Consider the following 144,179-nt stretch of genomic DNA (forward strand, 5'->3'; position numbering starts at 1 on the left):
TACCAGAATGATGCCTGCAGGTTTAGGTATCATCTTGGTATCATTCTTTTCAGCCAGCGGTCGGCTTTCATGTAAAAGCAATCCTAGCGGCTAATTAGCCTCTAGACTGCTTTTACAAGCCGTGGGAAGGAATGCCCCCCCCCCACCGTCTTCCGTGTTTTTCTCTGGCTCTCCTGTCTCGACAGGGAACCTGAGAATGCAGCCGGTGATTCAGCCAGCTGACCATAGAGCTGATCAGAGACCAGAGTGGCTCCAAACATCTCTATGGCCTAAGAAACCGGAAGCTACGAGCATTTTATGACTTAGATTTCGCCTGATGTAAATAGCGCCATTGGGAAATTGGGGATGCATTTTATCACACCGATCTTGGTGTCGTCAGATGCTTTGAGGGCAGAGGAGACATCTAGGGTCTAATAGACCCCAATTTTTTCAAAAAAGAGTACCTGTCACTACCTATTGCTATCATAGGGGATATTTACATTCCCCGAGATAACAATAAAAATGATTAAAAAAAAAAAAAAATGAAAGGAACAGTTTAAAAATAAGATAAAAAAGCAAAAAAATAATAAAGAAAAAAAAAAAAAAAAGCACCCATGTCGCCCCCTGCTCTCGCGCTAAGGCGAACGCAAGCGGCGGTCTGTCGTCAAACGTAAACAGCAATTGCACCATGCATGTGAGGTATCGCCGCGAAGGTCAGATCGAGGGCAGTAATTTTTGCAGTAGACCTCCTCTGTAAATCTAAAGTGGTAACCTGTAAAGGCTTTTAAAGGCTTTTAAAAATGTATTTATTTTGTTGCCACTGCACATTTGTGCGCAATTTTAAAGCATGTCATGTTTGGTATCCATGTACTCGGCCTAAGATCATCTTTTTATTTCATCAAACATTTGGGCAATATAGTATGTTTTAGTGCATTAAAATTTAAAAAAGTGTGTTTTTTCCCCAAAAAATGCGTTTGAAAAATCGCTGCGCAAATACTGTGTGAAAAAAAAAAATGAAACACCCACCATTTTAATCTGTAGGGCATTTGCTTTAAAAAAATATATAATGTTTGGGGGTTTAAAGTATTTTTTTTGCAAAAAAAAATAACTTTTTCATGTAAACAATGAGTGTCAGAAAGGGCTTTGTCTTCAAGTGGTTAGAAGAGTGGGTGATGTGTGACATAAGCTTCTAAATGTTGTGCATAACATGCCAGGACAGTTCAAAACCCCCCCAAATGACCCCATTTTGGAAAGTAGACACCCCAAGCTATTTGCTGAGAGTCATGTCGAGTCCATGGAATATTTTATATTGCGACACAAGTTGCGGGAAAGAGACAAATTTTTTATTTTTTTTTGCACAAAGTTGTCACTAAATGATATATTGCTCAAACATGCCATGGGAATATGTGAAATTACACCCCAAAATACATTCAGCTGCTTCTCCTGAGTACGGGGATACCACATGTGTGGGACTTTTTGGGAGCCTAGCCGCGTACGGGACCCCGAAAACCAAGCACCGCCTTCAGGCTTTCTAAGGGCGTGAATTTTTGATTTCACTCTTCACTGCCTATCACAGTTTCGGAGGCCATGGAAAGCCCAGGTGGCACAAAACCCCCCCCAAATGACCCCATTTTGGAAAGTAGACACCCAAAGCTATTTGCTGAGAGGTATAGTGAGTATTTTGCAGACCTCACTTTTTGTCACAAAGTTTTGAAAATTGAAAAAAGAAAAAAAAAAAGTTTTTTCTTGTCTTTCTTCATTTTCAAAAACAAATGAGAGCTGCAAAATACTCACCATGCCTTTCAGCAAATAGCTTGGGGTGTCTACTTTCCAAAATGGGGTCATTTGGGGGGGGGTTTGTGCCACCTGGGCATTCCATGGCCTCCGAAACTGTGATAGGCAGTGAAGAGTAAAATCAAAAATTTACGCCCTTAGAAATCCTGAAGGCAGTGATTGGTTTTCGGGGCCCCGTACGCGGCTAAGCTCCCAAAAAGTCCCACACATGAGGTATCCCCGTACTCAGGAGAAGCAGCTGAATGTATTTTGGGGTGCAATTCCACATAGGCCCATGGCCTGTGTGAGCAATATATCATTTAGTGACAACTTTTTGTAAATATTTTTTTTTTTTTGTCATTATTCAATCACTTGGGACAAAAAAAATAAATATTCAATGGGTTCAACATGCCTCTCAGCAATTTCCTTGGGGTGTCTACTTTCCAAAATGGGGGGGTTTTGTACTGCCCTGCCATTTTAGCACCTCAAGAAATGACATAGGCAGTCATAAACTAAAAGCTGTGTAAATTACAGAAAATGTACCCTAGTTTGTAGACGCTATAAATTTTGCGCAAACCAATAAATATATGCTTATTGACATTTTTTTTACCAAAGACATGTGGCCGAATACATTTTGGCCTAAATGTATGACTAAAATTTAGTTTATTGGATTTTTTTTTATAACAAAAAGTAGAAAATATCATTTTTTTTTCAAAATTTTCGGTCTTTTTCCGTTTATAGCGCAAAAAATAAAAACTGCAGAGGTGATCAAATACCATCAAAAGAAAGCTCTATTTGTGGGAAGAAAAGGACGCAAATTTCGTTTGGGTACAGCATTGCATGACCGCGCAATTAGCAGTTAAAGCGACACAGTGCCAAATTGGAAAAAGACCTCTGGTCCTTAGGCAGCATAATGGTCCGGGGCTCAAGTGGTTAATGTCTAAACCGCTGGCAACAAAAGTGAGTACACCCCTAAGTGAAAATGTCCAAATTCGGCACCAATTAGCCATTTTCCATCCCCATGTGACTCTTTAGTGTTACAAGGTCTCAGGTGTGAATGGGGGGACCCCCACGCCATTTTTTAAAAAATTTTGGCACAGGGTTCCTCTTAAAATCCATACCAGACCTGAAGGGCCTGGCATGGATTTTGGGGGAACCCCCACGCAATTTTTGTTTACATTTTGGTGAGGGATTCCCCTTAATATTCATACTAGACCCAAAGGGCCTGGTAATGGACTGGGGGGGAAACCCATGCCATTTTTCTCAATGATTTTCATCTATATTGCCGGCATCCGACAATTCATTACAGTCGCAAGCAGTTTTAAATGACATTTTTTCCTTTAGAAATTTCATTTTTGCTGTGGTACTGTTCTAAACACAGGAAAGATGCGCTAATTTACAGGCATATTAGGGACACCTCCCAGGCATGATATTTAAAGGAATATTTCATATTTATTGTTTCACTTTAAGCATTATTAAAATCACTGCTCCTGAAAAAACGGCTGTTTTTTTAAAAAAAATTTGCATTGATACATGTCCCCTGGGGCAGGACCCGGGTCCCCAAACACTTTTTATGGCAATAACTTGCAGATAATCCTTTAAAATTAGCACTTTTGGCTTTTCATGTTAGTGTCCTATAGACTTTAACGGCTTTCTGCGGCTTTTGAATTTGGTGCGAACGGCGTATAATGTTCACTGTTTGGCGAACGGGGAACACCCGATGTACGAGTCAAACTTACATTTGACTCGAACATCGGGCTCATCCCTAGACATTTTTAAATAATATATAAATGCATGTAATGATTTTTCAGTGGTGTCATTCAAACTCAGTATTTTGGCGAAGTTTGGCTGCACTTCCAATAAGAAATTCTAAACAGAGCAAAACCAGATTTATGGCTTTTTAACACTAGTGTAGGGACTGGAGCTTTTATGCACTAGAACGCCAGTCAATGCAAGAGCATTAAATGAATTGATATCTTCACTTAGCAGCCACTTTGTTAGGATCACAGTTCAATTGCTTGGTAACACAAATTGCTAATCAGCCAATCACATGGCAGCAACTCAATGCATTTAGGCATCTAGACATTGTGAAGACGACTTGCTGAAGTTCAAACCAAGCATCAGAACGGGGAAGAAAGGGGATATAAGTGACTTTTGAATGTGGCATGGTTGCTGGTGCCAGACTGGCTGGTCTGAGTATTTCAAAAACTGCTGATCTACTGGGATTTTCACACACAACCATCTCTCGGGTTTACAGAGAATGGTCTGAAAAAGAGAAAATATCCAGTGAGTGGCAGTTGTGTGGAGGTAAATGCCTTGTTCATGTCAGAGGAGAATGGGCAGACTGGTCCCAGATGATAGAAAGGCAGCAGTAACTCAAATAACCCCTCGTTACAACCAAGGTATGCAGAATACCATCTTTCAACGCACAACACATTGAACCTTGAAGCAGATGGGCTACAGCAGCAGAAGACCACACCAGGGGCCACTCCCGTCAGCTAAGAACAGGAAACTGAGGCTACAATTCACACAGGCTCACCAAAATTGGACAATAGAAGATTGGAAAAACGTTGCCTGGTCTGATGAGTCTCAATTTTAGCTGCGACATTCAGATGGTCGGGTCAGAATTTGGTGTAAACAACATGAAAGTATGTATCCATCTTGCCTTGTATCACCGGTTCAGGCTGGTGGTGGTGTAATGGTGTGGGGGGGGATATTTTCTTGGCACACTTTGGTCCCCTTAGTACCAATTGAGCATCTTTTAAACACTACGACCTACCTGAATATTGTTGATGACCATGTCCATCCCTTTATGACTGCAGTGTACACATCTTCTGATGGCTCCTTCCAGCAGGATAATGCACCATGTCACAAAGCTCCAATCATCTCACCACTGAACAATGAGGTCCCTGTACTCCAATGGCCTCCACACTCACCACATCTCATCCAATAGAGCACCTTTGGGATGTGGTGGAATGGGAGATTCGCATCATGAATGTTCAGCCGACAAATCTGCAGCAACTGCGTGATGCTATCATGTCACTATGGACCAAAATCTTTGAGGAACGTTTCCAACACCTTGTTGAATCTATGACATGAAGAATGTAGGCAGGTCTGAAGGCAAAAGGGGGTCCAACCCGGTACTAGCAAGGTGTACCTAATAAAGTGGCCGGTGGTGTATATTCTCAGCACTCGATGTGATGAACTTTTCTGATATTTGGATTCATACATACATGCACTATTAGTTGACATTTTGCACTTTATCTTTTATGATTTTCTTTAGATTGTTTCTTGTTATATACACATTATTGATTGCACTTTAATAGTGGTCACCTATTTGGATTATTTGCACTTATAATATTAGCACTACTTCTTTTGTTTATTGATCTATGTACTTTGCAAGGATTTTAACAAACTTTGTTGCAGATTTGTGTTATTCTGAAGGAATAGGTGTTTGTCTGCGTCCATGTGGAAAGTGAATCTAATGGGAGTGATGTTATAATTATCAATCAGCTGCTGCACTTGCAGGGTTCTAATGAGGAAAGTGGCAGGGTCTGCATCCCTTTAGACATGATTTCCCTTTGATATTCTCTTACCAAAATCTGAAATTACATTATGACTGGTGTAGCAATTGTATTCGCTATATATATATATATATATATATATATATATATACCCTTGTAATGGTTCTGATGCATATTTAATGCACACTAATTAATGTGGGTTATGGCACTCGCTAACATGCCTTGTAATAACGCAGCCAATTCATTATGTAAGGGCCGCTAAGGCCCCAAAACAGGTAAAAAAATGTACATGCCCCTTTTAAAAAACAAAAAAAATGCAAAGCGCAACAAAGCACAGTATACATGTAGCACCCTGGTGTTTAGGCAGGGTTGCTTATAAATTTAGTTTACCAGGGGGTAATTTCCCTGGCTAATTGTTAGAAAACCATTTGATTGCTCTCTAATTCTGGAATTGCTGCACCTTTTCTCTTCTGTCACTAGGTGGCACTGTGGCTGGTGACATTAGAATGACAGGGGGCTTCGCAAGGTCAGAGTGTGAATGGATGGGTTGTCTCGGTCAATTGGCAGGGGTTTCTTTAGTCCTTTGGCCTGCTGGGGGAGCCTGTTTGGGTGGAGTCAGGTGATCGGGGTTCTGTGCCACCTGGACGGTTGTCTGGGTGGACGTGTGTTATGTCACCCCGGCTGCTAGGCTGGAAGCCTGAGGCCTATCCCGGGGACACCTGGCTGCTAGGCTGCCTGAGGCCTATCCAGGAGCAGGAGAAGCAGCGTAGGGTTGGGACTGCAGGATTGGAGTCCAACCAAGTTGAGAAGGTTCAGCCGGACAGGGAACCAGTTATGGTCAGAATTAGAGGGGAAGCTGTAGCCACTAAGAGGCCATCCACTTTCCTACCTGAGGCTACAGTGAGTAAGCTTGAGCAAGTACCAGAGCATTCTTCTCACCAACCGGGGACAACAAGTGCCAAGCCAGGGACCCAGCAGGTTAGTGGGGGTGACGCTTGAGGAGTATACAGCGGGATCACTGTAGAAGAGCTCAGGAGATCCGGTGACAACTGGGATCTGGAAGTCTAGTGGGAGACTGGGAGCTCAGTGATTGAAGATCTACAGTGGAATACTGAGAAATAAGTAAAGGACTGTTCTGTGTTAACAAATGTTACGTATAACTACCTTTCATTGACTGTTGCAAGATTAGTTGCCATAGGAGACTGCGGTCCTACCTATACAGAAGTGGTGTCCGGCTGGAGGCCTTCCACTGTATAGCTGTCTTACTATAGAAGTCTCGGAGTCTGCTAACTATCATTGCATCTACTGAAGGGTGTCCTGGCCCTAACTCTCTCCTTCCCAGTTCTGTTAAGAGACAATAAATCTCTTGTTTGCATTCAAAAAGTGACTGGCGCCCATCATTTCTTCTTGCACTTCACCCACCATGCCTGGTAACCCACTCTACAAAGGATGTCAGCTCTCCCTGACTCTGAAAGTCACCATTAAGCTTCTATTGGTCGGGGCCCTTGCTACATACACATTGTGGTGTACTGCAGTGTATTCTGCATTGGACTCTACTGTACAATGCACTAAGGTGCCATTCACAGTGAACGGTACTTCACATAGAGCAGGTGGGTTTCCATGCGTTGTGGTATCTTACATATTGCCAAAATGCACAAGTGTGTTGGTCTAATAAGCTTACTGTATTCTTTGCTTCCCTCGCATCTGGCGCGCTCCTCCACTGTCCAATATCCTAGGTTGTGAGTGGGCCCTCCGTGTCCTCCAGTAGAATGAATGACTGAAGGTCCTGCATTGTACGGGATGATATCAGAGAGCTGCAACCGGTTGGACGGTGAAGGGAAGAGGCTTTGGGGGAATCAGTCGCACAAAGAAGATGAAGCCTGTAGAAACGAGGAGTGAGGTAGGTATATCACATGATTCATCATCCTCTAGGCCAGGGGTCTCCAAACTTTCTAAGCAATCAGCAATGGGCTAGTTTGCCATCCTTCAGACATTAGGGGGGCCAGACTGTGCAAGTGGGAGTAGAAAATGCCCCAGCATCCATGGGAGTAAACAAGGTTTCAGGCTTTGTGGGTGGTCAGCCACAGTACCTGTGGTTATTAGGAAGAATGATGGGGCCCCATCATTGGTTTCAGTGGGAGGAATTGTGCCCCATCATTGGTGTCAGTAGGAGGAATTGTGCCCCATCATTGGTTTCAATGGGAGGAATTGTGCCCCATCATTGGTGTCAGTAGGAGGGATTGTGCCCCATCATTGGTGTCAGTGGGAGGAATAATGCCTGGTCTTTGATGTCATTGGGAGGAATGGCACCCCATCATTGGTGTTAGTGTGAGGAATAGCACCCCGTCATCAGTGTCAGGAGGAATGGCACCCCATCATTGGTGTCCATGGGAGGAATGGTGCCCCGTCATTGGTGTCCGTGGGAGGAATAGTGCCCCGTCATTGGGAGGAATGGCGCCCCATCATTGGTGTCAGTGGGAGGAATGGCGCCCCGTCATTGGTGACAGTGGGAGGAATGGCGCCCCGTCATTGATATCAGTGGCGAAATAATGCCCCATTGTAGGTATCAGTATAAGGAATAATGGGGTCAGTGGGAGGAATGGCGCCCTGTCATCAATGTCAGTGGGAGGAATGGCGCCCCGTCATTTGTGTCAGTGGGAGGAATGGCGCCCTATTATTGGTGTCAGTGGGAGGAATGGCACCCCGTCACTGGAAGAAATGGTGCCCCGTCATTGGTGTCACTGGGAGGAATGGCGCCCCGTCATTGGTGTCACTGGGAGGAATGGCGCCCTGTCATTGGTGTCACTGGGAGGAATGGCGCCCCCTCATTGGTTTCAGTGGAAGAAATGGCACCCCATGATTGGTTTTAGGGGAAGGAATAGTACCCCATGATTAGTTTTAGTGGAAGGAATAGTACCTCATGATTGGTTTCAGTAGAAGGAATAGTGCCCCATCATTAGTTTCAGTGAGAGGAATAGTGTTCCATCATTGGAATCAGTGGCCAAATAGTGCCCCATTGTTAGTATCAGTCTAAGGAATAGTTCCCCATATAAGTAGAAGCTTCAAGAGCCAGATAAAGGTAAGCAAAAGGCTGCATTCAGCCCGTAGGTCACAGTTTGGAGACCACTGGGCTAGGCAACACAAGCAGCTAATACTTGCAGTGGAGAAGGGGACTCAGTGCAGAAGAAGGTTTTTTTCCCTGGAGTTCAGCTAGACACCCAACCATCACACATACCATAGGGGCTTAGGTCAAAGCTATGGATATTAATATTTCCACTTTGTGTCTATAACAACTTCCGTTCCTCTGGGAAGACTTCCACAATATATTGGCGTGTGTCGGAAAATGGGAGCATTCATAAGGTCAGGTACTAATGTTGGACAAGAAGACCCGGCTCCAATTCATCCCAAGGGTGTTCTATCGGGTCGAGGTCAGGACTCTGTGCAGGACACTAAATTTCCTCCACATCTTTATGGAGCTGGCTTTGTCCACAGGGGCACAGTCATGCTGGAAGACAAAAGGACCTTCACCAAATTCCAGCCAGTCCTAACTTACAGTGGGGACGGAAAGTATTCAGACCCCCTTAAATTTTTCACTCTTTGTTATATTGCAGCCATGTGCTAAAATCATTTAAAGTGGTGTTCCGGACGAAATTATACTTTTTAAATAAAAATACCCTTATAATACACAAGCTTAATGTATTCTAGTAAAGTTAGTCTGTAAACTAAGGTCTGTTTTGTTAGTTTATAGCAGTAGTTTGTTATTTTATAAACTTACAGCAGGCCATGGCCATCTTAAGTCTGGGCATCTGAAGCCAGACTGTATTTCTTCCTGGATCTCATCCTTGCAGATCTCGCACATGCTCAGTGCAGCACAAGCAGTGTAATAGGTTTCAGGTCAGGTTTCCATAGCAACGGCCGTGTCAGAGGAAGTTGCAGCCCCTTCCCAGAAGGCATTGCAAACAGGAAATGATGCGATGGGCTGCGGCCAGGGAGGAGGAAGTGAAAACTTAATACAGCAGATATACAGTAGGTGCTGAGAAAAAAAATAAAAAAATATCCAATTCGTTTACAGTGCACAGTTTAGTGAAGGATGCTGAAGAGTTGTAAAAGTGGGTGGAACTCCACTTTAAGTTCATTTTTTTTCCCTCATTAATGTACACACAGCACTCCATATTGACAGAAAAACACAGAATTGTTGTCCTAAGTATTCAGACCCTTTGCTGTGACACTCATATATTTAACTCAGGTGCTGTCCATTTCTTCCGATCATCCTTGAGATGGTTCTACACCTTCATTGGAGTCCAGCTGTGTTTGATTATACTGATTGGACTTGATTAGGAAAGCCACACACCTGTCTATATAAGACCTTACAGCTCACAGTGCATGTCAGAGCAAATGAGAATCATGAGGTCAAAGGAACTGCCTGAAGAGCTCAGAGACAGAATTGTGGCAAGGCACAGATCTGGCCAAGGTTACAAAAAAATTTCTGCTGCACTTAAGGTTCCTAAGAGCACAGTGGCCTCCATAATCCTTAAATGGAAGACGTTTGGGACGACCAGAACCCTTCCTAGAGCTGGCCGTCCGGCCAAACTGAGCTATCGGGGGAGAAGAGCCTTGGTGAGAGAGGTAAAGAAGAACCCAAAGATCACTGTGGCTGAGCTCCAGAGATGCAGTTGGGAGATGGGAGAAAGTTGTAGAAAGTCAACCATCACTGCAGCCCTCCACCAGTCGGGGCTTTATGGCAGAGTGGCCCGACGGAAGCCTCTCCTCAGTGCAAGACACATGAAAGCCCGCATGGAGTTTGCTAAAAACACCTGAAGGACTCCAAGATGGTGAGAAATAAGATTCTTTATTAATTTATCTTAATTTAAGTTCTATCTTAATTTATTAAGATAGAACTTTTTGGCCTTAATTCTAAGCGGTATGTGTGGAGAAAACCAGGCACTGCTCATCACCTGTCCAATACAGTCCCAACAGTGAAGCATGGTGGTGGCAGGATCATGCTGTGAGGGTGTTTTTCAGCTGCAGGGACAGGACGACTGGTTGCAATCAAGGTAAAGATGTATGCAGCCAAGTACAGGGATATCCTGGACGAAAACCTTCTCCAGAGTGCTCAGGACCTCAGACTGGGCCGAAGGTTTACCTTCCAACAAGACAATGCCCCTAAGCACACAGCTAAAATAATGAAGGAGTGGCTTCACAACAACTCTGTGACTGTTCTTGAATGGCCCAGCCAGAGCCCTGACTTAAACCCAATTGAGCATCTCTGGAGAGACCTAAAAATGGCTGTCCACCAACGTTTACCATCCAACCTGACAGAACTGGAGAGGATCTGCAAGGAGGAATGGCAGAGGATCCCCAAATCCAGGTGTGAAAAACTTGTTGCATCTTTCCCAAAAAGACTCATGGCTGTATTAGATCAAAAGGGTGCTTCCACTAAATACTGAGCAAAGGGTCTGAATACTTAGGACCATGTGATATTTCAGTTTTTCTTTTTTAATAAATCTGCAAAAATGTTAACAATTCTGTGTTTTTCTGTCAATATGGGGTGCTGTGTGTACATTAATGAGGAAAAAAATGAACTTAAATGATTTTAGCAAATGGCTGCAATATAACAAAGAGTGAAAAATTTAAGGGGGTCTGAATACTTTCCGTCCTCACTGTAATTCTGGAGATCAGCTTTAATTTATCGCCAGGACCAAGAACAGTTTTTAAAAACAAGTTGTTTTTTTGTTTTTTAATTTAGAGAACAATCCTTAGATATACACTATGTGGCCAAAAGCTTGGGGTCACCTGGCCATCACACCTATATGGGCATATTGGACACCCCCTTCTTTCAAACCCATGGGCATTCATATGGAGCCTCCACTCCTCTGGGAATGCTTTCCAAGATTTTGGTGTCTGTGGGAATCTGGGCCATTCCAATCCAAAAGAACACCAGCCATGATCTGCCTGCAGTGCATAGAGACTCAATGAGGACATCACTGGGTCTAAAATAAGGTATGCAATAAATAAAATAGGAAAGGTTTTATCAAAAACATTTAAAAGCATTTTGATGAGGAGGAACAAAATATAAGCAGAATAAACTTTGGCTTTAACATTCTATTTTTGTATACAGTATCTCACAAAAGTGAGTACACCCCTCACTTTTGTAAATACTTTATTATATCTTTTTATGCAACAACACTGGAGAAATGACACTTTGCTACAATGTAAAGTAGTGAGTGTACAGCTTGTATAACAGTGTAAATTTGATGTCCCTTCAAAATAACTCAACATACAGCCATTAATGTCTAAACCGCTGGCAACAAAAGTGAGTACACCCCTAAGTGAAAAATTTCAAACTGGGCCCAATTAGCCATTTTCCCTCCCCGGTGTCATGTGACTTGTTAGTCTTACAAGGTCTCAGGTGTGAATGGGGAGCAGGTGTGTTAAATTTGGTGTTATCGCTCTCACTCTCTCATACTGGTCACTGGAAGTTCAACATGGCACCTCATGGCAAAGAACTCTGTGAGGATCTGAAAAAAAAAAAAGAATTGTTGCTCTACATAAAGATGGCCTAGGCTATAAGAAGATTGCCAAGACCCTGAAACTGGACTGCAGCACGGTGCCCAAGACCATACAGCGGTTTAACAGGACAGGTTCCACTCAGAACAGGCCTTGCCAATGTCGACCAAAGAAGTTGAGTGCACGTGCTCAGCATCATATCCAGAGGTTGTCTTTGGGAAATAGACCTATGAGTGCTGCCAGCATTGCTGCAGAGGTTGAAGGGGTGGGGGGTTAGCCTGTCAGTGCTCAGACCATACGCCGCACACTGCATCAAATTGGTCTGCATGGCTGTCGTCCCAGAAGGAAGCCTCTTCTAAAGATGATGCAAAAGAAATCCCGCAAACAGTTTGCTGAAGACAAGCAGACTAAGGACATGGATTACTGGAACCATGTCCTGTGGTCTGATGAGACCAAAATAAACTTATTTGGTTCAGATGGTGTCAAGCGTGTGTGGCGGCAACCAGGTGAGGAGTACAAAGACAAGTGTGTCTTGCCTACAGTTAAGCATGGTGGTGGGAGTGTCATGGTCTGGGGCTGCATGAGTGCTGCCGGCACTGGGGAGCTACAGTTCATTGAGGGAACCATGAATGCCAACATGTACTGTGACATACTGAAGCAGAGCATGATCCCCTCCCTTCGGAGACTGGGCCGCAGGGCAGTATTCCAACATGATAACGACCCCAAACACACCTCCAAGACGACCACTACCTTGCTAAAGCTGAGGGTAAAGGTGATGGACTGGTCAAGCATATCTCCAGATCTAAACCCTATTGAGCATCTGTGGGGCATCCTCAAATGGAAGGTGGAGGAGTACAAGGTCTCTAACATCCACCAGCTCTGTGATGTCGTCATGAAGGAGTGGAAGAGGACTCCAGTGGCAACCTGTGAAGCTCTGGTGAACTCCATGCCCAAGAGGGTTAAGGCAGTGCTGGAAAATAATGGTGGCCACACAAAATATTGACACTTTGGGCCCAATTTGGACATTTTAACTTTTGGTGAAAATAGCGTACTCACTTTTGTTGCCAGTTATTTTGAGGGGACAGCAAATTTACACTGTTATACAAGCTGTACACTCACTACTTTACATTGTAGCAAAGTGTCATTTCTTCAGTGTTGTCACATGAAAAGATAGAATAAAATATTTACAAAAATGTAAGGGGTGTACTCACTTTTGCAAGATACTGTATATATATATCTCCCAAAGTTTACCCACTTGAGCACCAGTCTCATACCCCTTCATATCCAGGCCATTTTTCAGCTTTCAGTGCGGTGATAGTTTTGACTGATAATTACTCAGGTCTGCAACACAGTACCCAAATGAAACATTAAAACATTTTTAGATAAAACAGAACTTTCTTTTGGTGGTATTTAATGATGAGTTTTTTTGTTTTGTTTTATGAGTTTTGTTTTTTTTTTTTACTACATAAAAAGGAAAAAAAAAAAAAAGACCTAAAATTTTGAAAAAAAAAAAAAACCCAAACCTTTCTGTTATAAAATATATCAAATAAAAATATCAGGACAGTACAAACACCCCAAAATGGCTTTTCCTTTTAAAAAAATGGACACCCCAAGGGGGATCTCATTTTTTGCCACAAGAAACATTACAGCAGTTAAAACACGGAGCTTGGTAATGGTGCACTAGATACAGCCCATCATTAATGTACAGGTACTACACAGAGGGTGGTAGAGGCGAAAGGGATTAAAGTACAGATCACATACAGTGGGAGGATGGGCTCCGATTGGCTCTGCCTGTGATCCATGCCATCTAATGATAGTGCAATCACAGGCATTGCGCTCACAAGTACTAAACAGAGCGCCGTTTTTTTAAAACGGCACTCCAAAATACCACGGCAAACAACCTGCCAGCAAGTAGTTAAATTAAAGTGATCAAATGCTTTAGATTTCCAGTGTATACAAAGAACCTAACTTTGTGCAAAGGATTCTGGGTAAGGCAACTTGTTGACTATTCATACAAGAATCTCAGTAGTTCATTTATAATAATATCTACAGTCAGTAGTAAAATACACTTTCACCAAATATACAAATATATTCTTCTGTACACAGATCTAAAAAAAAAAAAAAAAAAAAAAAAAAGTTCCCAGAGTCCCGGTATAGTAAAAAAAATAAAATAACAGTATTTTTTGGATACGGCTTCATTGAGAATTTCCTGATTGTTGTAATTTAATCACATTCTTCCACACGTTGCTCCTCGGATTTGGAAATGTGGATAAAATGTCATCATAAAATGTCATCCATTTGTCTATTGTCCTTTTTTGCGGTCTTCTTTTTTTTAACTCAACTTAAATATACAGAAAAGTTGTACAAGAATTGCAGTTTATTTTCTCTCTAAACAACCATCGATTTGGATTTCTGCCGGCCAGCCGCTGTATCTGTTCTTGGAACCGTCCGAGTGGATGATCTGCAGAGGAGAACGTAGAAAACAATTATTATATGTAGTGGAAGGAGGGCGACCATCCACACTGTTGTCTACGGCCGAGGTGTGAGCCCAGGAGGAGAGAGCAGGGATCTCAGGAGAGATGTTTAACCACTTCACGCAAATCGCCGTACCTGTACGTCGCTACTTTGATGCTAAATACTGTTGTTATGGCAGCAGCTAGCTGCCATAACCCTGGTATTTTCGGGAACGGCGTGCTTTTCTCTTTAGATTTAAGCTGGCCTCTGCGGTGGATTCACCACTAGATCACTTCTATCGGTAGCGGGAGAGGGCCCCCCTCCGGTCGTCTCCACCACTTACTGGCGGAGACAATCGCGTCCGCTCCCATCACTGCCTGGATGCCAAGTGACGGAGAGATGGCCCCCGCTCGGCTCCATAGCATTGGAGGGCGGAAGCGACGTCAAACGTCACTTCCGCTCAATGGTCTTAAAGGGGAAGTTTTCTTTTTTTTTTTTTAATAATATTTAAATGTATTTATTTTTTAATTGCATTTAAGTGTAAATATGAGATCTTTTGTCTTTTTGACCGCAGATCTCACATTTAAGAGGTCCTGTCATGCTTTTTTTCTATTACAAGGGATGTTTACATGTTTCTATCTCCCGCTTTATTGTTTAGGGTTCTAAGCAATTTTTTATCAAAACAAAATGATTTTAACTTGTAAACAACAAATCTCAAAAAGAGGCTCGGGGCTGAAGTGGTTAACTTTCTTCCTGCCACCACTGTATGCATTAGGTGGGTGGCTTTTTGGGGGGTTTTACACCCACTCCCGACAGTGCTCGAAGACAGAAGTGGTCCTTCCACAAATTTTCGTTACCACAGGCTCCTTTCTCCTCGCCATGTTTCCTGGCCTCCATGTGGGACTGACATGGTGGGTGCTGCCAGGTAGTGTCAGGGCTGGGCTTAGCCCTTCCTTCTCTGAGCTGGACGCTCAGCTTTCGGCTAATTGCCAGCTTCTATCTCTTCAGTTACTCAGCTGTTGATGATATCCTGCTCGTCAGTCCTGCCTACTTAAGCCATCCAGCCCAGAGGATTTCTGCCTTCGCCTTGGTCAACATCACAGAGACTATCTCCTGCATTCCTGTTAAAAGACTTGCTTGGCTGACATCCCTTCTGGCTCCAGATCCTGCTTGCTGTTTTACTACGCTCATCTCCGGCTCCCTGATGTTTGGCTTGTCTGACTATCCGTTCCGATTCCTGAACTCTGGCTATGTTTTGACTACGTTTTTTCTATTTACTTTTATTATTAAACAAGTGTAACTTAACTGTACTTCTGTCTCTGTCTGATTTCATGGTTTCTGACAGGTAGAGGGGAGGGGGGGGAGCAGCAAACATCCATTGGCTGATCTCCTCTTCCTGTTACCGACCCATAAGTGTCAATTCCGGGTCCTGTTGTCCCTTTTTCCAGCCAATATGGCCAGGGAAGCAACTAATTGAGTGCAGAGGAGACATCAGAGGTCTAGCATTAAAGAGAACCTGTCGCCAAAAATGCATTGCATTGGGAACATTTTGTCCCCTATGCGATGTAAAAAATAAAATAAAAAAAACTGTAAGGAATTAAAGTAGCATCCAAGCACTTAAAATCCCTCAGAATTAAAGTGCTACTAAACCCACAGCAGTAAAATCGGTCTGTATATGCAGTAAAGCATTCTTTTTAAACTCGCTGTGGAACCTAAGGGGTTAATCCTCTGCATTGTGTAAAAAGGAGAGTTTTTCTTTTCTTGGGAGGGTGCATGTGATCAGCATAGGTCCAATCAGCACTGTCCAGACAGAGGGTCAGGGGTCCTGCAGCCTCGTAGAACAATCAGGGGAAAATGAAAACTCTTCCTACAAGCTTTAAAGTGGTTGTAAACCCTTACAGACCACTTTGACCTACAGGTAAGCCTGTAGGTCCAAGAAATATCTCCTAAATCTACACGGTTTAGGAGATATTTGCAAAAAAGACAGCGCCGTAGACAGCGGCGCGCAGGCGCACTGAGCATGCCGCTGCTAACGGCGATATGCCATTAGTGGCGGCTCCCATGCGCATGCACGGGAGTGATGTCATCGCGGTTCCGGCCAATCACAGCGCCGGAGCCACGATACCCGGAAAGAAGATGGACGCTCCATAGCAGAGGGGACAGCGGTGACATCGCAGGCTCCTGTGTCAGGTAAGTGATACATAATGGGCTACTATGCGATGCATAGTAGCCCATTATGCTTTACCTTTGCAGGGAAACAAAGAGGAAGTAAACCCATCAGGGTTTACTTCCTCTTTCACCAGACACTGATAGAAGTCACAAGACTGCTATATACTGCTGATGAGAAAAGGTATTTAGCAGTTTTTCTTTACTAAAATAATTGCATTTCCATGTCTTGTGTACTGTGGGGGACCAGATATAGTGAATGCAGGCTCCTGGGTTTAGTAACACTTTAATTCTGAGGGATTTTAAGTGCTTGGATGTAACTTTAAAGTATATATAAAACCTCACATTGTAAAACAACCCATTCAGTTTAAAATAGAAATGAAAGGCAAAACATTTGTGTATAGATATAGAAACAAATTAAAAAAAAAAACTTTTTACCCTTTGTTTATAAGTGATCACATAACCTCTGTTCTCAACTGAATAAGGAGTCTAGAAAGCTGGAGGAGGAGGAGAAGCAGCAGCACACTGATCTTCCCAGTGCATGGCTGTTCAGGGGGTAGGGGGCATGTCAGGACAAGTCTGATCATTGGGAGGAGAGCCGGATGAGTTCCCAGCACATCCAGACAACTGACCACCATGTAATCTTCTGCCTAGTGTGGTCAGTTTTTAACTGAAAGCAGAGTGACTGGCAGGAACACCAGGGATTTCACACAAAGGAAGCAATACAAAGAGAACAGGATACATTCTCACACAAGCACATGGTACAGCAGGCACATTTCAGGAATATGGAATTTTGGGTTGACTCGTTCCTTAAGGCATAAATGCTGCGCTGGGTATGTGCATATATCTACAGATGGGTACACCTTAAAATAAAAATGAACATCTACAGTATAAAGTAATTTTAAAAGGTAATCTTAGAAATATTTATGTACGTTAATTTAAAAAAAATTCTAGCAAATTAAGATAAAGCATAGCCTCCTGGGTACCTTTTCTTTTTCAGCTTCCACGGGAAGGCCGCCACCTTTAATAGCCAAGAAAACAAACCCAGATCGGAATCTTAAGTTACGGATTTCTTTACTTCCGAGGTCTTCAAATGCTTTCTTCGCAACATCGTTTAACCTGCGAGGACAGATGTGTGTTAGTGAAGGAATACTATATAATATATATTTATTAATTATACACACATACATACATACATGCTGCTTGAGGATAAAATTGAAGTTGTTTTTGGATAGATGGAGGTCAGACCCCACTGTCAAGTTTTCTCTTTGCTGTCTGAGTCCCTACTGGGGAAATTCACCCTCTACTGTATATCTCTCCTGCTGACTATTGTGACTACACCAAAAGTAGGGGGAAATCCAACATTTTAGGGATGTTACCAGAACGAGAGGTGAAGGCAAGTTTTCCAATGAGGACTAAGACCAAAAAAAGAAAACCCGATCGAGGTTGTATATCTTTCTTTACTTACACCCGCACCCGGATGACACTCGCCAGAGGGGTGACACCATCATTTACAGGGGCTTAAATAAGGAGGGGGTCCGGGGGGTTCAACTCCCTATGAAGTAACCATCTCCAGTGTCGTAATCTGTTTCCTCCATGCAATGATATGTAGTTCAGTCAGAGAGCACACTTGCCACTTTGCCAGCTATCCCGGAATCCGAGCTGTGGTGACAGGAGCAGTGATGTCTGCCAACATCCCTTGTGCTCAGAACATGCTGAGCATGCAGCAAGATGCCGGGCACTGGAAAGCTCCCTGCATTCCAGCACCCGGCAATGAAAGGAACACTGTACTGTGAGAGGAGATATCTCTGCCAATAGTACAAGCAAAGTCCCGGCCTGGAGGGAGAAAGAGCAGCATGGGAACCTCTGATCAGGTAAGTGATCAACAATTGGGCAGTTGGGGTTGGTGGGTTAAAAAGTCACTGCCTTGACCAGCAATGCAGGATGGAGATTAGGGTTTACTTTCACTGTGGTACTACTATTGCCATGTTGGGACAATGTTTTACTGCACCATGTTACACCAACCCTAGTGAAGCCACTGCCAAGACCCACCCAGCAGCCAGAATATGGGTGGTGCAGTAACCTAGTCAAGTGATGGAAGGACCCAGTGGGGGGATTTCCCCAACACTTATTGAACACAACACATCAGTTTTATGTACACAAATCCTTTACAGTCATCCTATACTTAAACATTAACATTCAACATGACAAAACTATGTCAACACTGTGGCTGGTATGAGTTATAAATGAGACGAACTGCTTATCATTCCTGGAGAAAATGCTGCTCCAGGTTCCCTTTAGTGCTGCCCACATACACTATACTACCAAAAGTATTGTGACGCCTGCCTTTACACGCACATGAACTTTAAAGGCATCCCAGTCTTAGTCCGTAGGGTCCAATATTGAGTTGGCCCACCCTTTGCAGCTATAACAGCTTCAACTCTTCTGGGAAGGCTGTCCACAAGGTTTAGGAGTGGAGTCTATGGGAATGTTTGGCCATTCTTCCAGAAGCGCATTTGTGAGGTCAGGCACTGATGTTGGGCTAGAAGGCCTGGCTTGCAGTCTTTGCTCTAATTAGAAGTTGTTCTATCGGGTTGAGGTCAGGACTCTGTGCAGGCCAGTCAAGTTTCTCCACCCCAAACTCGTTCATCCATGTCTTTATGGACTTTGCTTTGTGCACTGGTGCGTAGTCATGTTGGAACAGGAAGGGGCCATCCCCAAACTGTTCCAACAAAGTTGGAAGCATGAAATTGTCCAAAATGTCTTTGTATGCTGACGCCTTAAGAGTTCCCTTTACTGGAACTAAGGGGCCAAGCCCAACCCCTGAAAAACAACCCCACACCATAATCCCCCCTCCACTAAATGATTTGGCCCAGTGCCAAAAGCAAGGTCCATAAAGACATGGATGAGCGAGTTTGGGGTGGAGGAACTTAATTGGCCTGCACATAGTCCTGACCTGAACCCGATAGAACACCTTTAGGATGAATTAGAGTGGAGACTGCGAGCCAGGCCTTCTCGTCCAACATCAGTGCCTGACCTCACAAATGCGCTTCTGGAAGAATGGTCAAACATTTCCATAGACACACTCCTAAACCTTGTGGACAGCCTTCCCAGAAGAGTAGAAGCTGTTATAGCTGCAAAGGGTGGGCCAACTCAATATTGAACCCTACGGATTAAGAATGGGATGCCATTAAAATTCATGTGCGTTTAAAGGCAGGCGTCCCAATACTTTTGGTAATATAGCATATTTGAAAGCCTAGACCCTTCTGCTGAAGGAGATACTCAGATTTCACACTGGTTTACTCTCCTCCTTGGCAAGTACCAAATGTCCAAGCCCCTACACCTTAATACATGTGGTCAAAAGTTTAATGTACTGTAAGATCATTGTGAATAGAATACTTCATCCCACTTCAATGTACTTGAGTAATCCACACTTTTAGAACGCACAAGTGAGATCCAGTGTGGGGCCCATCCAGAGGTGTACTGTATTAGTATTTTAGAACTTATTCTTACTTGGTATATACGTCATCATAACTGGCCACCATGATAATGGACTTATCAGGGATCTTGTTTATAAACTCGACCATCGGTCCGGAGAAATCTGTCAAATAAGCACAACATACAGACATGATTTATTGTACAATCTCAGTCTTCTGTGAGTATCCACCGTCAATTTGTTCCTGAAGTGGATTCCTCTGGCTTTTATCCTTATCCTGGCTTCACTTATTACAAAGCTTACGCACTACACTGCGTAAGTACTGCATCATAAATAGTAACTGGGTATTTCTAAATAATATATACAGTGCATCCTGAAAGTATTCACAGTGCTTCACTTTTTCCACATTGTGTTATGTTACAGCCTTATTCCAAAATTGACTAAATTCATTATTTTCCTCAAAATTCTACAAATACCCCATAATGACAACGTGAAAGAAGTTTGTTTGAAATCTTTGCAAATTTATTAAAAAAAAAAAAATGCCATGTACATAAGTATTCACAGCCTTTGCCATGACACTCAAAATTGAGCTCAGGTGCCTCCTGTTTCTACTGATCATCCTTCAGATGTTTCTACAACTTGATTGGCGTCCACCTGTGGTAAATGCAGTTGATTGGACATGATTTGGAAAGGCACACACCTGTCTATATAAGGTCCCACAGTAAACAGTGCATGTCAGAGCACAAACCAAGCCATTGAGGTCCAAGGAATTGTCTGTAGGGCTCCGAGACAGGATTGTATTGAGGCACAGATGTGGGGAAGGGTGCAGAAAAAAAATTTGCTGCATTGAAGGTCCCAATAAGCACAGTGGCCTCCATCATCCATAAATGGAAGAAGTTTGGAACCACCAGGACTCTTCCCAGAGTGGGCCGCCTGGCCAAACTGAGCGATCGGGGGAGAAGGGCCCTAGTCAGGGAAGTGACCAAGAACCTGAAGGTCACTCTGACAGAGTGCAGTGTTTCTCTGTGGAGAGAGGAGAACCTTTCAGAAGAACAACCATCTCTGCAGCACTCCGGCCTGTATGGTAGAGAGGCCACTCCTCAGTAAAAGGCACATGACAGCCCGCCTGGAGTTTGCCAAAAGGCAGCTGAAGGACTCTCAGACCATGAGAAAAAAAATTCTCTGGTCTGATGAAACAAAGATTGAACTCTTTGGCCTGAATGGCAAGTGTCATGTCTGGAGGAAACCAGGCACCACTCATCACCTGACCAATACCATCCCTACAGTGAAGCATGGTGGTGGCAGAATCATGCTGTGGGGATGTTTTCAGCAGCACGAACTGGGGGTCTAGTCAGGATCGAGGGAAAGATGAATGCAGCAATGTACAGAAACATCCTTGATGAAAACCTGCTCTAGAGTGCTCTGGACCTCAGACTGGGCGAAGGTTCATCTTCCAACAGGACGACGACCCTAAGCACACAGCCAAGATAACAAAGGAGTGGCTACGGGACAACTCTGTGAATGTCCTCGAGTGGCCCAGCCAGAGCCCAGACTTGAACCCGATTGAACATCTCTGGAGAGATCTGAAAATGGCTGTTCACTGACGCTCCCCATCCAACCTGATGGAGCTTGAGAGGTCCTGCAAAGAAGAATGGGAGAAACTGCCCAAAAATAGGTGTGCCAAGCTTGTAGCACCATACTCAAAAAGACTTGAGGCTGTAATTGGTGTCAAAGGTGCTTCACCAAAGTATTGAGCAAAGGCTGTGAATACTTATGTATGTGGGATTTTTTTACTTTTTTACTTTTAATAAATTTGCAAAGATTTCAAACTTCTTTCACGTTGTCATTATGGGGTATTGTTTGTAGAATTTTGAGGAAAATAACGAATTTAATCCATTTTGTAATAAGGCTGTAACATAACAAAATGTGGAAAAAGCGAAGCGCTGTAGACTCATTTTTAGATTTCACTTCCTTCATGATCAGGTCATGTCTTGCTATTCAGCACTTCACTAGTTTAACTAGTAATTGTGTGATCCTACCAAAACGAAAGGAAATTTGGAACTTTTTTTTTCACACAAATAAAGATTTCCTTTGGTGGTATTTGATCATCAAATTTTTTGCTATATAAAAAGACCACATTTTTCTTTTAAAAACAAAAACAGTATTTTTTACTTTCTGTTACAAGACATATCCAATAAAAAAAAAAAAAAAAAAAAGTAAAAATGTTGTTATGAATTTTGGCCAAAATGTATTCTGCTACATAATAAAAAAAAAATCCCAATAGGTGTATATTGATTGGTTTATGTGAAAATTATAGTACAAATGATGGTATATATACCAGAATTTTTTTATATACTATTAATGGCAGTGATTAGCAACTTGTGACTTCGATAATGCAGCGGTCAATCTGACACTAACTGACGCGGGGGGGGGGTTTGGGTCGACTGACTAACTGCCACTGACATCACCAGTGCCATTATTAGTGACTAATGCTAATAATATGCACCGTCACTGTACTAATGACACTGGCTGGGAAGGGGTTAACTTCAGGGGCGATCAAGGGGTTAAATGTGTGCCTGTTTGTAATGTGTGTAAAGTGTGCTGCTTTTCCTAATAGATCTCTTAATAATAATAATCCCTGCTTTGCTTATTATTATTACTTAAAGTGTTACTAAACGCAGATCCCTGCATTCACTATATCTGGTCTCCCACAGAACATGGAAATGCAATAGTTTTAGTACATATAAACTGCTAAATACCTTTTCTCATCAGTCTTGTGACTTCTATCAGTGTCTGGTTAAAGCTTGTAGGAGGAGTTTTCATTCTCCCATGTTTGTCCTATGAGGATGAAGGACCCCTGACCCTCTGTCAGGACAGTGCTAAATGGCCCTGTGCTGATCACATGCACTCTCCCAAGAAATGAAAAAAAAAAAAAAAAAACTCTCTAGCGATACACACCAAACTGAGCATGTGCAGCCTGTCCCCAAGGCTCTGTAAATATCAGGAGATACATTGGGGACAGAGGAAGAAGGGGAGGATCAGAGAAGACCAGATCAAACAGCTTTTTTATACAATGCAAAGGATTAACCCCTTGGGTTCCACAGTGAGTATAACAAGCATGCTTTACTGCATATACAGACTGATTGTACTGCTGTGGGTTTAGTACCAACTTTAAAAGAAAATAAAAATATTTGGACTATGGATGAGCATGCTGCATTCTGCTCCTTTAATAAGCTGCCCCAATAAGACGGTGTCACCTTGCCCAGGCACCTCTGTCTGAAATGCCCAGTGTTTCTGGGTATGGTGGAGCACACAATCTCCTGCCTGGATGCAGAGCTTGTGATTGGCCCAGATAATATCATGGAGGAGGATGGCAGTAACCTTGAGCAACCTTTGATATCAAACAGTACGTAGCTAACTGAGGATTTTGGCGAAGTGGTGGAAGATGACAGTGAGCCCAAGAAGATCAAGGGGTGGGGGCCACAAAGTCCCTGAAAGAGCAGAGTGAGAGAGTCCCTAAAATATTTCTGCAAATGTCCATCAATACCAAGCTTTGTCCACTAGATGTCGCTGTGCAATCATATTAATAGGACACAAAACAAGCTCCCTTTACTTTTTGTTTCAGTTCTTTAGAGCAGTGATCTCCAAACTGCGGCCCTGGGGCTGGATGTGGCCCTTTGCTTGCCTCTATCCAGCCCTTGGGGCACTATTCCATCCACAACTGACACCAAGGACTGGGCACTATTCCTCCTGCTGACACCAAGGATGGGGTTTTATTCCTCCCACCGGTAACAATAGGGCCCTATTCCTTCCACTAAAACCAATGATGGGGCATGGTTTCCTCCCACTGGCCACAGTCCGGCCCCCATAAAATCTGAAGGACAGTAAACTGGCCCTTTTTTTTAGAAAGTTTGGAGACCCCTGCTTTAGAGCACAACCCACATTGTATATCTTGTAACTGTAATGAATTGTGCTGTAATTGCTATATGCGGCACCAAGGGTATTCAATCATGTTAGATAAAAAGGAGATGCAACTGCTGACTTGTTTTTCAAGGTACAAAATCCTCATCCTTATGTCCTGACCCGATACAAAACATGCAGCCAATGAAGTCAGAATTCTTGACCTGCATGTTTATTCCACATTATCAGCTCAAAGCATATGTGCACTCATATCAGACCACGGCATCAGAACGAGAGTGGACGCACCCAGAGGTCTCCGTGCATGTCCTCCATTATCTTGCCAAGGGGAGGACAGAAACCTCGGGTGATCTGATATGAAAGTTTTGACTTTGATCAGGAAGTTCATACTTGGCCTTGCCAACTCCCGTTGGTTCTTCAATGTGACTGAGCTGTTGCAAAGACTTAACCAGAACCTTCAGAGTATGGCTAAGCTCCAAATGCCAACTAGAAGAGTTCCAGATACTTTAGATCTTTGGTCTCTAATTGCCTTTATCTGGCCCTTTGTGCACTATTCCTCCCACTGATATGAAGCACAATTCCTCCCACTGACACCAACAATGGGAAACTATTCATTCCACTGACACCAATAATGGGGCATTAATCCTTTCACTGACACCAACAATGGAGCCTAATCCTTCTACTGACACCAACAATGGGGCACTATTCATTCCACTGACACCAATAATGGGACACTATTCATTCCACTGACACCAATAAAGGGGCATTAATCCTTTCACTGACACCAACAATGAAGCCTAATCCTTCCACTGAAACCACCAATGGGGCAGAATTCCTTCCACTCACTCAAACAATGGGGCACTATTTCTTACACTGACATCAAACGATGGCGCACTTTTCCTCCCACCGATACCAATGATGGGGCACTATTCGACCCACTGATACCAATGATGGGGCACTATTCGACCCGCTGATACCAATGATGGGGCACTATTCGACCCGCTGATACCAATGATGGGGCACTATTCGACCCACTGATACCAATGATGGGGCACTATTCGACCCACTGATACCAATGATGGGGCACTATTCCCCCCACTGATACCAATGATGGGGCACTATTCCTCCCACTGATACCAATGATGGGGCACTATTCCTCCCACTGACAACAATGATGGGGCACTATTCCTCCCACTGATACCAATGATGGGGCACTATTTCTTCCACTGAAACCAATGATGGAGCACCATTCCTTCCAATGATGGGGCACCATTCCTCCTACTGACATGAAAAATGGAGTGGTTCACTTCTCCTGGCTGGAGCTTGCACCTATTTGCAAACAAAGGAACACATCGATCTCCACACAAGGACCCTGAGCTACGGCCAGCTCCTGGCTTATAACGAGTGTGTACACAAGGACACACACACCCTGCAGATCTCCAGGTAGACTTGGACACAGGATTGAAGGCTTCATCCCACCCAAGACACTTTGAAGCCTTCAAGCTCCAGGCCCTGACCTGGGATTACAAACCCCGGAGAAAGCTGTAAACACTGTTTTCTCAGCTCGCAATAAATACTCCAGAGACCCGCACTCTGCATAAGTGCAAACCTTGTGTGCCTTTTTCCTAAACCCACACCGTAGCAGGGCCTCACACTGTCACAGGGTAGAGGACAAAGATATATATGAAGGGACATGCCTCAGTGTCCTGGAGGTTTTATTACTATGTGGATTTAGAATTAGCAAGAGTTGGCGAGTGCAATAATACATAACTGTTTCCTCACTCTGGCACTGTCCTCTTCTCTTGGGTTCTGGGTAGGTCCTCACATACAATACAGGGCTATTGGTCCTCGCATACAATGCAGGGCTATTGGTCCTCGCATACAATACAGGGCTATTGGTCCTCGCATACAATACAGGGCTATTGGTCCTCGCATACAATGCAGGGCTATTGGTCCTCACATACAATGCAGGGCTATTGGTCCTCGCATACAATGCAGGGCTATTGGTCCTCACATACAATACAGGGCTATTGGTCCTCACATACAATGCAGGGCTATTGGTCCTCGCATACAATGCAGGGCTATTGGTCCTCACATACAATACAGGGCTATTGGTCCTCACATACAATGCAGGGCTATTGGTCCTCGCATACAATGCAGGGCTATTGGTCCTCACATACAATACAGGGCTATTGGTCCTCACATACAATGCAGGGCTATTGGTCCTCACATACAATACAGGGCTATTGGTCCTCACATACAATGCAGGGCTATTGGTCCTCACATACAATACAGGGCTATTGGTCCTCACATACAATACAGGGCTATTGGTCCTCGCATACAATGCAGGGCTATTGGTCCTCGCATACAATGCAGGGCTATTGGTCCTCGCATACAGTGCAGGGCTATTGGTCCTCGCATACAGTGCAGGGCTATTGGTCCTCGCATACAATGCAGGGCTATTGGTCCTCGCATACAATGCAGGGCTATTGGTCCTCGCATACAATGCAGGGCTATTGGTCCTCGCATACAATGCAGGGCTATTGGTCCTCGCATACAGTGCAGGGCTATTGGTCCTGCATTGTGCTTGAAGACATCAGTAAGTGACCACCGGCTGGAGCGCCTTAGAGAAAAGGTTTTAGAAGACTGGTCACACAGCATGGTAGAAGCCTGCCAGCACGAGGAATGAGATATTACACCTCATTCCTCTACACCTAGACCAGTGGTCAAACTGCAGCCCTTTGGGGCATTATTCCACCAACTGACCCCAATGATAGGGCACCATTCCCCCTACTGACCCCATCAATAAGGCAATATTGCTCCTATTAAAACCTATAATGGGCCACTGATGCCGGGGCATTTTCTACTCCCACTGGCCACAGTCCAGAACCCCCTAAAGCCTGAAGGACATTAAACCGGCCCCTTACTTAGAAAGTTTGGAGACCCCTGCCCTAGACTTACCAAGCATTTAACCTTTGCACTACTAGGGGGCCCTACTGCAAGGGTCAATTTTTTTTCTGCCTGAGGAGGGGGCTTTAAGAAAGAAAAAAAAATATGAACAAAACCATTACATACTTGAGTCCCTCTTACACGTTATTGTTAAAAATGATGGGACGCCTGCCTTTACACGCACATGAACTTTAATGGCATCCCAGTCTTAGTCTGTAGTGTTCAATATTGAGTTGGCCCACCCTTTGCAGCTATAACAGCTTCAGCTCTTCTGGGAAGGCTGTCCACAAGGTTTAGGAGTGTGTCTATGGGAATGTTTGACCATTTTTCCAGAAGAGCATTTGTGAGGTCAGACACTGATGTTGGACGAGAAAGCCTGGCTTGCAGTCTTTGCTCTAATTCCTCCCAAAGGTGTTCTATGGGGTTGAGGCCAGTCAAGTTCCTCCACCCCAAACTCGCTCATCCATGTCTTTATGGACCTTGCTTTCTGCACTGGTGGAACAAGAAGGGGCCATACCCAAACTGTTGTTCCCACAAAGTTTGGAGCATGAAATTGTTCAACATGTCTTGGTAGACATGGATGAGTGAGTTTGGGGTGGAGGAACTTGACTGGCCTGCACAGAGTCCTGACCTCACAAATGCAATTCTGGAAGAATGGTCAAACATTCCCATAGACACACTCCTAAACCTTGTGGACAGCCTTCCCAGAAGAGTTGAAGCTGTTATAGCTGCAAAGGGTGGGCCAACTCAATATTGAACCCTACGGACTACGACTGGGATGCCATTAAAATGAATGTGTCTATAGGGCAGGCGTCCTAATACTTTTGACAATATAGTGTATCTGATCACATAAACTACACCTTTCGTAATTAGTTTGTAATTTGAATGTTTCCTTTTTATTCCTTTATTAACCGCTTGCCAACCAGCTGCCGTTATGTTATGTCGCTTCCTCTGTTGGCCATTAGGGGCGTGCGCAGCTCACCCCCCGGAGCTGTTGCAAGTGCCAGGCGGTTCTCGATGACCGCCGGGCTCCTGTGATCGCTCGTAACATGGCGAGAACTGGGATCTCTGTGTGTAAACACAGAGATCCCGGTTCTCTGAGGGGAGAAGTGACAGATCGTCTGTTCATACAAAGTATGAACAGCGATCTGTCATCTCCCCTAGTCAGTCCCCTCCCCCTTCAGTTACAACACACACTAGGGAACACAATTATCCCCTTGATCGGCCCCTAGTGTTAACCCCTACACTGCCAGTGACATTTTTACAGTAATCAATGCATTTTTATAGTATTAATAGCTGTATGGTATGCCAATGGTCCCAAAAATGTGTCAAAATTGTCCAATGTGTCTACCATAATGTCACAGTCACAATAAAAATCACCGCCATTACTAGTAAAAAAAAAAAAAAAAAAAAAAATGCTATAAATCTATCCCCTATTTTGTAGATGCTGTAACTTTTACGCAAACCAATCTATATACGCTTATTGCGATTTTTTTTTTTACCAAAAATATGTAGAAGAATACTAATACTAATACTGGCCAAGGATTGGCCAGTATTAGACGCTGCCAACTTGTCCTAAATAGAAAAAGTGACAGTATCCCTTTGAAACTGGACTCCAGTGGACCCAGTTCACCTTCACAGAGAGATACCAGGATCTGCTGGTATCTACCTCAACGTGACTGGATCGATGTGGACCTGGGGAGGATATAAGAGGGTCCCCGTCCCCCCCCCCTTTTTTTTTTTTAATATATGTCCCCACTCTACCCCCCCTTTGCTTTTTCTTTCTCTTACCTTCTCTGACATATACATCAAATCCCCTTCTGATGGGATTTGGGATTCCCTATCCTGTCTGTTACAATTGTTATAGTATCCATCTGCCCCTACTTACCTTGTGATTATAATGCTGTGGGTCCTCCTTTAGTTGGCAAAGCCACATCTCTTTCTAGTTTCATATTATTTTGCTATCAGTTTTACAGATTGCCCCCTTTTATGGAGTAATCTATCAGGTTTCTTGGATTACTTGTCATTTCTATGTTTGACCCGATGTAAATTAACATATGCTAACCATTTGCCTACTGGGCACTTTTACCCCCTTCCTGCCCAGGCAAAATTTTCTGCTTCCAGCGCCGTCACACTTTGAATGACAATTGCGCGGTCATGCGACACTGTACCCATATAAATGTTTAATCTTTTTTTTTTTTTTCACACAAATAGTGCTTTTTTTAATTTGGTTGTATTTAATCACCACTAGCAGTTTTTATTTGCTAAATTAATGAAAAAAAGACTGAAAATTAAAAAAAAGAAAAAAAAAAACTCCTGCCCGCAGCTCCTCAGGACCAGCGCGGTGTCCAAAAAAAAAAAAAAAAAAAACTCGAATCGTGATATGAGTTTTTTTTGTTTTTTTTTTTTTTAAATCGCAGATTTTTTTTTTTTTTGAGAAAAATCGCCCAGCTCACAAAAAGTTATTACTGTGAATACCCACGATCCCCATTGCTATACATATACGCTGTTACCTTACAGCTGTAAGGTAAGAGACCACCTTACACCGAAGTGTGTTGCATAGAAGAGGACAAGTCACTTTGCACATTGTGTTTTTGCACAACTTTTTTTTTGCATAGAAGAGGACCAAGTCACTTTATACATTATATTTGTACAAAGTTGTAGAGGGAATCCAGCACATGGCTTCACTGCCCCTCCACCAAACTGTTATTCATTTATTTATCTATATTGGATTGTATCACATTGCTACCTCTAGCACTCAGTACTTTATGGATGGTTTATTTCCACTGTGATTGTTTTTATTGCATTATATTGTTTATGTAGCACATAGTCACTTTTGTTTCAGTAATCTGGTTTTGGTTATTTATCTCACATAATAGAGCAGCACCATCTATTGTATATTATTGTATTCTGCGGTTATGGACTGACCATTTCGGTGTTTGCAGCAGTTAAATAGTTATTTGTTTAGTAGCGTGGGAATACGTATTTATTTTATCACCTTCCTCCCCCATTTATACACCACAAACAGATCCAACAAACCCATGAACTCACCTCCGTCGTACATGTCAAATGTCTTGGTGTCGATAACTTTCATGGTGCTAGCTGAAAAGAAAGATGCAGAAGGTAGTCAATGGTAAACATACATATGCAAAGGGAAGGGGGGGTTCCATATTTTACAAGGACAGAAATATAAGCGCAGCCATTGCTTTCTTGTTTTTTACGGTATGTCCTGATCCCTACTTTGTGACTCAAACCAAGCATGTGCATATTGGATACAACATGGCACAACAAAGGTTTACAGATACTCACCTGTTTCAAGGGTATCTCCCTATTCCTCAGAGCTGAATGTCTACTGTACCTTATGTTCTTATATACATTAAATGTATCAGAGCTAAAGCCACTAGCTCCACCTCTATATATTATAAATAAAAAAAAAAAATGATAATAAATATACACATACATATATATATAAAAATCATAATAAATAAAAAAAAAAAAAAATAATAATATATTAAAAAAATAATATATTATATATATATATATATATATTTTATTTATTATCATTTTTTTTTTATTTATAATACATAGAGGTGGAGCTAGTGGCTTTATTTATATATTTATTTGCACCTGATGGGATCGGGTCTGATGCGACACATACGGTGGTGGATCCCTTACGGTGTTTTTTTCTTAATTAGGATATCAGTGGGAATATCATCCAATTTTTTTTTTTTTGTTTAAAGAGGACTGCTATTGGGCTTTTGTTTTGTTTTTCTCTTTATGACATTTTAATTTTATTATCTTTTATATTTTCTATATTTTCTTTGCACATGCAATATTATATATATTCAATCATCATATTTGTGTATTGAACACAATGATTAGGTATTGTTATTGCACTATTGCGAATTTTAATATACCGTATTTATCGGCGTATAACACGCACAGGCGTATAACACGCACATTCATTTTAAGAGGGAAGTTTCAGGAAAAAAACTTAAAATTTGAAATAAGGAACTTTGAAGCAAAATAAGGGTCAGTGCCCATCTGCAGCCTCACCATTACCATCAATGCAGCCTGATCAATGCCCATCTGCAGCCTCGCCAATGCCATCAATGCAGCAGCCTTACCATTACCATCAATGCAACAGCCTCACCATTGCCATCAGTGCAACAGCCTCACCATTGCCAACAATGCAGCCTGATCGATGCCCATCTGCAGCCTAGAGGGGAGCGGGACGAGCGCCGACATATTACATACAGTGAGAATCTCCTATGATAGACAGTGGTCCAAAGGCGGCCCAAGAGACGGGACTTCCTATTATAGAGGCCACCAAGTAAACAGGAGATTCTCACTGTATGTAATCTGACGGCGCTCGTCCCGCCCCCACCCTGTCCCCTCCGAGGCAGCTAAAATTGAAGTATTGGCGTATAACACGCACACGATATTTGCACCTGATTTTCATGGTGAAAAAGTGAGTGTTATACGCCAATAAATACAGTATATGCACTTTGGGTTATAGATTTCATTTTCACTGGTTTTGATATTTATGGTTGTAAAGTAGCAGTATTGGTTGCAATTTTTCTTTGCTATTTGGAGCGCGGGAGATCACTATTACATACATAATATAAATTTATTAAAATTGTGTTAAAAAATCCTGCTTGCTGCATTTTTGGTCCGGAAAAAAAAAACAAAAAAAAAAACAAAAAAAAAAACGCATCTCCCCGTTGAAATGCATTGAAAATGCAGCAAGAATGCATCAAAAAATGCACCCATATTGCATTTTTGATGCATCTTTTGAGTCACATGACCTATGAAACACACATCATAAGAATGTTAAAAATCACAGCAAAATCGTAGCAAAATCACGGTAAAATCGCAGGTGTTTGACAGCCATTATCAGCACCCTTTTTTTCCTTTTGGCACAACGCTGAAAACCCTGTTTTCAGGGTTTTTCAGGGTTTTCGGTCACCGATAAATTTCGGTGCCCGAAATTTCGGTGCATCAATAAATTCAGGTCATAGTTCTCCAACTTTAATCAATGCACTTCTTACAATTGACAGTTGCTGGGTCATTATTTCTCTACAATAGACAAACTTACGGTTGACGATGACGAAGTTGAACCCTCTATCCCCGGTCTTCTTAGGCCCACCTAGTAATCTGAGCGACAAAATCAAAGAACAAAATTACTATTTAGCAACATTTTCATTAAGGATCTGGAAAATGATATGATTTGTACACAGAGAAAAAAAAAAAAAAAAAACACAGTACCGATCCCACTGCTCCCTCACTAGCTCTGAGACTGTACCCATCACCATGTCTCCAAAACTGAAGGGCCCATTCACACCAATGGGTGCGTGTTATGGTCCACATACACCGATCACCCATAACATTATGACCACCCACCATAACTTCTCAAGGTACAGATTCCACTAGACCTCTGAAGGTATTCTCTGGTATCTGGCACCAAGCCATCAGCAACAGATCCTTTAAGTCCTGTAGGTTGTGAGGTGGGGCCTCTGTGGATGAGACTTTTTTTTTCCAGCACAACCCATAGATGCTCAATTGGATTAACCATTTGATCTCTGAAAGATTTACCCCCTTCATAACCAGGCCAATTTTTGCCATATGGCACTGCGTTACTTTAACTGTTGCACGGTAATGCAACTCAATGTATTTGATCACCTCTGCGGTTTTTATTTTTTGCGCCATTAACAAAATTTTAAACAATTTAAAAAAAATATATAATATATATATCCGTGAATTGTGAAAAACTGCAAATTTTGGATGTGGTCAAAAAGTGCTTATAAAATGCCCATTTTTTTATAGTTTAACCTCTTGCCGACCAGTGCACGATAATATACGTTGGCACAATGACACAGCTGCGCAAATGGGCGTACAGGTACGTCCCCTTTAGGAGGCGGCATTGTGGGCGCACGCAGCCCGCCGCGTGCTCAGTGACGTGCCCGCGGGTCCCACAGACTCAGTGTCCACCGGTGTCCCGCGATTGTGTCACGGAGCGGCAGAACGGGGAGATGCCTATGTAAACAAGACATTTCCCCATTCTGCCTAGAGACATGACAGAGATCACTGCTCCTTGTCGTCGGGAGCAGTGATCTCTGTCATGTCCTAGGTAGCCCATCCCCCCTACAGTTAGAATCACTCCCTAGGACACACTTAACCCCTTGATCGCCCCTTAGTGTTTAACCTCTTCCCCACCAGTGTCATTTATACATTTTTATAGCACTGATCGATGCATTAATGCCAATGGTCCCAAAATAGTGTCAAAAGTGTCCAATGTGTTCACCATAATGTTGCAGTCACGAAGGAAAAAAAAAAAAAAAAAAAAAAAAAAAATCGCAGATCGCAGCCATTACTAATAAAAAAAAATTAATAATAAAAATGCCATAAATCAAATCTGTCCCCTATTTTGCAGACGCTATAACTTTTGTGCAAACCAATCAATATACGCTTATTGCGATTTTTTTTTTTACCAAAAATAATGTAGAAGAATACACATCGGCCTAAACTGAGGGAAATTTTTTTTAATATATTTTTTTGGGGATATTTATTATAGCAAAAAGTAAAAAAATATTGCTTTTTTTTCAAAATAGTCGCTTTTTTTGTTTATAGCGCAAAAAATAAAAACCGCAGAGGTGATCAAATACCACCAAAAGAAAGCTCTATTTGTGGGAAAAAAAGGACGTCAATTTTGTTTGGGTGCCACGTCGCACGACCGCGCAATTGTCAGTTAAAGCGACGCAGTGCCGAATTGCAAAAAGTGCTCTGGTCAAGAAGGGGGTAAATTCTTCCGGGCTGAAGTGGTTAAACCCTAAATACGCACCAATATATAGTGCCATGAAAAAAAAGGCATGAAAAAATTTGCAGAGGATATTTGCAGTTTCTGCGAAATTGCGGGGGTTTCCGTGAACAATTATTAGTTCGATCCTAAGGAAAAATCCACGACTGAGGCCACGAACTCTGAACCGCAACTTTGCGGTGGTCAACTGTATAATGATTGGTTTGTGCAAAACTATGGGATATTTTTATTCATTTATTTAACTAGTTATGGTGGAACTGCGATATCGCAGCGGACAGAAGTGACACTTTTTGGGGACCAGTGACACCAATACAGTGATCAAACTACAAACTATGGGATATTCTATTTATGGAATTAATTTTTTTTTTTTTTTTTACTAGTGGCACCGGCGGCGTTCGGCGGCTTATAGCGGGACTGCAATATTGTAGTGACAAATTAGACACCTGACACTTTTGGGGACCAGTGACACTAATGCCCCGTACACACGGTCGGACATTGATCGGACATTCCTACAACAAAATCCATGGATTTTTTCAGACGGATGTTGGCTCAAACTTGTCTTGCATACACACGGTCACACAAAGTTGGCAGAATTTCCGAACGTCAACAACGCGGTGACGTACAACACGTGCGATAAGCCAAGAAAAATTAAAGTTCAATAGCCAGTGCGGCTCTTCTGCTTGATTTCGAGCATGCGTGGGAACTTTATACGTCGGAATTGCGTACACGCGATTGGAATTTGCGAGAATGGATTTTGTGGTTCGGAAAATATGAGAACCAGATCTCAAATTTTGTGCGACGGAAATTCCGATGGAAACTGTCCGATGGAGCCTACACACAGTCGGAATTTCCGACAACAAGCTCCGATCGCACATTTTACGTCGGAAAGTCCGACCGTGTGTACGTGGCATAATACAGTGATCAGTGCTAAAAAATAAATAAATATGCACTGTCACTATACTAATGACACTGGCAGGGAAGGGGTTAACAATAAGGGCGATCAAAGGGTTAGCTGACTGCTTCCTTATCTTTTGTGAAGGCTGACAGCTAGGAGCGCGCACCTGTGTGTGCTTCCAGCTGTGAAATGACCAACGTAGATCAGGCCTATCCATTATAAGAAGAAGAGCAAAAAAAAAAAATAGTTGTTGAGATGATATAAAATTTTAATTGACGTGATCTGAGCCACACTTACATCTCATCTTCCAGACATATCACGGGTAAGATGGACTTTGCACCACCACATCGTATACTGTACACGACCTCGTTTGGTTGGCATTTCCTCCACACGGCGCACTTCTGTTTCACCGGCAGCGGGGCTGGCAGACAAAAAAAAAAGTGAAGTCAAAGCCTTACAAGAAAACGAATAATGAAATGTTAAAGTAGAACTATAGCCAAAACTTTTTTTCCCCATTTTGGATAGAGTAAGGTAGGGGTATAACTTATAACCCCTGTCAGTTTTTTTTTTTTTAGCTATCCGTGTCCCATTGGGGATATTTTCCTTCACTTCCTGTCTCATACAGGGGTTCTAATCCCTCTCCACTCTATCCAAAACTTTAAAAAAATATATATATTAAAGTTTTGGATAGAGTGGAGAGGGAATAGAACTCCTGTCAGTTCTTATTTTATTGCTGTCTGTGCCTCCATTAGGGAGAGTCACTCTCTCTATTTGTCCTGTTTCACCATTATCATTGAACGTGAAAGTAAAAGAAAATCTCAACTTTTTGGGTTGTCCCCAGAAAAGTAAGAGGGGAAATCTTCCAATGGGGACACTAGTTCTGGGGACCTGGGGGTCCCCAAGGAATTCCCTTTCACTTCCTGTTTTTGGCTATGAGACAGGAAGTGAAGGGAAATCAATAGGACACAGATCGCTAAAAAAAAAAATTGATAGATAGATAGATTATAATAATAATAAATAATAAAAATTGTCTTTAGTTATACTTTAAAAAAAAAAAAGCAGACCAAGCATCAGACAGGTTTTTCCTGATACATACATACATGCTATGTTACACTTGCAGCTATTCACACTTCTCACAGAGGTCACAAAGCTCCTCATGACAGGGGCTTTGTCTGATTTTCTCTCCAGAAGGACAGCGCCATCTTTGATCAGACATCATCCAGTGACATGATCTACTTCCTGGACTGAGGTGTTAGTTCGGACGTGGCCGTGTCATGTGACCCCTAAGCGGCTTTCACAAAGGTCTGACACAGATGGGCCTCTGCTGCAGCCTGGTGGCTTATTTTATTTATTTCAGGTACTTATATAGCGCCGTCAATTTACGCAGCGCTTTTACATATACATTATACATTCACATCAGTCCCTACCCTCAAGGAGCTTACAATCTAAGGTCCCTAACTCACATTCATACATACTAGGGACAATTTAGACAGGATCCAATTAACCTACCAGCATGTCTTTGGAGTGTGGGAGGAAACCGGAGTACCCGGAGGAAACCCACGCAGACACAGGGAGAACATGCAAACTCCAGGCAGGTAGTGTCGTGGTCGGGATTCGAACCAGCGACCCTTCTTACTGCTAGGCGAGAGTGCTACCCACTACACCACTGTGACTTGCTACAAAGAGTAAGGAAAGGGATGGTCGGCACTCAGGATGACATCCAAAAAAATAGAATTTCTACAGTGGGGAAAATAGTTACAACCTTCCCACATACATGACTAAGGACTAACGCACAAAATGCGTAGGCTGTTTTTATAGCATTGTACATGTTTACAGTGGAGAAAATAATGATTTGATCCCCTGCAGATTCTATAAGTTTGTCCACTTACAAGGAAATGAAGGGTCTATAATTCTTATCATAGGTGTATTTTAAATGATAGAGACAGAATATCAACCAAAGATCCAGAAAAAACACATGATACAAATGTTATAAATTGAGTTGCCGTTCAGTGAGTAAAATAAGTATTTGATCCCCTACCAACCAACAATAATTCTGGCTCCCACAGACTGGCTACAGTATGAACTCATATGGTACACAGATTAGTCCTGTCTATTTAAGAAGGTGTTCCCAACGACAACTTGTTATGTGTATAAAAAAGACACCACAGAATCTCTTCCATTCAAACCTCACCATCATGGGTAAGACCAAAGAGCTGTCAAAGGACGTCAGGGACAAGATTGTAGACCTGCACAAGGCTGGAATGGGCTACAAGACCATCAGCAAGAAGCTTGGTGAGAAGGAGACAACTGTTGGAGCAATGGAAGAAATACAAAATAACCATCAATCGCCCTCGGTCTGGAGCTCCATGCAAGATTTCACCTCATGGGGTAAAGATGATCATGAGAAAAGTGAGGGATCAGCCCAGATCTACACAGGAGGAGCTTGTGAATGATCTCAAAGCAGTTGGGACCACAGTCATCAAACAAACCATTGGTAATACGCCACCATGGATTGAAATCCTGCAGTGCCAACAAGGTCCCCCTCCTCAAGAAGGTACATGTACAGGCCTGTCTGAAGTTTACTAATGAACATCTGAATGATTCAGAGAAGGACTGGGAGAAAGTGCTGTGGTCAGATGAGACCAAAATTGAGCTTGTTGGCATTAACTCAACTCACCGTGTTTGGAGGAAGAGAAATGCTGACAATGACCCTAAGAACACCATCCCTACAGTCAAGCACAGAGGTGAAAACATGATGCTTTGGGGCAGTTTCTCTGCTACAGATACAGGCCGACTTTGCCGCATTGAGGGACCAATGGACGGGGGCCTTGTATTGTAAAATCTTGGATGAGAACCTTCTTCCCTCAGCCAGAACACTGAAGATGGGTCATGGATGGGTCTTCCAGCATGACAATGACCCAAAACATACCGCCCCAGGCAAAAAAAAAAAAAGTGGCTCAAGAAGAAGCACATTAAGGCTATGGAGTGGCCTAGCCAGTCTCCAGACCTTAATCCTATAGAAACTTTATGGAGGGAGCTGAAACTTCAAGTTGTCAAGCGGCAGCCAAGAAATCTTAAGGATTTAGAGAAGATCAGTAAAGAAGAGAGGACCAAAATCCCTCCTGAGATGTGTGCACTCCTGGTCATCAACTACAAGAAGCGTCTGACCTCTGTGCTCACCAACCAGGGTTTCTCCACCAAGTTCTAAACTATGTTTTGCTTGGGGATCAAATACTTATTTAACTTACTGAACTGTAACTCAATTTATAACATTTGTATTATTTGTTTTTTCTGGATTCTTGGTTGATATGCTGTCTCTATCATTTCACCTATGATAAAAAAAATTAAGGTCCCTTCATTTCTTTGTAAGTGGGGAAAATTACAAAATCTGCAGGGGATCAAATAATGATTTTCTCCACTGTAAACATGTACAATGCTATAGAAATAGCCTACGCATTGCGGACGTTAGTCCTTAGTCATGTATGTGGGAAGGTTGTAGCGCCTATACATCCGTTTTCCCTTGCTACAAAGTTACAATATTGCAGTCTGCCTGCAGCAGATGAAGCTGTATATTGCTGATATGTTCCTGCTGAACCATGTACTTGTATGAGAAACTATCCTGTACTCTTTGAATTGCTTCCCTTGTGTGAAATCCCTGGTGTTCCTGTCAGTCCCTCTGCTTTCCTATTAAAAACTGACCACACTAGGCAGGAGAGCACACCCTGATCTGTTCCCTAGCTGTGCTGGGAACTCAGTGTGCTCTGCTTGCTCTCCTCCAATGATGAGACTTGTCCTGACACCCCCCACTCTGCACAGCAATTCACTCGGAAGATCAGTGTGCTGTTGTTTCTCCTCCCCCAGCTCTTATGCAGTGGAGAACAGACGGAATGTGATCATTTATAAATAAGGGAAAAGATTTATAATGTGCTTTTTTTTCTTCATATGTATACACTAATGTTTTGCCTTTCATTTCTATTTTAAACTTAATGGGTTGTTTTACAAGATGAGGGTTTACAAACACTTAACGGCGGTTTCACATTGCCGCACCGCAGTTTTGAGTGCACCGTAGTGTTCAAAAACAAATAAAAGGGGTAAGTACAGCGCTGCGCTAAAAAAAAGGGGGAATACTAGAATAGCAGCTAACACACCCGTAGACTCAGGGTAAAAGTAATAACCATAAAAAATGAAGAAGTGTAGCGCTATAAGCTCAATGAATATAAACAGTGAATAAATATATCACAATAATATGAGGAACGAATATCCATATGTAGTTAGTCTACAAAACTACTAAGTGAAACCAGTAGTAGGATTCGTGTGTGGAGCGCGGCGGCGCCGCTGCGCTCACACCTAATATACAGAGACACTGAAAGCGAGGCTTGGTTTCCGGACGGACGAGCCGGACCAATGCCTACCATATATTCTATCATAATTTCAGACTACTAACAAATCCTGGGGAATAACATTTTAGGATTTTGTTCTCACAGGGTATACATGCCTGATTATTAATATTATAACCCTGGTGGGGGTCCCCCTCAACACATGGGGCGACAGCCGAATATGTATACTCCCAAAAACCAACAAAGGGGAAGAGGACATCATTCCAGGGGTAGAGGTGGAAATAGGGGGGACCATCATGGTTATGATAATTACCAATATCACGAACGGGAGAACTATCATCGGGGCTCCCCAGATCGATACCGTGATTCCCCCCATCACCCATATTATCCTAATTCATCGCATTACAGACACCCCCCAGTCTCCACATACAACAGATATTCCCCTTTACGTGATCATTACAATGAGAATGTCTGTCCGTTCCCCAATGCTGGGTACGACCCATCCCCCTACAAACAACCTTACCCTGACTCGCGGACCACTCGGGGTTTTCGCGAGGACACTCAGAACAAAAAAAAAGGGCCGGAAACAAGAGAGGGTCCCGAGGAGGGAGGAGGGTCCAGAGACAAAAAAAGAAAAAGAATTTAACATGTCAGGGGGTATTTAATGAGATGAGAAGAGTGTTTTGAACAAAGGTCTCAAATTTGCCCCCCCCCCCCGCAAACTTAATAAATTTGACACGTTTATCGATATTCAAAAGTTCATTAGAAAAATCAATGTCCAAAGATATATCATCTCGAACCCTACCAGAAATGTAGCCAGGGCGGCAACGTCCGGCACGGTGCATTCTGGCTTATCCAGTCCCTCCCTTTTCAGTCCCCCAACACAACTTCCACCAACTATCAATCTGTTTAAAGAATTAGTGTTGAGAGACCTAGCGAATATTCCACTTAAGCGCAAATTCTATAATCCTTTACCCACAGTGGGCTTAAAAACTTTATGTGATAACAAAAACTTGGTCATTCGCCCCGCCGACAAAGGTGGTGGCATTGTTTTATTGAATAAATCAGACTACATGGATGAAATGCATCGCATTTAGGAGATCGTGAGACTTATATAGAATTACCTAACAATCCTACACATGAGTATAAAAAGGAATTGAAGAAACTAGTAACTAAAGGTTTTGATTCCTGCATTTTAAATAAAAAGGAGAGATCATTTTTAGTTCCCCTTGCCCCGCGTATTCCAGTTATATATTATTTGCCCAAGGTCCACAAGGACCCCCTTCATCCCCCAGGTCGACCCATAATTAGTGGTATTGACTCGGTTACCTCTAAAATTGGGAAATACATTGATTTTTTTCTCCAGCCATCTGTACTTAAGACGCCGTCCCATTTAAAAGGACACCAAGGACGTGATTAGATTACTATCGAATGTCTCCTATTCTGGTGATCTCATTATGGCCACCGCGGACGTGGCGTCCCTTTATACTTGCATTCCGCACCGTGAGGGTGTGGATGCTGTACAATGCTTTCTTAATAGGGATGCCTCCCTTGCCTCACCCCAGATTAACTTTATTATTGATTTAATTGAGTTTGCAACGCAACACAATTATTTCTGGTTCGATGGCAGATTCTATCGCCAACATAAAGGGGTGGCAATGGGAGCAAAATTTGCTCACAGCCTGGCCAACCTGTTCATGGCCAAGTGGGAGGAGGATGTCATCTATGCCATGGAGAACCCACACCTTCTGTTGTGGGCCCGGTACATAGACGACATCCTCCTCCTGTGGACAGGTAGCCATGATGATTTGGTCGACTTCATTGCGACTTTGAATAACAATGAAAGGGGTATTGCCTTATCTTTTGAGGCTAGTACAACCTCAATTCATTTCTTGGATCTGGTTATTGAAAGAAAGGAATGTGTATTTACATTTAGTACCTATTTTAAATCCACCGATAGAAATGGGTACATACCGACCGATAGTTGTCACCATAGCTCTTGGATCAGATCAGTTCCTAGGAGCCAGTTTTTACGGCTACGTAGGAACTGTACTGAACGTGACACTTTTAATGCTCAGGCCAAGATCTTGAAAGACAGGTTTGTGGAGAAGGGCTACAACCCGTCCGACCTGGATAAGGAGATTGGGAACGCCTGTGAGATGGACCGCCAGTTATTATTGCAGGATAAATCCAAGCAACCAAATGATGAATTCAAATGGTCTTTTCTGATGTCCTACTCCATGCAACATAGGCATGTCTTTGAACATCATTGGGATGTTTTAAAAACAGACAAAGTTTTGGGACCCTTGTTGCCTAAGACCCCTAAGGTGGTTTTTAGGGGTGTTCCATCTCTCAGGAATAAGCTGGCACCCAATGTCATTAACCCACCAAAAAAACACCTTTTTTTCATGACTGGACCGGATTCTATCCCTGTAAAAAATGTTTGGTTTGCCAGTTTAACACCTGTGGTAGAAGGGCAAGTCATAGTTTTTCTTCTACTGTAACTGGCCGCACATATGCGATCAAGCAATTTTGCACTTGTGCCACCACAGGAATAGTGTACCTTCTAACTTGCCCTTGCGGCAAACAATATGTGGGCCGCACTATTAGATCATTTACGATACAAGTTTCAGAGCATATTAACCTCATCAAAGCAGGCAGTACCAAGCATACTGTCCCTAGGCGCTACAGGGAATTCCATGATCGAAATCCTGCAGGCACTCAGTTCCCTATCATAGATAGGTATGTGGCCCCCTGGCGGGGGGGTTCGACTCTTAGGGGTGTCTCCCGTTTGGAGACATACTGGATATACGAGTTGGGGTCCCATTTTCCGCAGGAAATTAACGTTGAATGGGACATCAACTCTTTTATTAACCAGGCTTGGATATTGATATGATCTCTCCTTTGAAATCAAGCAAAGCTACGTGTGATTTAACCAAGCACAAAAACTTTAATATCTAAGCAATATTATTATTTATCACCTTCAGGGATTTTTGACTAATTATATAAACATTTGTATGTGATTTGGGCTGGTTAATGGCTAATTTCTTATAAATGTATGGATGCCCCCCCTTGGCAGTGTCTTTTAGATTTTTGTACATGAGTTTATACTCTGTACCATTGATCGTTGAGATGACGCTCCCCCTTATAAGTTTATTATTTTATATTCATTTTTCAATTTTAATAATTGGAAGTAATCCAAATTTACATATATTTCACCATAACCTCCGTTGCCTCAGCTTTTTTTACTGCTTCCCACCTTTGCTGATACTTTAGGTATTTCCGGCCGGCCCCAAATTGAGGCTTGGTCATGTTTTCCTGGAGTGCAGCGGCGTCCCTTTAGGATAGGCTGGGTGGTAAATTGAAAGTGAGGCTTGGTTGGTGAGCTGGAACCGTTGCCGCTCTCGGGCTATGAGAGCGACGTCAGTGCGTCATAAGGAAGTGAGGTTTGGATTCGTGTGTGGAGCGCGGCGGCGCCGCTGCGCTCACACCTAATACACAGAGACACTGAAAGCGAGGCTTGGTTTCCGGACGGACGAGCCGGACCAATGCCTACCATATATTCTATCATAATTTCAGACTACTAACAAATCCTGGGGAATAACATTTTAGGATTTTGCTCTCACAGGGTATACATGCCTGATTATTAATATTATAACCCTTTATGACCCCTAAACCGGAAATAACGGTCATTCGATGCATTTCCGGGATTCAGACACTCCCAGTGGGGGTCATTACTTGTATATAGAGCGGTGGGGTGAGAGGATTCCACACCCCAGATGACGACTTTGTAGTTGAAACATGTCGGGTGGACCCCTCACGACTGCCGCTATATGATTTTTATGCTGTTTCCTATTTTCGGAAATGTGAGTTTGTTTTTAATTATTTGAATAAATCCAAGTTTAAACGTTATCACGCTATGTGAGTATTTCTACTCCTCGCATGAAATACGAACTATCCGTTTGGCTTATGTTGGAGTGTCTATGGATGTGGAAGCCGTGCTGATATTCCTTTCTGACGTATGGTGATGACATCTGACCAGATATACTGCCTAGACCTGTTGGTCATCAAGCTTTTTTTGACCTGTATGGCGTATGCCATTTCAGGCCATTAAATTCCGGTAAGCCTCCATATTTTCTGGTGATGGTCCCGGCACTGATTTCAATCTTCCGTGCACCCATGGTCCTTCCACCGTCTACTTACCTGCCAGATTGGGTCTAACAATCCACCTGTGCGCCTGGGAGGCATTTGTCCATCATTGCCTATGCACTACCCCCACTTTTGGTTCTTTTCACAATTATTTCACATATTTTATATGGACTATTATGTTTTGAGGTTATTCACTTATCATTTTGAGTGCACCGTAGTGTACCTGTAGTTCCCCATAGACTTCTATTAGATGGCACGTTTTTGTTGCGTTTTCTGAAAGTGCACCAAAAGTCCCGTATGCTGCATCTCTGGTGTCTATGGCCACTTGCCGACTGGCTCATGCCAATATACGCAAAGTGGCACGGGTGCGCAAAATCATAAACCCGTACGTGGCTGTGTCATTGGCAGCTAGCGGGAGCTTGCGCACGGACTCGATGTCCGCTGGTGGCCCGCGATGGCGGCACGGACTGGCAGAACAGGCAGATACCTATGTAAACAAGGCATTTCCCTGTTCTGCCTAGCAACATGACAGATCTACTGCTCCCAGTGATCTCTGTCATGTTCTAGTGAGCCCATCCCCCCTACAGTTAGAACACGCCCAGGGAACACACTTAACCCCTTGATTGTCCCCTAGTGTTTAACCCCTTTCCTGTCTTCCCTGCCAGTGACATTTACACAGTAATCAGTGCATTTTTATAGCACTGATCTCTGTATAAATGACAATGGTCCCAAAATAGTGTCAAAAGTGTCCGAAGTGTCCGCCGCAATATCGCAGTCATGATAAAAATGTCGCAGATCACCACCCTTACTAATAAAAAAAAAAAAAATTGAATAAATGTGCCATAAATCTATCCCCTATTTTGTAGACGTGATAACTTTTGTGCAAACCAATCAATATACGCCTATTTTTTTTTTTACCAAAAATATGTAGAAGAATACAAATCGGCCTAAACTGATTAAGAAATTCGGTTTTTTTTATATATTTTTTAGGAATATTTATTATAGCAAAAAGTAAAAAATATTGCTTTTTTTTCAAAAATGTTCGCTATTTTTTTGTTTATATTGCAAAAAATAAAAACCGCAGAGGTGATCAAATACCACCATAAGAAAGCTCTATTTGTGGGGAAAAAAGGACGTCAATTTTTTGTTAGGGTACAACGTCGCACGACCGCGCAATTGTCAGTTAAATCGATGCAGCGCCGTATCGCAAAAAAGGGCTTGGTCAGGAAGGTGGGTAAATCCTGAAGTGGATAGGAAACCACAAAGTACACTGTGCTGCACCCACGCTGTGGTCGAACCGCAGCGCGGCAGTGTGAAACCGTCCTAGCACTATCATCTTGGGATAGGGAAGGTCGCTTAGCCGGGAGCTCAAGCGTTGCTTATTAACCACTTCAGCCCTGGAAGGTTTTACCCTCTTAATGACCAGGCCATTTTTTGTGACATGGAACGGTGTTGCTTTAACTGACAATTGCGCGGTCGTGCGATGTTGCACCAAAACAAAATTATGTCCTTTTTTCCGCACAAATAGAGTTTTCTTTTGGTGGTATTTGATCACCTCTGCGGTTTTTTTTTGTTTTTTTTTTTTTTTTTTTTATTGGATGTGTTTTATAGCAGAAAGTAAAATATATTGTTTTTTTTTTTCGAAACTGTCACAAAAAAAAAAAAAAAAAAAACAACAATATATTTTACTTTCTGCTATAAAACACATCCAATAAAAAAAAAAAATAATCTAAATTTCTTCCTTGATTTAGGTCAATATGTATTCTGCTACATATTTTTTGTAAAAAAAAAAAAAAATCAGAATAAGCGTATATTGATTGGTTTGCGCAAAAGTTATCGCGTCTACAAAAAAGTAGGGGATAGATTTATGCCATTTATTTATTTACTTTTTACTTGTAATGGCGGCGATTTTTTGGGAACCATTGACAATATTACACGGATCAGTGCAAAAAATACACACTGACATTGTATAAATGACACTGACAGTTACATGATTTTGCCTAATAGCGCCACCTTGCACGCAGTATATATACAGCAGGTGGTCGAGAAGTGGTTAAAAAGGCAGTTTGTTTGAACAACTGCTCTGTTATTGTATATTGTGAGTTGCATGGAATGTGCATATTCATGCAGACGTACAAAATAACTGAACTATCCACACTGTGACCCACGATAAAGGCTCAGTGGCCCCGACTCAGGCTGACAAGCTCCGATGAATTGGAATGCTGCTGACAAGTGTGGGTGCCAGGCTGGGGAAAGGTTCGTCCAGACCCAAAGCATGTTGTAGGAATAGGAAGAGATAACCCGGGCCGCCGCACCCCTTGCCAGGCCCGAGTGGTTAGCAGGGAAAAGCAGCCTCAACTCGATTCATCCAGGCCACGCCGCCAACATGTTTCGTCCCGGGGGCCTAATCACGTTTAAGCCCTGTGGTTGGGCGAAACATGTTGGGGCATGGCCTGGATGAATTTAAAAAAACTATTAGATAAGAACCTATACTACCACAACATACAGGGATATATACAATGTAATATTAACATAAAAGCGCACACATAGGCTGGAATTGATGGTCTTTTTTTCAGCCTTACCTTCTCTGAGCTGGCCGCTCAGCTGTCAGCTAATTGCCAGCTTCTATCTCTCCACAGTTACTCAGCTGTTGATGATATCCTGCTTGTCAGTCCTGCCTACTTAAGCCGTTCAGCCCAGAGGATCTCTGCCGTCGCCTTGGTCAACATCACAGAGACTATCTCCTGCATTCCTGTTTAAAGGCTTGCTTTGCTGACATCCCTTCTGGCTCCAGATCCTACATGCTGTTCCACTACATTGATCCCTGACTTCTGGCTTGGCTGACTATCCGTTACGGTTACTGAACTTTAGCTATGTTTTGACTACGTTTGTTCTTTTTACTTTTATTATTAAACAAGTGTGATTTAACTGTACTCGGTCTAAGTTCATGGTTTCTGACAGAGACTAATTTTACCTGCTAACCACTCGGGCTGGGCTATCTCTTCCTATTTATACAACTGAAATGTCCACTTTAAGGGCTGGTTCACATTACAAAAATGCCCTCCAGAGCCGTTCTGCATGCATTTTTTTTTTTTTACGTATTTTTGATGTGTTCCAGATGCTTTTTTTCTTGTTTTTTCCCCCCACTGTACCGGGATCCAGTGAGTTTAATGCGTCCCAGTGCATTCTGGTGCGTTTTACTGCATTCCAGTCCAGTGCAGTGCAGGAAAAATGCAACACGTTCTACTTTTTTTCTGGAACTGGAATGTCCTGGTGTGAACTAGGTCATTGGAAACCATATAACCTACTTTCCATGCGTTTTTGATGCAGAAAAAAAAATGTACTGGACTGAATGTGGTGTGATCCAGCCCTAAAGCTATGAATTCGCTTTACTTAGTTGGATAAATAAGAAGCAACAAAAGGGTTTAAAACAGTATTAAGGTGGATGTAAAACCCTTACATACCACTTTTACCTACAGATAAGCCTATAATAAGACTTACCTGTAGGTACTGGAAAGATGTCCTAAACCTGCACGGTTTAGAAGATATTTACCATATACGCTTGTGCCGACATCATCAGCGCATGCGCACTGAAGAAAGGGCACGGTTTCTAAAGGGCCCATGCCGTGACCAGTGGCTCACGTGCACATGCACGGCAGTGACGTCATGTGACCCCGGCCAGTCACAGAGCCAGAGTCCACGGCCCCGGAAGAAAGAGAGCTGAAGATGGAAGCGGCCACCAGCGGAGACATCGCTGTCTTTGCTTGCAGGTAAGTGCAACATAATGGGCTAGTATGCCTTGCTTTTACTTTGCAGGGAACAAAAGAGGAAGTAAAACCCATCAGGGTTTACTTCCTCTTTAAACCCAAAAAGCAAACATTTATTACATTGCAGCCCCAATTCTTAGATGTTCTGGCTGCATTAGTTACCTTTTTTTAGGCATTCGTTCTTCTATTTCACCTGGTGATCCAGCCAGAATGTATCAGTTTACATGGATGAGACAAACCATTTACCACTGCCAGAGGTGGTTAAAATAATCAGCTGTTATTTATTCACGTAAAACCTTTATCCCCAAAAGGAAAAAACAACAGCTAAAATGATTATAAAGTGTGAGCTGCTATTATATCTAATGCTCCCCTCTTCTAAGATTGACAATGCTGCTGTCCAAAGGTCCCCCCCTCCCCTGTGCTCATCCATCCAGAGTACAGGCACTCCAATACAGAAGGTGTGTTACTGGCCAGATCACCAGGTGAAAACAGAGAAAAAAAATGAATTTTTAAAAAAAATGAAAATGAATGCAGCCACCACATCTAATGATTGGCAAGTAAGACTTGAATGCCTTTCTTATTTGAAGGAAATACCTTCACATCCCTATCCTGTCATTTGTGGCAAATGACAGGATAGGGATATGGTCATGGCAACTATGTTAAAGAAGACGCAGATGGATTCAGCGATCACATGACCAAATGCCTAGGCTTCTGGTCACCTGCTGTGGTGTGAGCCAATGAGAAGAGAGAGACCTGGGAGAGCTGCTGGTTAAATGCACATTGCTGGATCGAGATGAGGCTCAGGTAAATATAAGGAGGCGGGGAGGGGCGCTGCACCAGGAAGGCCAATTTCTTTTGCAGCTTCCTGGGGAGCCACCCTTGCATTCAGGTACTAGTTGTGTCTCCCTACACTGTGTGCATCAATAGAAACACACAGCCCTGTAGCCTAGGATGGCAAGGCACTCCCCTCCTCCTCCTCCCTTTTCCAAGCAAACAGACTGGCTGGAGACTACATTGTTCACTGTTAACCATTTCCTGTGAAGACCAGAAGTTCAGGGAAGCAGCACTAATAGAGCAGGAGACAGGTGCATTGAAAGCTGTAAACTGCGAGCGAGGGGTTAGAAGTTTTAACAAAATGTTTTCTGGGAAATGGTTATTTTACTGTGCTCAATGTATTAGGCTAAAAAACGCAGAGCGTTTTAAATACTACTATAACCACTTAAGGACCGCCTCACGCCGATGTACGTCGGCAAGGCGGCACGGGCAGGCAAAATCACGTACATATACGTGATTTGCCTCCCGCGGGTGGGGGGTCCGATCGGCCCCACCCCGGTGCCCGAGGCAGTCCTGTTATGTCCCCCGGCGATCGGAGGTGAGGGGGAGGCCATCCGTTCGTGGCCCCCCCCTCGCGATCGCCGCCGGCCAATCAGATCACTTCCTTTGCTGCTGTATGCTAAACAGCAGCAAAGGAAATGATGTCATCTCTCCTCGGCTCCGTATTTTCCGTTGCAGCGCCGAGGAGAGAAGACTTCACTGTGAGTGCACAACACTACACACACAGTAGAACATGCCAGGCACACAAAACACCCCGATCCCCCCCCCGATCCCCCCCAATCACCCCCCCCCCTGTCACAAACTGACACCAGCAGTTTTTTGTTTTTTTCTGATTACAGCACTGGTGTCAGTTTGTGACAGTTACAGTGTTGGGACAGTTAGGGTTAGCCCCCTTTAGGTCTAGGGTACCCCCCTAACCCCCCCTAATAAAGTTTTAACCCCTTGATCACCCCCTGTCGCCAGTGTCACTAAGCGATCATTTTTCTGATCGCTGTATTAGTGTCGCTGGTGACGCTAGTTAGTGAGGTAAATATTTAGGTTCACCGTCAGCGTTTTATAGCGACAGGGACCCCCATATACTACCTAATAAATGTTTTAACCCCTTGATTGCCCCCTAGTTAACCCTTTCACCACTGATCACCGTATAACCGTTACGGGTGACGCTGGTTAGTTCGTTTATTTTTTATAGTGTCAGGGAACCCGCCGTTTATTACCGAATAAAGGTTTAGCCCCCCGATCACCCGGCGATGATATGCGCCGCCCCAGGCAGCGTCAGATTAGCGCCAGTACCGCTAACACCCACGCATGCGGCATACGCCTCCCTTAGTGGTATAGTATCTGAACGGATCAATATCTGATCCGATCAGATCAATACTAGCGTCCCCAGCAGTTTAGGGTTCCCAAAAACGCAGTGTTAGCAGGATCAGCCCAGATACCTGCTAGCACCTGCGTTTTGTCCCTCCGCCCGGCCCAGCCCAAGTGCAGTATCGATCGATCACTGTCACTTACAAAACACTAAACGCATAACTGCAGCGTTCGCAGAGTCAGGCCTGATCCCTGCGATCGCTAACAGTTTTTTTGGTAGCATTTTGGTGAACTAGCAAGCACCAGCCCCAGGCAGCGTCAGGTTAGCGCCAGTACCGCTAACACCCACACACGCGCCGTACACCTCCCTTAGTGGTATAGTATCTGAACGGATCAATATCTGATCCGATCAGATCAATACTAGCGTCCCCAGCAGTTTAGGGTTCCCAAAAACGCAGTGTTAGCAGGATCAGCCCAGATACCTGCTAGCACCTGCGTTTTGCCCCTCCGCCCGGCCCAGCCCACCCAAGTGCAGTATCGATCGATCGCTGTCACTTACAAAACACTAAACACATAACTGCAGCGTTCGCAGAGTCAGGCCTGATCCCTGCGATCGCTAACAGTTTTTTTGAAAGCTTTTTATTGAACTGGCAAGCACCAGCGGCCTAGTACACCCCGGTCGTAGTCAAACCAGCACTGCAGTAACACTTGGTGACGTGGCGAGTCCCATAAGTGCAGTTCAAGCTGGTGAGGTGGCAAGCACAAGTAGTGTCCCGCTGCCACCAAAAAGACAAACACAGGCCCATCGTGCCCATAATGCCCTTCCTGCTGCATTCGCCAATCCTAATTGGGAACCACCACTTCTGCAGCGCCCGTACTTCCCCCATTCACATCCCCAACCAAATGCAGTCAGCTGCATGAGAGGCATTTTCTTTACGTCCTCCTGAGTACCCCTACCCAACGAACCCCCCCAAAAAAGATGTCGTGTCTGCAGCAAGCGCGGATATAGGCGTGACACCCGCTATTATTGTCTCTCCTGTCCTGACAATCCTGGTCTTTGCATTGGTGAATGTTTTGAATGCTACCATTCACTAGTTGAGTATTAGCGTAGGGTACAGCATTGCACAGACTAGACACACTTTCACAGGGTCTCCCAAGATGCCATCGCATTTTGAGAGACCCGAACCTGGAACCGGTTACAGTTATAAAAGTTAGTTACAAAAAAAAGTGTAAACAAAAAAAAAAAAAAAAACCACATACAAAAATATAAAATAAAAAAAAATAGTTGTCGTTTTATTGTTCTCTCTCTCTCTATTCTCTCTCTATTGTTCTGCTCTTTTTTACTGTATTCTTTTCTGCAATGTTTTATTGTTAATATGTTTTATCATGTTTGCTTTTCAGGTATGCAATTTTTTATACTTTACCGTTTACTGTGCTTTATTGTTAACCATTTTTTTGTCTTCAGGTACGCCATTCACGACTTTGAGTGGTTATAAGAATGATGCCTGCAGGTTTAGGTATCATCTTGGTATCATTCTTTTCAGCCAGCGGTCGGCTTTCATGTAAAAGCAATCCTAGTGGCTAATTAGCCTCTAGACTGCCTTTACAAGCCGTGGGAGGGAATGCCCCCCCCCCACCGTCTTCCCTGTTTTTCTCTGGCTCTCCTGTCTCAACAGGGAACCTGAGAATGCAGCCGGTGATTCATAGAGCTGATCAGAGACCAGAGTGGCTCCAAACATCTCTATGGCCTAAGAAACCGGAAGCTACGAGCATTTTATGACTTAGATTTCGCCGGATGTAAACAGCGCCATTGGGAAATTGGGGAAGCATTTTATCACACCGATCTTGGTGTGGTCAGATGCTTTGAGGGCAGAGGAGAGATCTAGGGTCTAATAGACCCCAATTTTTTCAAAAAAGAGTACCTGTCACTACCTATTGCTATGATAGGGGATATTTACATTCCCCAAGATAACAATAAAAATGATTAAAAAAAAAAAAAAATGAAAAGGAACAGTTTAAAAATAAGATAAAAAAGCAAAAAAATAATAAAGAAAAAAAAAAAAAAAAAAAAAAAAAAAAAAAGCACCCCTGTCGCCCCCTGCTCTTGCGCTAAGGCGAACGCAAGCGGCGGTCTGTCGTCAAACATAAACAGCAATTGCACCATGCATGTGAGGTATTGCCGCGAAGGTCAGATCGAGGGCAGTAATTTTAGCAGTAGACCTCCTCTGTAAATCTAAAGTGGTAACCTGTAAAGGTTTTTAAAGGCTTTTAAAAATGTATTTATTTTGTTGCCACTGCACATTTGTGCGCAATTGTAAAGCATGTCATGTTTTTGATTTTACTCTTCACTGCCTATCACAGTTTCGGAGGCCATGGAATGCCCAGGTGGCACAAACCCCCCCCAAATGACCCCATTTTGGAAAGTAGACACCCCAAGCTATTTGCTGAGAGGTATAGTGAGTATTTTGCAGACCTCACTTTTTGTCACAAAGTTTTGAAAATTGAAAAAAGAAAAAAAAAAAAAAAAATGTTTTTTCTTGTCTTTCTTCATTTTCAAAAACAAATGAGAGCTGCAAAATACTCACCATGCCTCTCAGCAAATAGCTTGGGGTGTCTACTTTCCAAAATGGAGTCATTTGGGGGGGTTTTGTGCCACCTGGGCATTCCATGGCCTCCGAAACGGTGATAGGCAGTGAGGAGTAAAATCAAAAATTCACGCCCTTAAAAACGCTGAAGGCGGTGATTGGTTTTCGGGGCCCCGTATGTGGCTAGGCTCCCAAAAAGTCCCAAACATGTGGTATCACCATACTCAGGAGAAGCAGCTAAATGTATTTTGGGGTGCAATTCCACATATGCCCATGGCCTGTGTGAGCAATATATCATTTAGTGACAACTTTGTGCAAAAAAAAAAAAAAAAAAGTGTCACTTTCCCGCAACTTGTGTCAAAATATAAAATATTCCATGGACTCAATATGCCTCTCAACAAATAGCTTGGGGTGTCTACTTTCCAAAATGGGGTCATTTGGGGGGGGGGTTTGTGGGAGGGGGAGGGGGCCAGAGCAAATAGAGGGGGGAGGGAGGCTAGAGCAGAACGGAGGGGGGAGGGGGGCAGAACAAAACAGGGAGGGGGGGCAGAACAAAAAGGGGGGAGGGCAGAGCAAAAGGAGAGGGGGGGCAGAGCAAAAGGAGAGAGGCCAGAGCAAAAGGAGAGAGGCCAGAGCAAACAGAAGGAAGGCCAGAGCAAAAAGGAGGGTGGGGGGGGGCAGAGTGCAGAGCAAAAAGGGGGGGCAGAGTAAAAGGAGGGGGGGGGCAGAAGATTAAAAAAAGAGGAGGGGAGGAAGTGCAGAGCAAAAAGGGGGGCAGAGTAAAAGGAGGGGGGGCAGAAGATTAAAAAAAGAGGAGGGGAGGAAGTGCAGAGCAAAAAGGGGGGCAGAGTAAAAGGAGGGGGTAGGGGAAGATTAAAAGGTGGGGGGGCAGAGCAAAAGGGGGGGCAGATCAAAAAGCGGGGGGTGCAGAGCAAACAGAGGGAAGCCAGAGCAAAAAGGAGGGGGGAGGGGGAGGAGAGAGCAAAAGGAGGGAGCCCAAAGCAAAAGGAAAAAAAAAAAAAAAAAAAAGAATCCTTTTCCCCTCCTATACCGGACTAGTCTGGTTTTACAGAATCAGCCTTTAAAAAAAAAAAAAAAAAAAAAAAGAAGAAGAAGGAGTTATATCCTTACCTCCCTCATCAGCACACATCTATTTGCCTTTGTGTTCATATATTTCTGGATTGCAGCCAGTGAGTCCAAGCCAAGATCAACCAGGATGCAGGAAATAACGCAATCACTCAGATCGTTTCTTTATAAAAACAACTGTATATATCGACAGACCATGTAAGGATGGCTAGAAATGTCCCCTAAACACAACACAAAACATCCCTATAATCATATTTATTCTTGATTATTTGTATTATCAATATGGTGTTGGGGCATTCAGACGGTGAGGCAGTCATCTTGGGTGTGTTCAATAGAAGATCATATTGGGGTCGATTCAGGCAGGAGCCTATCAACCTACCAGCATGTATCCCATTGTCCTGCCTGGGATAGAAACTGAGGACCCCGGTGCTGCAATGGTAGAACTGCCAACCACCCGGCCACTGTGCTGCCCAGCGAGTATTTGTTTATTCTGCAACGCGTGACTTTGAATAGTTGAGAAGCACCGGATCGCTCACGCAGCCAAGGAAACCTTTAATGGAGTCTGCTGGATACAACATGCTTCTCCCGACATTACAAATCAAACTACAAGGACTCTTCATATTAAGGAAGACACATTTAACTGCACATATGACATATCCTTAAAGTGAAACTGCAACCAAAAAAGAATGAAAGGGAGTGGAAATCTTCGGTAATTTTCTAAATACATAACCACCTATACAAAGCACACGGGTGTAAAATTATGAAAAAAACAAATTGGTATAACACACTAAACTAAGACCTGGACCCCCCCCCCCCCTTACCCCAGAGGCACAGAAAGGGGGGGACCCTACCTTCCCCCAACAGGGACCCATCACTACAATCACAAGGGTTGTAACCCTCCCCCACTCTTTTTTTTTTTTTTTAAAGGTGTGTGCCCCTTTAAGACAAGGTGGCATTTAAAGCTGTGAACTTTCTTGATCAAAGGATACAGGTGTCAAGGTGTTCCTCATCAGAAAACCATACATGAGTCCAGAGCTGTAAAACTGGTTGTGCCAGCTAAGAACAAAAAGGAAATTGTCTAATTCCACGGTGTCGTGTTAAATGAAGCCAGCGCGGCGAGTTCCAACGACAGCGGAACTGAAAACCCCCAGAGGAATGGCAGAGGAGATGTCACACAAATCTGTCCCTTGGCGATCACCAGGAATCCATAAAAACACAGCAGGCTGCACAGGGCCATGCAAACCGCAGAGCGGCATTTAAAGATGAAGATTGAGCTGCCTATACTTTACCTGCCCTGGTTCTGCCTCATCGACATGCTAATAAAATTATTAACCCCTTGGCACCAGCCATACGCAAAATATGTGGCCTCTCTGCGCCTGGTCCTTAGTGCCGAAGGGTAAGGATAAGGGTATATTTGCGTGAATTGCCCCCAATACACCTGTGCCAAGAGCGTGCGCTGCCCGTTCCTGGCACAGTTACCGCCGCCTTACCGAAAGAGCAATCGGGAGTTTTCGGACCACGTGACCGCCATGGCAGCCAACAACGGCTGTCATTTAATCTTAAGCCGAGCCCCGCCTCCCAGCATCATAAACCTCTTAAAGGGCCGGGAGGCGCCAGCACTACGAAGTTAAATACAATCGGTTTTCATTCCATACCTAAATATCAGACCCAGTAACATCTTCATCGATCGGTGCTTCTCTATGCAACACAGGCAGATCATGGCTGGTGGGAGGAGCTGGCAGGGTGCTCTACAAACTGGAAACGCCTACATGTGATGCTGAGCCCCCCATTAAAGAAATGAAATCCAATGAACAAAAAGGGCAGTCCAGGGACAGCTATTCTGGGCAACGAAAGGGCTAGACAATGCGGTGCGTCCTCCAGCCAGGAAATGAGGCGGGCTCCATACGACTTGCTGCAGCTTCTAATGCACACTGTGAGAGGCTCTTAGTATGCAGTGAGATCAGAGTGAGCAGTTTCAGTACAGGAGACGAGCCTGTACAACTGGACTAGACTTAAAGTGATACTAAACACACACTGTTTAACTTACATTGTCCCTTCTATTGCTGTATATGGATGATGGCACTGTAATTGTTTGAATTAAATAAAAAAAAAATACCGTATTTATCGCGTATAACACGCACTTTGCACCCATTAAAATAGGGGGAAAATCGTGTGTGAATGTTATACTCCGATATAGGCTGCCACCGAGGGGAAGGAGGGGACGAGTGCTGCCGAAATAGAGCCGGTGTCTTGCCGAGAAAGTTCCCTCGGCGGATAAGTTCCCCCCTGTACTGCGCAGGCGCAGCGCCTGCGCAGTACCAACTGCTAGCAGCCGCCGGAGATAGCCGAACGACAAAATCTACAATCAGCTGTACACGGTGCCTGCGCTCTGGGTCCAGGTTCCTTCCCCACCATCCAAGTGAACCTAGAGGGGGAATCTAAAAGAGCCGAGCGAAGCGAGGCCATGCCCGAAGCGTGGCGAGCGAAGCGAGCCCGCGAGGGGCCCCCTTACAGGCACCGTGTACAGCTGATTTCCCCCTATTTATCTTCGGCTATTTCCGCCGGATCCTACTACGCAGGCGCAGCGCCTGCGCAGTAGGGGGGGTCCTTATCCGCCGAGCGGAACTTTCTCGGCAGAACACCAGATCTCCTGTGTACTCAGCTCGGCTCACAGTCACGCTCAGTCCCGCCCCCTGGACATCTCCTAGCATTGATGTCCCGGCATTGGACCAGCGTTATGTCCATCATAGGATCCGGGCCAGGGGGCGGGACTGGGCGTGGCACTGAGCCAAGTACACAGGAGATCCAGGTCTATTTTGGCAGCCCTCATCCCCTCCTTCCCCTCGGTGGCAGCCAATATTTCGGCAAGGCTGCAGATGGACACTGAGCAATGCTGCAGGTGGGCACTGATTAGGCTGCAGATGGGCACTGATTAGGTTACAGATGGGCACAGATCAGGCTGCACTGAAGCTGCAGATGGGCACCAATCAGTCTGCATTGATGCTCACTGACCATTATTTTGCTTCAAAGTGATTTTTTTTTTTTTAAAGTTTTTTTTTTTCCTGAAACTTCCCTCTCAAATTGGGGTGCGTGTTATACGCCGATAAATACGGTAATCACCTTTTTCCTAATTGATATACAGCTGTCACATGACCCATCTCTCTCCCAGCCTGTCTGCAGGGAAACATAAGCAGGAGGAGCTTCTATTCCTCTGCTGCTGGTCACATGTTAAAAAAAAAAGCCTTTGGAATACAGAGTAAAAATAATTAATATCAATAAACTGTTTTAGTTTGTCATACAAATATATAGAATATTGAAATCAAATTTTTATTACTTTTTGGCAATGCCATGGTGTGGGCAGATTTCTGTCAGTCACAAGCTGCATCACGCCCCTCCAGCCTGTGTGTTAGAATAAGAGGGAGGTGAAGCCTGCATTAATCTACATGTAATATCCTGCCCCCCCCCCCGATGTGTTTAGCTGGTTAGTGGGCATGGAGGAGGTGCTTGCTTTGGGGGCTCCTGGCAGGAAAGAGAGGGCAGGAACGCTGATGTGGGACCCCAGAAGAGGAGGAGCTTACAGTTCGGGTCTCCACCTTCCCGCTGTCAATTATCTTCGCTTTCGCCTCCAGCGCGTCCAGCCCTTCCCCACACGCTGGTGAGCGTATTCCATATTCGGCCGCAGTGCAGCAGGGGTATTGCCCCCCCCTATGCTGCAGGAGGTTTTTTGTAAACCTCAATGCCTTCAGCTCCTTGTTGCTCCATGGATCTTCTGTGAAACTGTAAGCGGTTGATTTCTTTTTTACCTACCTCATATCCCTTCCTGTCTGACAACAGGATTGTTCTTTTACATGCATTACTGAATAAACTAGGACTAATTATGTTCAACTGTCTGCTGCGAGACTGTTTTTACTCTTCAACCCATTGAGCGCTGGTCCGTTTGTTGTACACGGTTTATCTATACCCTCCAGCGATGGCTGCTGTCCAGCTGCACTGGGTTCAGATCCCACGTCTTTAATCATGCCCTTTCCTCCCCATCCACAGATGGCCATGTTTTAGTGCTGGTGTTACTTGTCGTGTACCAATTGTTTTCTTGGTGACTATGGTCTCAGCTTTTCTTGAGATAGGCGGCACGGATAGGCGGTACATATGGGCACTGATGGGCATTGATGGGTGGCACTGATAGGCGACACTGATGGGCATTGATGGACAGCAGTGATAGGCGGCACTGACTGGCATGGCTAATGGGCACTGATTGGTGGCACTTGTGGGCACTGATTGCTGCCACTGGTGGGCACTGTATTGTGACACTATATTTCTTTATTGTAATCAGGGCACTGATGATCATTCCTACATGTTCCCCTGTGAGGAGATGCCGCTGATCGTCTCTACTCTCCTCACACTCTGTCAGTGTGAAGCGAGGAGAACCGATTACCGGCATCTCCGTGTTTACATGTGACCGGCTGTGATTGGACACAGCCGATCGCATGGTTAAAGAGCCGCGGACGCGGCTCTTTACAGAGATCGGGGTAGCACCGTGTCCTAGCAACATGGCACGGGCACGATCTCTGCGCTGCACGCGAGAGCAGCCATTCTGGCGTCCCAGAACAAGAGCTACACCGCCCTGCCGTCATTTCACGGTGGGCGGGCAGCAAACAGTTAAGAGAGTGCTCCTAATCTCAGCTCGTTACCTGTATAGAGGACACCTGGGAGCAGAGGCGTTGCTAGGTCTACAAAAGATCTGGGGCTAGACCCCATAACACCGTAGTAAGTAGTAGCCCATAGCACCGTAGGGCGGGCATACACATGTATATAATATATATATATATATATATATATATATATATATATATGTGTGTGTGTGTGTGTGTGTGTGTGTGTGTGTGTGTGTGTGTGTGTGTGTGTGTGTGTGTGTGTGTGTATATATCCCCAGAGAGCCTCCCCCTTAAATCAGGGTCCCTAGAGAGCCTCCCCCCTGCATCAGGGTCCCCAGAGAGCCCCCCACTTACATCAGGGTCCCCAGTGAGCCTCCCCCTCCCCTTGGGGACCCCTGCAGAGACTCGGGGCTATGGGACCCAGATTCGGGGCTATAGCCCCAAAAGCCACCCCCTAGCGACGCCACTGCCTGGGAGCCAGGAATCTTGCTGATTGCTAGAGGATCAAATACTTATTTCACTCATTAAAATGCAAATCAATTTATAACTTTTTTTGAAATTAGTTTTTCTGGATGTTTTTGTTGTTATTCTGTCTCTTACTGTTAAAATAAACCTACCATTAAAATTATAGACTGATCATTTCTTTGTCAGTGGGCAAACGTACAAAATCAGCAGGGGATCAAATACTTTTTTCCCTCACTGTATAACATGTTTATTTTAAATAAGAAAAAAAAATGTAATATCTCCTTAAAGTTTCAATGTATGATATTCAGTTGGCGATCCGCCAGGCTGGGTGTGTGCCATTGTTGGGTTGGGTATCATTATTCAGGGTGGCGTTTTATGACTCTTATAATTTCTAATCACACACATAGGTTGGACTTGATGGACATGTCTTTTTTCAACCTCACCTACTATGTAACTATGTAAATGGGAATTTAGAAAAAAGTTGGCTGTGCAAATAGGTAAGCTTACAGGATATTAATTTTTAGGCACGCTATATTAGAGGACCTGTCACCACTGGTGACTGAATGGATACTAAGGCATCATGCACACTGAGGGTTTAGCCCCGATGCATGAGATCCAGCAGGTCAGAGGGCTGCTGCTGTGGCAGGATGGTGCATCGAGTGGTTCGAACGTTTAGGGCAGTATGTGCCCAGTGACGAATACCCAGAACGCAAGCAGGCCACATCCCAGGCATTTATACCTGGGCGTATTACTGTCACATGGTACCACACACAGCTCTGTTCAGCCGCAGCAGCTTTCAGCCTCTCCAAGTTTTACAGAGTTCACTTCCAGAGACAGTTTTGGATCTTGTCTTACTGCCGGTTCACACCAGAAAAAAAAAAATAGATAAAAAAGGGAGACAATCTGCGCTAAACCTTAAATATGTGCATATACAAAAAAATAAAAAATATATGCAACAATGACAAGGGGGGAGGTGCAGCAGAAAACAAAACCAGACTATCCAGCTTATAGAAATGTGTAAGAAAAAGAAAAATGCACAACCAAAATTACTATAAGTAGTGATGTAACAAAATGTGATCAACAATGTAAAACAATTAAGACTGTGATTTGACACTTAGTGACAATGGACAAAAAAAAAGGAGGGCAATGAAATACTCCTGTTTTATAGTCAAAAAAAGTTTTTCATCAGCTCCCAGTCGATGCCTTCTACTGGGAAACGCGTCGGGTGGAGCTTTAAATCGTGACGTCATTACACATCAGCTGGCTGGCGTGAGCCGCGGCTGTGTTTGAATTGAATTGTTTGCATACCGCTCGTGTCAGTGCTGATGGAAAACTTTTTGGGATAAAGACTTTTTAAAGTAGTGCACTATGAAGCCTCTCTCTTCTATCCTATGATATATACCCTCGTATGGAGTGCTTTCCTTTGGAGTATCCAGGAAATTAATATTGCAACAGTGTGGAGTAGGAGGAAGATCTTTGCCATCGCTGATCGTTTTCCATCTGTTGGCGATCCCATCCCTCCTGTGTATGCTCGTATGATCTCTATAATCTGAGTTCCACCTGATCTGGTAAGCGGAGCGGTTTGCTTTGATTACTGATAAACAGAACACATTCGTTTTTAATGTTCCTCTGATGTCCCATGAAGTTTTGGATATAAACAGCAGTTTATGGACTTTACTATATAGGAAACCTTTTTTTTTCAGAAATTGCCATCAAGTGTTTTAAATACAGTTACAGTCAGGTCCATAAATATTGGGACATCGACACAATTCTAATCTTTTTGGCTCTATACACCACCACAATGGATTTGAAATGAAACGAACAAGATGTGCTTTAACTGCAGACTTTCAGCTTTAATTTGAGGGTATTTACATCCAAATCAGGTGAACGGTGTAGGAATTACAACAGTTTGTATATGTGCCTCCTACTTTTTAAGGGACCAAGAGTAATGGGACAGATTAACAATCATCCATCAAACTTTTACTTTTTAATACTTGGTTGCAAATCCTTTGCAGTCAATTACAGCCTGAAGTCTGGAACGCATAGACATCACCAGACACTGGGTTTCATCCCTGGTGATGCTCTGCCAGGACTCTACTGCAACTGTCTTCAGTTCCTGCTTGTTTGTCCAGTACAAGTTCTAACCTATTGTCCACATATAAGGCCTGATGGGCTTTAAGACCTGAAACGCGTTAACTTTTTCTTCATGTCATGACAGTTTAAACCCTTACTGGACTTATCCAAGTTTGGGGCGCTCTTATCTTTCCAGTACTCTTAGGGTTTAGTCATACATGTGGCAGCCCTTGCTGCCTTCTGATCCACAGTGAATCGCTTTTCAGCGAGGGCAGTGATTTAGGCAAGCATTGCATGCTGGGCAGTTGCTGCTTGGCCTATTCACTTAAATGAGTTGCGTTCGGTGGTGGCACTGCCTGCCAAATGCAACTTTCCTTTTAATTTTGGCTGCAAAGCATCGCCGTTGTGGCATATATACAGCCGTGAGCATTAGGGGCTGCTGAGGGGGCTGTAAAACCGAAGCTCAACCACCGCCAGGGACCCTCTGGGACACCCCGCTTAACAGGGCTGCCTTTAAAAATAGATTCCAACCACTGATTTTCCTTCACCGCGGGGTCCAACAATCTGCCTAAAGCTAGCTATACACAGAGAATATTTTAGCTGGCTGCAGACAAAGCAGAAATAATGTCAGCACTCTGCCCCCGACCTGAAAATCGAGGCATTCAATTATCGACCGAACAGTGGCTGCATTCATTTAGATGTGCGCTCAAAAACAATCATAAAATGGTGAAATCAGTCCATAAATTGATAAATCAAAAGTTCACAGGATCAATTCAGGTAACCACCACAGTGATTTCACACAAATAGAAGAAGTGCCCAACCACCATATAAATTGCCTGCTTACCAAAAATTAGGCAACAAGAAGCGATCGGCCGTAACCCAGCCACGGCCTTTATTTTGCTAAGACGGCTGCTGGACCCACACAGGAATGCCCCTGGTTTTGGACCTTCAATGGGGGCCCCCCCATTGAAAACGTCACCTATGACGAGACGCGTCTGGGAGGGCACGCACTGACGTCACCATGCTGTCTGTGAGGAGGACGGGCTCCTGTGTTCACCGGCCGGCATTTGTTTTATGCATTTTTATCCTAATCTATGGAAGTGCAATACATCTTTTCTTTTAATAAATGGTATACAGTATCACGCTATGGTAGTTTCTCCTTTCCTTGAGCCTCCCCGGAGTACATCTCCAGCATAGCCACGATCCAGCGGGACGCCTAGGGGGTTGCTATCACCAGGTCAAAAACCAGGGGCATTCCTGTGTGGGTCCAGCAGCCATCTTAGCAAGATAAAGGCCGTGGCTGGGTTACAGCCGATCGCTATTTGTTGCCTGCTATCTGGTAAGCAGGCAATTTATATGGTGGTCGGGCACTTCTTCTATTTGTGTGAAGTCACTGTGGCGGTTACCTGAATCGATCCCATGAACTTTTGATTTATCAATTTATGGACTGATTTCACCATTCATGATTAATGTTTTTGAGCGCAGCTCTTTTCTATTCTATCCATTACTGTGTGTATCCCACAACCGAGTTGCTGCTTTTGTTCTAATTTTTACTAGTCTAGTGCAGTTTTTAAAATTTTCTATTAATTTAGATGTAGCCGCTGTTCAGGTATTCTGACAGTTGTTGGTGCTCTGGCTGTCAGAATACAATTGCCGGCTGAGATAATCGGCGAAGCTGAACAAGAGAAATCTTTCAGCCTAAGGCCCCTTTAAAGGGGTTGTAAAGGTAAAAAATTTTTCACCTTAATGCATTCTATGCATTAAGGTGAAAAAACTTTTGACAGTACCGCCGCCCCCAGCCCCCCGTTTTACTTACCTGACGCCTCAAATCTTCGCTGCTCGTCCTCGTCATCTTCACTGCAGCTCAGCCTGGTCGCTGATTGGCTGCAGTGGATGGATTGAAAGCAGCGCAGCCATTGGCTCGCGCTGCTGTCAATCACATCCAATGACGCAGCGCGCCGGGGGGCGGGGCCGAGTGATACAGCGAGCGGCTATAGCCGCCGGCTGTATCACGGGACCGCGCCCGCAAGCACTCAGCACCATGCGAGGGAGCTCGCATTAAGGTGGTTAATGCTTGTGGGGAGGAGCTGAAACAGCCGCCGAGGGACCCCAGAAGACCAGGTTCGGGGCCACTCTGTGCAGAACGAGCTGCACAGTGAAGGTAAGTATAACATGTTTGTTATTTAAAAAAAAAAAAAAAAAAAAAATACCTTTACAACCCCTTTAACACTTATACGACTTGTCCCACGATTTTGTACTGCAAGTGACAAGTCATTCTCCATGATTTTCAATGACTACCATTCATATTGGCACGACTTTAAGTTGCGCCGACTTCATAGTAGTCCCTGCACTACTTTGGTCCAACTTCCATGCGAGTTGATGTCCATAGACCTCAATGTTAAACCCTCAAGTAGCATGCAAATCGTACCTGAAAAATATAGACACGATTTCAGTACGACTTTGTAACCACAAGCTGAGGGTCAAAGCATTTGTAAACCCCAACCCTGTAAAGTGGTACAAAGTAGTACTGATCCCAAATCGCGGCAAAATCGTGGTAAAATCGCGGTCGCGAATTTGCGGTAAAATCTAACGACTTTGTAGTCGCACAAGTGTGAAAAGGGTCTAAAGCTGGCCATACACTATACAATCTTATTGTACAAATTATGCACAATCTCCTTTAGATTTACCAAAGGGATATAATAAGAGGACAAACTACACTTTTCAATTTTTAACAATCAGGCAGACCCTCCTACATAGTTGATTGGAGATCCAGAGGAGATTGTACAATCAGACTGGACGGTGTATGGCCACATACCACAAACCTATTATATACTTACTGACACACAGATAAATGATGGCCCAAGCGTGACCCATTCACTGGAACAGAGATATCACCCCTCCCCCTCCCTTTTGTCTCTATTGTGTTCCCGTCTTCGATGTTTGAATGAATGGTTTCTTCATTGTCTTTGGACACGCAGCAATGTCACCGTAACCGGGTCATCTCGCCCAACAGATTCGAGCACAATGACATCCCCGCCATACATGGAAGACCTATGAGACTTGGCGGTAGTTATCTTTTGTAATAAAGTACAGTTCAGGCCCCCCATGTGATTCAGGCTCCTACACAATGACCCCTATAAAGTTCAGGCTCCTATTGACCCCTACGCAATTCAGGCTCCTACACAATGACCTCTATGCAGTTCAGGCTCCTACACAATGACCCCTATGCAGTTCAGGCTGCCACACAATGACCCCTATGCAATTCAGGCTCCTACACAATGACCCCTATGCAGTTCAGGCTGCCACACAATGACCCCTATGCAGTTCAGGCTGCCACACAATGACCCCTGCGCAATTCAGGCTCCTACACAATGACCCCTATGCAGTTCAGGCTCCTAATGACCCCTATGCAGTTCAGGCTATGTGATTCAGGCTTCTACACAATGACCCCTATGCAGTTCAGGCCACTATACAAAGACCCCTTTGCGGTTCAAGTGCTTTAACAAGGACCCCCACATAGTTTAGACCCCTATACAAAGACCTCTATACAGTTTAGGGTTCTATACCAAGACCCCTATGCGGTTCAGGCTACAAAACAAAGATATCTGTACAGTTCAGGCTACAATACGAGGACTCTGTCTCTCACAGATAGATAGCTTTCACTTGAACAGGAAACAGGTGCCCCTATGGGAAGATTTCCCCCCACCTCTTGTTCTGGTGACATAAGCCATCAGGACAAGTGTGGGGGATTCCAAGGGTCCAGTGCCTCCTGATTTGAAAAGTGCTACCTGGTCTGGCCAGGGGCTGGGAAGGCAGAGAGCCTGCAGTGCCAAGCGCCCCCTGGTAGTGGCTCTCTAGGATGCCAGAGTAACCACATAGGTTTGGAACCCCATTGTATGAAACCTCACTACACCTCAAGGGCTCAGTCCTTTAGCCAGGGCTGGGGCAATTTTAGTTACAAGGTCTAACTAATGCACTTGCCTTTTTTTTTTTCAAATTATTTATATTTGCTCTCCACATGTGTCACCCTGCACTTATGCTTGGGTTTTCCTTTCACTCTGGGAGGAGAATGCGAGTCCTCGGGCCTACTCTGAAGTCTAGAATTTTTTATATGTGGCCATCAGGTTCCTTCCTTCCCTGCCTTGAGGGGGTCTCTCTTCAGAAGAGCACCTCACCTAGTACTCCTTGGACAGCTTTGGCTGACCATGAGGAGCAGGGTTTGGCTAGGTGGACCAGAATGGGCCTTACCCTCGTCAGGAGTCTTGCACCTGGGGGGGTCAGGGAGGGGTCCTTTCTCTTTGGGAGGGGACCAAAGGACCAAAGTACCTTTTTTGGTGCACAGCTGGCCCTTGTGGTCAGGTTTTGGTCGTGCCTTTGTCCTGGGAGAACATAACCAAGTAGAGGACCATGGAAAGGGGGGGGGGGGGGGGTGTCGAAGAAAAGGAGGTATATAAAAAGGAAATGCCCAACTGTATCAATACTGGAAGATCTGGGACACATTGGGAGGAAAAAAAATAAAAAGGTACCTTTGATCACAGGTTTTTCTCCCAGCCGTTGCACGCTTCCGATGGCAGTCTGTATGGAGTCTTCAGGTAGTATTTCAGCAAAGAAATAGCCCAAGTACCAGGCAAACACGGAGGCACATATTAATCCGAGAACCTTCACCGTATCTAGGGAAAACACAAATACAGATAGTTATGGGAGGAGCTCCGAAATCTGTCTAGGAGAGACGTACAGAAGAAGAGTCTTTTATACAGCTCAGGAATAACCTAAAGTCTAATGTTTATGCAGCAAGTAAAAGCAACCCACAAACGTTACATTTCATCCCAGCAAACACTGCTACTGTGCTAAAGTCAGGAAGTCAACAAATCTTTGTATTTAAATACAGTGAGATTTCTCAAAGCTCCTCACATGGGAAATGGTCTGGTCTGCTCCCCAAAGCCTGTGTAATGCAATGTCCTTTCCCTCTTTGAGGCATACACCATTAGTTCAGACTGTGCATCTCCATAAGAGCCCTCTGGGCCCATTTCTACTAATTGTGGGTCAGATGAATTCTAGGATCCCCTCCTGCTGTCACAAAGACATGCATGTGGTCCATTTCTAACCAGCAGGCTGTTGCTACACAGGGAATAGATGTATTTTTTACTTGACTAGTAGTTGAATGGAGGGGGGCCAAAAACAAATTCTGAAAAGTGTTCCTTTACTGACGTCTGACACCAGAATCACCAGATTCCAACTTTGACTGTAATGAATAGAGATGACACTTTGATATATACAGGAATTCTATAGATGAGTAAAAGGAGTTTCCAGATAGCAATATATAGAAGTGGGGCGCACAGCTGTGCTGCAGAAGTACCCGGATGAAAATCTTTAATGCTGAAGAGAAGACATGTGCAGAATGAAAAAAATGTGTTTAGTTTCGGATCGATTCGTTAAGTTACTAAGACATTTGTAACTAAATTTGTTTTGTTTTCAAACAGATTCAAATTTTTCCAATGGATTCAAAATCGAATTTGATTTGAAAATATCGTATCGATCCCATTCATTGTGAGGAATAGCTGGTTCTAGTCTACTCAAAATTCGAATATCGAAAGACGGCTACATTCAATTCTATTCTATTTTGTTTTACTCTATTCTTTTCTATTCTATTTTGTTTTACGCTATTCTTTTCTATTTTGTTTTATTCTACTCTTTTCTAAATTCGAATTTTGGAAGATGGCTTTATTCTACTTTATTTTTCTCTATTCAAACTTCAAAAGACAGCTATATTCTTTTCTAATTTTATTCTATACTATTCTAAATTCAAATCCTTTCCTTTCCTTTATTTTCTATTCAATGCTTTACCAAAGTCGAATTTCGGAAGGTGAATATATTCTAACACTAATACACACAGAAGGGAATCAGCAATAGTTAGCAATATGCTAACATTTCAAATTTATTTTCAAATTCTGAGTTCAGGTAATTTGATATTTCAGACAAAATCTAGTTGCCTTATTTCTGATTCGTTTAAAATTTGTTACTATTGTAATTTGGAAATTCGGATGCACCTGAATCTCCGAATATTTTCTTTATTTTGATTCACATATCTACTGAAGAGGTATTTCAGGGAACTATAGGCCTCCCCATTTCAGCCAACTATGGGCCTCCCCATTTCAGCCAACTATAGGCCTCCCCATTTCAGCCAACTATAGGCCTCCCCATTTCAGTCAACTATAGGCCTCCCCATTTCAGCCAACTATAGGCCTCCCCATTTCAGCCAACTATAGGCCTCCCCATTTCAGCCAACTATAGGCCTCCCCATTTCAGCCAACTATAGGCCTCCCCATTTCAGCCAACTATAGGCCTCCCCATTTCAGCCAACTATAGGCCTCCCCATTTCAGTCAACTATAGGCCTCCCCATTTCCGGCATCTCCAGGCCTCCCCATTTCCGGCATCTCCAGGCCTCCCCATTTCCGGCATCTCCAGGCCTCCCCATTTCCGGCATCTCCAGGCCTCCCCATTTCCGGCATCTCCAGGCCTCCCCATTTCCGGCATCTCCAGGCCTCCCCATTTCCGGCATCTCCAGGCCTCCCCATTTCCGGCATCTCCAGGCCTCCCTATTTCCGGCAGCTCTAGGCCTCCTCATTTCCGGCAGCTCTAGGCCTCCTCATTTCTGGCAGCTCTAGGCCTCCCCATTTCTGGCAGCTCTAGGCCTCCCCATTTCTGGCAGCTCTAGGCCTCCCCATTTCTGGCAGCTCTAGGCCTCCCTATTTCTGGCAACTATAAGCCTCCCTATTTCTGGCATCTATAGGTCTCTGGTGTTACCAACAACTGGATTTCCCACTAAAGGATGGTAAATATGTGTGTAGCATATGTGACCTGATTCCCGAGCATGCATAGTCCCGGTGATGAAGGAACCATAAATCAATCATCTGCAGCTTCAGTGGATCACTTTCAGCCACGATACCCCCTGCCAAATGCGCCATGCTGTTTAACGTTTGCTGCAAAGCATGGGTATAGCCATTGCGGGGCAGTGAAATTCGCCCGCTTTTACTGCCCACCTAGGGTTGCAATGTGTATGGTTAGCTTTAGATACAATCCGCTCTAGTGAGGTAAATCCGATTCATTCCTTGCTATATTTCACTTGCAAGCACTGAACAAACACAACTGAATTTGCTTGAACACCGTATGGCTTCTGTAAACAAAAAATATATGTCTAACAGGGCGATGACAAAAAAGGTTCAACATACTAAGCCAACCAGATCAACGAGTAGAACTGGGTAACCATTCCAGAGAACATATGTCATCATTTTCACTGAACTATACACATTTACTACAAGGAAGTGAGAGTGTAACGCATAACTCCAGCCAGGAAAGACAGGAAAGATAAAAAATGTAAGAGATTTAAAAGCTAAAATGAACAAAAAAAAAAAAAAAAAAAAAAAAGCTTTTGCTGCATTATTCCGCTTCAGTCCATAGCTGTCCCCTGCACTACTACTTTTTAGCCACAAGAGGTCTTCAGACTGCTGTCCAGCATCATCCAGCTGACGTCCTCTGAGCTTAGGCCGTCATGGCTCCTCCTCCAGCTTGTGACTGGACAGGAGAGGCAGTGATGAGCTCATCTCTCTCCTCTCTCTCTCCGCCAATCAGCATTCTCCTCGTCATGAATCGATTGGCTGGTTGTATTGCTTCTTCCTTTCGCACTCCAGCCCTGCTGTACAGGAATTGCATATCACACAGAGTATAAAGTAAAAAAACAAAACAAAAAAAAAAAAAAATCTAAAGTTTTTCTTTACAGGTACAATAATCATGGGTTACACCTATATGCAGCAACCTTAAGGCTAAGCTCACCGCTGGGGGAAGGAAACGGAAGGTGTGTGGGGTGAGGATAAAAACAGGTGGTTTTTGCTCACATCTGTATATGTTGCCTTAAGGTATGGCTGTGCAATTTTGTGTCAAGTATGACAGGTGGCACTGCCCATCAGGCATGCCCATTGAAGTCAATGGGCCTGCACAGCAACCATGTGCCAAGCGTGGCTACGGCAGTTAGACGAGGTAGTTCAATGTAAAATCCACAGTGGGGATCAAAAAACAGAGGTGCAGGAAGTGGCAGTATTGTCTCTTGAAAACCTGCAAACTGATTCTAAACCGCCTCTGAAAAGTGATCCAACGCAGATCACTTGTTAGAGAGACGGTAGAACCTTCCGTCCATGTGAATGAGCGCTTACAGGGAGGGGGGGCCCATAATGAATAAGCAAATCAGGCATTTTACTGCAAGACTGCTTTAACTATTTGCCGGCCAGGCTTTTTCTGGCACATTTTTGTTCACAATTATTATCAATTATCAGTATTTTTTGCTACAATTTTTTTTTAAAGAATACACTTTAATGATTTAAAAAAAAAAAAAAAATACACACCAATTTTTTTGTATAATATAAAAGATGATGTTACGCTGAGTAGATAGATATCCAACATGTCACGCTTTAAAACTGCACACGCTTGTGGAATGGCAACAAACTACTGTACTTCAAAATCTCCATAGGCAACGCTTTAAATGCCTATACAGGTTACCAGTTCAGAGTTACAGAGGAGGTCTAGTGCTAGAATTATTGCTCTCACTCTAACGTTCACGGCGATACCTCACAGTGCCAACACTGTTTACATATGTCTGCGCGACTTACGTATTGGTTCGCTTCTGCGCTTTACTTTTTTTTTCCTATTTGCTCTTTATTTTTATACTGTCCCTTTAATTTCTTTTTTTTTTTTTTTGGTCACTTTTATACCTATTACAAGGAATGTAAACATCCCTTCTAATAGAAATAAGGATGACAGGTCCTCTTTATGGAGAGATCTGGGGTCAAAAAGAAGCCAAACCTCTTCTTTACCTTTAAAAGCAAAAGATCAAAAAAAAAAAAAAAAAAAAAAATTATATATATTTTAATAATAATAATAATAATAATAATAATAATAAGGCTGCACTGATGGGGCACTACTGATGAGGCTGCACTGATGGGGCACCATTGCACTATTGATGAGGCTGCACTGATTGGGCACCATTGATGAGGCTGCACTAATGGGGCACTACTGATGAGGCTGCACTGATGGGGCACCATTGCACTATTGATGAGGCTGCACTGATGGGGCACTACTCATGAAGCTGCACTGATGGGGCACTATTCATGAGGCTGCACTGATGGGGCACTACTGATGAGGCACTATTCATGAGGCTGCACTGATGGGGCACTATTCATGAGGCTGCACTGATGGGGCACTACTGATGGGGCACTACTGATGAGGCACTACTGATGAGGCACTACTGATGAGGCACTATTCATGAGGCACTATTCATGAGGCACTATTCATGAGGCACTATTCATGAGGCTGCACTGATGGGGCACTATTCATGAGGCTGCACTGATGGGGCACTACTGATGAGGCTGCACTGATGGGGCACTACCTTTACACCGGTTTGTGATCAGCTGTGTCTGAAGGTCACAGCGGTCACACAGCGCGCCTGATGCGCCCCGCAGGAGGTGGGGTTCTGGAAGGACATCTCTGAACGCCCTCCCAGAACTATAATACCGCGCCGTAGCCATCTTTTGGTTATAGTACGGTACTAAAGTGGTTGAATAAAAAATTTGTGCAAGTGAAAAATCCACTTTTACTTACATCTAGACCAGGGCTTCTCAACTAGGAATCCATGGAATCCTAGGGTTCCTGTAGGGGGTATATATATTATTATTATACAGGATTTATATAGCGCCGACAGTTTACGCAGCACTTTACAACATTAGGGCAGACATTACAATTACAATACAGGGGGGAATCAGAGGGCCTTGCTTGTTAGAGCTGGTTTCTCTAAACTGATAGAACTTGCAGGTTATTTATGCGAATTCTAAAAATGTTAATTGATCCAATGGACAGCTGTTTACGGCGATAAGCAAGAAGGGTCATAAATACTACAGCTGGTCCTAATTGTTCTGTTCACCTTGATTAACAACCAGATCAAAAGTGTTTGGTCAGCCAATCAGAAACCCCTCCAGGACTAATATCTGCTTCTTCAAGGTTTCAGCTGTTAAAAGAGGGATCATGATCTAGGAGTTATCATGGAAGCTCAGGGATGGATTATAATACACATTACTGCATGCATGGAATCTACCTAGGTGCAGAATATAGATTGGATATACACTCACCGGCCACTTTATTAGGTACACCTATTCATTTGCTTGGTAACACAAATTGCTAATCAGCCAGATGGCAGCAACACAATGCATTTAGGCATCTAGATGTGGTGAAGACGACTTGCTGAAGTTCAAATGGAGCATCAGAATGGGGAAGAAAGGGGATCCAAAGCAGTTGTAAACCAAATGTTCAAAAAAAACAAAAAAAAAAAAAACGCAAGGCAATGACATAATGTGCTAGTATGCATCGCATACTGGCACATTGTGAAATACTTACCTTGGAGCGAAGCCCTCCAACGCTGTAAAGTCACCGCTGAGAGGGCGGACATGTCTGTCTATCCTCCTGGTTGGTGCTCCGGTGCTGTGACTGGCGGGAGCCCACAGTTCCGGCATAAAGCTGTGAAGTTCCAGCAAGGTATGGCGGACCTTCAGAGCAAACGCACCCGTGATGTCACCGGCTGCATGCAGGGTGAATATCCCCTAAACGGTGCACATTTAGGAAATATTCATGTTACCTACAGGTAAGCTTTATTATAGAATTATCTGTAGGTAAAAATAACCAAGCTTTGAACGTGGCATGGTTGTTGGTGCCAGACGGGCTGGTCTGAGTATTTCACAAACTGATGATCTACTGGGATATTCACACACAACCATCTCTCCGGTTTACTGAGAATGATCTGAAAAAGAGAAACTATCCGGTGAGCGGCAGTTGTGTGGAGGAAAATGCCTTGTTGAGGTCAGAGGAGAATGGGCAGACTGGTTTGAGATGATAGAAAGGCAACAGTAACTCAAATAACCACTCACTACAACCAAGGTATGCAGAATACCATCTCTGAACACACAACACATCGAACCTTGAAGCAGATGGGCTACAGCAGCAGAAGACTACACCGGGTGCTACTTCTGTCAAAGAACAGGAAACTGAGGCTACAATTCACACAGGCTCACCAAAATTGGACAATAGAAGATTGGAAAAACATTGCCTGGTCTGATGAGTCTCGATTTCAGCTGCAACATTCAGATGGTCGGCAGAATTTGGTGTAAACAACATAAAAGCATGGATCCATCCTGCATTGTATCACCGGTTCAGGCTGGTGGTGGTGGTGTAATGGTGTGGGGGGATATTTTCTTAGCACACTTTGGGCCCCTTAGTACCAACTGAGCATCGTATAACACCACGGCCTACCTGAGTATTGTTGCTGACCATGTCCATCCCTTTATGACTACAGTGTACCCATCTTCTGTTGGCTCCTTCCAGCAGGATAATGCTCCATGTCACAAAGCTCAAATCATCTCACCACTGGACAATGAGGTCACTGTACTCCAATGGCCTCCACAGTCACCATATCTCATCCAATAGAGCACCTTTGGGATGTGGTGGAACGGGAGATTTGAATCATGGCTGTGCAGCCGACAAATCTGCAACAACTGTGTGATGCTACCATGTCACTATGGACCAAAATCTCTGAGGAAGGTTTCCAACACCTTGTTAAATCTATGCCACAAAGAATGAAGGCCGTTCTGAAGGCAAAAGGGGATTCAACCCGGTACTAGCAAGGTGTACCTAATAAAGTGGCCGGTGGGTCTATATAGCTGGATGGGTGATATGCCTCTATGCTTGCCATGATAGAAAGGGACTAAGTATTTTGAATGGTACTTCTGATCATTGTAATATTTACAAATCCTCTGATGGATTATGTCATCTGTTGCAGAATCCAATGAATGTGTCTCTCTGGAGAACCAAGTTGGTGCGGGAGAATTTGGATGGACTCAAGGAGATTTGCGTTGAATTGGTATACTCCTCTTTCCATAATAATACAAATAATTACCATACTAATTATTATTCCTCACTCTCTGTAAGGAGGTAATTCTTCCCAATGACCACAAATGTAGGGAGCATTCTTCCCAGTGACCACAAATGTAGGGAGCATTCTTCCCAGTGACCACAAATGTAGGGAGCATTCTTCCCACTGACCACAAATGTAAGGAGCATTCTTCCCACTGACCACAAATGTAAGGAGCCTTCTTCCCAATGACCACCAATGTAAGGAGCCTTCTTCCCAATGACCACCAATGTAAGGAGCATTCTTCCCAATGACCACCAATGTAAGGAGCATTCTTCCCAATGACCACCAATGTAAGGAGCATTCTTCCCACTGACCACCAATGTAAGGAGCATTCTTCCCACTGACCACCAATGTAAGGAGCATTCTTCCTAATGACCACAAATGTAAGGAGCATTCTTCCCACTGACCACCAATGTAAGGAACATTCTTCCCACTGACCACCAATGTAAGGAGCATTCTTCCTAATGACCACAAATGTAAGGAACATTCTTCTCACTGATCACCAATGTAAGGAGCATTCTTCCCACTGATCACCAATGTAAGGAACATTCTTCCCACTGACCACCAATGTAAGGAACATTCTTCCCAATGACCACCAATGTAAGGAACATTCTTCCCACTGACCACAAATGTAAGGAGCATTCTTCCCACTGATCACCAATGTAAGGAACATTCTTCCCACTGACCACCAATGTAAGGAACATTCTTCCCACTGATCACCAATGTAAGGAACATTCTTCTCACTGATCACCAATGTAAGGAACATTCTTCCCACTGACCACCAATGTAAGGAACATTCTTCCCACTGACCACAAATGTAAGGAGCATTCTTCCCACTGATCACCAATGTAAGGAACATTCTTCCCACTGACCACCAATGTAAGGAACATTCTTCCCACTGACCACAAATGTAAGGAGCATTCTTCCCACTGATCACCAATGTAAGGAACATTCTTCCCACTGACCACAAATGTAAGGAGCATTCTTCCCACTGATCACCAATGTAAGGAGCATTCTTCCCACTGATCACCAATGTAAGGAACATTCTTCCCACTGACCACCAATGTAAGGAGCATTCTTCCTAATGACCACAAATGTAAGGAACATTCTTCCCACTGATCACCAATGTAAGGAGCATTCTTCCCAATGGCCACCAATGTAAGGAGCATTCTTCCTAATGACCACAAATGTAAGGAACATTCTTCCCAATGACATCACACGAATATATCATGAGTTGTAGATATAGTCTTTATTAGCAGGAGTTCCCTGAGACCTGGAAATTAATTCAAGGGTTCCTCCGTGTTGAAAAGGTTGAGAAAGGCCGACCTAGACATTCTCTTTATATAGAAAAGCAGAAGGAGGCAGAAAGATTTTATTAGGTAGAGAAGTAGAATTTCCGGCTACATTTAATAAAAGCCAACATGTTTTGGGGGCTCTTCACCAGGCTTCAAAATATTAGGAGGAAACCGAAGGAGTACTGGACATTTAGAAGGAGACACAAAAAAAAAAAGGAAGGACAAGCATTGGGAACACCGCTTTCCCACCTGCCCTGTGTAAAGTGTATTATACGGCCTCAGCCAGCGTTACTCCACTGATGCGTTTCGCCTGTCCACCAAGCCTTAGACACAGACCTCTATGACTAAGCCCCGGTGCATGGGACGAAACGCATCAGAGGACGTTGTTGGTTGAGTAACCCTGGCTGAGGCCGTATAATACACTTTACACATGTCAGGTGGGAGAGCGTCATTCCCGATGCTTGTTATCGATACGGCTGGATGTGACATTTGAACACCGGCACCCCTACGCCTGAGAACTGAGGGGAAAAGACAATATGTTCCTGCTTGGAGCAGCGCTGCAAAGTTTTTTTTTTTTTTTTACCCAAAAAGAAGAAGGGCAAAAAACGTGTAAAAAGATCTACTCCAGACGCTGACTCGTCTTCACTGTATGACCGCCATTAAATTTCCCTCTTTGTAATAATGAGATGTAAAAAAGCAAAATTCTTTATGGAGAGTAAGAGAAAACAGACCAGGAAGTTGGAATATAGTTATTATAAGTCACTATAATTTTATGAGGTGTGTAAACTTCACAGACCTCGCCTTGTGTGTAATATGTAAATTTAACACTGAATAAGGAACAAGCTAAAGCGGACCTTGCACTTCAGACAAGATTCATCTATTTAAAGGTCATCCCCTCCCAGGACTCTGCATTCACTATATCTGGTCTCCCACAGTACACGGAAATGCAATAGTTTTAGTAAATATAAACTGTCATCAGCAGTATAAAGCAGTCTTGTGACCTCTATCAGTAACTGGTTAAAGCTTGTGGGAGGAGTTTTCATTCTCTTCTGACTGTCCTATGAGGCTGCAGGACCCCGAGCCTCTGTCTGGACAGTGCTGATCACATGCACCCTCCCCAAAAAAAAAAAAAAAAAAAAAAAAAACCATGGACATGATGTCACAAAAAAATTCCAAAAATGGGCTGGTCAAAATTCTTGGCACCCTTTCAAAATTGTGGATAAATAAGATTGTTTCAAGCATGTGATGCTCCTTTAAACTCACCTGGGACAAGTAACAGGTGTGGGCAATATAAAAATCACACCTGAAAGCAGATAAAAAAGGACAGAAGTTCACTGAGACCCCATTCACACAGGGACGACTTGTCAGGCGACCTAGTTGCCTGACAAGTCGCCTCCCGTTCTGTGCTATGGAACCGTTCTAAGGGGAGCGACGCAAGTCGCTCCGACTTAGAAAAAGGTTCCTGTACGACTTCGAGGGCGACTTGTGGCGACTTGCATAGACTTCTATACAGAAGTCGTTTTGCAAGTCGCCCAGGCAGTCGTTTGCACGTCGCCTCGCTGAGGCGACCTGCAAGTCGTGTTGCCCCTGTGTGAATGGGGTCTTAAGTCTTTGCATTGTGTGTCTGTGTGTGCCACACTAAGCATGGACAACAGAAAGAGGAGAAGAGAACTGTCTGAGGACTTGAGAAACAAAATTGTGGAAAAATATCAACAATCTCAAGGTTACAAGTCCATCTCCAGAGATCTAGATTTGCCTTTGTCCACAGTGCGCAATATAAGGGCAGCACAGTGGTGTAGTGGGTAGCACTCTCGCCTAGCAGTAAGAAGGGTCGCTGGTTTGAATTCCAACCACAACACTACCTGCCTGGAGTTTGCATGTTCTCCCTGTCCATGTTCTCCCCCTCTTCCAGCAGGACAATGACCTCAAACATACGTCAAAAAGCACCCAGAAATGGATGGCAACAAAGCGCTGGAGAGTTCTAAAGTGGCCAGCAATGAGTCCAGATCTAAATCCCATTGAACACCTGTGGAGAGATCTTAAAATTGCAGTTGGGAAAAGGCGCCCTTCCAATAAGAGAGACCTGGAGCAGTTTGCAAAGGAAGAGTGGTCCAAAATTCCGGGTGAGAGGTGCAAGAAGCTTATTGATGGTTATAGGAAGTGACTGATTTCAGTTATTTTTTCCAAAGGGTGTGCAACCAAATATTAAGTTAAGGGTGCCAAGAATTTTGACCAGCCCATTTTTGGAGTTTTGTGTGACATTATGTCCAATTTGCTTTTTTTCCTCCCTTTTTTTGTTTTGTTCCAATACACACAAAGGGAATAAACATGTGTATAGGAAAACATGTGTTAATGCAATACTTTTCTGTTAGAAATATTTGATTTTGTGGAAAAAATTCTGGGGTGCCAACAATTTCGTCCATGTCTCGCCATCTCTCTATAAAGTTCATGTGCGTGTAAAGGCAGGTGTTACAATACTTTTGGTAATATAGTGTATAGAAGAAAGCCAGGTAATCAGCATTTTCAGAAGGCGTTGAGCTCTAGCAGTCTCAGTGCATCTCTCAACACAGTTTCTTTTAAATAATAGAGAGCAAAGTGCAATGTTACAAGAACTGAAGCAGAGCACGAATCTAGTTCTAAGTTTACAACCCAGTGACACACTCATACCTATTAAACATTAACGATGACAAATGACACTCACATCTGCTATACTGTATTTTCAGAAAGCAACTATCAGTAAAGCTAACGTCAGGCAGACATAAAAGACACAAATGGATGCAGCCCTATCTATATTCCATCTAGAAGGGTAAGGCGCGAGGGCCTTGCCAGATGGCAGCAGCGCGGGGGCTAGGGCTGGGGAAAAAAAAAAAAAAAAATCGATTTGAATAGAGTTGAGAGGTCAAATCGATTCAAAATTTCAGCAAATCGATTTTTTTAGATTTTTTTTGCTTTTCACCAGGACCAGCGCTGACACCGGAAGCTGCGGCCTCGCCGAAAAACTCCTGCCCGCAGCTCCTCAGGACCAGTGCGGTGTCCATAAAAAAAAAAAAAAAAACTCGATTCGAATCGTGAAACAAGTTTTTTTTTTTTTTTTTTTTTTAATCACAGATTTTTTTTTTTTTGAGAAAATCGCCCAGCCAGATGGCGGCGCCGCGGGGCCCAGCCAGAAGAGCGCGCCGCGTGGCCCAGCCAGAAGAGCGCGCCGCGTGGCCCAGCCAGAAGAGCGCGCCGCGTGGCCCAGCCAGAAGAGCGTGCCGCAGGGTGTCCAGAGAAAGCAACCAATCACTGCAAGGCAGCAGTGCATGCGTGGCTTCAGCAAAGCAGGAAAGAAGATAAATAAACAAAACTAGAACACAATGCGTAGGTAAAGGTGGAAATGTTCTTTAGATGTGTGATATGTTATTGTATGTGTGTCAGGTCATGAGCCGCGGGACCCAGACAGAAGGGTGCCTTTCACAAAGGTGCAATTCAAAGAGGAACTTCACTCCTCCCCCATTTTTTTTCCTGCACTTACCTGTACTGCTGGGTTCTCTTCAAAACATTCTCACCTGCCCAGCAAACCCAGCATTGTCCCACTGACATCCTCAATTTAGATATAACCTTGGCCCCGAACCACCATCTAGGCCCCCCCCCAGTAATGAGAGCTGGCTGTTTCTTTCAAATTCTGGCAGCCAGTCCTCCTTATGACGGATGCCAGGCCCCCCCCCCCCCTGGCCGCTTTATGTCCCTGGTCCTGCAGGCGTACACATCAATATAACCTAGCACAGTATGGATTTTTCAAGTTGCGGGTGCTTTTTTTTTTGGGCGCTGCATGTAGCTTTTTTAGCCACATAGACTTAAATGGGGAGCAGATGAAAAGCGCATGTACATTCAATTTCGGTATGTAAAAAAAACAAAAAACATGGAGAATGAAAATGCATTAAAAACATGTAAAAAAAACTATACTACAAAAAAAAGCTCAGAAAAATGGAAATATGCACTGATTATGCAGCAGCACTGGAGCGAGCCTAGGCTAAATGCCTACAGTCAAACGGACGTATGATTGAATTTTAAATATAACCGTCGGACACTCCTAGAAACAAGGAACTTCAAGAGCTACCATTATAAACTGGCTCAGCTTGCGTCTTCATTGTCATGTTGACTGACAACAGAGCTCACCAAAGAGAAGACCAGTGCAACGTCCTTTCCATTGTTGGGGGAGGAGCTGCTTCAGATGAACACAACAACCACAAGACAAAGGGAAAGAATGGCCAGGAGGCTGCAGGAATCAGACACGTTATTCTCACTTAGGCATGAATGATAATGAGGTTTGATTCAAGGTCTTCAAAGACAGGAGCCATTAATGAACCTAGCCAAGCCGCACTGCACTCATGTAATCAATGGAGATCACAAGGTGCCAGAAACAGACAGTTCCTGCTAGGCAAAAACATTGCCTAGTAAATAACCCCCCCCCCCCGCCCCCCCAAGTGCTTTCACAGTCATCCTCAAAGACCAAGCCTAAACACTAAACATTTCCTCTTTTACATTCAGCCTGTCCGCATATGCACTAGGACTGTAGACCAGAACTTAAAAAGAAATGAGGAAGTAGTATGTATCACATTTCAGTATTTTTTCACCTTCAGCGGGAGAAGCCATAAATGGTGACAGCTAAGCTGCACTGCACTAGTATAATCAAGGGAGATCACAAAGTGCTAGAACCAGGCGGCTCCTGTATAAATTTGGTTACTCCCAGGTCATCCTCCCAATACCAGACATCTAATTGTGGAACTTAGAACGTCCATCTATGGGTTGAGTCTTTGTTCTTCTACATCTTGTAGGACTGATGTGAAAGCAGACAATCAATGTAGTAGGCTTTCAGGTCCCATGTGCGCTCGGCATGGCACCATTCACATTGTGCCGTGCATTTTTTCTTAATGAATGCATAGTATTCCCTGTTTGGACGAGGTGGGGATAGTGACAACTCTCCACTTCGAAAAATACAAGATGCTCTGTGAATGGCACCCGTGCTCCATTCTTCACCCTGTAGGACCACTGTAGAAGTGGAGAATCAATGGAGTAGTCTTCCAGGTCCCATGCTGGCTCAGCATGGGCACTATTCGCAGAATGCCTTGTATCTTTCTCAAGGAATGCAAAGCATTTTCTGATTGGACAAGGTGGAGATTATGACAACTTTCCACTTCGAAAAATTGAAAGGCATTTTGTGAATGTTTTCAATGCCAAGCAAACATAGGACCTGGTAGACTTACTGCAATGATTCTCTGCTTCCACATCAGTCCTACAGGATGTAGAAGAACAAAAGCACCAGGGTTACTCATAGATGGACATTCTACTTTCTGAGCAAGCAACCCTTGTGGTTACTATGCAGTAGAGTTGTTACTTAGCAAAAGGACACAGAGACAACAGGGTCCCTGTAGTAGCGGCAACTATTCTCCGCTTCCACAGTGGTCCACCCTGTATGGCATATGATACTTACATGGTCCAACCTGAACCAATGTAACAGTGCCAAAAAATAAAATGTAAAATGTGAACTCAACATATAGTTTTCCTTTGCGAAGAGCGTTATAAAGGGTGTCACCGACTAACGCCTAATGACAATGACATTTCCCTGCCTGTTCTCACAACCACTGAACCAGAACAAGCATTTCAAAAAGACTGGCAGAAAACCGTGGCGACGTATATCCAACGTGTATACGCGCATTGTACATACATACCTGGGGACTAAAGGATGAATCTAAAAATAGAATAAAATAGGAGTTACAGAAATCCAAAACTGGAAACGCGAGATTCCGCTATATAATAATTAAAATGGGAGTGGAGGCAAAAGGTTCTAGAATAGAATGCAACTGGTGCAAATGTACATTCTAAAACAATCAGCAAGAACAATAACCCTGAAATCTGATAAACCAGATTTTCAGGTTCTTTGGGCTGGCCTATCCTATTCACAGACCAAGAATTTCTGAACTGGCAAGTTACACTTAGTGAATTATAAGGCATTAAATTGTTTGCAGAGGTGCCTCTCCCAGCACAGTCAATGGGGCGATCCTCGTCACTCGGCCCAAAAACCGAAGAGCAACCTCAAATAACCTTCCCAACCGATGTTCATTGAGCTCATCTCTCAAGGACCATCCCAGCCCAGGTATTCCACATTTGTGCGTATCTCTTCCTGGGAATATTCCTGCTTTATAGACCTGATGCTCTAGTTCCTCATTATATTCATGAACATTGATAAATGTGAAACTTCCGCTAATACGTGCCGTCCAAAGGTCGGGTTCTAAGCGGCCTGAACTTCAAATGGGTAAAACAAGCTGCAGCTTTGGAACTGATATCATCTTTTTCACCCGACTCCCAGCTTTTTACCAAATGTGATCTGGGCGGCTATAGAGCTTTTACAGTACTTTATTGAACGGCTGCTCTGAGGGCCCAGGACCGCAGCAACTAGTTTCAGGATGCAGTGCAAGAGGAGCTCATCGAATGGATGAATGAACGCGAAGTGACGAGCATTTCATCATTACCAGGTTCAGAGCTGTCATTCCCTGGCTGCTGTGGCTGGGTGAGCAGTTAATCAAGCACAATCTGTACTTGATTAGCTGCAGTGGAGGGCAGAGGTGACATTAGCAGTCGAATAGGTCCCTGATGTATTAATAAGGAGTACTTGTCACCGGTCCACGTTATCACTTAGGGGCAGGGGCATTTTATGCAAGCAGTGGCCCCGCGTGCAGGATCATACTTTGGGCCCTTCTGAGCAAGAAAAAAAAAGTGTACCTAGTGAAGCGCCGGCTGATTACTTGACAGCTGTCATCTGGAGAGAAATGAATGTTTCATCTGATCCTCTCCCCCGCCGCTCCCCCTGGCGCTACATGAATCTTTGCTGCAGCTCTAGCACTGGATGTGGAGGGGATCGGGCGCAGGGGGGAGTGGCAGGGGGAGAGGATCAGATGAAACATTCCTGCCTCACCAGATGACAGCTGTCCAGTAACCAGCCAGCTCTTCATGAGCACCCACTGGCAACATAGAATAGATGTGGCCGGCAGCTGTGGGGTTTAGCTCCCCTGGGCTCCACCTCCAGTAGGGGGGGGGGGTTAACTGTTATGTGCAGCCCGCTTCCTTGCCCAGACAAGAAAGGCAGAAAACCAGCGCCTGCCCATGTTGTGCAATGGGTGAGGGTGCACCCTGCTCTTTAGGGCCCATGTGCTCCGCACACATTGCACCCATGGATGATACGCCACTGCATAGGGGGCTTGCTAGCCCACTTGTTACAGCAATAACATTGAGTGCCAGTTCACACCAGTGCGCTCTCCAGGATCGCATGTGATTTGCACCACACTACAAATCACATGCAATGTCCGTGCGATGCAATTTCAGCCACACAGATAGTATGGCTGATATTGCATCGCATTCGGACCAAATTCGCACAGGACCCTTGTTTGGTCTGCACCAGAATCGGATTGCATGGGTGTTCACACCTATGCGATCCGATCCATGTCCGAACTGTCAGTTCGCAGTGCGATAGGCGAACTGAAATGGGGGAGTCATTAACAAGGTACTGACACTGCCGGCAGTTCGCATTTTGCAGCGTGAACGGCTGTGCGAGTTGGGTGCGATGTGCAGTGGATTCGCAGGGTTCCTGCATTGCACAAGTGTGAATCGAGCTTAAATGAAAAAAAAAAAAAAAAAAAAAAGCAAGCAACCCCATTGCCCTACACACAAGCAAAATCAACATGGTGTGCATTACAAAAAAATAAATAAATAAAACACATTGGATTGCTCCACATTGCAGCACCTGGTCAAGCAAAGAGTTAAATGAAGATTAGGTTAAATCAATCATGGTAAGAAAAAGTAGACCCGGAATTGGTTCCAAAACTTGACCTTATTCCCTTCCCCACCCGCCACAAGTCTTACCCCATCCCTTCTCTTCTAGTCAGCGGAGCAAACCACCCAACCTGGTTATCTTCTCACTTCCTATTTACTACAGATATTGTATAATACTAGTGAGTATGCGATATGACTTTCCTGTTTTGCAGAACGGTTGACGATAATCTTTACATGTCTATATTCTTATGTACCTATTTCATTCCGTGGAAAACCCAATAAAAACATATTGGACGAAAAAAAAAGTAAGCTCTGCAATCCATTTCAACAATTCATCACAGCACACATGGGAATGCACACCGGCAGGCAGTCGTTATGCGCACTTTTAAGCGCGCCTGCTTGTGTGAACGAGCCAGCACACACACACGAGTGCCCCCATTAGGATGTCCAAACTGCCATTCAAAACCCCCCCCATCCAAAAAAAGATGATAATGATGATGACGACTTGCGTCACCTTCTTCTTTATTACTATTCCCTCAGTTGCTCCCGTGTCACCTTCATATGCCCTCACTTGTCAGCTTCATTACTGTCCCCCACTTGTGTCACCTCTTCTTCATTACTGTCCCCCCTTGTGTCACGTTCATTACTGTCCCCAACTTGTGTCACCTTCTCCTTCATTACTGTCCCCAACTTGTGTCAACATCTTTCTTCATTACAGTCCCCAACTTGTGTCACCATCTTTCTTCATTACTGTCCCCCACTTGTGTCACCTTCTCCTTCATTACTGTCCCCAACTTGTGTCACCATCTTTCTTCATTACTGTCCCCAACTTGTGTCACCATCTTTCTTCATTACTGTCCCCAACTTGTGTCACCTTCTCCTTCATTACCGTCTCCAACTTGTGTCACCTTCTCCTTCATTACCGTCTCCCACTTGTGTCACCTTCTTCATTGCCGTCCCCCACTTGTGTCACCTTCTTCATTACTGTCCCCCACTTGTGTCACCTTCTTCATTACTGTCCCCCACTTGTGTCACCTTCTTCATTACTGTCCCCCACTTGTGTCACCTTCTTCATTACTGTCCCCCACTTGTGTCACCTTCTTCATTACTGTCCCCCACTTGTGTCACCTTCTTCATTACTGTCCCCCACTTGTGTCACCTTCATTACTGTCCCCCACTTGTGTCACCTCCTTCATTACTGTCCCCCACTTGTGTCACCTTCATTACTGTCCCCCACTTGTGTCACCTTCATTACTGTCCCCCACTTGTGTCACCTTCATTACTGTCCCCCACTTGTGTCACGTTCTCCTTCATTACTGTCCCCAACTTGTGTCACCATCTTTCTTCATTACTGTCCCCAACTTGTGTCACCTTCTCCTTCATTACTGTTCCCCACTTGTGTCACCTTCTCCTTCATTACTGTCCCCCACTTGTGTCACCTTCTTCATTACTGTCCCCCACTTGTGTCACCTTCATTACTGTCCCCCACTTGTGTCACCTTCTTCATTACTGTCCCCAACTTGTGTTACCATCTTCATTACTGTCCTCCACTTGTGTCACCTTTTCCTTCATTACTGTTCCCCACTTGTGTCACCTTCTCCTCATTAAATATATACTACTATTCCATCCAATCCTCACTTTATCCCTTCTCTGGGGCCAGGCTCTGGGGAGTGGTCCACTCTGGTCCCTCAGACAGTCACTCAGGTCGCGGGCAGGAGGAGGAGGAGAACTCCACGGCAGCCATGGATCTTCTGAGCCAGCCAGCAGTGCAGCAGCACACAGACAGAAAAGGTCGGGCCGGCTGCTTCAAGTCACTCTCTCTGCATTTAATGCCGATGGGCGGCAGGCGGTGGTGGGCCGTGGGCGCCAGAGATGGAGCGGAGCGGTGGATACACTGGACGTGAAGATCACACACTGACCAGTCCTTCCTCTACTGCCAAGTCACTCCCTCTCATGTCGCTGCCCACCAGAGAAGAAAGGAGGTGGGTGGAGACAGCTGTGCAGTACTAGGCACAGGCCTCTCTCTGCTCGGACTCACTCTGAGTGAGACTCTGTGACGTCACTGGTTACTAAACACCAGTGGGGGCGGCCCTAGCAACCAGTTCTGGCAATCTAGTTAGAAGGGTGGCTGTGTCCTCTATTACATTCTGGGACACTGTATTGTCCCGGAATGAAGGTGCCCGGGAACAGAGATGGCAATTGCGGGACAGTCCCGAGTAATCCGGGACATGTGGGCATCCTATTCCCCATGGGAAGCAGTATCCTGTGTGAGCATTCGACAGATAGAAGGAGCCACGAGCACCGGTAGGGGACCCAAGAAGGGAAGGTTCAGAGCCTCTTTGTGCAATTCCATTACACAGATCAGGTAAGTATACACATTATTTAAAAAAAATAAATAAAAAAAAAAAAAGGCCCAAAACCGAAATTGACGGTTTTTAAAAAAATAAATATATATATTATATATATATATATATATATATATATATATATATATATATATATAGAATTGTATTATATTATATCAGCAAGTGGTTAAAATGCATTGAAAACTCACCCATGTTGCACCTTTGATGCGGTTTAATTCCGGGGAAATTTCTGCACCTTTTTTTCTATCGGCAAACCACCAAAAGCCCTATTTTCTGACAAAAATTTGATGCATCACCATTTACAACCGCTTTGATTGAACAAGCTGAAGTTAGAAGCTGATTGGTTATCATGCACAGCTGCACCAGATTTGGCACTCTCCAGTTTTGGTAAATCAACCCCAGTGAATGAGTGGTTTTACTTAACCAGTACTTAAATGGGATAAGGGAGGGACCAAAAGTTGGTGTCACAGAGGGGCCCGTTGATGCCTCTGTCCACCACTGGGTATAACACAATAAACAGCAAGGGAGGCAACATATCACCAGAGGCACCACACTGCATATATAGCCATTGACCACTTTCTAGGGACCATCTCTCCGAAAGATTAGGTAACCTGCCCCAATCGCTTTAGATTCCCAAGATAAAGAGATCCGGCGGCATAGAAAACCCGCGGACATAAGATCGTTTTTGCCAGACTTGTGAGGCATTCCATGACCCTTCCCTAGGAAACGTTGTTCCACAAACCCGATTTTCTACTGATATGACCGTTTACAAAATAAACACGCAGTGCTAGCAGGGAATAAGGAAAGTATGCTTCCAGTCGCAGGAAATGTAAAATAAGGACAATCCTTTGATTATTTTAAAATGGACCTTTAGTTAGGCAAGCCATAGATGATGCAATTTTCTTTTCTACAAAAATGGGTTGCAAGAAAGAAAATTGATCGATTCCCCCCCATCAACATAGTCAGTGTGGGAATCCCTCCCGCAGCGCTATTGTGTTCTGCTGGAGGGGAGCCTTCCCTTCCGGCAGAATGAAATTAAAAAAAAAAAAAAAAAGATTTAGACAGCCTGGTTGTACTGAAGTTGAACCAGCCTGCCCATGGATGGACCGAATCTGGGCTTGGTTCCTGCTGAACCGGCTGACATTCAATCCAGGCTATGGCTGACTTAACATTACAAGTCACAATATACAGAAACAGTACGAATGCTACATAAACCTTTTATTTTCAAATAGCGGCCTTTACTATGACTTTAAAAAGATAGTATGCACCAAGCTGGCCAAAACTATTTCCATTACATAACGATGCAGCAGCACTGTATTGCAGCAGAAGTACAACGTCAACTGCTGGAACCAAAGATTCAGCCCGAGTGCTACTCATTCATTAGAAGCCTGGTATTTTTTTTTTTAAATCAATGAACACAAAACTTTCTGCCTTTGTGGAAATTGTGACATCTTCCGCCCCGCTCATGCTTCTACAGTCTATTAAAGCACAAACAGCGACAGTATTGATATGCAATATAAATAGTTCTTTGGGTCAGCTTGGCCAAAATTCCCCTTTTAAAGTCATAGTAAACCTACTATTCTACCATCCTCTATCCCAGTGCACTCTAAACTGCGGCCCAGGGGCTGGATGTGGTCCTTTACTTGCCTTTATCTAGCCCTTGGGGCACAATTCCTCCCACTGACACCAATGATGGGACACTATTGATCTTTTATTAAAAGAATCAAGCAACCAATTTTATACAAAAGTAAAAAACAAAACCATAGTACAAAACTTCAACAGAAATCCAAGGAATACACATCCATGTTCAGAATATATACAATATATACATAATCCACTACCAAAATTATTTACATAAAGCAGCAGAGAGGGCCTAAGAGGCACAACCCATCACCTATGTACGCAGCCATTTATCAAAAATTAATCCAAAAAAATAATAATCTAGGGTGATAAGAGACAGACAGCCACACCCGGGAAAGAGACTCCTGGCAGTCAGGGAGGCTTGAAACCCCTCCACGCCTTCAACCAAGCCCCCTGACTCCGCTTGTCTCTCTCAAGTACCCGAATCTTCTCCACCTCATGCAGAATGTCATACACCACCACCTGAACAGGAAGGATTTTACGCCGAATGCAGACCTGACACCGTGCGTTCCAAGTGAAATAACGGACTATTAGGCTAACTAGAAAAAGTGTATCTAAACAAAAAACCCCACCAGTATTGAATGCTCCGTACACCCACTCAGCATAACCTAGCCTGGAGAGGAAAGGGACACCGAGGGCCCGCCCCACCTGTTTGTACACCTCTATGTTAAAAGGGCAATGAAGCAGAAAATGGTCCATAGTCTCCTCCTCACCTGCACACTCCTCCCGAGGACAGCTACGATCCACCCCACTGCGGAATTTCAAATTGCCCCTAACATAGAGTCTCCCATGGAAGCACAACCAGGCCAGATCCCTGAATTTAGGGGGTACTCTGTCCAAATTAATAAGTCTTAACCCTGCCCTCAAAACTGGGCCTGGGCAATCCCTTAAGGCCAGTGGGTCATGAAAGACTTCGCTCAAGACTCGACTCATAAGGACTTTCCTCGGAACCGATCTGAGATCTTCAGCCGACAATCGCCACTGCCGTAGTAACTTCAGGCATGGAGCGACATAGGCTGGTAGCTGACCACGATGACCCCTGAGATTCTTCACTTGGCCACCTTCTTCCCAAAGTCGTAGAAAAGGCCTAAACCAAGATCTAAATATGCCTGCCCATCCAGGAGGTTCCACTGCAAGCATATTACCAATATTAAACTTGAGAAAAAGCAGTGAAAAGAAAAGAACTGGGTTGACCATACCTAAGCCACCCTCCCTCCTGGATAGATAGGTGACATTCCTCTTGATGGGGTTCAGTCTGTTCCCCCACAACATCTGGAAGAACACACTACTGACCCTAGCATAGAGAGACACTGGCAAGATGCAGACAAAGCTGACATACAAGAAGATCGGAATCAGGTAAGTCTTAATCAGATCAACCCTTTCCCTCATAGATAACTTCCATCTCTTCCAGCTGACCACCTTAGTATTGGCAATTTCCAGTCTGCCTTCCCAGTTTTTGAGGCCATAATCGCCAGGTCCAAATTCAATGCCTAAAATCTTAATTCTTTCCTGGGGCACTGGAAAGGTGTCCGGGAGATCAAACCCCTCACCTTCCTTTCCCATCCAGAAAACTTCACTCTTTTCCTGATTGATCTTGGAGCCTGATGCTTCAGAATACCGTGATGTCAGAGAGACCACCTCCTCTGCTTCATCCGCCCCAGTGACAATCACCGACACATCGTCCGCATAGGCAACAACCCTCAAAGGCGGCTCACCCGGAAGCCCCACTGGCACCCCACACAACATGCCGCTCTCTAGCCTCCTGATGAAGGGGTCGATTGCAAACACATAGAGCAGGGGACTCAGGGGACAACCCTGGCGCACCCCGGAGCCAACCCCAAAGGACTGCCCAACCCAACCATTAACAAGAGGAAAGCTCTCTGCCCCCTCATACAAGACTTTTAACCAATCGACAAAACCACCCGGCAGACCGTACTTACTAAGGAGCAACCACAGGTACTCATGGTTGACACGATCAAAAGCCTTTGCCTGATCCAATGTCAGCAAATACTTTCCCCAGCCTGCAGCCCTGCACCGCTCCAAGGCCTCCCGGACAGCTAAAACTGCTGTGAAGGTGCACCTACCCTGGACCGAACAGTGCTGATGGCGAGAAAGCAAAGACTCTGCTACTGACGATAGGCGCCAGAAAATGATCTTTGCCAGTATCTTTCTATCGACATTAAGAAGGCTGATGGGGCGCCAATTCTCAACCATCGAAGGATCTTTACCCTTTGAAAGAAGAATCACAGCTGAGTGCCTCATGGAAGAGGGAAGTACCCCCTCAGCAAGGCAACTGTTAAAAACCTCTACCAAATGTGGGGCCAGAATAGACTTAAAAGCTTTGTAAAACTCAGCCGTCAAGCCATCCGGTCCAGGTGACTTTTTGATGGCAAGCTGTTCAATTGCCCTTATCACCTCTTCAACTGTGATCTCCTCTGTCAAATTCATCAATGGGACATCTTCATCATTTAGACCTGGAGTAGAGTCCAAAAAGCTTTCCATCTTGTCACGGTCAAGCTCTTTCCTCCCAAGAAGGTCAGCATAAAAGGACCTCACGACCTCCAGAATCCCTGACCTGGACTTTGTCAAGGAACCTGTACTGTCCTTAAGGCCAACGACCGTTTTAACAGCTACACCTTGTTTGCAGTTCTGGTAAGGGTCAGGCGAGTGGTACTTCCCATAGTCCCTCTCCAGAACCAAAGAGGCATGCCGGTCATATTGACACTTCCTGAGAAGGAGTTTCACTTCGGAGATTGCCCCAGGATCTCCTCCTCTCGAGACAAGAATATCCAGCTTCCTCCGTAAACGTTGGTAGGTCATGTATTTATTAAACTGCTTTCTATTGGCTAGGCCCCTGAAGAATCCAGCAATCCTCTTTTTGGTCAGCTCCCACCACTCAGCCTTGCTGCTACAAAAGTCCAGGATGGTCACCTGTGCCTGAAAGAATTCCTCAAAGGATTGTCTAACATGTTCTTCCTTGAGTAGAGTCGAATTCAATCTCCAGATGCCCTTGCCCCTCTGAGGGGCGTCTGAAGCATTCAGGACCACAGATAGCATACAGTGATCAGAGAACTCTACTGCCTGCACCACTGGGGGTGAGAAAGCAGAGGTCTCCTTAAAAAAAAACCTATCTATTCTACTCTGACTATTACCTCGATGAAAGGTGAACCCAGTGTCATCCGGGAGGTGCTTAATGTGCACATCCACAAGACCAGCATCCCTAACCATACTATTTAAAAAAACGCTATCATATCCCAGCCTGTCCTTGAAGTCCTTCCTGTCCTTGGGCCTAGTTACTGTATTAAAGTCACCTCCAAAGACCACTTGCCGGGATGTAAAAAGAAATGGCTTGATCCTTGTAAAAAGGCATTTCCTGTCCCACTTTGTGTGCGGTCCATAAACATTAATTAGGCGCAGGTCCTGCCCTCCCACAAGGACGTCTAAGACCATACATCTCCCAATCTCCACCTCAATAACCCGCCGGACAGTTACCATGCCGGTTTTAAACAACACCGCCACACCGCCGTAAGGCTCGGCCGCAAGAGACCAGTAAGATGGACCATACCTCCACTCTCTCTTGGCCATATGAATATCTGCCAAGGAGGTGAGCCTAGTCTCTTGCAAAAATAAAATTTCAGCATCTAATTGGCTGAACAAAAAGAAGGCCATAGAACGAGCTCTTACTGACTTAATGCTGGCGACATTTATTGTCACCACTTTTAACGGAGGGGGAACCGCCATTTGGGTTATTGGGTGGTTTGCTTCTTAGCTCCCCTCTGCTGCTCATCACCAGAAGCCTCTCTCTTTCTTGAGGCCGCCTCAAACTCCATTTCGGAATCAGAACTTCGCTCCGAAGAAGCTCCAGATGAAGAGATATCCCAATTAGAGGACCTATAACGGTTGGAGACAGGCACTGGAGCCTGTTCCGTCCTCACCACCTGCTTCTTCCGCTTCCCAACCTTCCTTCTCTCCTCCAGGTACTGCAGGTCAGCTTCAGAGATGCCCTCATCTATTACTTTTTTCTGTGAAGTCTTTACAGAAGACTTCTTCACAGAGGAAGAAGCAACCTTTTTAGTACCCACTACTACTGCTGGTGGGGGGGGTGCTCCCTTTGAATCAGACTTAGGAGGGGTAGACTCCTGGGGGGTAACTGACTCAGGGGGCACAGACTTGGAAGGTTCTGACACAAGAGGAGAGGGTACAGTAGGCTGGGGGGAGACAGATACAGATACAGAAGGAATACTTACAGACACATGAGGGGTGGCCACAGGAACTGGAGAGGGATCCTGAGCAGGACCAGGGGAGTCAGTCACCGCAGAGGAGGATGGTACACCAGGGGCCTCACCCTCCATCCTGTCCAGCCTTGACATGTCATCAATTACCTCCTTCTCCATATTGTGCCAGGCTTCAGGACATCTGCTGTAGGGGTGGCCAAGGCGCAGGCACAGGTTGCACCTGATCATTTCGGTGCAGTCCTTAGCCATATGACCCTGACCCCGACACACTGAACATATCAAGGCTGAACAGGAGGAACTCAAATGCCCCTTTTCTCCACAGCGGTGACACAGCTTCGGCTGACCAGGGTAAAAAACAGTCATCCTATCCCTCCCTATAAAAGCTGAGGAGGGCAGGTGACGGACAACATTCCCATCCCTGGCCAACCTGACTGTAACTGACCAACCCCCAGTCCAGATGTTACGCTCATCAAGGATTTTATTGGGCTTGGTCAAAACCTCCCCATAGTTCCTTAACCAAACCTCTAGATCCCGGGCAGGGACACTCTCATTAGTGAGGATAATTGTGATTTTTTTAACTGTAGACCTCTGAGAAACTGCAACTGGGGCCAGACCTTCCCATTCAGGTCTTGACCTGCACCGAGCCTCATATCTCTCCCAGAACAGGTCAAGACCCTCTGGCCTGGTGAAGCTAACTGTATAATCCCGTGTCCCAGCTACATGTATAAAGGCATACAGATCATTTGCCCCAAAACCCATCTCCAAAATCAAATCCACCACTGCACGCCGTGCTGGAGGGATCGCACCACCTTCCCATTTCAGAATAACAACATTACGTCTGGGACCCCCAGCAGAAGCCAGAGACCCAAGACCAGATCCTGGGGTGCTCAAAGTGGAAGCCTGTAGGGGAAAACCCCGCTTGGGAGCAGAGCTACCAGGAGCAGAGCGTACCACCTGAGCAAAGGTACGTTTTTCAGGGCCAAGGCCCCACACTGATGTCACAGCAGTCTGTACATTACTATTATTATTCACTGCTTGAACAGAGTTGGTAGGACTGTCCACACTTGAACTGGGACCATTGTTCATCACACTGGTACTGGGATGATTTTTATCAGTCACACAAAACTTCACATTCTCATCAGGAATAGTCACAGTTTCTGATGTAATACCAGCTCTCTCCTGAAGCTGTGCTGTAGAGTCCTCAGCAGCTGTGGGGCAAACAGCTTCAGCCAAAAGGGGGTTAATAGGCTCTGCTGAATCTTGTAGTTCATCTGCAGGAATGTCATTTTTTAAAAGCAAACTTTGCTGTACTGCAGCATCAGCAGGCACAGCATTGCTACAGATAGGACTAGCAGCCTGACTCTCACTGGGCACATTGTCTGTATCAGTCACAGTGTTGAATGGCACAAAAATTGTTTTATCCACAATAAGGGACTTGACAGGCTTTACCTTGTCAGGCACATTGTCTGTTATGTCCTCATCATTAAATGCCAGCTGATCCCCCCGCATAGGAGACTCCATTACCTGGATGGCCCTGAGCATGCCTCCTGAGTCCTGGGAAGGCATGGGGCTGCTTACCTCTACCTGAGGGGGCAGGGGGTCAGAACTGGGGGTCTCCTCCTCCACCTCCATCTTTGTCATCCTCGCAAATCTTTTCTCATTACAAAACTTTTCTTTAAATGGCCCATCTCTGCCTTCCATCATGGCCACAATGGTCTCCTGGTGTTCCACCCGAACCTTGGCCAGTTGGATCTCCGGATCCATGGATCCACGTTTCTGGCTATGCAAGCCCTCACGCTGCCTTCTCAGGCGCTTCACCTCGGCTCTGAGCTTGTAGAGCTTGTCTCTTTCCCTATTCAGGACCTTAATCCCGGCCACCACTCGCTCCCGGATGGCCCCGGAACCTTCATCTTCACCAGGGGCAGAGAGATCACCAACCATGGGTTGTATAGGGGCAGGTATGTTACCTGATGGCCCAGGAGATGGCTGAGAGCTTCCAGCAGGAGAGGCCCTGCTGGCCTCCATGGCTTCCCCAGAAAGGAGCCAGGAGAGCTGGGAGAGAGTTCCTCACCAGTCCCCTCTCACACGGATCACCTGCAGTAGCTCCAGAGAGACAGCCTCCTCCTGACACACCTGTGCTCCAATGATGGGTGGGGCACTATTCCTCCCACTGACACCAATGATGGGACACTATTCCTCCCACTGACACCAATGATGGGACACTATTCCTCCCACTGACACCAATGATGGGACACTATTCCTTCCACTGACACCAATGATGGGACACTATTTCTTCCTTCCACTGACACAAATGATGGGGCACCATTGCTCCCACTGACACCAATGATGGGGCACTATTCCTCCCACTGACACCAATGATGGGGCACTATTCCTCCCACTGACACCAATGATGGGGCACTATTCCTCCCACTGACACCAATGATGGGGCACTATTCCTCCCACTGACACCAATGATGGGGCACTATTCCTCCCACTGACACCAATGATGGGGCACTATTCCTCCCACTGACACCAATGATGGGGCACTATTCCTCCCACTGACACCAATGATGGGGCACTATTCCTCCCACTGACACCAATGATGGGGCACTATTCCTCCCACTGACACCAATGATGGGGCACTATTCCTCCCACTGACGCCAGCTATGGAGCACTATTCCTCCCACTGACACCAATGATGGGGCACTATTCCTCCCACTGACGTCAGCCATGGGGCACTATTCCTCCCACTGACACCAATGATGGGGTACTATTGCTCCCACTGACACCAATGATGGGCCATTGTTACAGACACCAAAACATTTTCTACTCCTACTGGCAACACTCTGGCCCCTCTAAATTTTGAAAGATAATAAACTGGCCCTTTGTTCAGAAAATCTGGAGACCTCTGCTCTATCCTGCTACTCAATGCAGAAGGGACTGATCTGTGTCAGACATTTGTTAAAGCCATAACCTGCAGCGGCACCAAGGTTTTTTAGGCCCCATTCACATCTCACATAGCTGGAACGCACGTTCCCTCTCATGATTTTTGTGGCGCAATATACAGACACTTCTGTGTGTCACGCAAAGGGCAGCCTATTCATATGAATGGGCTGCCCTATGCGCGTTTGTCATGGCAAACAAGCCCGAAGAGCAAATTGTGGCCCCCTGAGCCAGGCACGTTTTTACACGCGCTGATTTGTCATGTGACATAAGAAGCAAAGTCGCACCGCAGTTGGGACGCCATTGAGGATCAGTGACACCCAAAACAGGCATCCAGGTGCGATTTTAGTGCAATTCCAAATAGCCAAGCGTGAACGGGGCCTTAATGAGTCATCCCTAAGCTGGCATCTCAGACTAGAAGTGGATGGTGACCCCGATTAATGCCTCAAAAATGAAAAAGATGGCGTTCGATTACAAACTTTCCAGCCGTTTGTATTTGTATTGTATGTATACTTGAAATTTTGTCAATAAAAAATAGAACTGCACGATTCTGGAAAAAATGAGAATTGTGATTTTTTTGCTTAGTATAAAGATTCTCTCATGATTCTTGGCATAACATCATCTTTCATATTATACAAAAAAATTAAAACTTTACTGTTTAGTTTTTTAAATTCATTGAAGTGTATTTTTTTTTTTCCCAAAAAAATTGCGTTTGAAAGACCGCGTGACATAAAATATTGCAGCGATCGCCATTTTATCATATATATATATATATATATATATATATATATATATATATATATATATATATATATATATATATATATATATATATATATATATATATATATATTTTTTTTTTATAGATTTTTTTTTTTTTTTTTTTGGTTTCTATCATTTTTTTTATTAGAGCTGTACGATTAATCGTTAAAAAAATCGCGATCTTGGTTCGTAATCGTACAGCTCTAATAAAAAAAATGATAGAAACCAAAAAAAAAAAAAAAAAAATCTGGGGAGAATGACAAATGAGTATTGTCAGGGGGAGTACTGCGATTTCTAGGAGAGGTAATAAATACCTAGAAGGGTTCACATAACTTAGCATGTTTGTACATAACAAATTATAGCGTGTACTACTTCAACTTTAGGATGGAAAATAGACATGCGGTTAGATCCCTCGCTGATTATTGCATTATACCCAGTGGCAGGTAGGGCCACCCAAGGGCCACTATTTGAGAACCCCCCCCCCCCACCTTTCAAGTATTGGTCAATTAAAAACACTTACTCATTTTTTTTATCTAGTGATAGCTCAGGGAACACAAAGTTTGAGGGACTGTGTGGCATTTACCCATCTGACCCATACCTAGTGTAAATAGGGCCCTAAAGTCCCAAAGGACCCTTGTGCAGCTCCGCAGATCAATGTTTTATTGATATCCGAAAAAGTGTTTTGTGCGAGTGACCTAAAAAGTACATTCACTCAAACGTGTTGTGTGTGGGTAGCCATAGCCAGGAACATCACAGGTTTTGAATGGTAATTTTGTGCCGACACGGCTGACTGCCTTGCAATGAGCACCGTGCCCTTTCATCCAAACTGCCTAGATGAACACCTGCAACCTACTCACAGATATACCAGAACAGGAAACAAAACTCTAGATAAGTAAAGTGCCGCTTGCCTGCTACTACTTTGGGGTCGAACAATTTAAAGTTGTTGTAAACCTTGGACATGAAATATGAACAAAGCATATCCCTCTATAGTGTATACTTGTCTCAATCCAGACCACTGAGTGTCATTTCTGTCTGCCGCCTTGTTCCTCTGCTATCAGCATGAATCACTCCTGACAGCAAGAGAAAATAAAAGGTGACGGGAGGGACCTCCAGCACACAGCCTGTTACTGAAAGCCTCAGTGCTGTTCCTGTGTGCTGTGTGAAAGGGGGGGGGGGGGGGGTGTCCCTTCCCTCCAATCAGCTCTCAGACCACTCCTCCCTGAGCTCAGCAGAGTGTAATGTCAACTCTCTGCCCTCTGTTTTCTGACTGCTCAGACAATCTTTATAAATTCTGGACTTTGAATGGATGTAGAGAAGAGAAGACTGCAGACAAATAGATACAACTTATGTAGGAGGATTTGTTTCATCTCTGTGTACAGTGCCTTGATATTCCATATTTTGTCATGTTACAACTAAAAATGTAAATGTTTTATTGGGATTTTATGTGATAGACCAACACAAAGTGGCACAGAATTGTGAAGTGGAAGGAAAATGATAAATGATTTTCAACATTTTTTACAAATAAAATATGTGAAAAGTGTGGGGTACATTTGTATTCAGCCCCCTTTACTCTCATACCCCTAACTAAAATCTAGTGGAACCCATTGCCTTCACAAGTCACCTAATTAGTAAATAGAGTCCACCTGTGTGTAATTTAATCTCAGTTTAAATACAGCTGTTCTGTGAAGCCTTCAGAGGTCAGGGATATAGTTGTGGAGAAGTTTAAAGCAGGTTTAGGTTATAAAAAAATATCCCAAGCTTTGAACATCTCACAGAGCACTGTTCAATCCATCATCCGAAAATTGAAAAAGTATGGCACAACTACAAACCTACCAAGACATGGCCATCCACCTAAACTGACAGGCCGGGCAAGGAAAGCATTCATCAGAGAAGAAGCCAAGAGGCCCATGGTAACTCTGGAGGAGCTGCAGAGATCCACAGATCAGGTGGGAGAATCTGTCTACAGGACAACTATTAGTTGTGCACTCCACAAATCCGGCCTTTATGGAAGAGTGACAAGAAGAAAGTCATTGTTGAAATAAAAGCCATAAGAAGTCCCATTTGCAGTTTGCGAGAAGTGATGTGGGGGACACAGCAAACATGTGGAAGAAGGTGCTCTGGTCAGATGAGACCAAAATTAAACTTTTTGGCCTAAAAGCAAAACGCTATGTGTGGCAGAAAACTAACACTATACATCACCATGAACACACCATCCCCACTGTGAAACATGGTGGTGGCAGTATCATGTTGTGGGGATGCTTTTCTTCAGCAGGGACAGGGAAGCTGGTCAGAGTTGATGGGAAGACGGATGGAGCCAAATACAGGGCAATCTTAGAAGAAAGCCTGTAATGCCGTGTACACACGGTCGGACTTTCCGGCAGAAAAAGTCAGACGGAATCTTTTCATCGGACATTCCGATCATGTGTAGGCCTCATCTGACTTTTTTTTTCTAATTCTGATGGACCTAGAAATAGAACATGTTTTAAATCTTTCTGACAGAATCAGTTCCTATCGGGAAAACCGCTCGTCTGTATGCTGTTCCGACGGACCAAAAAAGACGGATGCTCTGAAGCAAGTACGAGACGGAAGCTATTGGCTACTGGCTATTGAACTTCCTTTTTCTAGTCCCGTCGTACGTGCTGTACGCCACCGCATTCTAGATGGTCAGACTTTGGTGTGATCGTGTGTAGGCAGGACAGTTTCAGCGGAACTCCATCGGAACTCCGTCGGAAAATCCTTCAGAGCTTATTCCGACGGAAAAAAACGGTTGTGTGTACGCGGCATTAGAGTTTGCAAAGGACTTGAGACTGGGGAGGAGGTTCACCTTCCACCAGGACAACGACCCTAAACCTACAGCCAGAGCTACAATGGAATGGTTTAGATCAAAGCATATTCATGTGTTAGAATGGCCCAGTCAAAGTCCAGACCTAAATCCCATTGCGAATCTGTGTCAAGACTTGAAAATTGCTTTTCACAGACGCTCTCCATCCAATCTGACAGAGCTTGAGATATTTTGAAAAGAAGAATGGGAAAAAAATTTCACTCTCTAGATGTGCAAAGCTGGTAGAGACATCCCCAAAAAGACTTGCAGCTGTAATTTCAGGGAAAGGAGGTTCTACAAAATATTGACTCCGGGGGGCGCCATACAAATGCATGCCACACTTTTTCACATATTTGTTTGTAAAAAATGTTGAAAACCATTTATCATTTTCCTTCCACTTCACAATTATGTGCCACTTTGTGTTGGTCTATCACATAAAATCCCAATAAAATGCATTTTTGGTTGTAACATGTGAAAAATTTCAAGGGGTATGAATGCTTTTTCAAGGCACTCTATCACCTAAGGCCAGTCCCTTCACTGGGTATATGTAAGGCTTCATGTACACTAGCAGCTTCTAAAAAAAGAGTTTAGGAGCTTTCTGCGTTTTTTTTTGTCAAAGCTCCTGAACTCAACTCCATGTGTCCATGTACACATAGGCTTTAGGGATCGTTTAGGAGCTAATGCGGTTAGGGGAGGTTCATCCTACCCTAACTACCCTCTCCTGAATGCGGAAGAATCGTGTTCAGGATAGGAAAGGTTTGACCGCAGGCAGCGAAACGCTCAAAATTGCGGCACGATTTTGCCACGGCCGGCGGTCAAAGTAGTTCAAGTGTACATGAAGCCCAATTGTTTACAACTGATTTAATGCAGGTAGACCTCTTGCCTTTTATGTGCGTGTTGGACTGCAATCCACCAAGAATCGGTCATGTGTTAGTTCTACCGGTTTCCTGGTGTTGCTGTTTAAAGTAGATCTATGTAAAAAATACTGAAACATGTAAACTGGCACCAGTAGTAAAGCTACATAACTGTCTTTAATTTGTCTTCAAACTGCATTGCAACTGCCACGGTTTTCATCACACCTTTTCTTCAGGAGGCAACAATAAAGCACCTTGCCGTAATAGGCCACCATCACCCTTTGAGCCCTTGCACACTGGGGCGGCGTCGGCGGTAAAACGCCGCTATTATTAGCGGCGTTTTACCGTCGGTATGCGGCTGCTAGCGGGGCGGTTTAACCCCCCGCTAGCGGCCGAGAAAGGGTAAAATACCACCGCAAAGCGCCTCTGCAGAGGCGCTTTGCCGGCGGTATAGCCGCGCCGTCCCATTGATTTCAATGGGCAGGAGCGGTATACACACCGCTCCTTCACCGCTCCGAAGATGCTGCTGGCAGGACTTTTTTTACCGTCCTGCCAGCGCATCGCTCCAGTGTGCAAGCCCTCGGGGCTTTCACACTGGAATGAAAGCAGCAGCACTTTCGGGGCGGTTTGCAGGCGCTATTATTAGCGCAATAGCGCCTGCAAACCGCCCCAGTGTGCAAGGGCTCTTTGGGCTAGTTGGATCATTTTTCAGAGGGCTTTTGACAGGCGTTATGTCACCAACTGTTTTACCCGCCACCATTCCATTTTAATTTTGGGTTTTTCATCATGAACCATGTCTCACTGCCTTCGAAGCTTAATCAGGGCGATCATCACAGAGGCTCAGCTGCCTATTTTTACTGACCCTGACTGCAAGTGTAAACTAGGCCTTAGGGTTGACTAGGCTTGCTGGTGTGCAGTAGTGTCCCTGGGGGGGGGGGCCACGGCCCCCCCAACATTATACTGTGACCCCCCCCCCAATTAAAAAAAATGGACACTGGGAATGCAGGGGACAGGTATAGACTGAGGCGCCGTATTGCTGGCTCCGGCTCCTCCTCCACCTCCTGAGTCTACTCCCAGCCACTGGTTACTAGAGCCGCCTCGCATCTAGCAACCAGTGACGTCAGAGCCGGCATGGACAGTTCTCTCTCCCCTCCTTCCTCTCTCGCATGGAATGATGAGAGAGAAGACACAGCCGATCTGCTCCTTCTCCCCTCTTGTGTGTGCTTCGAGGGAAGTCAAGTGTGAAGCCAATGAGCTCACACTTCCCACGGTACACACAGGAGAGGGGAGAAGGAGCAGATCGGCTGTGTCTCCTCTCTCATCATTCCGTACGAGAGGGGAAGGAGGGGAGAGAGAACTGTCCATGCCGGCTCAGGGGCTCTGAGCTGTTGGGAACACTAATACAGGGGTGGTGCCAGGTGGGTGCTTTAACTCCCCCATAATTTGACATATAGCACCCCCATCAGCAGCTGCCTCGGGAAGATATTTACTGTAGCCTGGGTGTACTTCTACCAGTGACACTCCCCGCCCCTCAGCCCGTCTCTGTGTGTATGGAGATAGCAAACAGCATGTCAGTTGCAGGGCTAAAGGATCTCATTTTGTGCAGCATAAGGAAAAAGGGATCCTTTTAAGCACATGATCAGTATTATCCAATCAGGCTGTGCCTGTGCTACAACCCCTCCCACTTCCCCTGCCGCCGTGTTTTGATTTCAGGCAGCTCCAGAGGAAAAAGAAGCCAGACCCTTCAGCTCTGTAACTCCCATGTGAGTCGCTTTTTATGTATTCTTCATGGAGGGGAGAAGAAGGATGTGCAGCAGCTTGCAGAGTGATAGGTGTGAGGTTTAGTGCAGGCAGTGTTCTCTATAGGGAAAACATACTCTTATAAATGATATATGTTGTAATTATCAGGGTGTTAGACCCTCAGCATCAGAAGACAGAACACACAGACCTCATACATTGATTTATATCAGCAAAAATCATGTTTATTACAGAGACTTCTGTGACAGAAAGAAAGGAATCCATCAGGTCTGTGTGTTCTGTCCCTTTCCTGTCTCTGGTTGCAGGCTGGTCAGTAAGTTGATCTGGGAATGTCTTTGGTTTTGTTTTGCATGCGTTGCCCTTCCATGTGCTCCTTGCTGCAAAGGCCAGTTATAGGTGAGGGCAGTGGTCATTTGCTTGTACTGAAATTTGAAAGTGCAATACTTGCACTTTCAAATAAATAATCTTTGAAAGGGTTTATGCACTATGGTAGATTTTATTTTTTATGCATATATTATGACTGCAGCTACCATGTGATGATGTGAGTTGGCGAGCCTTTGAAAAGTGCAATGCAGGTTATTCATTTGGAGCCGGTCAGAGTGGGATTGTGCTGCCGGATTACAATGAAGTGTGTTTGGGCCGATGTATTGTGGCTGCAGCCTCTGGTAGCGCCCTGTATGCTCACAGTAGTGGTGGTGGCGGTGCACCAAAGTGGGTGTAAAGATCTCAAATATCCAGATGAACTTTTGTTTTATTGCACATCACTTTATTTTTGGTGGAGGAACAATGAAATGGTGGCTAATAGCCATCAGGAGATCCGCTTTTGTTCGTAATGCATAAATTAATTTTAATCTGATGGCTTCAACTTTATTCACTTATTCTAGTTATGTATGTATCACTTTGTTTGCACTCAGCACTTTAATTCATTTTGCACAGCATGAAATCAGCATGAATTAGCACATCTATTTAATATTTAGGTATTTCTCTAAGTGTTTGTTTATTCACACTGCAGTGTGCTGTTTTCTCCATGTTATTATCATTTTTGAAAATATTTTAGTGAATTACCACTAAGCTACTTTAGTTTCTATGCACATTTATCAGATTCTATTTAACCTATTTCTATTAGGCCACTCCCACTGTCGGGTGCCCTAATGGGCACTAATAGGAGGCAATAGAGGGAAACTGATAGGAGGCATTGATAGGTGGGATTGATGAGCACTGATAAGCACTGATATGCTGCATTGATGAGCACTGATAGGCGGCACTGATGAGCACTGATAGGCTGCACTGATAGGCTGCACTGATGAGCACTGATAGGCTGCACTGATGAGCACTGATAGGCTGCACTGATGAGCACTGATAGGCTGCATTGATGAGCACTGATAGGCTGCACTGATAGGCTGCACTGATGAGCACTGATAGGCTGCACTGATGAGCACTGATAGGCTGCACTGATGAGCACTGATAGGCTGCATTGATGAGCACTGATAGGCTGCATTGATGGGCATTGAGCACTAACAGGCAGCATCAATGGGCACTGATAAGCTGCACTGGTAGGCGACATTGATGAGCATGTATGTTAGCCCAACATTAAAAGTACAATTACACTCTTTAAAGTGGTTGTATACTTTTTTTTAAACTTTTACCTACAGGTAAGCCTATAATAAGGCTTACCTGTAGGTAAAAAAAAATATATCTCCTAAACCTGTACGGTTTAGGAGATATTCCCCTCGCAATGAGCCGCTGACTGCAGCGGCGCATGTGCACAGGGGATTCTCGGCTGAAAGCCCCGCAAACTCCGGACCTTGCCGGAAAGAAGTCTCCCGCGCGCATGCGCGGGAATGACGACATTGCGGCTCCGGCCACTCGCAGCGCCGGAGCCGCGATACCCGGAAGACACGCCGAGGGGAAATGTCAGCTCCTCGTTCTAAGGTAAGTATCTCATAATGAGCTAGTCTGCGGTGCAGACTAGCTCATTATGCCTTTTCCCTTACAGGTGTAGGGGAAAAAAAAAAAAAGTCAGCGGGTTTACTACCGCTTTAAATCTAAGTGGCTGCCTGCAGCTGCAATCTTCAGAACGGAGGGGGACAGCAGAACGGAGGGGGACAGCAGAACGGAGGGGGACAGCAGAACGGAGGGGGCATGGAGGATGGGGTGACAGTCAGCGGTGATCGCATGTGGGGGAGTTACAAGCACCGATCACAGCTGTATGGATTTCACTAAAGCAGCCAAAAGCCGCAGTGGTTAAAGCTTGTAACTCCCCCATGCGCCGATCACTGCTGACTGTCCAGGTATCGGGTGAAGCATCAGGAGCATTTACCCGAGTACAAGTACTTGGGCAAATGCTCGGTATCGGTGCTACTTGTCAATGAATTCTGAATGATTTCAGAAGCTTCTTGGACGGACGTCAAATTAAATGTCATCAACACAAGTCCAAAGCCCATCCATACAGGCCTTCAAAGATATGAACAGACGTGGACATGGCCAAAACTTGTAGTTGCAGATGTTCAAGAACAGGCTGCTGCATGTTCCGTTCTTTCCCCCCCTCTTCTACCCAAAAGTAGAAAAACTGGTTTTGCTTTGAATTCCAGCCTAGAGCTCCACTACACAAGACTGCAAATTCTTTGGAAGGTCCATAAATGCTGGTGGCCTTCTGGTCAAAGGGAAATTTGGACTGACCAGTCTGTCCTGTTATCTCAACTGCTTTAAAGAAAATGTGCATTCTCTTAGAAAAAAAAAAAAAAAGGGGGGGGGGTTGCATGGCTTTCATAGTACACTTGCCTCTTAATATGGCCTTAGCTACATAAAAAAATACTACAAGCCTGTGCGTTGGAATAACAAGCATCATTGCATGGTCCTTCACACTATTGATTTCTTAAAATGATCAAAATGACCTAAGAGCCCCAAAATCAGGTTTTTTTTATATGATATACAAACTACAACTACCCCCCATCCAACATGCGCACATCAATTTATAGGTACCTTCATTAACCTTTTTGCTGCCAGAGCCGATTTTGCGTTTCCTTGCACATGTTAAAAAAAAAATTTTTAGCCCTGAAGATGATGTAAAACCCCCAAACATTATATATTTTCTGAAAGCAGACACCCTGGAAAATAAAATAATGGTTGTTCCAATTTTTTCTGTCAGACGATATTATCGCAAAGGATTTTAGGGAAAACAAACGCAATAAAATTACCCAAATTATTGGTCAAATATAAAATACAAGGTTGTGCCAAGTAAATAGATAACCAACATGTCAAACCCTAAATTTGTGTGTGCCCGGAAAATGGTGACAAACTTCAGTACCCTATATTTTCTATAGGCGATGCTGCAAAAGCCCCATATAGGTATCAGTTTAGTGTTACGGAGGTCTTGTGCTAGAATTATTGCTCTTGAGCGTGCGCGGTGATACGTAACAGGTGTATCACAAGCAACGTTTTCATGCGTAGGCACCCCGTTTTATGTGCGTGGGGATTTTATGTGCTTGGGTATAACTTTTTTTTTATTTTACTTAAAGCGGAGCTCCGCCGAATTTTTTTTTTTTAAAGTCAGCAGCTACAAATACTGCAGCTGCTGATTTTTAAAATATGGACACTTGTCCAGGGCGCCCGCGATGTCCTCACCCGAAGCTGATCTGTTCCTCGGCTCTCGGGTGGAGGCGCCACCATCTTCGGTAAGGGAATCAGGAAGTGAAGCCTTGCGGATTCACAGCCTTGTTCGCTGCTGCGCATGCGCGAGTCTCGCTGCGCGATCTTACTGGTCCCTGCTGTCTTCTGGGACCTGTGTGTCTCCCAGAAGACAGAGAAGGCGCCGGATATGGCATAGATATCTGCGGATACTGCAGCTATCTTTGCCCGGAAGTGGGAGCAAATACCTGGATTATACAGGTATTTGCTCCCCCCTGAAAGGTGTCAAATGCGACACCGGGGTGGGGGGGGATGGGGTCCGAAAAGCGGAAGTTCCATTTTTTTTTTTTCATCAAAAAATCCCCTCTGTGATGTTTTCTAGGTAACAGGTTCTCGTTAATAAAAAATGCATGTCTTCTCTGGGCTTCACTGAATGTAATGCAATGCAGATCCCATTGCAAAACATCTTTCCCGGCTAAGCTTGCCGGAGACACCAAGAGGCTGACGTTGCTCTCCAGGTCACAGCAAGAAGGGGAGGAGAGTGGACACACTTCTGCCCCCCCCTGCCACCGGCACCCTCCATGTTGGTCCTGGGCCCGCAGATGGGCAAGCGGAGCCTGGAAAACATGACGGGGGGCATATGTGTGTGTGGGGGGCGCCGGTACCAGGGGGGTGTGTGTGTGAGCAATCGTGCTGCATCATAGTTGCCCGAATGGATCTGCCTATCAAATTTTACACTCAATCCTAAAGGCTGCAGCCACCGGATTGTGTGTGAAACCCCCGCTGTCAGGTCCGTACGACATGCGGACCTGGCAGCGAATGGGTTAAAGTTCTTCTAAAAAGGCAGAAAGTTTATTCTCCCCATTAAGGCAAAAGAAAAAAAAAACCTTCTGTGTGCAGCTTCAGCCCCATCCCACCTTATACTCACCTGAGCCCGATCTCGATTCAGCACTGTCCCCAAAAGCAGTGTCTCTCTCCCTCCTCACAGAGCAGATTGATAGCAACGGAAACCATTGGCTCCTCTTGCTGTCAATCAAACGCTATGACACGGAGCGGTGGGCTGGGCTGAGACACACTATCTGAGTCTATGGATAGCGGAAGCGTGGCTTGGATGGAGCCTGCATGTGTGTCACCAGAATAGTGGTTTTCTATGGTGGCACACTGACAAGAGAAGAGCCAGGAGCGCCGGTTGGGGACCCTAGAAGAAGAGGAGGATCTGGGCTGCTCTGTGAAAAAAAAACACACTGCACAGAGGAAAGTAGAACATATTTTTTTTTTAAATAAATACCCTTTATATCAGGGTAAGCAACCTTACAGAGGTGGAGATCTACCTGAACAACATGGGAGAAGTCAAAGATCACCGGTCACGGCGTCTTTACACCTGATTTACAGCAGTTGTATACCCCGCTTTGTGATTTTTACCTACAGGTAAGCCTATAATAAGGCTTACCTATAGGTAAAATGAATATCTCCTAAACGTGCACTGTTTAGGAGATATTCACCCTGCATGCAGCCGCTGACGTCAGCGGTGCATGTGCTCTGAGGGTCCGGAATATCATGCCTAAGCTTCTTGCCGGAACCATAGGCTTCATGTGGGAGTGATGCCATCATGCTCCGCCCACTCACAGCGCCAGAGCCCGCGAACCCAGAAGTAATGCCAGGAGAACATGTCGGCCCTCTCAGCGGTGACACTGCGGGGGCTTTGTTCTATGCGATGCAAATTAGCTCATTATGCCTTTGTCTTACAGGTTGTTTTTTTAGGGGGGCATACGACTGCTTTAACCCTTTCATGACTAAGCTATTTTGAAATTTGGTGTTTACAAGTTAAAATCCATATTTTTTGCTAGAAAATTACTTAGAACCCCCAAACATTATATATATTTTTTTAGCAAAGAATCTAGAGAATAAAATGACGATTGTTGCAATATTTTTTATCACACGGTATTTGTGCAGCGGTGTTTTAAACGCAAATTTTTGGAAAAGTGACACTTTCATGAATTTTAAAAATCCAAACAGTAAAGTTACCCCAATTTTTTTGTATAATGTGAAAGATGATGTTACGCCGAGTAAATAGATACCAAACATGTCACCTTTATAATTGCACGCACTCGTGGAATGGCGACGAACTACGGTACCTTTGAATTTCCATAGGCGACGCTTTAAAAAAATTTACGGTTACCAGGTTTGAGCTACAGAGGAGGTCTAGGGCTAGAATTATTGCTCTCGCTCTGACGATCGCGGCGATACCTCACATGTGTGGTTTGAACACCGTTTACATATGCGGGCGCGACTTCCGTATGCGTTTTCTTCGCTGCGCGAGCTCGCGGGGACAGGGGCACTTTAAAAAATTTTTTTTTTTTTTTTTATTTAATTTATTTATTTTTGTACTTTATAAATTGTGTTTAAATTTTTTTTTTTTTTTTTACTTTTATTGCTGTCACAAGCAATGTAAACATCCTTGTGACAGTAATATGTGGTGACAGGTACTCTTTATGGAGGGATGGGGGGTCTAAAAGACCCCCATCCTCCTTTACACTTCAAAGTATTCAGATCGCCGAAAACGGCGATTCTGAATACTGTGTACTTTTTAAATTCGGCGCCATTGGCAGCCGAGTAAACGGGAAGTGACGTCATGACGTCGCTTCCGCATTTACAAGAAGAAGGCTGGAACGAAGCCGCTCGCAGCTTCGTTCCAGTCCGCCCCCAGCCGCCGAAGGCAGCGGACCGGACACCGGGCCTCCCGATCGCACGGGAGGCCCGGTAACAGCGGCGGGAGGGGGGGGGATGTCCCCTCCCGCTCCTCCGGTATAACAACCGAGCGGCTTTTAGCCGCATCGGTTGTTATACTCGGGTAGCCGATCGCCCGCTGAAAACAACGGTACCGGGATGATGCCTGCAGCTGCGGGCATCATCCCGGTATAACCCGGAAAGCCGAGGACGCATATATGCGTTCGGTCGGCGGGAAGGGGTTAAACCTCTAAAGGGAGGACTACTGTGTCGCAAATGCATGCATTGCATGGCAATCATGGGTTTAAATCAGGTGTTGAGAAGGCAACATATCACCTCCCCACCACCTATCAACACACATTTCAGATGAGCAGCACTTGTGCAGGGTTCAGCATTCAGCAATCAGTGCAAGCCAGACTCATACATAAAGTACAAAGTGTGACATATTGGATGAGATGTGCAAAAGTGTGTGTATATATATATATATATATATATATATATATATATACACACATACATACATACATACATACACACACACACACAGTATCTCACAAGTGAGTACACCCTCACATTTTTGTAAATATTTTATTCTATCTTTTCATGTGACAACACTGAAGAAATGACACTTTCCTACAATGTAAAGTAGTGAGTGTACAGCTTGTATAACAGTGTAAATTTGATGTCCCCTCAAAATAACTCAACACACAGCCATTAATGTCTAAACCGCTGCCAACAAAAGTGAGTACACCCCTAGTGAAATTTGGGCCCTGGTGTCATGTGACTCATTGGTGTTACAAGGTATCAGGTGTGAATGGGGAGCAGGTGTGTTAAATTTGGTGTTCTCGCTCTCACTCTCTCATACTGGTCACTGGAAGTTCAACATGGCACCTCATGGCAAAGAACTCTCTGAGGATCTGAAAAAAAGAATTGTTGCTCTACATAAAGATGGCCTAGGCTATAAGAAGATTGCCAAGACCTGAGCTGCAGCACGGTGGCCAAGACCATACAGCGGTTTAACAGGACAGGTTCCACTCAGAACAGGCCTCGCCATGGTCCACCAAGAAGCTGAGTGCATGTGCTCAGCGTCATATCCAGAGGTTGTCTTTGGGAAATAGACGTATGAGTGCTGCCAGCATTGCTGCAGAGGTTGAAGGGGTGGGGGGTCAGCCTGTCAGTGCTCAGACCATACGCCACACACTGCATCAAATTGGTCTGCATGGCTGTCATCCCAGAAGGAAGCCTCTTCTAAAGATGATGCACAAGAAAGTCTGCAAACAGTTTGCTGAAGACAAGCAGACTAAGGACATGGATTACTGGAACCATGTCCTGTGGTCTGATGAGACCAAGATAAACATATTTGGTTCAGATGGTGTCAAGCGTGTGTGGAGGCAACCAGGTGAGGAGTACAAAGACAAGTGTGTCTTGCCTACAGTCAAGCATGGTGGTGGGAGTGTCATGGTCTGGGGCTGCATGAGTGCTGCCGGCACTGGGGAGCTACAGTTCATTGAGGGAACCATGAATGCCAACATGTACTGTGACATACTGAAGCCGAGCATGATCCCCTCCCTTCAGAGACTGGGCCGCAGGGCAGTATTCCAACATAACGACCCCAAACCAGGGTGGATATAAATCAAATGATTTAAAAAAAAAAAATAATACAAATCTGATTTTTTGATTTTTATCAAATTTATTTTAATAAAATGCTTTTGGAGTGAAAAACTATCTAAAGATAGTTTTCTATTTAAGATACCTTAATAATTTATTTTATTCAGCATGAAGTGGAGCTTAGTTATGTAGCATGAGGCTGTAAAATTCTGCAATATTTACATTTTGGTAAACTCATTCAATGAATCCAAATCTATGTACACTACAAACTGTATGATTGATCGGTATTGATATCGCTGTTTTACTCACCTGACAGATTATTATTCTAAATAGGAAACCTTGATTTTGTTTGCAAATATTAAAGATTCTTACTACCAGCAAGAATAAGTCCTTCCATTTAAAGAGCACCTGTCATTTCACATCCATCATGGCAGCACCTATTAGCGGGCATCCACTCACCTGCTGCCACCACGTCTCTCAACTTGTTGTGTCACCGCCGCATCACCAGCCATCCCATTAAAGTGAATGGACTGTTGGTGAGTCAACAGCAGGTCAGAGGAGGAGCCTCTGCAGGACAGAGATGACAGTTGCTCTTTAAAAATTATGATTCAAATCGTGTTGCTTTAAATCAAATCCACTCTGTCCCAAACACACCTCCAAGACAACCACTGCCTTGATAAAGAAGCTGAGGGTAAAGGTGATGGACTGCCAAGCATGTCTCCAGACCTAAACCCTATTGAGCATCAGTGGGGCATCCTCAAAACAGAAGGTGGAGGAGCGCAAGGTCTCTAACATCCACCAGCTCCGTGATGTCGTCATGGAGGAGTGGAAGAGGACTCCAGTGGCAACCTGTGAAGCTCTGGTGAACTCCATGGCCAAGAGGGTTAAGGCAGTGCTGGAAAATAATGGTGGCCACACAAAATATTTGACACTTTTCACCCAATTTGGACATTTTCACTTAGGGGTGTACTCACTTTTGTTGCCAGCGGTTTAGACATTAATGCTGTGTGTTGAGTTATTTTGAGGGGACAGCAAATTTACACTGTTATACAAGCTGTACACTCACTACTTGACATTGTAGCAAAGTGTCATTTCTTCAGTGTTGTCACATGAAAAGATAGAATTAAATATTTACAAAAATGTGAGGGGTGTACTCACTTTTGTGATAGATAGATAGATATACAGTGCCTTGCAAAAGTATTCACCCCCCTGGCATTTTTCGTGTTTTGTTGCCTCACAACCTGGAATTAACATGGATTGTTTGAGGATTTGCATCATTTAATTTACAGAACATGCCACAACTTTGAAGATATTATTATTATTTTTTTTTTTTTTTTTTTTATTGTGAAGCAAACAAACAGACAAAATAACAGAAAAAGTCAATGTGCATAACTATTCACCCCCCCCTTAAAGTCAATAAATTGTAGAGCCACCTTTTGCGGCTATCACAGCTCCAAGTCGCTTTGGATAAGTCTCTATGACAGTGGTTCTCAACTCCAGTCCTCAGGACCCACCAACAGGCCAGATTTTAAGTATTACCTTGGGAGTTGCAGACTAGAATACTGCAATCACTGAGCAGCAAGTGATATCACCTGTGATGTATTTCAGCTATCTTGCAAACCTGGCCTGTTGGTGGGTCCCGAGGACTGGAGTTGAGAACCACTGCTCTATGAGCTTGCCGCATCTTACCACTGGATTTTGCCCATTCCTTCTTGCAAAACTGCTCCGGCTTCTTCAAGTTGGATGGTTAGCGCTTGTGACTCAATCTTTAAGTCTGACCACAGATTTTCTATTGGATTGAGGTCTGGCTTTGATTAGGCCATTCCAACACATTTACATATTTCTCAAGTGTTGCTTTAGCAGTGTGTTTGGGGTCATTGTCCTGCTGGAAGGTGAACCTCCATCCTAGCCTCAAATCACACACAGAGTGGTACAGGTTTTGCTCAAGAATATCCCTGTATTTAGCACCATCTATCTTTCCCTCAACTCTGACCAGTTTCCAGTTCCGACTGCTGAAAAACATCTCCACAGCATGATGCTGCCACCACCATGTTTAACTGTGGGGATGGTATTCTTTGGGTGATGAGATGTGTTGGGTTTGCGCCAGACATAACGTTTCTTTGATGGCCAAAAAGTTCAATTTTAGTCTCATAAGACCAGAGCACCTTCCTCCATACATTTTGGGAGTCTCCCACATGCCTTTCACAAACTCAGAACCTGCCATTTTGTTTTTTTGCTGAAAGTAATGGCTTTCTTCTGGCCACTCTGCCACAAAGCCCAACTCTATGGAGCGTACGGCTTATTGTCGTCCTATGTACAGATACTCCAGTCTCTGCTGTGGAACTCTGCAGCTCCTCCAGGGTTACCTTAGGTCTCTGTGCTGCCTCTCTGATTAATACCCTCCTTGCCCGGTCCATGAGTTTTTGTGTGCGGCCGTCTCTTGGCAGGTTTGCTGTTGTGCCATGTTCTTTCCATTTGGTTATGATAGATTTGATGGTGCTCCTAGGGATCATCAAAGATTTGGATATTTTTTATAACCTAACCCTGATTTGTACTTCTCAACAACATTGTCCTTACTTGTTTGGAGAGTTCCTTGGTCTTCATGGCAGTGTTTGGTTAGTGGTGCCTCTTGCTTAGGTGTTGCAGCCTCTGGGGCCTTTCAGAAAGGTGTGTATATGTAATGACAGATCATGTGACGCTTAGATTGCACACAGGTGGACATCATTTCACTAATTATGTGACTTCTGAAGGTAATTGGTTGTACAAGAGCTTTTTAAGGGGTTCATAACAAAGGGGGTGAATACATACGCACATGCCAAATATTTTTTTGTTTCTGAAAAATAGTTTTATGTATATATTTTTCTAATTTTACTTCACTAACTTAAACTATTGTGTTCTGGTCCATCAAATTTAATTCAGATTAAAAAAACATTGAACTAAAGGCTGTAATGTAACAAAATAGGTAAAAAGCCAAGGGGGGTGAATACTTTAGCAAGGCACTGTATATATATCTATACACACATACACACACGCACAAACATTGTAAGCCTGTTCGCATACTAACAAATCTTGTTCTCTTTGTTGAATGCTTAAATTAGCCAACCCGACAGATAAAGTTGTCTAGAGCTGGGAGGTAACAAAGACACGGTTGACGTTGGTTATCGTCGCCCTTCCCAGTTATTACAAGTACAATGACTATTTGCATGCCTCTCTATCTTTGTTTGGCGTTACCCATAGTGCAATGTTTGTGGAATTCAATGCTATGATGTCATACAACACTTAGCATTTCCTTGCATTAATATACCGTATGTAATACTGTACAACTTTCTTAAAGAACTGAAAAACCTCAATAAAAAATACATTTGTAAAGATAGGGGTAGCTGATGTTCTTGTGTATACGTTAGCAGATAAACGTTAAAATAAATGAAATGAGCCAAAACTATCGAGAAAAATTTAAATATAGGAAAAATATAGCAGGGAAAAAAAAACGATATGGTCGGTTAAAAAGTTAGTTTTTAAAACAATTTTGGCAATTGCTGTTTTTGATAGAGAGAGTGCAAGCAAAAGCGAGAGAGAACTTCCCCTTTTGGGTGAAGTTCCACTCTGTAAACAAGAGGACCTCCAATTCAGTGTGGCACCAAGGCCTGTTCCTCAAACTCCTAGAGGGTGGAATAGGAAAGGAAAACATATTGGGGGCGGTTCAGCGGGATTTGCTAAAATTGGAGCACTCGGTATCTGGTGCAGCTGTGCATGGTAGCCAATCAGCTTCTACCTTCAGCTTGTTCAATCAAGCCTTGGCAATAGAACCTCAAATCTGATTGGTTTTTATGCAGCGCTGCACCAGATCTTGCACTTTTCAGCTTTAGTAAATAACCCCCCCATTATGTCATCAAGCACTCATACTGACAGCTGCAACATAAAGGTGAATGGGAAAAGAGCAGAGTACTTCCAGGAGCCGGGTGGAGTTCAACTCACTTCAACATTTACATCAGTGAACTGGCTGCAGCTTTAGAATCCTCAGCAACAGGACTAACTTCATGCCACCGAAGGGACGTTTTAGCAGTATGCCAGTGACCTCCCATTATCACTACCAGAGAGAGGCCTACAAGACATCCTGGAAGTGCTGAAGAAATACTGTACAGTGTGACAGGGGTACTACCCATCAATCCAAAGAAAACAAAAATCACGGTGTTCCGAAAGAAGAACAAGACAAAACAAAACAAATGTACTTCCTTTGCATTAAACAACTGCACTCCTAATGATCTTGACAGCCAAACATACTTTGGTCTAGAAACTAACAACTCAGGAAGTCTCAAGTGAGCCACAGAGGACCTGAACGCAAGCTATGCAACACCTCATACACCATCAGGAAACAGCTTTAAACCGGTAAGGATCTAGCTTAAAATCTTTTACAATGTCATCAACCCAATCTACCTTTATGGCAGTGAAGTGTGGGGCCCTGTCACCTACCAAGACCAACCTAGATATGACGCCAACCCAACATAGATTCTTAACCTGGAGTTCTGCAAGAACCTCACAAAGGTTTTTGGAGGCCCTCCAAGAATGTTTTTGGGCAAATCCTCTTTTCTGAAGATTCTCTTTACCTACACAACAGCAGCCATAAACTCATACTATCATAAAGCCTTACTAACCAACAAGGACCAGGTCAAACCGTGCACTTTACAACTACTCATCAGCATCTTGACCACCCAAAACGTCCAACAATGTAGCCTGACAAAATCCCAAATAATGGATGTAATATACAATTCCAAAGAATACGACAAGAAAATTGAGAAATGAGATAAACTGCCAGAAGCTACTTACCAGTCATTACAGAGAGACTGCCAACTGGCATTGTACCCAGAGATGCTACAGGACCCCAAAGAAATAGACTTACTAGTCACTACAGAGAGACTACCAACTGGCCTTGTACGAGGAGACGCTACAAGACTCCATAGATGGATAGTCTCTGCAGAGACTGGTAAGCCTATCTATCTATGGGGTCTTGTAGCATCTCCTCGTACAAGGCCAGTTGTTAGTCTCTCTGTAGTGACTGGTAAGCCTACCAACTGGCCTTGTATCTTGAGATGCTACAAGACCCCAAAGACACATATACCGATTCTGAGCCAGTGCACAGTAAGCACCCACAACCTGGAAACTGAATCAGGACAACAGAGGATGACCTACAAGTCCAAGAAGAATAGATTGTGCTAGTGGTGTGACAAGGGGACCCTCGAGGATGAGGCCCACTTCCTCCTATGCTGCCCCAAGTCTGAGCAGTGAGAGACACTCACTTCGAGAGACTGTCAGCTCTCATCCCGGACTCCACGTTTATAGAACAGAAAGGAAAGCTCCACATTCTACTGGGAAAAATATGCCATCTGGAATTCTATAAGCACCTTTACCAAGGTTACTGGATGCTTGCTGGGCCGAGCAGGGCAGATTCTCTTTACTGCTTGCAGTACAGAAGTGTGCACTATTATACTAGGATCACCCAAAAAAACACCCCCCACTCATACAACCACAAAGTATTATTGTCTAACAAGAACCAGACCAAACCAAGCACCCCACCACAACTCATCAGAATCCTGACCACCCAAATCTCCCAACAATGTGTCCTGACAAAATGTCAAAAAAAGGACATAACTAAGACAGGCCAACTGAGAGAGGGACAGAGAGAGAGAGCGGGACAGAGATAACAAGTGAGGGTAGCAGATACCGACAGAGGGACACAGACCATGACAAACAGAGATAGACAGAGGGACAGAGAGAGAGAGACAGAGAGAGAGAGGGGACAGAGACACAGAGAGAGAGAGGGGGGACAGAGAGAGAGAGGGGGGGGGCAGAGAGAGAGAGAGGGACAGAAAGAGGGGGAGAGAGAGAGAGAGAGAGGGGGGGGCAGAGAGAGAGAGAGAGGGGACAGAGAGAGAGAGACAGAGAGAGACAGAGAGAGAGAGAGGGGACAGAGACAGAGAGAGAGAGAGAGGGGGGACAGAGAGAGAGAGAGGGGGGACAGAGAAAGAGGGGGAGAGAGGGGGGGACAGAGAGAGAGAGAGGGGGGGCAGAGAGAGAGAGAGAGAGACAGAAAGAGGGGGAGAGAGAGAGGGGGGGGGCAGAGAGAGAGAGGGGGGAGGGGAGCAGAGAGAGAGAGAGGGGGGGGAGCAGAGAGAGAGAGAGAGGGGGGGGCAGAGAGAGAGAGAGAGAGGGGGGGGCAGAGAGAGAGAGAGAGGGGGGGACAGAGAGAGAGAGAGGGGGGGACAGAGAGAGAGAGAGGGGGGCAGAGAGAGAGAGAGAGGGGGGCAGAGAGAGAGAGAGAGGGGGGGACAGAGAGAGAGAGAGGGGGGGACAGAGAGAGAGAGAGAGGGGGACAGAGAGAGAAGGACAGAGTCCTAGTTAGGGACAGATCGGTGGACAGACTGAGGCACAGCTCCTGTCACACAGTTACATTGTATCCAGGAAGAGAAGTGCTGATGACAATGTATTCTGTGTACAGATCACACTGTCTATGGGGTACGATCAGTGATCCCCTCCATACACTGTATACACCTGATATAAAAGGGTCCCCTCTAGCCTCCCCTCCCCCCCGGGTCCCCTCTTACTTGCAGAGAAGAACCTGAAGTTCACCATGGTTGGTTGCGGCAGCGCAGACTAGGACTTCTCTGAGCTGAACTGCGCATGCTCACCAGATAGTTCCCTGGTTTCTCTTATCACGCCCTGACCGAACTGGTCTTTCCACTACAGGGGGCCGGTCATCAGGTGGGCGTGATCGCCACCCCGTCTAGTCCCGCCCACTGTTAACCTATGGGAGCCTAGAGCGGCTGGGAATGGACAGACCGACCTCAGTCTATAGAACTTTTCTTATCACTGATCTCAGCCAATCACAGCACGTTATGTCCTGGCTGTCACCCTAGTTCTATAGGTAGGTTGTCGCACCTGATGGCTGTCATGCTGACAGGTCCTATAAGCCAATAAGTGTAATGAGTACAGAGAAGAGGAGCTGTACCTTCATTTCCCCCATGTGATCAGGGTATCAGAGAGTAGTGAAGCCGGAGGATCAGCATGACCATGAGATCACTGGTGTATGGGGAAGGTGGTCCTCATCCATCATCTTCACATGGCTCATGGGGGGCTTCTGTCTTCTACACCCCCCTATACAGCCCCATGGTTGTCAGTCCAATCCACTATTTATAAACATTTGTACACCCCAAAAACAATATTCAGGAACCCTTATAAAAACCAAGTTATTGGTGATCAGTGAGAAGAATGTCCCTTACATTGGTGATCAGTGAGAAGAATCTCCCTTACATTGGTGATCAGTGAGAAGAATCTCCCTTACATTGGTGATCAGTGAGAAGAATCTCCCTTACATTGGTGGTCAGTGAGAAGAATGTCCCTTACATTGGTGGTCAGTGGGAAGAATGTTTCTTACATTGGTGATCAGTGAGAAGAATGTTCCTTACATTGGTGATCAGTGAGAAGAATGTCCCTTACATTGGTGGTCATTGAGAAGAATGTTCTTACATTGGTGATCAGTGAGAAGAATGTCCCTTACATTGGTGGTCAGTGAGAAGAATGTCCCTTACATTGGTGGTCATTGAGAAGAATGTCCCTTACATTGGTGATCAGTGAGAAGAATGTCCCTTACATTGGTGGTCATTGAGAAGAATGTCCCTTACATTGGTGGTCAGTGAGAAGAATGTCCCTTACATTGGTGGTCAGTGAGAAGAATGTCCCTTACATTGGTGGTCAGTGAGAAGAATGTCCCTTACATTGGTGGTCAGTGAGAAGAATGTCCCTTACATTGGTGGTCAGTGAGAAGAATACTCCTTACATTGGTGGTCAGTGAGAAGAATGTCCCTTACATTGGTGGTCAGTGAGAAGAATGTCCCTTACATTGGTGGTCAGTGGGAAGAATGTTCTTACATTGGTGGTCAGTAGGGATGAGCCGAACCCCCCCCCCCCCCCTGTTCGGTTTGCAGCAGAACATGTGAACAGGCAAAAAAATTGTGCGAACACCATTAAAGTCTATGGGGCACGAACATGAAAAAAGTGCTAATTCTAAAGGCTTATATGCATGGCATTGCCATAAGAAGTGTTTGGGGACCTGGGTCCTGTCCCAGGGGACATGTATCAATGCAAAAAAAAGTTTTAAAAACTGCAGTTTTTTCAGGAGCAGTGATTTTAATAATGCTTAAAGTGAAACAATAAAAGTGAAATATTCCTTTAAATTTTGTACCTGGGGGGTGTCCTTAGTATGCCTGTAAAGTAGCGCATCTTTCCCATGTTTATAACCGTACCACAAAATCATTAAAAAAACAGTGCCAAATTTTTTTAAAAAATGGCGTAGGGGTCGCCCCCCAAATCCATACAAGACCCTTATCCGAGCATGCAACCTGGCAGGCCGCAGGAAAAGGGGGGGAACGAGAGAGCGCCCCCCCCCCTCCTGAACCGTACCAGGCCACATGCCCTCAACATGGGGAGGGTGCTTTGGGGTCCCCCCAAAACACCTTGTCCCCATGTTAAGGAATTTCCCGCAAACGCCCCATAATGTTCGGAATTCGGCGAACACCCGATGTTTGACCCAAACCGTGGGCTCATTACCAGTGGTCAGTGGGAAGAATGGCAGACAGCAAAAAGTTGATTGGTGTCCTGCTGCTGATTTTGCCAAGCGGCATTGTACCTGGAACTACACAGATGCCATCAGATGGGAGGTCAATCAGCCACAGCTCAAGGAACTTCTAGCCACCTCTGGAGGAATCCTGGAGTCCCAGAGAACCTTGGTCAAGAATGGTTGGTGTAATCAGTCCCTATAGGGAGGTCAACCAAGCTCACCCGTATAAACAGTGATAAAACAAAGCCATGTATCAGGATGTTCCCCATACTCTCAGGGTGTGATAATGATCTCTCCAGCAGTTGGTGGCTCTCATTATCACACAGTGTGGTTTCCCTACATTGACCAATGTTATCTACCAGAAGGCTGTGTGCCAACATCACTGTGGGTACTGGCAGTGGGGGACAGTCACACCCCTTCCTGCCCCTAGTGCCCAGGGTGACATCTGACCAGCATCATTCTCTTTGGCTGGTAGGTACAATATTTAGAGTTTTATAGTTCCCCAAGATTGTAGTAAAAAGATTTCTGGGAGAAAAAAGAGATTTCTGTAGAAAATGCAGTATAGAGAAATGCATCAAACATAAGCACCCCCTAAAGGATTGCAATTCCTCTAACGGGACTTTTTTCACGGGGTTACCTCTAATAAAGTAGAAAGTAGTAGTTTTTGTATAAAATTATTGTAGTTTATTGATTTAACATCTAAAAATCATTACACATGACCTAACCATATATACAATAAAATGGATGCATGTAAATGGGAAGAAATAGTTCTATGAATAAATGACCAAATGCAATGATACAGGTAAGTAAAAAACCAATGATCATAGAAACCCGACGTTTCGAGGTAAGCAAAAGGGGTTGACCTCTTCTTCAGGGGTAACGACAATTGGTCAAAATGGGTATTTCATCCCTTAAAATTCATATAATCACTCCCAAGGACATTATCAGCATCCAGTGTGAATCAAGAATTTGCCGCCCGTCACGGCCACACAGGGATCACAGAACCGAGGCTCAAGGAGATGGGGAAGAGACCAGGTAGATCACAGGAATAAGAACCAGGGTGGACTGAGGTTGCTTCACAAAGGATATCCCCAATATAGGAACAGACACAGTCCTCCCCTCACTGCGAAGGCTTGAGACAGCCTGTTTGATGGAGTTAGAGGGTGGGGGGTGCAATCCTGCTAAAAAATGGGGATAAGTGGAACCAGATCATGGGTCCCAATTTAAGCAGCAAGGAGGTATTTAGATAATACCCCAGATCAAAGTGGGCAGGAGTCCAAAGAAGTATGCAGGTTCCCTGGTTGGGTGTGAGTCCGCATAGATCTGCCTGTCTTTACTTCCTCCAAGCACGTCTGTGTGGTGTCAGTAGCAGCTGCTAATTGGGACCCATGATCTTCCTAGCACAAATACCCTCCAATCATCCCCCCAGCACAAATCCCCCACCTAAAAAAGTATTTCCCCTCTACCATATTTCTTTCATAGCACAAATCCCCCCTCCTAGCACAAATCCTCTCCCCCCAAATCCCCCCTCCTAGCACAAATCCTCTCCCCCCCAAATCACCACTCCTAGCACACCTCTCTAAATTTGCCCTCCTAGAACATGCCTTACTCCCTTCCAGCGCATATTCCCCTTCCCCCAATCCCCTAGCCTAGGACGCTCCCCCACTAATTTCCCTTCCTAGCACAAATAACCCGCATCCCCCCTCCCAACACAAAGCCCCCCAAAATCACCACTCCTAGCACACCTCTCTAAATTTGCCCTCCTAGAACAATTCTTACCCCCTTTCCACACCCCAAGTTCCCCTTCTGAACACAACCCCCCCCCCCCATTTCCGTGTGCTGTCCTCCCACCTAGTCCTGTCCCTGCTCACAATACATAGATGTAAATAGCTTTGGCTGGATGCACATATTTGCATTTTTGCTTGATGTGTTTTCCATTGAAACCATCAACGCATATCAATGCACACACAAAGATGTGAATTATGATGCGCTTAAGCGCACCATGACACACTTCTTAACTCATGCGTTGAGATGCATTGATGATTTCAATGGAAAACACTGGAGGTATGCTGCAGATTCTACAGATTGGTTGCAATTATCATTTCTGATGTCCTAGAGGGCAATCATGGGAATTTTGGGGAGGTCAAATGTGTCAGTTATGGGAAGATTTTCCATTGTTCAGCCCAGTGATGGCGACTGCGTGGCACGAGTGCCGCCGCGGCACGCCGAGCCGTCTCTGTGGTCACGCTGTGACGTTCCCTGCCGACGCACCTGCTGTGGAAAATCCCTTCATCGGACACCACCGGAGCGCCCGGGGACTGACCCCACACTGCAGCCCAGATTTCAACGAGTCAAATGTGAGTTTAATAATTATCCACTTGCCGACCCGCCACAGCCGAAAGACGGCTACAGCGCGGTCGGCTTATTCTGGGAGGGCGTCCATGGACGTCCTCCCAGAATCTTGCTCCAGCGCGCCCTACAGTGTGAGGGGAAAGGGGGACAGATCGTTTGCAGAGTATGGTTACTGTGCAGCGCTGTGGGCACTACAGATCCAGCCCACAGCGCTGCTCAGTACCCATACTCTGCCCATACTCTGCCCATACTCTGCCCATATTCTACAATACTCTGCAGTACTCTGCACAAAAAATAAATGTTTAATGGAAAGCTCTGTTATTGTGTTTTTCTTTTTAAACAAATGCTGTTATTTGTTGACAACTGTACAAGTTGTTTTTTCTAAACTAAAACCTCTGTATTCAGGTGTAATTGCGGTGTTGGCACTTTGAAGAAAATAAGTCGTTTTGTGTTGTAGTTTGGGCACTCGGGCTCAAAAAGGTTCGCCATCACTGGTTTAGCCCATCCTCACTCTTCTATGGTTGATGCCTGGCTATGTGCACTCACCTCTGTAGGTGACTGGGGTCATCTGCTGGTGAGTTTTGGTATTACATCCTATGTACATTCTAATATGGCACTTTAGAAGGGTGTAGAGCAGTGGTCTCCAAACCCGGGGGCTGGATGTGGCCCTTTGCTTGCCTATATCCGGTCCTTGGGGCACTATTCCTCCCACTGACATCATCGATGGGGCACGATTCCTGCAACTGACACCATTGATGGGGCACTATTCCTGTCACTGACACCATCTATGGGGCACTATTCCTGCCACTGACACCATCAATGTGATACCATTCCTCCCCACTGACACTATAGATGGAGCACCATTCCTCCCACTGACACCATCGATGGGGCACCATTCCTTCCACTGACACCATTGATGGGGCACAGTTCCTCCCCACTGACACCATCGATGGAGCACCATTCCACCCCACTGACACCATCAATGTGACACCATTCCTCCCCACTGACACTATAGATGGAGCACCATTCCTCCCCACTAGGGATGAGCTTTGAGTTCTAGTCGAACTCATGTTCGACTCGAACATCGGCTGTTCGCCAGTTCGCCGAACAGCGAACAATTTGGGGTGTTCGCGGCAGATTCGAAAGCCGCGGAACACCCTTTAAAAGTCTATGGTAGAAATCAAAAGTGCTAATTTTAAAGGCTTATATGCATGGTATTGTCATAAAAAGTGTCTGGGGACCTGGGTCCTGCCCCAGGGGACATGTATCAATGCAAAAAGAAGTTTTAAAAATGTCCGTTTTTTCGGGAGCAGTGATTTTAATAATGCTTAGTGAAAGTGAAACAATAAAAGTGTAATATTCCTTTAAATTTCATACCTGGGGGGTTTCTATAGTGGCCCCCCCTCCTTTATATAAGAAGTGTCAGAAGAAGAGAAGCGTCACAAAGCGGGAGCCTCCCATGGATGCGGAGGGGGCCAAGAACGAAGCGGGGAAGAAGAAGCAGCGGAGGAAGATGCCGGACGAGAACACCGGAGCAAGAAGCAGAGGATCAGAGGAAGAACCAGAGGAAGAAGAAGATGGAAAAAGAAACCGAAGGAAGAAGGAAGAAGACCCGAAGAAGATGGAAAGAAGAAGACTTTAAATAAAGGAATTGTCAAAAACTGTCTCTTGTCATTTTTAACATTTTTGACACTTTTTTTGTGAAATGGTAGGGGTACTTTTGTACCCCATTACCATTTCACACAGGGGGGGTGGGATCTGGGGGTTCCAGATTCTGATAAGCCCCCTGCCCGCAGACCCCCACAACCACCGGCCAAGGGTTGTGGGGATGAGGCCCTTGTCCTCATCAACATGGGGACTACCTCAAAGCACCCTCCCAATGTTGAGGGCATGTGGCCTGGTATGGTTCAGGAGGGGGGGCGCTCTCTTTTCCTGTGGCCTGCCAGGTTGCGTGCTCGGATAAGGGTCTGGTATGGATTTTTGGGGGGAACCCCACGCCATTTTTTTTTTTTTAAATTTTGGCGCGGTGTTCCACTTAATATCCATACCAGGCCTGAAGGGCCTGGTATGGAATTTAGGGGGACTCCCACAATATTTTTTTTTTTTAATTTTGGTTCAGGGTTTCCCTGTGGGGAAATCCCATGCAGTTTTTATCAATTAACTTTTATGCGTATTGTTGGAACGACAATTCATTAATAGCCGCGAGTAGTTTTAAATGACTTTTTTTTCCTTTGAAATGTCATTTTGCTGTCAGACTGTTCTAAATATGGGAAACATGCGCCCCTTTACAGGCATACTATAGACACCCCCCAGGTACGAAATTTAAAGGAATATTACACTTTTATTGTTTTTAAAACTTTTTTTTGCATTGATCCATGTCCCCTGGGGCAGGACCCGGGTCCCCAAACACTTTTTATGACAATAACTTGCATATAAGCCTTTAAAATGAGCACTTTGGATTATTCATGTTTGAGTCCCATAGACATTAACGGTGTTTGCGTGTTCGAACAAATTTTTTGTCTGTTCGCATGTTCTGGTGCGAACCGAACAGGGGGGTGTTCGGCTCATCCCTACTCCCCAATAACACCATCGATGGAGCACCATTCCTCCCCATTGACACCATTGATGGAGCACCATTCCTCCCCACTGACACAATAGATGGGGCACCATTCCTCCCACTGACACCATCGATGGGGCACCATTCCTTCCACTGACACCATTGATGGGGCACCATTCCTCCCATCGATGGGGCACCATTCCTTCCACTGATACCACTGATGGGGCACCATTCCTCCCACTGACACCATCAATGGGGCACAGTTCCTCCCCACTGACACCATCGATGGAGCACCATTCCACCCCACTGACACCATCAATGGGGCACTATTCCTCCCAACTGACACAATCGATGGGGCACCATTCCTCCTACTGACACCATTGATGGGGCACCATTTCTCCCCACTGACACCATCAATGTGACACCATTCCTTCCCACTGACACCATTGATGGGGCACCATTCCTCCCACTGACACCATCGATGGGGCACTATTCCTGCCACTGACACCATCAATGTCACACCATTCCTCCCCACTGACACCATTGATGGGGCACCATTCCTCCACACTAACACCATTGATGGGGCACCATTTCTCCCACTGACACCATTGATGGGGCACCATTCCTCCCGACTAACACCATCGATGGGGTACCATTCCTGCCACTGACACCATCAACGTGACACCATTCCTCCCTACTGACACCATTGATGGGATGCCATTCCTCCCTACTGACGCCATCGATGGGGCACCATTCCTCCCTACTGACACCATCGTTGGGGCACTATTCCTCCAACTGACACAATCGATGGGGCACCATTCCTCCTCACCAACATCATCGATGGGGCACCATTCCTCCAACTAACACCATCGATGGGGCACTATTCCTGCCACTGACGCCATCAATGTGACACCATTCGTCCCCACTGACACCATTGATGGGGCACTATTTCTCCCACTAACACCATCAATGGGGCACCATTCCTCCCCACTGACACCATTGATGGGGTGTGCCATTCCTCCCTACTGACACCATCGATGGGGCACCATTCCTCCCTACTGACACCATCGTTGGTGCACTATTCCTCAAACTGACACCATCGATGGAGCACCATTCCTCCCCACCGACACTATCAATGGGGCACCATTCCTCCCCACTGACACCATCATTAGGGCACTATTCTTCCCCACTGACACCTTCAATAGGGCACCATTCCTCCCATTGACACCATCGATGGGGCACTATTTTTCCCACTGACTCCTTTGATGGGGCACAATTCCTCCCCACTGACACCATTTCTCCCATTGACACCATCGATGGGGTACTTTTCCTCTTACTGACACCATCGATGGGGCACTGTTTCCCCCACTGAATGGGACATTTTTAACTCCCACTGACACCAGGGCATTTTCTGCTCCCTAAGGCCACAGTCTGGCCCACCTAAAGCCTGATGGACAGTAAACTGGCCCTTTGTTTAGAAAGTTTGGAGACCCCTGGTGTAGACGGTATGCTTATCCTTTGTCACAGATCCTTGCTTGAAATCTGCCCTACATTCCTGAAAACTTTCAGAACCCCATGAACCTAAGACTGTGTGCCCGGCGTACATCCCTGAATGCACAGGGCCCTAAAGGCGGGTACAGTCTATGGATAATTTCTGGCTATGTGTGCTCACCTCTGTAGATCACTGGGGTCACCTGCTGGTGAGTTTTAGTATTACAGCCTACTTACACCTTGATTTGGTGCTTAGGGAGCACCTCAATAGATGACTGTTTTTTTTTTTTGGCTAGAGGGTGTAAGGGGTATGCCTAGCCTTTATTATAGATCCTTGCTTAAAATATATTCTGCATCCCTGAGAACTTTTGGAACCCCATGAGGCTGAGACTGCATTCCAGGCATGCATCCCTGAACGCATTGGGCCTTAAACACAAGTACCACTTGGTACAGCATTCAGCTGCTGCGTATAGCAGTCTGTTATCCCTTCAAATTCTTGGCTGATCATTTCTGTTTTTGCTGTCTGTTATCAGTTACATTGTTCCCAGTTTTCTCTGTGAACTACAGAGCACCTCCTCCATTGTTACCTGAAGTGTGCTATTGGCAGGATCACAAGGTAAACATAGAGGGGAAAAGGGCTGAAAAAAGAAGACTGATGCAGCCATCACATCTGCAGACTGATAATATATAACTGATAATTCTTTCACACACTTGGCTGACCTCTAGTGGATATATTCAGAATTGAACATTTCTGTAAATACTGCCAACACATCTACTGTATATCTCTTGTACTTCCCATTTGCTGCAGATTTTTTGTGGATTCTTTGTGTACAGTGCATTTGGAAAGTATTTACAGCACTTCACTTTTTCCACATTTTGTTATGTTACAGCCTTATTCCAAAATGGATTACTTTCATTACTTTCCTCAAAATTCTACAAACAATATCCCATAATGACAACGTGAAAGAAGTTTGTTTGAAATCTTTGCAAATTTATTAAAAATAATAAACGAAAAATCCCATGTACATAGGTATTCACAGCCTTTGCCATGACACTCAAAATTGAGCCCAGCTCCATCCTGTTTCCATTGATCACCCTTGAGATGTTTCCACAACTCCATTGGAGCCCACCTGAGGTAAATTCAGTTGATTGGACATGATTTGGAAAGGCACACACCCGTCTATATAAGGTCCCACAGTTAACTTTGCATGTCAGAGCACAAACCAAGTCATGAAGTCCAAGGAGTTGTTTGTAAACCTTCCAGATAGGATTGTATGGAGGCACAGATCTGGGGAAGGGTGCAGAAAAATGTCTGCAGCGTTCAAGGTCCCAAAAAGCACAGTGACCTCCATCATCTGTAAATGGATGAGCTTTGGAACCACCAGGACTCTTCCTAGAGTGGGCCGCCCGGCCAAACTGAGCAATCGGGGGAGAAGGGCCTTGGTCAGGGAGGTGACCAAGAACCAGATGGTCACTCTGACAGAGCTCCAGCGTCTCTCTGTGGGGAGAGGAGAAACTTCCAGAAGAACAACCATCTCTGCAGCACTCCACCAATCAGGCCTGTATGGTAGAGTGGCCAGACAGAAGCCACTCCTCAGTAAAAGGCTCATGACAGCCCACCTGCAGTTTGCCAAAAGGCACCTGAAGAACTCTCAGACCAGGAGAAACACAATTCTCTGGTCTGATGAAACAAAGATTGAACTCTTTGGTCTGAATGGCAAGCGTCATGTCTGGAGGACACCAGGCACCGCTCATCATCTGGCCAAAACCTTCACTATAGTGAAGCATGATGGTGGCAGCATCGTGATGTGGGAAAGTTTTTTAGCGTCAGGAACTGGGAGACTAGTCAGGATTGAGGGAAAGATAAATGCAGCAATGTACAGAAATATCCTTGGTGAAAACCTGCTTCAGAGTGCTCTGGACCTCAGACTGGGGGAAGGTTCATCTTCCAACAAGACAACGACCCTAAGCACACAGCCAAGATAACAAAGGAGTGGCTACGGGACAACTCTGTGAATGTCCTTGAGTGGCCCAGCCAGAGCCCAGACTTGAACCTGATTGAATATCTCTGGAGAGATCTGAAAATGACCGTGCACCGACACTCCCCATCCAACCTGATGGAGCTTGAGAGGTCCTGAAAAGAAGAATGGGAAAAACTGCCCAAAAATAGGTGTGCCAAGCTTGTAGCATCATACTCAAAAAGACTTGAGGCTGTAATTGGTGCCAAAGGTGCTTTAACAAAGTATTGAGCAAAGGCTGTGAATACTTATAGACATGGGATTTTTTTCAAACAAACTTCATTCACGTTGTCATTATGTGGTATTGTTTGTAGAATTTTGAGGAAAATAATGAATTTAATCCATTTTGGAATAAGGCTGTAACATAACAAAATGTGGAAAAAGTGACGCGCTTGTGAATACTTTCCAGATGCACTGTACACAAAGAATCCACAGAAAATCTGATATATTATCAGTCTGCAGATGTGATGGCTGCATCAGTCTTCTTTTTTCAGCCCTTTTCCCCTCTATGTTTACCTTGTGATCCTGCCAATAGCACACTTCCTGCCATCAGGTGACAACGGAGGAGGTGCTCTGTAGTTCACAGAGAAAACTGGGAACAATGTAACTGATAACAAAAAGCAAAAACAGAAATGATGTGCCAAGAATTTGAAGGGATGACAGACTGCAATACGCAGCAGCTGAATGCTGTACCAAGTGGTACTTGTGTTTAGGGCCCAATGCGTTCCGGGATGCATGCCCGGAATGCAGTCTCAGCCTCATGGGGTTCCAAAAGTTCTCAGGGATGCAGAACATATTTCAAGCAAGGATCTATAACAAAGGCTAGGCATACCTCTTACACCCTCTAGCCAAATAAAAAAAAAACCCAATCACTTATTGAGGCGCTCCCTAAGCACCAAATCAAGGTGTAAGTAGGCTGTAATACTAAAACTCACCATCAGGTGACCCCAGTGATCTACAGAGGTGAGCACACATAGCCAGAAATTATCCATAGACGGTACTCACTTTTAGGGCCCTGTGCATTCAGGGATGTACGCCGGGCACACAGTCTTAGGTTCATGGGGTTCTGAAAGTTTTCAGGAATGCAGAGCAGATTTCAAGCAAGGATCTGTGAAAAAGGATAAGCATACCGTCTACACCAGGGGTCTCCAAACTTTCGAAACCAGCGGTCCCCAACCTTTTTGGCACCAGGGACCGACTGTGTGCAAGAAAATTGTGCCAAGGCCCGGGGGGTTAAGCGCGCGGGGGGTAAGCGATTTTTCGCGGGCAATTTTTCAGGGCAATGGCCGGGTGTTAGTGCTTCAATCATCCTGGCACCATGGTTGTTATGGTGTCACGATGATTGAAAAGCATTATTTCTATTATTACATTATTACATAAACATGTATGCTTTAATGAAGGCTTCTTAGCCGAAACGCATTAGCATAGCCTGTACCCGTGTACCCATGTAACCCAATAAAGGACTTTTATTCAACAGCATCCGAGTCGCCAGCCCTTTTCTGACTCAAGTACTGCATTTTGGGGCCTGAACGTCCTGGCTAGAGCACCGGATCACAGTTCATAGATCATCATATTGACAGTGGAGCTGGGGTATCATTTTGCTTCACAGGTTGGAGACCTCTGTTCTAAACAAAGGGCCAGTTTAATGTCCATCAGGATTTAGGTGGGCCAGACTGTGGCCTTAGGGAGTAGAAAATGCCCTGGTGTCAGTGGGAGTAAACAATGCCCCATTCTTGATATCAGTGGGAGAGACAGTGCCCCATCGGTGGTGTCAGTAAGAGGAAAAGTACTGCATCGATGGTGTCAATGGGAGAAATGGTGTTAATGGGGAGGAATTGTGCCTCATCAAAGGTGTCAGTGGGAGCAATAGTGCCCCATCGATGGTGTCAGTGGGAGGAATGGTGCCCTATTGATGGCATCAGTGGGGAGGAATAGTGCCCCATCGATGGTGTCAGTAGGGAGGGAGGAATGGTGCCCCATCGATGGTATCAGTGGGGAGGAATGGTGCCCCATCTATGGTGTTGGTGGGTGAAATAGTGCCCTATCAATGGTGTCAGTGGGGAGGAATGGTGTCACATTGATGGTGTCATTGGCAAGAATAGTGCTCCATCGATGGTGTCAGTAGGGAGGAATGGTGCCCTCTCGATGGTGTCAGTGGGGTGGAATGGTGCCCCATCGATGGTGTCAGTGGGGAGGAATGGTGCCCCATCTATGGTGTCAGTGGGGAGGAATGGTGCCCCATCTATGGTGTCGGTGGGTGAAATAGTGTCCCATCAATGGTGTCAGTGGGGAGGAATGGTGTCACATTGATGGTGTCATTGGCAGGAATAGTGCTCCATCGATGGTGTCAGTGGGAGGAATGGTGCCCCATCAATAGTGTCAGTGGGCGGAATGGTGCCCCATCAATAGTGTCAGTGGGAGGAATGGTGCCCCAAGAACCGGATAAAGGCAAGTAAAGGGCCACATCCAGCCCCTGGGTTTGGAGACCACTGCTCGACACCCTTCTAAAGCGCCATATTAGAATGTACATAGGATGTAATGCCAAAACTCACCAGCAGATGATGCCTGTGAGTGCACATAGCCAGACATCAACCAGAGAAGCGCTGTGAATACTTTCCGGATGCACTGCATATCACAAATTTAACAAGCCGTATGTATGAATGGTACACTCTATACCAGGAGTCTCCAAACTTTCTAAAGAAAGGGCCAGTTTACTATCCTTCAGACTTTGAGCAGGCCGAAATGTGGCCAGTGGGAGTAAAAAATGCCCCATCATTGGTATTAGTAAGAGGACTATTGCCCCATTGTTGTTATCAGGGGAAATAATAGTGCCACATCATTGGTGTCAGTGGGAACAATAGTAAACTGCTGTTTGTGTCAGTGGGAGGAATAGTGCCCCATTATTGGTGTCAGTCGAAAGAATAGTGCCCCATCCTTGGTGTCAGTGGGAACAATAGTGCCCCATCATTGGTGTCAGTCGAAAGAATCGTGCCCCATCTTTGTTATTAGTGGGAGGAATACTGCCCCATCATTGGTGTCATTGGGAAGAATAGTGCCCTATCATTGGTGTCATTGGGAAGAATAGTACCCCATCACTGATTTCAGTGGAAGGAATAAGGCCCCATCATTTGTATTAGTGGGAGAAATAGTGCCCCATCATTGGTGTCAGTGGGAAGAATAGTGTCCCATTGTTGGTATCAGGGACAGGAATTATGATAAATTGTTGGTATCATCGGGAACAGAGCTCCCTCCACATTTTTGTTTGCCTTCATCGCCTATACCTTATCCATTGTTTACCTCTAAGGGCTCATTCATGTGGGTGACTTGAACTGCTGCCCTCAGAAAATCTTGCGGTGCAGCCTCATACATTTAAAGGGTTTGTATTTGGTGGAGGTAACGCAACATTTATTTTTTGCTGCAGCATGTGTAGAGCCTGAGCAGCTGCATGCCCTTCTATAGGTGGGCAGTCAAGGGACAATAAAACCATGGTCCACCTGCTTTTACTGCCCCCTGGCCACCTGTGTGAGCTAGCCCCATGTGATATATTATGGTTTCCTTTTCTTAATATTTCTGTACTTACAGCAGAAGTGGCTTTTATTGGCACATGTATACCGCACTTAGACGGTGTGTATCACGCCCCAGTGTTTTTGGGTGCCCGGGAGGTACAGATGCAGCATCCAAACCACTGCCAGCAGCTCGTCAACATCTATGACAGGCTGAAACACGCAGCGACCATGTGCAATGTGTACTGATCACAGGGCACTGTACTATAGAGAGGAACTGGGTATTTATTGTTATTAGTTACGCATACACTGATCAGCCATAACTTTATGACCACTGACAGGCAGTGTTCATTTTGGCATCAAATTTCGATTTAGTTTTAGTCATAGTCTTTGGCTAAAATGCCGTTTTAGTCATCTGAAATGGTTTTAGTTTTAGTCATATTGAGCTGACTAAAAAAATTTTAGTCTACTAAAAATCTAATGAGTTTAGTTCAATTGTAATGCATTATTTAAGCATTTCTCTAGAATTTCCAAACTCATTATATACTTCTGGAGTAAAAAATTCTAATATCATGTTATTATTTTTGGTATTAAGGTTTGAACAAACTCAAAGATACAAATTTAGCCGCTCTGGGTGGTCTGAGAAGGCCTGTAATGCTGCACAGTGCTTTGGCTGGTGGTCTGAGGAGGCCTGTAATGCACACAGTGCTCTGAACTAGGGTTGCCACCTTTTCTTCAAGCCAAACCCGAACATTTTAGTGGTGCACGGCACTGCACTTGCTTAACTCAACCCATTCACCTGAATGGGACTGCGCTACAACTGTGTGCAATGCACATGGCTACAGCAGTAGTATGGGTTTTTAGGGATTTAAAACAGGTGGTGAAGAGGCAACATAACTCTTCTTCACCACCTGTCAAATACCGTCAAAACATGATCCACTATGGATCACTCTGCAGAGTGCCCTGCGATTCCGTTTACACTTGTTGTTGGAGGACAGTAAAAATTAGAGGTTATGCTGTGTTTTAACAGCTAACCAACCATTTCCCTTAAGCTGAAAAGGCAGCAAAGGGGGATGGACACTTGCCACAGCCAAAATGTTCTGCATGACAGTGTGGCAAAACATGTCTGCACTGTTGGGTTCAGTGAGCAGTATTGCCTGCCAAATGTGGACCATTCAAGTGAATGGGGGCTTCCTGTATCCATGTGCAATGCATTAAATTGCGGGGCAATGCTGTGGGGTTTAAACAGGTGGTGAGGAGGTGATATAACACCTCCTCCCTGCCTGTCAAATGCCCTCTGAAGAACAATACAAATGTGGATTGCTCTTCAGAGGGCACCACATGTGTAAACTAGGAGGGGGCAGAGTGACAGGAGGGTGCAGAGTGACAGAGAGGGGGCAGACAGAGTGACAAGGAGGGGAACAAGGAGGGGGCCAGACAGAGTGACATGGATGGGGCAGAGTGACATGGAGGGGGCAGAGTGACAGAGAGGGGGCAGAGTGACAGAGAGGGGGCAGAGTGACATGGAGGGGGCAGAGTGACATGGATGGGGCAGAGTGACAGAGAGGGGGCAGAGTGACAGAGAGGGGGCAGAGTGACATGGAGGGGGCAGAGTGACATGGATGGGGCAGAGTGACATGGAGGGGGCAGAGTGACAGAGAGGGGGCAGAGTGACAGAGAGGGGGCAGAGTGACAGAGAGGGGGCAGAGTGACATGGAGGGGGCAGAGTGACATGGAGGGGGCAGAGTGACAGAGAGGGGGCAGAGTGACAGAGAGGGGGCAGAGTGACAGAGAGGGGGCAGAGTGACAGAGAGGGGGCAGAGTGACATGGATGGGGCAGAGTGACAGAGAGGGGGCAGAGTGACATGGAGGGAGCAGAGTGACATGGAGGGGGCAGAGTGACATGGAGGGGGCAGAGTGACAGAGAGGGGGCAGAGTAACAGAGAGGGGGCAGAGTGACAGAGAGGGGGCAGAGTGACATGGATGGGGCAGAGTGACATGGATGGGGCAGAGTGACAGAGAGGGGGAAGAGTGACAGAGAGGGGGAAGAGTGACAGAGAGGGGGAAGAGTGACATGGATGGGGCAGAGTGACATGGAGGGGGCAGAGTGACATGTAGGGGGCAGAGTGACAGAGAGGGGGCAGAGTGACATGGAGGGGGCAGAGTGACATGGAGGGGGCAGAGTGACAGAGAGGGGGCAGAGTGACAGAGAGGGGGAAGAGTGACAGAGATGGGGCAGAGTGACATGGATGGGGCAGAGTGACATGGAGGGGGCAGAGTGACAGAGAGGGGGCAGAGTGACAGAGAGGGGGCAGAGTGACATGGAGGGGGCAGAGTGACAGAGAGGGGGAAGAGTGACATGGATGGGGCAGAGTGACATGGAGGGGGCAGAGTGACATGGAGGGGGCAGAGTGATATGGAGGGGGCAGAGTGATATGGAGGGGGCAGAGTGACATTGAGGGGGCAGAGTGACATTGAGGGGGCAGAGTGACATGGAGGGGGCAGAGTGACAGAGAGGGGGCAGAGTGACAGAGAGGGGGCAGAGTGACATGGATGGGGCAGAGTGACAGAGAGGGGGCAGAGTGACATGGATGGGGCAGAGTGACATGGATGGGGCAGAGTGACATGGATGGGGCAGAGTGACAGAGAGGGGGCAGAGTGACAGGAATGGGGCAGAGTGACAGAGAGGGGGCAGAGTGATATGGAGGGGGCAGAGTGACATGGAGGGGGCAGAGTGACATGGAGGGGGCAGAGTGACATGGAGGGGGCAGAGTGACAGAGAGGTGGCAGAGTGACAGAGAGGTGGCAGAGTGACATGGAGGGGGCAGAGTGACAGGGAGGGGGCAGAGTGACAGAGAGGGGGCAGAGTGACATGGATGGGGCAGAGTGACATGGATGGGGCAGAGTGACAGAGAGGGGGCAGAGTGACAGAGAGGGGGCAGAGTGACATGGATGGGGCAGAGTGACATGGATGGGGCAGAGTGACAGAGAGGGGGCAGAGTGACAGAGAGGGGGCAGAGTGACAGAGAGGGTGACATGGATGGGGCAGAGTGACAGAGAGGGGGCAGAGTGACATGGAGGGGGCAGAGTGACAGAGAGGGGGCAGAGTGACATGGAGGGGGCAGAGTGACATGGAGGGGGCAGAGTGACATGGAGGGGGCAGAGTGACAGAGAGGGGGCAGAGTGACATGGAGGGGGCAGCGTGACAGAGAGGGGGCAGAGTGACAGAGAGGGGGCAGAGTGACATGGAGGGGGCAGAGTGACAGAGAGGGGGCAGAGTGACATGGAGGGGGCAGAGTGACAAAGAGGGGGCAGAGTGACATGGATGGGGCAGAGTGACAGAGAGGGGGCAGAGTGACATGGATGGGGCAGAGTGACATGGATGGAGCAGAGTGACATGGATGGGGCAGAGTGACAGAGATGGGGCAGAGTGACAGAGATGGGGCAGAGTGACATGGATGGGGCAGAGTGACATGGAGGGGGCAGAGTGACAGAGAGGTGGCAGAGTGACAGAGAGGTGGCAGAGTGACATGGAGGGGGCAGAGTGACATGGAGGGGGCAGAGTGACAGAGAGGGGGCAGAGTGACAGAGAGGGGGCAGAGTGACATGGATGGGGCAGAGTGACATGGATGGGGCAGAGTGACAGAGAAGGGGCAGAGTGACAGAGAGGGGGCAGATTGACAGAGAGGGTGACATGGATGGGGCAGAGTGACAGAGAGGGGGCAGAGTGATATGGATGGGGCAGAGTGACATGGAGGGGGCAGAGTGACATGGAGGGGGCAGAGTGACATGGAGGGGGCAGAGTGACAGAGAGGGGGCAGAGTGACATGGAGGGGGCAGAGTGACAGAGAGGGGGCAGAGTGACATGGAGGGGGCAGAGTGACAGAGAGGGGGCAGAGTGACAAAGAGGGGGCAGAGTGACATGGATGGGGCAGAGTGACAGAGAGGGGGCAGAGTGACATGGAGGGGGCAGAGTGACAGAGAGGGGGCAGAGTGACAAAGAGGGGGCAGAGTGACATGGATGGGGCAGAGTGACAGAGAGGGGGCAGAGTGACATGGATGGGGCAGAGTGACATGGAGGGGGCAGAGTGACATGGAGGGGGCAGAGTGACATGGAGGGGGCAGAGTGACAGAGAGGGGGCAGAGTGACATGGAGGGGGCAGAGTGACAAAGAGGGGGCAGAGTGACAGAGAGGGGGCAGAGTGACAGAGAGGGGGCAGAGTGACATGGAGGGGGCAGAGTGACATGGAGGGGGCAGAGTGACATGGAGGGGGCAGAGTGACATGGAGGGGGCAGAGTGACAGAGAGGGGGCAGAGTGACAGAGAGGGAGCAGAGTGACAGAGAGGGGGCAGAGTGACAGAGAGGGGGCAGAGTGACAGGAATGGGGCAGAGTGACATGGAGGGGGCAGAGTGACATGGAGGGGGCAGAGTGACATGGAGGGGGCAGAGTGACATGGAGGGGGCAGAGTGACAGAGAGGGGGCAGAGTGACATGGAGGGGGCAGAGTGATAGAGAGGGGGCAGAGTGACAGAGAGGGGGCAGAGTGACAAAGAGGGGGCAGAGTGACATGGATGGGGCAGAGTGACAGAGAGGGGGCAGAGTGACATGGATGGGGCAGAGTGACATGGATGGAGCAGAGTGACATGGATAGGGCAGAGTGACATGGATGGGGCAGAGTGACAGAGAGGGGGCAGAGTGACATGGAGGGGGCAGAGTGACATGGAGGGGGCAGGGTGACAGAGAGGGGGCAGAGTGACAGAGAGGGGGCAGAGTGACAGAGAGGGGGCAGAGTGACATGGAGGGGGCAGAGTGACATGGAGGGGGCAGAGTGACATGGAGGGGGCAGAGTGACATGGAGGGGGCAGAGTGACAGAGAGGGGGCAGAGTGACAGAGAGGGGGCAGAGTGACAGGAATGGGGCAGAGTGACAGAGAGGGGGCAGAGTGACAGAGAGGGGGCAGAGTGACATGGAGGGGGCAGAGTGACATGGAGGGGGCAGAGTGACATGGAAGGGGCAGAGTGACAGAGAGGGGGCAGAGTGACATGGAGGGGGCAGAGTGACAGAGAGGGGGCAGAGTGACATGGAGGGGGCAGAGTGACATGGAGGGGGCAGAGTGACAGAGAGGGGGCAGAGTGACAAAGAGGGGGCAGAGTGACATGGAGGGGGCAGAGTGATATGGATGGGGCAGAGTGATATGGATGGGGCAGAGTGATATGGATGGGGCAGAGTGACATGGATGGAGCAGAGTGACATGGATAGGGCAGAGTGACATGGATGGGGCAGAGTGACATGGATGGGGCAGAGTGACATGGAGGGGGCAGAGTGACATGGAGGGGGCAGAGTGACAGAGAGGGGGCAGAGTGACAGAGAGGGGGCAGAGTGACAGGGAGGGGGCAGAGTGACAGGGAGGGGGCAGAGTGACAGGGAGGGGGCAGAGTGACAGAGAGGGGGCAGAGTGACAGGGAGGGGGCAAGTGACATGGAGGGGGCAGAGTGACATGGAGGGGGCAGAGTGACATGGAGGGGGCAGAGTGACATGGATGGGGCAGAGTGACAGAGAGGGGGCAGAGTGACATGGATGGGGCAGAGTGACATGGATGGGGCAGAGTGACAGAGAGGGGGCAGAGTGACATGGATGGGGCAGAGTGACATGGATGGGGCAGAGTGACATGGATGGGGCAGAGTGACAGAGATGGGGCAGAGTGACATGGATGGGGCAGAGTGACAGAGAGGGGGCAGAGTGACATGGATGGGGCAGAGTGACATGGATGGAGCAGAGTGACATGGATGGGGCAGAGTGACAGAGAGGGGGCAGAGTGACAGAGAGGGGGCAGAGTGACATGGATGAGGCAGAGTGACATGGATGGGGCAGAGTGACATGGATGGGGCAGAGTGACATGGATGGGGCAGAGTGACAGAGAGGGGGCAGAGTGACAGAGAGGGGGCAGAGTGACAGAGGGGGGGCAGAGTGACAGGAATGGGGCAGAGTGACAGAGAGGGGGCAGAGTGACATGGAGGGGGCAGAGTGACATGGAGGGGGCAGAGTGACAGAGAGGTGGCAGAGTGACATGGAGGGGGCAGAGTGACAGAGAGGGGGCAGAGTGACAGAGAGGGGGCAGAGTGACATGGATGGGGCAGAGTGACATGGATGGGGCAGAGTGACATGGATGGGGCAGAGTGACAGAGAGGGGGCAGAGTGACAGAGAGGGGGCAGAGTGACAGAGAGGGGGCAGAGTGACATGGATGGGGCAGAGTGACAGAGAGGGGGCAGAGTGACATGGATGGGGCAGAGTGACATGGAGGGGCAGAGTGACAGAGAGGGGGCAGAGTGACATGGAGGGGGCAGAGTGACATGGAGGGGGCAGAGTGACAGAGAGGGGGCAGAGTGACAGAGAGGGGGCAGAGTGACAGAGAGGGGGCAGAGTGACAAAGAGGGGGCAGAGTGACATGGATGGGGCAGAGTGACATGGATGGGGCAGGGTGACAGAGAGGGGGCAGAGTGACATGGATGGGGCAGAGTGACATGGATGGAGCAGAGTGACATGGATGGGGCAGAGTGACATGGATGGGGCAGAGTGACATGGATGGGGCAGAGTGACAGAGAGGGGGCAGAGTGACATGGAGGGGGCAGAGTGACATGGAGGGGGCAGAGTGACAGAGAGGGGGCAGAGTGACAGAGAGGGGGCAGAGTGACAGAGAGGGGGCAGAGTGACATGGAGGGGGCAGAGTGACAAAGAGGGGGCAGAGTGACAGGGAGGGGGCAGAGTGACATGGAGGGGGCAGAGTGACATGGATGGGGCAGAGTGACAGAGAGGAGGCAGAGTGACAGAGAGGAGGCAGAGTGACAGAGAGGGGGCAGAGTGACATGGATGGGGCAGAGTGACATGGATGGGGCAGAGTGACAGAGAGGGGGCAGAGTGACAGAGAGGGGGCAGAGTGACAGGAATGGGGCAGAGTGACAGAGAGGGGGCAGAGTGACAGAGAGGGGGCAGAGTGATATGGAGGGGGCAGAGTGACAGAGAGGGGGCAGAGTGACATGGATGGGGCAGAGTGACATGGATGGGGCAGAGTGACAGAGAGGGGGCAGAGTGACAGAGAGGGGGCAGAGTGACAGGAATGGGGCAGAGTGACAGAGAGGGGGCAGAGTGACAGAGAGGGGGCAGAGTGATATGGAGGGGGCAGAGTGACATGGAGGGGGCAGAGTGACAGAGAGGTGGCAGAGTGACATGGAGGGGGCAGAGTGACAGAGAGGGGGCAGAGTGACATGGATGGGGCAGAGTGACATGGATGGGGCAGAGTGACAGAGAGGGGGCAGAGTGACATGGATGGGGCAGAGTGACATGGATGGGGCAGAGTGACATGGATGGGGCAGAGTGACAGAGAGGGGGCAGAGTGACAGAGAGGGGGCAGAGTGACAGAGAGGGGGCAGAGTGACATGGATGGGGCAGAGTGACAGAGAGGGGGCAGAGTGACATGGAGGGGGCAGAGTGACATGGAGGGGGCAGAGTGACAGAGAGGGGGCAGAGTGACATGGAGGGGGCAGAGTGACATGGAGGGGGCAGAGTGACAGAGAGGGGGCAGAGTGACAGAGAGGGGGCAGAGTGACATGGAGGGGGCAGAGTGACATGGAGGGGGCAGAGTGACATGGAGGGGGCAGAGTGACATGGATGGGGCAGAGTGACAGAGAGGGGGCAGAGTGACAGAGAGGGTGACATGGATGGGGCAGAGTGACAGAGAGGGGGCAGAGTGACAGAGAGGGGGCAGAGTGACAGAGAGGGGGCAGAGTGACATGGAGGGGGCAGAGTGACATGGAGGGGGCAGAGTGACAGAGAGGGGGCAGAGTGACAGAGAGGGGGCAGAGTGACATGGAGGGGGCAGAGTGACATGGAGGGGGCAGAGTGACATGGAGGGGGCAGAGTGACAGAGAGGGGGCAGAGTGACAGAGAGGGTGACATGGATGGGGCAGAGTGACAGAGAGGGGGCAGAGTGACATGGATGGGGCAGAGTGACAGAGAGGGGGCAGAGTGACATGGAGGGGGCAGAGTGACATGGAGGGGGCAGAGTGACATGGAGGGGGCAGAGTGACAGAGAGGGGGCAGAGTGACAGAGAGGGGGCAGAGTGACATGGAGGGGGCAGAGTGACAGAGAGGGGGCAGAGTGACAGAGAGGGGGCAGAGTGACATGGAGGGGGCAGAGTGACAGAGAGGGGGCAGAGTGACATGGAGGGGGCAGAGTGACAGAGAGGGGGCAGAGTGACAAAGAGGGGGCAGAGTGACATGGATGGGGCAGAGTGACAGAGAGGGGGCAGAGTGACATGGATGGGGCAGAGTGACATGGATGGAGCAGAGTGACATGGATGGGGCAGAGTGACATGGATGGGGCAGAGTGACAGAGATGGGGCAGAGTGACATGGATGGAGCAGAGTGACATGGATGGGGCAGAGTGACATGGATGGGGCAGAGTGACATGGATGGAGCAGAGTGACATGGATGGGGCAGAGTGACAGAGAGGGGGCAGAGTGACATGGATGGGGCAGAGTGACATGGATGGGGCAGAGTGACAGAGAGGGGGCAGAGTGACATGGATGGGGCAGAGTGACATGGATGGAGCAGAGTGACATGGATGGGGCAGAGTGACATGGATGGGGCAGAGTGACATGGATGGGGCAGAGTGACAGAGAGGGGGCAGAGTGACATGGAGGGGGCAGAGTGGGGGGCAGAGTGACAGAGAGGGGGCAGAGTGACAGAGAGGGGGCAGAGTGACATGGAGGGGGCAGAGTGACAAAGAGGGGGCAGAGTGACAGAGAGGGGGCAGAGTGACAGGGAGGGGGCAGAGTGACATGGAGGGGGCAGAGTGACATGGATGGGGCAGAGTGACAGAGAGGGGGCAGAGTGACAGAGAGGGGGCAGAGTGACAGAGAGGGGGCAGAGTGACATGGATGGGGCAGAGTGACATGGATGGGGCAGAGTGACAGAGAGGGGGCAGAGTGACAGAGAGGGGGCAGAGTGACAGAGAGGGGGCAGAGTGACAGGAATGGGACAGAGTGACAGAGAGGGGGCAGAGTGACATGGAGGGGGCAGAGTGACATGGAGGGGGCAGAGTGACATGGAGGGGGCAGAGTGACAGAGAGGGGGCAGAGTGACAGAGAGGGGGCAGAGTGACATGGATGGGGCAGAGTGACATGGATGGGGCAGAGTGACAGAGAGGGGGCAGAGTGACAGAGATGGGGCAGAGTGACATGGATGGGGCAGAGTGAAGAGAGGGGGCAGAGTGACATGGAGGGGGCAGAGTGACATGGAGGGGGCAGAGTGACATGGATGGGGCAGAGTGACATGGATGGGGCAGAGTGACAGAGAGGGGGCAGAGTGACAGAGAGGGGGCAGAGTGACAGAGAGGGGGCAGAGTGATATGGAGGGGGCAGAGTGACATGGAGGGGGCAGAGTGACATGGAGGGGGCAGAGTGACATGGAGGGGGCAGAGTGACAGAGAGGGGGCAGAGTGACATGGATGGGGCAGAGTGACATGGATGGGGCAGAGTGACAGAGAGGGGGCAGAGTGACAGAGAGGGGGCAGAGTGACAGAGAGGGGGCAGAGTGACATGGATGGGGCAGAGTGACAGAGAGGGGGCAGAGTGACAGAGAGGGGGCAGAGTGACATGGAGGGGCAGAGTGACATGGAGGGGGCAGAGTGACATGGAGGGGGCAGAGTGACATGGAGGGGGCAGAGTGACATGGAGGGGGCAGAGTGACAGAGAGGGGGCAGAGTGACAGAGAGGGGGGCAGAGTGACAGAGAGGGGGGCAGAGTGACAGAGAGGGGGGCAGAGTGACAGAGAGGGGGCAGAGTGACATGGATGGGGCAGAGTGACAGAGAGGGGGCAGAGTGACATGGATGGAGCAGAGTGACATGGACGGGGCAGAGTGACAGAGAGGGGGCAGAGTGACATGGATGGGGCAGAGTGACATGGATGGGGCAGAGTGACAGAGAGGGGGCAGAGTGACATGGAGCGGGCAGAGTGGGGGGCAGAGTGACAGAGAGGGGGCAGAGTGACATGGAGGGGGCAGAGTGACAGAGAGGGGGCAGAGTGACATGGATGGAGCAGAGTGACATGGATGGGGCAGAGTGACATGGATGGGGCAGAGTGACATGGATGGGGCAGAGTGACATGGAGGGGGCAGAGTGACATGGAGGGGGCAGAGTGACAGAGAGGGGGCAGAGTGACAGAGAGGGGGCAGAGTGACAGAGAGGGGGCAGAGTGACATGGAGGGGGCAGAGTGACATGGAGGGGGCAGAGTGACAGAGAGGGGGCAGAGTGACAGAGAGGGGGCAGAGTGACAGAGAGGGGGCAGAGTGACATGGATGGGGCAGAGTGACATGGATGGGGCAGAGTGACATGGATGGGGCAGAGTGACAGAGAGGGGGCAGAGTGACAGAGAGGGGGCAGAGTGACAGAGAGGGGGCAGAGTGACAGAGAGGGGGCAGAGTGACATGGATGGGGCAGAGTGACAGAGAGGGGGCAGAGTGATATGGAGGGGGCAGAGTGACATGGAGGGGGCAGAGTGACAGAGAGGTGGCAGAGTGACATGGAGGGGGCAGAGTGACAGAGAGGGGGCAGAGTGACATGGATTGGGCAGAGTGACATGGATGGGGCAGAGTGACAGAGAGGGGGCAGAGTGACAGAGAGGGGGCAGAGTGACATGGATGGGGCAGAGTGACAGAGAGGGGGCAGAGTGACATGGATGGGGCAGAGTGACATGGAGGGGCAGAGTGACAGAGAGGGGGCAGAGTGACATGGAGGGGGCAGAGTGACAGAGAGGGGGCAGAGTGACAGAGAGTGGACAGAGTGACAGAGAGGGGGGCAGAGTGACAGAGAGGGGGCAGAGTGACAGAGAGGGGGCAGAGTGACATGGAGGGGGCAGAGTGACAGAGAGGGGGCAGAGTGACAGAGAGGGGGCAGAGTGACAGAGAGGGGGCAGAGTGACATGGAGGGGGCAGAGTGACATGGAGGGGGCAGAGTGACATGGATGGGGCAGAGTGACAGAGAGGGGGCAGAGTGACAGAGAGGGGGCAGAGTGACAGAGAGGGGGCAGAGTGGCATGGAGGGGGCAGAGTGACATGGAGGGGGCAGAGTGACAGAGAGGGGGCAGAGTGACATGGAGGGGGCAGAGTGACATGGAGGGGGCAGAGTGACAGAGAGGGGGCAGAGTGACAGAGAGGGGGCAGAGTGACATGGATGGAGCAGAGTGACATGGATGGGGCAGAGTGACATGGATGGGGCAGAGTGACAGAGAGGGGGCAGAGTGACATGGAGCGGGCAGAGTGGGGGGCAGAGTGACAGAGAGGGGGCAGAGTGACATGGAGGGGGCAGAGTGACAGAGAGGGGGCAGAGTGACAGAGAGGGGGCAGAGTGACACTCAGAGTGACAGAGAGGGGGCAGAGTGACATGGAGCGGGCAGAGTGGGGGGCAGAGTGACAGAGAGGGGGCAGAGTGACATGGAGGGGGCAGAGTGACAGAGAGGGGGCAGAGTGACAGAGAGGGGGCAGAGTGACAGAGAGGGGGCAGAGTGACATGGATGGGGCAGAGTGACAGAGAGGGGGCAGAGTGACAGAGAGGGGGCAGAGTGACAGAGAGGGGGCAGAGTGACATGGATGGGGCAGAGTGACAGAGAGGGGGCAGAGTGACAGAGAGGGGGCAGAGTGACAGAGAGGTGGCAGAGTGACATGGAGGGGGCAGAGTGACAGAGAGGGGGCAGAGTGACAGAGAGGGGGCAGAGTGACAGGAATGGGGCAGAGTGACAGAGAGGGGGCAGAGTGATATGGAGGGGGCAGAGTGACATGGAGGGGGCAGAGTGACAGAGAGGTGGCAGAGTGACATGGAGGGGGCAGAGTGACATGGAGGGGGCAGAGTGACAGAGAGGTGGCAGAGTGACATGGAGGGGGCAGAGTGACAGAGAGGGGGCAGAGTGACCGAGAGGGGGCAGAGTGACATGGATGGGGCAGAGTGACATGGATGGGGCAGAGTGACAGAGAGGGGGCAGAGTGACAGAGAGGGGGCAGAGTGACATGGATGGGGCAGAGTGACAGAGAGGGGGCAGAGTGACAGGAATGGGGCAGAGTGACAGAGAGGGGGCAGAGTGATATGGAGGGGGCAGAGTGACATGGAGGGGGCAGAGTGACAGAGATGGGGCAGAGTGACATGGATGGGGCAGAGTGACAGAGAGGGGGCAGAGTGACAGAGAGGGGGCAGAGTGACATGGATGGGGCAGAGTGACAGAGAGGGGGCAGAGTGACATGGATGGGGCAGAGTGACATGGAGGGGCAGAGTGACAGAGAGGGGGCAGAGTGACATGGAGGGGGCAGAGTGACATGGAGGGGGCAGAGTGACAGAGAGGGGGCAGAGTGACAGAGAGGGGGCAGAGTGACAGAGAGGGGGCAGAGTGACAGAGAGGGGGCAGAGTGACATGGATGGGGCAGAGTGACAGAGAGGGGGCAGAGTGACATGGAGGGAGCAGAGTGACATGGAGGGGGCAGAGTGACATGGAGGGGGCAGAGTGACAGAGAGGGGGCAGAGTAACAGAGAGGGGGCAGAGTGACAGAGAGGGGGCAGAGTGACATGGATGGGGCAGAGTGACATGGATGGGGCAGAGTGACAGAGAGGGGGAAGAGTGACAGAGAGGGGGAAGAGTGACAGAGAGGGGGCAGAGTGACAGAGAGAGGGCAGAGTGACATGGATGGGGCAAAGTGACATGGATGGGGCAGAGTGACAGAGAGGGGGCAGAGTGACATGGATGGGGCAGAGTGACATGGATGGGGCAGAGTGACAGAGAGGGGGCAGAGTGACAGAGAGGGGGCAGAGTGACATGGATGGGGCAGAGTGACAGAGAGGGGGCAGAGTGACATGGAGGGGGCAGAGTGACATGGAGGGGGCAGAGTGACAGAGAGGGGGCAGAGTGACATGGAGGGGGCAGAGTGACATGGAGGGGGCAGAGTGACATGGAGGGGGCAGAGTGACAGAGAGGGGGCAGAGTGACAGAGAGGGGGCAGAGTGACATGGAGGGGGCAGAGTGACATGGAGGGGGCAGAGTGACATGGAGGGGGCAGAGTGACAGAGAGGGGGCAGAGTGACATGGAGGGGGCAGAGTGACATGGAGGGGGCAGAGTGACAGAGAGGGGGCAGAGTGACAGAGAGGGGGCAGAGTGACATGGAGGGGGCAGAGTGACATGGAGGGGGCAGAGTGACATGGAGGGGGCAGAGTGACATGGATGGGGCAGAGTGACAGAGAGGGGGCAGAGTGACAGAGAGGGTGACATGGATGGGGCAGAGTGACAGAGAGGGGGCAGAGTGACATGGAGGGGGCAGAGTGACATGGAGGGGGCAGAGTGACATGGAGGGGGCAGAGTGACAGAGAGGGGGCAGAGTGACATGGATGGGGCAGAGTGACAGAGAGGGGGCAGAGTGACATGGAGGGGGCAGAGTGACATGGAGGGGGCAGAGTGACATGGAGGGGGCAGAGTGACAGAGAGGGGGCAGAGTGACATGGAGGGGGCAGAGTGACATGGAGGGGGCAGAGTGACATGGAGGGGGCAGAGTGACAGAGAGGGTGACATGGATGGGGCAGAGTGACAGAGAGGGGGCAGAGTGACATGGATGGGGCAGAGTGACAGAGAGGGGGCAGAGTGACATGGAGGGGGCAGAGTGACATGGAGGGGGCAGAGTGACATGGAGGGGGCAGAGTGACAGAGAGGGGGCAGAGTGACAGAGAGGGGGCAGAGTGACATGGAGGGGGCAGAGTGACAGAGAGGGGGCAGAGTGACAGAGAGGGGGCAGAGTGACATGGAGGGGGCAGAGTGACAGAGAGGGGGCAGAGTGACATGGAGGGGGCAGAGTGACAGAGAGGGGGCAGAGTGACAAAGAGGGGGCAGAGTGACATGGATGGGGCAGAGTGACAGAGAGGGGGCAGAGTGACATGGATGGGGCAGAGTGACATGGATGGAGCAGAGTGACATGGATGGAGCAGAGTGACATGGATGGGGCAGAGTGACAGAGATGGGGCAGAGTGACATGGATGGAGCAGAGTGACATGGATGGGGCAGAGTGACAGAGAGGGGGCAGAGTGACATGGATGGGGCAGAGTGACATGGATGGGGCAGAGTGACAGAGAGGGGGCAGAGTGACATGGATGGGGCAGAATGACATGGATGGGGCAGAGTGACATGGATGGAGCAGAGTGACATGGATGGGGCAGAGTGACATGGATGGGGCAGAGTGACATGGATGGGGCAGAGTGACATGGATGGGGCAGAGTGACAGAGAGGGGGCAGAGTGACATGGAGGGGGCAGAGTGGGGGGCAGAGTGACAGAGAGGGGGCAGAGTGACATGGAGGGGGCAGAGTGACATGGAGGGGGCAGAGTGACAAAGAGGGGGCAGAGTGACAGAGAGGGGGCAGAGTGACAGGGAGGGGGCAGAGTGACATGGAGGGGGCAGAGTGACATGGATGGGGCAGAGTGACATGGATGGGGCAGAGTGACAGAGAGGGGGCAGAGTGACAGAGAGGGGGCAGAGTGACAGAGAGGGGGCAGAGAGACATGGATGGGGCAGAGTGACATGGATGGGGCAGAGTGACATGGATGGGGCAGAGTGACAGAGAGGGGGCAGAGTGACAGAGAGGGGGCAGAGTGACAGAGAGGGGGCAGAGTGACAGAGAGGGGGCAGAGTGACAGGAATGGGACAGAGTGACAGAGAGGGGGCAGAGTGATATGGAGGGGGCAGAGTGACATGGAGGGGGCAGAGTGACATGGAGGGGGCAGAGTGACAGAGAGGGGGCAGAGTGACAGAGAGGGGGCAGAGTGACATGGATGGGGCAGAGTGACATGGATGGGGCAGAGTGACAGAGAGGGGGCAGAGTGACAGAGATGGGGCAGAGTGACATGGATGGGGCAGAGTGACAGAGAGGGGGCAGAGTGACATGGAGGGGGCAGAGTGACATGGAGGGGGCAGAGTGACATGGAGGGGGCAGAGTGACATGGATGGGGCAGAGTGACAGAGAGGGGGCAGAGTGACAGAGAGGGGGCAGAGTGACAGAGAGGGGGCAGAGTGATATGGAGGGGGCAGAGTGACATGGAGGGGGCAGAGTGACATGGAGGGGGCAGAGTGACATGGAGGGGGCAGAGTGACAGAGAGGGGGCAGAGTGACATGGATGGGGCAGAGTGACATGGATGGGGCAGAGTGACAGAGAGGGGGCAGAGTGACAGAGAGGGGGCAGAGTGACAGAGAGGGGGCAGAGTGACATGGATGGGGCAGAGTGACAGAGAGGGGGCAGAGTGACAGAGAGGGGGCAGAGTGACATGGAGGGGCAGAGTGACAGAGAGGGGGCAGAGTGACATGGAGGGGGCAGAGTGACATGGATGGGGCAGAGTGACAGAGAGGGGGCAGAGTGACAGAGATGGGGCAGAGTGACATGGATGGGGCAGAGTGACAGAGAGGGGGCAGAGTGACATGGAGGGGGCAGAGTGACATGGAGGGGGCAGAGTGACATGGAGGGGGCAGAGTGACATGGATGGGGCAGAGTGACAGAGAGGGGGCAGAGTGACAGAGAGGGGGCAGAGTGACAGAGAGGGGGCAGAGTGATATGGAGGGGGCAGAGTGACATGGAGGGGGCAGAGTGACATGGAGGGGGCAGAGTGACATGGAGGGGGCAGAGTGACAGAGAGGGGGCAGAGTGACATGGATGGGGCAGAGTGACATGGATGGGGCAGAGTGACAGAGAGGGGGCAGAGTGACAGAGAGGGGGCAGAGTGACAGAGAGGGGGCAGAGTGACATGGATGGGGCAGAGTGACAGAGAGGGGGCAGAGTGACAGAGAGGGGGCAGAGTGACATGGAGGGGCAGAGTGACAGAGAGGGGGCAGAGTGACATGGAGGGGGCAGAGTGACAGAGAGGGGGCAGAGTGACAGAGAGGGGGCAGAGTGACAGAGAGGGGGCAGAGTGACAGAGAGGGGGGCAGAGTGACAGGGAGGGGGCAGAGTGACATGGATGGGGCAGAGTGACAGAGAGGGGGCAGAGTGACATGGATGGAGCAGAGTGACATGGACGGGGCAGAGTGACAGAGAGGGGGCAGAGTGACATGGATGGGGCAGAGTGACATGGATGGGGCAGAGTGACAGAGAGGGGGCAGAGTGACAGAGAGGGGGCAGAGTGACATGGATGGGGCAGAGTGACAGAGAGGGGGCAGAGTGACATGGATGGGGCAGGGTGACATGGATGGAGCAGAGTGACATGGATGGGGCAGAGTGACATGGATGGGGCAGAGTGACATGGATGGGGCAGAGTGACAGAGAGGGGGCAGAGTGACATGGAGCGGGCAGAGTGGGGGGCAGAGTGACAGAGAGGGGGCAGAGTGACATGGAGGGGGCAGAGTAACATGGAGGGGGCAGAGTGACAGAGAGGGGGCAGAGTGACAGAGAGGGGGCAGAGTGACAGAGAGGGGGCAGAGTGACAGAGAGGGGGCAGAGTGACAGAGAGGGGGCAGAGTGACAGAGAGGGGGCAGAGTGACAGAGAGGGGGCAGAGTGACAGAGAGGGGGCAGAGTGATATGGAGGGGGCAGAGTGACATGGAGGGGGCAGAGTGACATGGAGGTGGCAGAGTGACATGGAGGGGGCAGAGTGACAGAGAGGGGGCAGAGTGACATGGATGGGGCAGAGTGACATGGATGGGGCAGAGTGACAGAGAGGGGGCAGAGTGACAGAGAGGGGGCAGAGTGACATGGATGGGGCAGAGTGACAGAGAGGGGGCAGAGTGACATGGATGGGGCAGAGTGACATGGAGGGGCAGAGTGACAGAGAGGGGGCAGAGTGACATGGAGGGGGCAGAGTGACATGGAGGGGGCAGAGTGACATGGAGGGGGCAGAGTGACAGAGAGGGGGCAGAGTGACAGAGAGGGGGCAGAGTGACAGAGAGGGGGGCAGAGTGACAGAGAGGGGGGCAGAGTGACAGAGAGGGGGCAGAGTGACAGAGAGGGGGCAGAGTGACATGGAGGGGGCAGAGTGACAGAGAGGGGGCAGAGTGACATGGATGGGGCAGAGTGACAGAGAGGGGGCAGAGTGACAGAGAGGGGGCAGAGTGACAGAGAGGGGGCAGAGTGGCATGGAGGGGGCAGAGTGACAGAGAGGGGGCAGAGTGACAGAGAGGGGGCAGAGTGACATGGAGGGGGCAGAGTGACATGGAGGGGGCAGAGTGACAGAGAGGGGGCAGAGTGACAGAGATGGGGCAGAGTGACAGAGATGGGGCAGAGTGACATGGATGGGGCAGAGTGACAGAGAGGGGGCAGAGTGACATGGATGGGGCAGAGTGACATGGATGGAGCAGAGTGACAGACAGGGGGCAGAGTGACATGGATGGGGCAGAGTGACATGGATGGGGCAGAGTGACAGAGAGGGGGCAGAGTGACATGGATGGGGCAGAGTGACATGGATGGGGCAGAGTGACAGAGAGGGGGCAGAGTGACAGAGAGGGGGCAGAGTGA

The 144,179-nt window shown here is 46.6% G+C and overlaps 1 protein-coding gene across 2 annotated transcripts; it reads right to left on the reverse strand.

The window, feature by feature from the left end:
* Positions 1–11,288: 11,288 nt before the first annotated feature.
* FAM3B (FAM3 metabolism regulating signaling molecule B) lies at positions 11,289–112,878 on the reverse strand. 2 transcript variants are annotated; one of them, XM_073617221.1, is made up of 9 exons: positions 112,725–112,824; positions 69,321–69,368; positions 64,198–64,341; positions 34,716–34,839; positions 31,805–31,863; positions 29,758–29,808; positions 19,917–20,004; positions 17,390–17,522; positions 11,289–14,244 (listed from the first exon to the last, which is right to left on the reverse strand). In XM_073617221.1, the coding sequence occupies exons 1-9, from the start codon at positions 112,750–112,752 to the stop codon at positions 14,161–14,163; spliced, it is 759 nt and encodes a 252-aa protein (XP_073473322.1). In that variant the 5' UTR covers positions 112,753–112,824; the 3' UTR covers positions 11,289–14,160. The 2 variants fall into 2 exon arrangements, with proteins under 2 accessions (XP_073473322.1, XP_073473323.1); XM_073617222.1 differs by lacking the exon at positions 69,321–69,368 and having other exon boundaries at positions 112,725–112,878.
* Positions 112,879–144,179: the final 31,301 nt, after the last annotated feature.

The sequence above is a fragment of the Aquarana catesbeiana genome, linkage group LG02 (assembly GCF_042186555.1).
Source record: "Aquarana catesbeiana isolate 2022-GZ linkage group LG02, ASM4218655v1, whole genome shotgun sequence".
NCBI classification, from domain to species: Eukaryota; Metazoa; Chordata; class Amphibia; order Anura; family Ranidae; genus Aquarana; species Aquarana catesbeiana.

What these genes read in the sequence shown, in the direction of transcription:
- FAM3B (XM_073617221.1), bottom strand. Translation starts at nt 112,752, where the DNA reads ATGGTGAACTTCAGGTTCTTCTCTGCAA. An exon ending in AGAAAAACCTGTGATCAAAG is followed by an intron (nt 34,840 to 64,197) that starts GTACCTTTTTAT and finishes TTTGTCTGCCAG; the next exon opens with CCCCGCTGCCGGTGAAACAG. An exon ending in ATTTGACATGTACGACGGAG is followed by an intron (nt 20,005 to 29,757) that starts GTGAGTTCATGG and finishes CTTATTTGACAG; the next exon opens with ATTTCTCCGGACCGATGGTC.